Source organism: Dasypus novemcinctus, chromosome 27 (genome assembly GCF_030445035.2).
Source record: "Dasypus novemcinctus isolate mDasNov1 chromosome 27, mDasNov1.1.hap2, whole genome shotgun sequence".
Taxonomy (NCBI): Eukaryota; Metazoa; Chordata; class Mammalia; order Cingulata; family Dasypodidae; genus Dasypus; species Dasypus novemcinctus.
Window position 1 is genome coordinate 25,718,741 of NC_080699.1, and position 139,377 is coordinate 25,858,117.

General features: G+C 58.0%; 2 protein-coding genes across 2 annotated transcripts; both read right to left on the reverse strand.

The window, feature by feature from the left end:
* Nucleotides 1-26,770: 26,770 nt before the first annotated feature.
* LOC139437728 (uncharacterized) lies at nucleotides 26,771-40,270 on the reverse strand. The gene is made up of 3 exons (XM_071212283.1): nucleotides 40,210-40,270; nucleotides 35,513-35,601; nucleotides 26,771-28,567 (listed from the first exon to the last, which is right to left on the reverse strand). Exons 1-3 carry the CDS (start codon nucleotides 40,268-40,270, stop codon nucleotides 26,771-26,773), a joined length of 1,947 nt encoding a protein of 648 aa, XP_071068384.1.
* A 3,711-nt stretch (nucleotides 40,271-43,981) lies between these two features.
* Nucleotides 43,982-110,480, reverse strand: NECTIN1 (nectin cell adhesion molecule 1). Its single transcript, XM_058289511.2, has 6 exons — nucleotides 110,110-110,480; nucleotides 59,514-59,864; nucleotides 58,595-58,897; nucleotides 58,163-58,280; nucleotides 56,625-56,776; nucleotides 43,982-48,094 (listed from the first exon to the last, which is right to left on the reverse strand). Exons 1-6 carry the CDS (start codon nucleotides 110,186-110,188, stop codon nucleotides 47,547-47,549), a joined length of 1,551 nt encoding a protein of 516 aa, XP_058145494.1. The 5' UTR covers nucleotides 110,189-110,480; the 3' UTR covers nucleotides 43,982-47,546.
* Nucleotides 110,481-139,377: the final 28,897 nt, after the last annotated feature.

Here is a 139,377-nt window from a genome sequence, read left to right on the forward strand (position 1 = left end):
TTGGAGGACTGGAGAGGGCATTTATATCATCACATCCAACTCTGACCCACTGCAAGAATCTTCTCTTACAGTGAGATTCTGTACTCACTGGCAGATTTTATTCCATCTTTACTTGAAAGCCTCTAGTGATGGAGAGCTCACTATCACTAGAACAGGAACTTCTGGTTATCTAATCATATCTATTCTTTCTATCACCCCTTTCATTCTTCCTAACTCAGAACTGGTTTTAATCAAGTACCCATCCCCCTGGATATGCCAACTGGTCTAAGAAGTGGTGAACCCATTACCCTTCCCAAAGAATGATTTAGGCCAGGGCATGGGCATGCCCATCTGATGCAATTCTAGCTAAGGAGATGAGGAGTAACCGGCTGAGGATTTCTGGGAAAGGTTTCTTCTCCTTTGAAAAAGACACTCGAAGAGCTGGCCTAGAAATTTGAGCCTGGGTGTGATGCCTGGAACTGTGGCAGCTATCTTTTGATCTTGATGGGAGCTAACCTGAAGGCAAAGTGGACAGACTAAGGCTGACAGAGCAGAAACGTGCAAAAGCAAAACGAAATAATTAAACATGCAAGCCAGCAAGCCAACAAACTGGGGGGGTTGATGAAGTCACGGAACCGCTAAACTGAACAGCCCTGGGGCTGCCCCACCTGGAGATTCTTGGTATGCGAGATACAAAACATTTCCTATTGTTTCAGTGCCTGGAGTTGGGATTATCTACCCCTTACTGTCAAAATCTTTCTAACTGATGCAACACCTCCTTTGGGTCTTGACCCAGAAATTCTCCACTCAGTGCCGCCTGCCCCACCACACTGTCCAAAAGTACAAGCCCCTTTCCCTGACACTCCCAATTCTCCCGCCACGCTTCTTTTTATCTTCTTGGCGCTTATCCCTGGGGAAAAAACTGTGTGTGCCATTTATTTATCATGACTATTGACTGTCCCCCCAATAAGAAGCTCTGCTCCATGAGTCCAGGGATTTTTTTGCCTGAGCTCAGTGCACGGGCTGGTGCAGCAGCCTCCAGCTATCTGAGACTCTCATCCGGCCTCCCTCTGTTCCTTCTCTGGGCACAGCAAGCCCATTTCCTTCAGGCTTGCTCAGGTGACCCTGTGGCTCCCTCCTCCATCGCTCTGGACATTCTAGATGTCCCCCAGCACTGCCACACGCCCTTAAATCGGAGTCTCTGGGCGTCGGTGAGGCTGGACAAGCCCAGACTCCTTGGACCTGCCGTGGTTCTTCTGCGGACTTGTCCTCATACTCAAATCTACCCGCTATCAATGCATTTTATTAAAAAAAAATTTTTTTAAAGATTTTATTTATTTATTTCTCCTCCCCACCCCGTTGTCTGTTCTCTGTGTCCATTCACTGTGTGTTCTTCTGTGTCCACTTGTATTCTCATCAGGCGGCTCTGGAGATCTGTGTCTCTTTGTTGCGTCATCTCGCTGCGTCAGCTCTCTGTGTGTGGCACCACTCCCGGGTGGGCTGTGGTTTTGCACAGGGTGGCTCCCCTTGCTCAGAGGCCACTCCTTGTGCGGGGGGGGGGGGCACTCTTATGCGGGGACATCCCTGAGTGGGCAGGCACTTCTTGCGCACAGCAGCACTGCGTGTGGGCCAGCTCAGCACACGAGCCAGGAGGCCCTGGGTATCAAACACCTGGACCTCCTATATGGTAGGCGGATGCTCTATCTGTTGAGCCACATCCGCTTCCCTGTCAATGCATTTTAAACACGTGTCAGTGAGACTCTCACAAGAACTGCCACGCAAGCAGGATGTTCTCTGCACCTACACAAAGGATGTCACAATTGTGTCGGTTAAATTTCACTTTCTTGATTTTGCTCCAACGTTCCATCTTTTTCAGACATTATCGTCTACCAGTTGACCTATACACAATATTCCTAATGCCTCTCAACTCGAGGGAGGACAGTGAAAAGAGGCCTGGAGGAGGTAGTCCCGGGGTTACAGGTGGGTGGACAGCCCAAGTGTACGGGCAGCTCTGGGCGTCCCTGGCAGGCGCGTGAAGTTCTAGGGAAAGAAAGGAAGAGGCAGGGAAGGGACGTGGCGAGGACGGACGCCTGCCCTGCGCTGGGGACGATGCTGGGAGGGGCTCCTGCCCTCCCCACTCCCACGTATCCAGGGCGGGGGTCGTGTAGCCCACTTGCCTAAGGTCACGCAGCTGGAGGTGGTCTGAACTCAGGTGCGTCTGACTCTAAACCCACGACTGAGCTCTCCACTGCACCAGAGGCAGGGGCCCAAGGCGCGCGGTTCTCTTGGGAAGGAGTGTGAGTTGCAGTTGGGTGCTGGGTTTACTCCTGGGGTCCTGAACTGACCTGCACTTGGCTCCCCACCACTCTGAGCCCTGGAGAGCCTGCCTCAGGGTCCCCACTTGCTCCGTCCTATATGCCACCTCCTACCTGAAGTCCTCTGGCAGCTTCCCTGGTAGGGTTCCTGCTTTGGGGACTGGGCTCCCACCGCTTGGTGCTCAGAGACTGGGGCACATTTCCTGAACTATCCAGCAGGGGGAGCCCTGCCCCACAGCCAGGGTTTCCTAGGGTCCCAGCCCTGGGGCGGCGGGAAGGCCAAGGCAGAGGGCAGGGGCACTGCCCTGGGAAGACGCTGGGGCCTGGGTTCCTGGGCCCGGTGGCCGGCCTGGGCTGGCGGCTCTGGGGAAGGCCGCCCGGGCCTCTCTGCCCTGCCCAGTCTGGGTGGCTCCTGGCTGCATGGGAGGTTGGACAGAAGCTTAGGCTCCCAAGCCCTCTTCAGGGGCTGGCCTGAGCCTTGCACACCTTGGCCAGGTCTGCAGAGAAAGGGGAGCCTCTGAGATGGCAGAGGGGTCCTGGGAGCAAAGGCGTCCCTGGGCAGGGCGCTTACTAATCGAAAGGCCTGGAAAGGGGCTCTGGGCTCTGCTGGGAAAGTCGAAACTTGCTTCTCAGGGCAGCCCGGGGCAGCAGCACCCCCCACCTGTCCCCTACCCTGTGCCTGGACACGTCTGGGTCAGTCAGGACCCACCGGAGGCGGCTGCCCTGGGGTGGGCGACTCAGGCGGCAGGAAGTCTTCTTGCCCATCTCACCATCCAAAACATTTCACAGCCCTGCCCGACAAGTGTCCGCTGCCGAATGCCGCTGCTGTGCCGTCTGGTGTGGCAGCCACTAGCCATAGGAGGCTGGCGACTGTCAAGCAATTAAAATTAAATAACGTCAGCAGTGCAGTTCCTTCGCTGCCTTTGCCGCGCGTCTCGGGCTCTCTAGCCTGCCCTGGCTGGGGGCTGTGCCGAGAGCACAGATGTGGAACCCTTTATCCCGGCGCTCGATTCTTTTATTTTCAAAGATTTATTTTTTATTTATTTCTCTCCCCCTTCCCCAGTTGTCTGCTCTCTGTGTCCATTCGCTGTGTGTTCTTCTGTGTCCACTTGTATTTTTGTCAGCAGCACCAGGAATCTGTCTCTTTTTGTTGTGTCCTCTTGCTGCGTCAGCTCTCCGTGTGTGCAGCGCCATTCCTGGGCAGGCTGTGCTTTTTTCATGCAGGGCAGCTCTCTTTGCGCGTGGGGCTCCCCTACGTGGGGCATCACTCCTGCGTGGCAGGGCACTCCTTACGCACATCAGCACTGCGCATGGGCCAGCTCCACACGGGTCAGGAGGCCCTGGCTTTGAGCCCTGGACCTCCCATGTGGCAGGCGGGTGCTCTATCCGTTGGGCCAAAGTTGGCAGTCTGTTCTGGACGCCTTCTCTAGACCCTTAGCGCTGGGGGGAGGCCCTGGTGTTGGGGTCGGGTATTTGCGGGTATAGGAAGTTGGGTAGGAGCAGGGGTGTGTGGGGAGGTGGGCTTTGGAGGGTGGGGGTGCCAATGTCTGGGGCCCTGGGACCAGGGAGGCAGGAGGGGGTCGGGCACCCAAGGGAGGGGCGTTGGAGGGGCCTGGCTGGTGCCGCGTGCAGGGCAGAGACGAGGCCAGACCTTGGGCTGCAGGGCAGCAGCAGCGTGTCTGGCTGGTGTACTTCTGCTCTGCCTTGCAGGGGCCGCTGGGAGCTCTAACCCCACTTACCAGCTGGGAGCGCCTCGCCATCCGACGGTGCAGGGAGAAGAGCCGGGAGCCGGGGCTGCCTTTAGGCTCTGCCAGGTGAGCCCCGAGCCCTGGGTGGGCCCCTTCCCCTCCCCGGGGCTCACGTGCTTCCTGGGTAGGCAGGACCTAGAGAGCCCACCTGGCCGGCTGTGTGAGCCTCCCCAGGGGTCCCGGGAGACGGGGTATGTGGAACGTGGGCCCCAGAGCAGAATCCAGGTCAGCCCCTCCTTGTCTCTGCCTGTCCTGGGGAACCTCCGAGGTCCTGGAGCGCTACCTCCTCGGGTTTTAAAAATTATAATGTATGCAGAGTCTGCTTCCAAAGGAGGCCTGGAGGCCGCTAACTCCTTATTTTACAAATGAGAAAACAAGCTCGGGGAAGGTTAGGGACTCGCTCAAGGCACGGCCTCCTGAAGCTCCCTGAGGTTTGTAGCCAAGGAAAGCATCATAAATGCAGCCTCCGCTGGCCCCACTCCACGCCAGCATCCCCTGAAGGGACGTGGGGCTGGACCCAGGATGAGGACTCGGGGCAGAGGCTGGGGACGGGCAGGAGGCTCCCCCCTGGGGAGAGGGTCTGGCAGCCCGGAGAGGGGCTTCCAAGTAGCCACTGCCCAGCCCAGGGAGGGCTTCAGGCAAAGCCTGTTTGGAGGGGCTCCTTCGGGGCCCGGACTGGAGATGTTCAGGCTCCTGCCCCTCCGGGCAGCAGCAAGCCTCACTCCTTGGGCGCCCACCCTCCTCTTCCCACACACTCCCATCCTGGGAGGACTTTCTACCAACTGTGATATTAAGAGCAAGGTTTATTGAGCACCTACTATATGACCTGCCTAGAACTAGACACCTGCTTTCCCTCTGTTAATCCGTTTAGCAAGCCTATTAGGTAGACAATTGTCCCATGTAAAACTTAACACAATTATGGGTCAGAGAAGTTCCGTGACTTAGTCCAAGGTCACCCAGCAGGAAGGGGCTGGCTCTGTCGGGTTTCTAGCTAGTTCTTTTTAATCCTAAATACAGGGAACTTTCAAAACCGAACATGGCAGCCTTTCCTGGGCTCTGGCAGAGAATGCGCTTCCCAGGATGCTGGAATGGGGGACCCTGGCCTGTCAGGGAGAGTTACAGTCTGCTGGGAGTGGGGTGGGGGCTGCTGCTGCTGGTGGAGCTGGGTTTCGATGGGGGAGTTCAGCTTTGATCTCCTTTTGAAGTCCTGGCCTCTGGAACAGGCAACTTCAGCGGGAAGCACGCTGGCGAAGGGGAAGATGAAAGGGCACGGGAAGCCAGAGTGGAAGAGCGAAGGGGGGTACAGAGGGAGGTGGGGGGCAGTGAGGAGACCGAGGAGAGAGAAACAGATGTGTGAATGAGAGCAGGGGAGTGAGGCCGCTGCGGCGAGGAGGGAGGGGCGGTGGGAACGAGGGACTGGGGGCGAGAGGAGGCCGTGGGCAGAGGGGAGGAACTGGGGGTGGGGGTGGAGGGGCTGAGTGTCCCGAGGTTGGGGGGTGGGCAGAGGCCTGGCAGGGAGGGGCAGGCGCGAGGGGCCCCGGCCCACAGCCTCATCTGCTCACGAGTCTGGGCTCTGGGGTGAGCTGAGCCCAGCTGCCCGGCCCCTCAGGAGGCTGTCCCCCGCCTCAAACCCCTTCCTCCTCCCAGGGAGGCCCCTCTCTGACCCGCTCCCTCCAGGGCTGATTTGTCGTGTCTAACAGTCCAGAGGTTCCAGCGGTTTCTGGATAAGGAGTCATTGAAGGCAACAAATGGCCCGAGGGTTTGGGGGATGGACGGGTGGGAGGCCGAGCTCACATCTGGGCTTAACTGGGGTCTATGGACTGGCTGGGCATGGGGCAGGGACGAGGGAGGGAGGCTGCCCGAGGGGGGCCCGGCACCTGTTCCTGTCTGACATCGTGCTCGTCTGCGGGGCTGCCACGAGCAGGCGAGGGAGAACCCAGGGCCGGGACGGGCTGGGGTGGAGCGGGGCTGGGGAGGGCCGGGGAGGGCAGGGTAGGGTGGGGGAGGCCTGGGGAGGGCCGGGAGGATGGGGAGGACTGAGGAGGGCTGGGGAGGGTGGGGGAGGGTGGGGGAGGGCCGGGGAGGCCTGGGGAAGGCCAGGCAGGGCCGGGAAGGGCCGAGGAGGATTGGGGGGCGGTGCAAGGAGGGCCAAGGAGGGCTGGGGAAGGCCAGGAAGGGTGGGGGAGGGGCAGGGAGGGCTGTGGAGGGTGGGGAGGGCTCTCTGATTCCTACTCAGCAGTCTCTTCTCCCCCCAGCCCCCAGTGGCAGCTGGCCCCCGTCCTGGGTAACTTCCAGACCCTGGGGCCAAACAAAGGGCCTCCCTGGGGCCCCAGATGGCACCTCATAGCTCTGCTGAGGAGGGAGTGTTGGGCAAGGGGGGTCGGCGCAAACGGAAGCTGGGAAGGAGGCTGCAGGGCCCTGTCCCCCCTCCCAACTCCTTGTATCTCCGAGAGGCTGGGAGGGCTTCCAAATGAGGATTTATGGAACTTAAGTGTTTTTTTTCCCTGTCTCCCTGCTTCCAGCCTCCCCTAGATTCTCTCACAGGGGCCCAGACCCCCCACGAAGGCTCTGCCATGGCCGAGAGCCCTTCCTTTGGTCTGGAGCCGGGGAGGAACCCACGCCTGCCGCCCCAGCCGCTCCTCATGCCCGCTCCTGGCCGTGGCTTCTCCGAGGCCCAGCTGCCCCCACGGCCTGCAGCCCTCCCAGGGACCCGGCTGTGGGTAGCAGCGGTTGGGGGCAGTGTTCAGGAGCACAGAGGGGGCGCCCAGTCCTGGCCACGCCCACCAGAGCACCCAGCCAGCGCCCGGTGGGTGCTGCCGTGGGAGCCCTTCCTGGGTCCCTCCACTGACGGCAGCGGTCCCGGGACCCGCCGCTCGCTGGCCCTGCACGGCTTCCCCACACTCAGAAGCCGGCTCCGGGCTCGGCCTGCCGCCACCCGCTCGCTGTCCTTTCCTCTGGCCCTTCCCACCCCCAGACCAGCTCAGCACCAGGGCCACGAAGCCAGACTTCCGTATTTGGAACCGGAGGGTGGGCCCGTGGGCGCGAGGCTGCCAGCCCCCTGCTTCCAGTGCCTGAGGGTCAGGGGTCTTCAGCTGCATCCGAGACCCCTCCCAGAGCCCACATGGGGCCTGGGCTCTGGCCGCTCTATCGCGCGGGCGGCCTCGCAGGGATCACTGTGGAGCGAGCCCTGCGCACCAGCCCCTGCGGAGCCGCCGACTCCCCTTCCGGCCGGGGGCTCAGGGGCTCCCTGCTGCCTGGCCCCTCTGAACCCCAAGCCCTCGGCACGGAGCCTGGCACGGAGCAGCTGCTCGGTCCAGGCTAGTGGGGCGCCCGGGGGCTGTCTGTCCTGCAGGGAGTGAGGCTGCTTCTGGGGGGACGTGTGTGCCCCCCGGGAGCCATGGAAGGATAAGCAGGGCTCTTGGAGCAGGGCGGAGCCCGAGAGATGGTTGGATCCCACCTCCTCATTTCTCGGGTGGGGAAAGCTGAGGCTCAAGGTAGCACGGTAAATCGGTGGAGTGGGACTGCCTCCCCGCCCCCTCGCCTCCGGGGCCCGGTGCCTCGCGCCTGCCCGCCTCCCCACCCTTTCCTTGGCTCTCCATGCCCTTGGGGTCCATGCCGTGGGGTACACTTCCGGGAAGGGTGTGGAGGGGGCTGCCGGAGCAGGAGGGTGGTGGGCAGGGCCCACCTGAGGCTCAGAAGCAGGGTGGGTGCCTGGGGGTGCACCCAGGGTGGGCTTGAATGGATGGTGGCATGTTCCACCACCCCTCTGGACCCCAGGACAGCGGTCTGTGGCCGGGCATGAGCTCCAGGGCTGTCGTGTCCAGCTCTGTGTGGTGGATGTCACTGTCCCATAGGCCAACGCCCCAGGAAAGAGGTGGAAGGGAGAGATGGAGGAGGGTGAGAGGGTCAGCGGGGAGCGGGTAAGGACCCAGATGAGTGCCCCAGGGCGAGGGCAGGGGTGAGCAGGGCGGTGTGGGCGTGAGTTGGGTGTGAGAGAAAAGGGAGCCATGAGGGTTGGGAGGTAGAGAGAGAGGGAGAGAGAGCAACTCAGCGAGTGAGAACAGAGGAAACAGGCTTGGCAAGGTGTGGACAAGAATTGGGCTCAAGGCCTCCAGAGGCTCCTCTAGACTGGCCTCTCGGACCCCTGGGGGGCTGGGTGTGGATGGGCAGAGGGCGGTGGGCTCCACTCCGGCCCCCACTGACTTGGCTCCATTGTGCAGGGGGGAGAAACTGAGGCCCAGAGTGGGCTTGTGACTTGCCTGGGTCACACCAGAAGTGGCAGCAGTGCCATAAAACGGAGCTTGAGTTGGAAGACCTGGTGTGAATTTTAGCTGAGCCGCTTGCTGTGGACAGTCGAGTAAATTATTCAACCCATTCGAGCCTAGTTTTTCATTTGTAAAATGGCAAGATCATACTTATGTGAAATATCATAATCGGTAGAATCCAGGGCCCCAATTCCCACCCCTACCTGTTCTGTTGGCATTGAATTCCGTTTGACTGTTAGAGTGATTTGGAAATTACCCATAAGAGTTCTTTGAGGGCAGAGGCTGCCACAAAGCAGAGGCCCTCTCTGCCGCTGGCAGGAGTCGACGCCACTGGTGACTTACTCTGTGGCTTTGCCAAGCCCCTCTGGGGGACTCGGTTTCCCCTTCAGCAACATGAGCCCGTGGCTTTATGATCCCCGACGGCCCTTGCAGGTTTGACAGAGCCAAGTCTACTCTTTGCTCTGGATCTTTCATCACTGCCCCCTCCTCAGCTCTAAAGGAGCTTTTGCCCCAGGACGCTGTGTTGGGGCAGGTAGATGAACCCCTGCCCTGAGCAGGGGTGGAGGGAGAAACGGCGGCTCTCATCGGGCAGGGAGAGCAGGAGGCCCTGGAGCGGGCCGAGGGCTCTGTGCTCCCAGAGGCGGGCCCCACGTGGCCGGGGCTGTTGCCCGCTCTCTTCCCTGGGCTGCTTGGGCAGCAGGGAAGGCCAAGTGTCCTGACCAGCTGCCCTCCAGCAATGCCCATTTTGTGTCCACCAGTGACCGCAGGGAGGGGCACCGCAGAGGGCAAAGATCAGAGCAGTTCACTTCCTAATACCTCCTCCCTCACCCAAGAAGTCCCTTGCCATAAGTCTGAGAGCCTCTGAGGGTGGCAGGGGGATGGGAAAGGTGGGGTCGAGTGCAGCAGGGCAGTGGGTGAGCAGGAGCTGCTGAGTAGAAAAGGCCTCCAGGAGGCAGCCCCGGCTGACGTTGTCCCCAAGAGCCCCCAGAGGCAGGTGGCACTTAGATGGGAGTTGGGGAAGTTTGGCTGCTGCTCTGGATGGTGTGGAGACCATGCTGCGGAGACGCTGACTGTGTTCTCTTTCTATACACCAATCGCGTGGCAGGACTGAATGGGCCCCACTTCTTGTCCTCCCAGTCATCCTGGGCATACCTGGGGACAGGTGCTGCAGGTCGATGGGAGGCCAGGGGTGTCCTGGGACTGCTGGACTCCACAGGTTCCCACCTAGGCTCTCTGTCCAGCTAATTTTCCACCTAGGCTCCTCCCAAGTGGAACATCACCTCCTTGGAGCAACCTTGGCTCTGACCCCCAGAGAGACCTGGGAGCCGGGGGACAGGGGGTGGCAAAAGGTTCAGGAACATTGTGTCCAGGTATGAGGCAGGGAATTCTCCAGTTCCTTCCACAGCCTCCAAGTGCGGGGCTGCCCGAGGAGCACCAAGCACATTGCCTTCAGCCTTAATCTGTCTTGAAGATGCAAGAGGGCCATGACCTGGGACTCCTGCTTGGGGTGGGGGCAGCCTTGGAGGCGGACCAGGTAGGCAGCACCTTGCAGGCAAGCAGAGCCTTGGTCCTGGGCACCAGCCTTGCTCTGGCTCTGGCCCTCCACCCCCAGCACAAGTCCAGGGGACTGGGAGAAGTCACACCCTGGGGCTGCCCCTAACAAACTCGGGCACCATTTTCATCCCAAGGTTATCAGCACCCTGGCGTTCCCACACTTCCTGTTTTGTCTACAGCGGTGGCCGCCGTGGGCATGCCCTGCTCAGATCTGCGGTGAGGAACGTGCTGACCGCCTGGCTGGCTCCACTGTGGCACTGGCACCCAGATTATGCTTCTCAATGACTAAGCACGGCTGGAAAGCTAGTGCAGAGCCCTCCTGGGGGCCACGGGGCTCCCCTAAGGGGCAGCTTTGGTGACACCCTCACCCCCATTGCCTGGCCAAAGCCTTCTCAGAGCTGGGCTGAACTGAGACTCCTCCCACCATACCTTCTCTTGGGAGCTGGACCTGCGCCACAGTCTGGAGGCTTCCCTGCCTTCTCGTGCTCCCTCCCCTTTCTCTGTGACAGGCGTCTGTCTCAGTGATGCTCCTGCACATCAGATCCTGCTGTGGTGTCTGTTCTTGGAGAATTTGAACTAACACAAGGGATACCATGAACGGTTAGAGAAGGGTGGTGTTGAAAATGGGGCTTTGGGTTTGACTCAGTCACCGTTTGCCTGGCAAGAAGGACCACCCTGAGTGGGACACAGGGCCTGGAGACTCCCTGGCCCGAGGTGGTAGCCCAAGTGCAGCTTTCACCGGTGGTGACCTTGGAAAATGGCCCAGCAAAGGGGAGCCCTCTTCCAGGTATATTGATTCAGACATTGGAAAGAGATGCAGGGAAAAAAATGCCTCTGAGGACAGCAAGTTGGCGGGTAGTTGTCCACTTCCTTGGCACCTACAGGGGAATTCTGAGACGCTGAGGGCCATTATCAGGTAAAGGCTCAGGTGGGAGCTGGAGACCCTCTTTGGTAGCTTACAAGGAACTCTCACTTCCTGCAATGGAAGAGTGGACACAGTTGAGGAGTAGGTGCAGCGTTTGAGAGTAAGAACCACAGAGATCTAGATGCTCAGCCGAGGCAGGGGGGCTTTGCTAAGGTGGGGATTCCCTGGCTGGGAACCGTGCAACCCTGAAACTAAGGTGAGGACGTATGGATGGAGGAAGACCCCTCCGGGCATGTGGAGGAGGCCACCCTTCCCTGGAAGAGCCAACACAACACCCCACTCCCCCAAAGACCCTGCCCAGGCACCAGGGGCTTGCTTGGGCAGGGCCCTGCCTCCATTCCCAGCTGCCAGGCTGATGGCAAGGATTAAATCCCAGCATAATCCAGCTGGGAAAGTGCTAGGCCCGATAAGGAAGGAAAGAGATTACACTGCTGGAAGGTACCAGCAGAAGCCAGAGGAGTACTCCCGGGTTGCATTTTGAGGATTCCCGTTCATGGGGGCTGGAACTAAGAGCAAGCAAGTCAGCCTTCATGGATTTGGGAGCGCTTTCTCAGGACATGGGATTTACCACCACGGCAAGGACCCTGGAGGGTGAGGCAAATTCACTGGTAGGGGGCAGGGCATCTTCCTAGTCCTCAGGGGCATGTTTGGGATTGGCATAGTAACCCACCAGCCAAGACTGCAAATGAGAAGTGATCGCATCATCTGAGGTCACAGGGGAGGATGGCAGAGATTAGAGTAACCACGAAAGACCTCAAGGGTGCAGGGGTGGTGGTCCTTACCTTATCTGCATTTAATTCACCAGGTTAGCCCCTTCAGAAACCAGGTGGATCCTGGAGATGACTAGACTCTCATAGGCTGCTGGAGAAGCCTTTTCAAAGCCAGCTGAGGTGCCAGCTCTGAGGCAACACTCTGGATGGTGTTTTGTCCCCAACAGGAAGAACACGTGGGTCTGAGAACCAGTGGGAAAGAAGCAAGGGTGGCCCCACTTACCACCACTCCCAACGACCCAATGAGGAAGTCTGAGCTGCTCATCCCTACAACTGCCTCTGCAGGGTGGAGGGTGCCGTTGAACTCTCGGTGAGGGCTGCTGCCTGGGCTTGGAAATCTTGTGTTCAGGGGCCAGTAGGCAGGAGTCATCATCTTGGCAGAAATAATTGATCCCGACCAGCCGGAGGAGGTCGGGCTGCTTTTATACAGCAGGATAGGGAGTAGTCCAGAACTCAGGCCATCTCAGTGTTTTGTTTTGAATATGGATGGACACATACAGCAACCCTAGCCCAAAAAAGCTGTGATTATCAAGAGCTCAGACCCCCCAGGAGGGAAGGTTTCCAACATGCCACCAGGTAAGCTAGCAAGATCTGCTGCGCTGCGCCTATTTTAAAATAGGCGGTGGAAGGAGACAGTAGGTACTAGCCGTGGTCTCAGATCAGCTGTGGCACCAGGGGCTCTAACTCCTCCCACTGCCCTCCCTTTTTAAGTTTCTCTGCAGGGAAAGGGGTCCACCCGAGGCCTGGAGGAGCTGCTCCCTGAGGCCGGATGGAGAAGTGGCTCTTTGCGCCTCGAGCGGTGACTGTGGCAGCTGTGGGTGCGCCCTGCTCAGACCTCCTGCTGTGGGGAGCAGGGCTGACTGCAGCCCCAGCTGCTGCCTTGCTGGGCCCACCACAGGGTTTGTGCTGGGGCCACCCTGCCCCCAGGCTGTGCTTCACCCGTCACTGAGCCTGGTGGAGGCCTAGTGCAGGCTCATGCCCGTGGGAGGCATGTCACCTCCAGCAGGCACCTGTGGCTCAAGGCCCAACCCTGCGCTGGCCTGGTCAGAACGGTTTTAGAACTGCGCTGAATCTGCAGCCCATCCTGCTCAACCCTCCTTTCGCCCCCTTTCCTTTCACAGGTGTTAGACCTAGCCCTGCTCCTTCCTCTGTCCTTCCCGGGTGTTTCCCCCAAAGATTCCCTTGCACTTCTAATCCCAACTTGGCATCTGCTTCTTGGAGAACCTGAGCTGATGCAATGGCTTCAGAGCTCCATCCTTTAAAGGCCATTGTGTCCAGTCTTCTCATTTTAGCCTGGGTCTCCTGTCTTCACAAGACCGAGGAGGTGGGAACCCCTCTCCACAAAGGTAAGACAATGTCTCCTCTCTACTCTTCTGGGCATCTGCTTTGGAGCCTCTGAAAGTCCTCCCTGAGACCTAGCCTAGATCCACCCAGCTCTCCAAATGGTACCTGCCATTCGCATTGACTGCTAGCACAGAACACCTGGCGGAGGTTGAAGGGCATGCCGTGGCCTTACCTCGTGCTGCTTGGATCTGATCTGCCCGGGGGGCCCTGGGCCCACCCGGGCTGGAGCCGCTGAGCTTGGCTGAGCCTCTGGTGCGGGGCTGTCCCAGGTTCCTTGCAGCCTTCCCACCCACTCCGGGGCCCCGCTGCTGTGGACAGTGCTTGCTCTCTGCCCGGCTCCCTCTCCCTTCTTGTTGGGAAGGAGAATTGATGACAACATCAATAATAGGACTTGTATACAAGCTGCACTGCCAACGAGCCCGAATGCTGAGGATAAATCTCCTCTGGCCCAGCGATGGCTTTGGAAGCCAAAAGGAATTCCACTGCTTTTGGCACCAACACCAGAGCCTCCTCAGGACGCCTTCCCCGGACCCCCGCCCCCTGGCGACCTCCTACACCAGTCCTTGGGCCGTTCTGACCCTCCAGCTTCCCGGATGTCCTGCTTTTGTGTTTTCCCTGGATTCAGGACACAGAGTGGGTGCAGATGCTCTCCTTGCACCCAGCCCCTGGACCCTCCCGTCCACCGCTGGTGGGCCGAGGGGGGCTCGTGCCGCTCTTTGGCCACGTGCCTCTTGTTCCTACAATACCAAGCTCTTCGAGGTTTCAACATGAGTGGCCCCGGGGAGAGGGGCTGTTGGGAGGAGAGAGGGTGGGGGTTGTGTGCTGTCCGCTGCGCTTATGAGAGGGGAGGGGAGGAGAGGAATGTGCACGGGGCGGGCCGGGCCTGCCAGGCTGAGGGGGCAGTAGGATGTGGTGGGCTCTCCCGCTGCAGCTGTCCTGCTACATCACAGCCGTGTCTATGCCGAGCCTGGGCTCCTCTGTGGGGGAGCCCATCGGAGCTTTCCAGGACTTTCCAGATTGCCGGCTTCCATTGTTTTACCTCTCCCTCCAGCCCCCCGCCCTCTCCCCCTCCCGCTTCCTTCTTATATCCCCCTTTCCCCCTCCCTGCCCCTTCCCTTCTTCCACCCGGGTTTCTGACCAGTGCTGCTGTTGACTTTTTTTTTTTTAATGTTACATTAAAAAAATATGAGGTCCCCATATACCCCCCAGCCCCTCACCCCACTCCTCCCACCTCAACAACCTCTTTCATCATCGTGGCACATTCATTGCATTTGGTGAATACATTTTGGAGCACTGCTGCACCACATGGATAGTGGTTTACATTGTAGTTTACATTTTTCCCCAGTCCACCCAGGGGGCCATGGCAGGACATACAATGTCCAGCATCTGTCCCTGCAGCACCACCAGGACAACTCCAATCCTGAAAATGCCCCCATATCACATCTCTTCTTCCCTCTCCCCACCCTCAGCAGCTCCCGTGGCCACTTTCTCCACATCAGTGCTACAATTTCTTCCATTACTAATCCCAATAGTTCTATTGACTCTTGAGAAGGCTGACCTGGAGCCTCCTGGGGCATGGCCTTCTCTGGAAATAATGGGCTTTCCCTGCCCCACCCTTGCCTCTCCCCTTCTCAGGCTTGGGGACAATATTTTCTCTGCCAGGGGTGGTACAAGGAGGCTCGGCAGTGGTTGGGGCAGCCCCGCTTGGTGCCTGTGGCCTGGCCCGGGCTGACACTCAGCCCATTCTTGGGTCCTGGACTGGGGCTCTTGGGGCCCCCAGGCCGATTCTTCAGGCTCCTGGAGCTGAGGGGCTGCTAGGTAGCAGATCTGCATTCAGGGGGCCTGAGGCCGGCCTGCGCTCGCTGGAGCCCATCTGGAGTCTTTCTTCAAACCCCGGGCGGGAGCCTTGATCTTCACGCAACACCCCCCAGGCCTGCCGTCCACTCAGGGCCTGACTGCTGAGGGCCAGGCCTTGGGAGCTGGAGAATGAGGGCTTGAATCGGTGACCTTGGGCCAGCCTCTTAATGTCACTCAGCCTCAGTTTCCTCATCTATAAAGTAGGGACAACCATAGGACTTATCACATGGCTGATGTGGTGTTAGAAGGTGCTAGAAGGGTGTCTGGCACACAGCAAGTCCCCAGAGCTGCCACCGTGAGCCCCTCTGTCAGAGCCGACAGGGCCACTCAGTGCTACCGGGAGGGGTGCAACCTCGGAAGGGAAGGAGGGTGGTTCTGGAGGAATGGACTTTGTGTCTCCAGTGAGTTCCAACTCACTGAAGCCTCTAGACTGGCTGAGGAATAACAGATGGCAGGTGGTCTCCTTGACAGGAGCGAGGGCTGGCTTGGCCCTCTGGCCTCAGCACCCTGGGAAAGGAATGCGCCCTCCCCCGGGGCAGGATTTGGCATCTCAAGATGGGCCTGCATTGGCACTTGCAGCCAAGAGGGAGGACGGCTTGCTGTGTAGACAAAGGCCTGGCTTCCCCACCCATGCCAGGAGGGACTGTGTTATCTTCGGGCCCAGGTGCACTGGCCTGGGTCTCTGGGCTGGCACCGTGTGGGCCCCGCCCTCGTCTGCTGAAAGGAGAGTGCTGTGGGCAGGGGTGGCAGCCGTTCAAGGGGACGCTGGCCCTCTGAGCGGCTGGGAATGGGGCCCGGAGGAGGGGCTGAGGCTGGCTTTCTGGCAGTTGTTGGCAGGATTGGGGACTGGGGTGCAGGTACAGAGCTGGGGGGGCATTGGGGGAGGGAGAGCTGAGTGTCAGGTTGGGGCGCAGCCTCACTGGAAATCCCACCCTCCCTCACCACTCAGGGGTCTGCAGGGGTCCAACTAGGAGGACCGAGCCTCCCTTTTCAATCCCCCCAAGACTACCCCTTGCTGTACCCCCTCTGGTCTCTCTGGCCCTCCCTGCCCTCACCTCTTCTGCCTCTTCTGTCTTTTTAGGTAGATGAATCACGTGCATCACAAAGGCATGCCCAAGTCCTAACCACATCCTGTGGGTGTGAACTCACTTGTGAATGGATGTTTGAGGATGTTAAGGTCAAATCAGAGTGGGCCTTAACTCAGTGTGCCCGGAGACCTTAGAAGGAACTGGACACAGTGGTGGTAGAAGCCACAGGAGACTAAGGAAATCTGGCTGAGACAGACTGACGGCCAGCAAGCCCCACGGAATGGGCCAGACAGAACACGGAGAAGGTATGACCTGCCCATACCTTGATGTTGGACTTGTAGCCCCCCAAACCAGGAGCCAGTCAATTCCTTTTGTTTAAATCAACCTGCCCGTGGTACTAGTCATAGCCTCCCTAGCAAACTGAGACAGCCTCTTCCCTGTCAAGCAGCCGGGCTTCTGGACAGGCTGGCTGGGGACACTGTCCCAAAGGTTCCGTCTTCCTTACTGAGGGGCAGTAGGAGGGCAAAGCACCCAGGTCGTAGTAGGGGGGCTGCACGGGCAGCTTCTGCAGCGTCTCCTCTTCCTGCTGCGGCTGCTACTTCTCCGGACCCAGATGGAGAATCTGGAGGGGGAGGCGGTGAGCTGCAGCACAGACGCCCCATGCCCCCTCCCCATCCAGGCAGCCCTCTGGGGCCCCAGTTTGATTGGGATTCCCCTCCTCAGTTCCCACGCACCCTGCTCTAGCCCTCGCCACCCTGGCGGCTGTCCGCACGGGCATGTGTGTAGCATGAGCCTTTAGCGTCACCAGCTCTACCAGTGGCCAGCACAAGGTCAGGCACCCAGTAGCTGCTCTGTGAATTTTTTTTTTTTTAAGCATGAATGAACTGAGAGGCATAGGAAGAGATTCCTCTGGGGACCTGGGTGGCTTGTCATTTCCCAGCGCAGGGGAGAAAGGAGAGCCTGGCCCAGGCCTCTAGCGGGGCCCTGACTGGGGGGAACTGGGTGTCCTGGGGCTGGAGGGGGAGCGCCCTGCCTCCGGGGTGGGGCTCCTTCCCTGGGACCAGCTCCCACGTTGTCTCCCCACACCCCAGCCTGGCCACCCTGTTCTCCACGGCTCAAGGCCCGCCCGGCTGTCTGCAGGTGCGAGGTCACTGGGCCTGTTGGGAGGAGGTGCCAGCCCCTGGGAGGGGGACGGTTCAGTCCTGAGGGAACAGAAGGAGGGTGCACTTGGCCCAGGGGCCTTCCGATGGGTACTGGGGCCCGAGTCTCGCTCCCCACGAGGGACGCTGGCCCTGCACCCAGGCAGCCTTCCGAGCGGCCCGAGCTTGGGCTGTGGTCACAGCCCTCCGGGCGGAGGCTGAACGTGACCCCCATCCTTCCGGGAGGCTCGACTGGAGCAGGGCTCGCCCCTCCCTTGAGCATGGGTGCTAGGAGCCAGGAGTCTTGGGTTTCCCAGCTTGTCGTTCAGGATGAGGGTGAGGAGAGGCCACAGGGACAAGCTTAAAGGGGTGTTAAAAACCTCAGTAATTGGCGGCGGGCTTGGCCCAGTGGCTAGGGCATCCATCTACCGCATGGGAGGTCCGTGGTTCAAACCCCGGGCCTCCTTGACCCGTGTGGAGCTGACCCATGCACAGTGCTGACGCGTGCAAGGAGTGCCCTGCCACGCAGGGGTGCCCCCCATGTAGGGGAGCCCCGTGCCACTTAGGGGAGCCCCGTGCCATGCAGGGGTGTCCCCCATGTAGGGGAGCCCCATGCGCAAAAAAAGTGTGCCCCCTAAGGAGAGCCGCCCAGCGCGAAAGAAAGTGCAACCTGCCCAGGAATGGCGCCGCACACACGGAGAGCTGACACAACAAGATGATGCAACAAAAAGAAACACAGATTCCCGTGCCGCTGGCAACAACAGAAATGAACAAAGAAGACACAGCAAATAGACACCAAATAGACACAGAGAACAGACAACCGGGGTGGGGGAGAAGGGGAGAGAAATAAAAAAATACATCTTCAAAAAAAAATCTCAGTAATCGAGATGAATAATATTTTGATGCAATTTTTTTTTTAAGGGTACCAGGGCCAGGATATGACCTTGTATGTGGGAAGCAGGCACTCAACCACTGAGTCACATCAGCTCCCCTGAGTTGTTTTTTTCCTTTGTTTGCTTGTTGTTGTTTTGTTTTTGTTTTTGTTTTTAGGAGGCACTGAGGACAGAACCCAGAACCTACCAAGTGCTTGAGCCACATCCATTCCCTAGTGCAATATTTTAGAAAATAAAAATGAATGCCCCAAATCCTCAATGAACACAGTTTTAACCAAAGATCAGTCTGTCTGACTTTCCCTCCCGCCTCAGATGTTAGTGTGGCTCGACAAGGCACTGACGCTGATCCTGTCTTTATTGCCTTCATTTTGCTTTTTGAAGTTATTGTATTAAATGCTGTTTGTCACAATTGCTGGGCTCGCTGGCCTCCCCTTAGACTTTGTGCAGAGGTGAGTGTCTCTCTCATCTCACCCTGGCCCTGGCCCTGCTCCCACCCCTTGTCAGGCTGGAAGGTAAGTTGGTGCAATTGATTTCACTGCTCTGTGCCTCAGTTTCCTCATCGGCAAATGTGCGTTTCAATTGTACACCTGCTTCATAGGGCTGCCGTGAGGACGGTGCGTCTTTCCATGCAGCCAGCTCTCTTGAGGCTTAGCCGCGCCGGCCAAGGGGCCACTGCCCTCCCACCGCCTAGTGACGGGGCAGCATGGGGAGGCCACAGAAGGCCCCGAGTCTTGCAGGTTCTGGCATTTCAGCCTGAGCCAGGAGCCCACAGGTGGGCCGCGGGAGCAGAGAACGGGGAGCTGGGGTGGGCAGAGGGGAAGAGCAGCCGGCACTCACCCAGCACTCACCCGGCACTGTCCCCCTCCGGCTGGCTCTTTTGCTGCCGGTGATAGAAAAAGAAGCCAGGCGGCGGACTTGGCCCAGTGGTTAGAGCATCCGCCTACCACACGGGAGGTCCGTAGTTCAAACCCCGGGCCTCCTTGACCCGTGTGGAGCTGGCCCATGCGCAGTGCTGATGCGCGCAAGGAGTGCCCTGCCATGCCGGGATGTCCCCCGCGTAGGGGAGCCCCACGCGCAAGGAGTGTGCCCCATAAGGAGAGCCGCCCAGTGCAAAAGTGCAGCCTGCCCAGGAATGGCGCCGCACGCACAGAGAGCTGACACAACAAGATGACGCAACAAAAAGAAACACAGATTTCCGTGCCGCTGACAACAACGGAAGTGGACAAAGAAGAACACACAGCAAATAGACACAGAGAACAGACAATGGGGGGGGGGGAGGGAAATAAATAAATAAATAAACCTTAAAAAAAAAAAGAAGCCAGCGAGAGCCACGCCAAGGATGACCGCCAGGGCCACAGCGCCCCTAGACCACGTCTCCTGGGCCCCCCTGTGGGAGGGGCTTTTCTGGAACCAGGAGAAGAGAGACGGAGATAGAGACAGAGAGTCAGAGAGAGAGACAGGGAGAGAGTCAGCAAGGGGGACAAAAGAATCACTGGGTGGCCTCTGCCGTCACCCCCCCTCCCCATGATGCTCCAGGTTTGTGAGTGGCTGACCCAGTTAGGGGGGCACAGAACCCCCCACTCTGGCTCCCGGGGCCTCGTAGTCCCAGACCCTGCTCTGATCCTGGGATCTGGGACACAGAGGGGGGTGGGGGGTGGGGGACGGGGGGGATGGGGAAACTCAGGGCAGGAGGAGGGGTGCTCAGAGATGGGGCGTCCCACCCCTCATTCCATTTCTGGTCCTGCAGGGAAGATTCCTGTTGAGAAGTTTAATTTCCTTCCCCTCCCCACCCAATTAAACAGGCAAATGAGCTAATTGGTACTTTGCCCTCCCGGCGCTGGAAGGGTTTGAGGCTCAGAAGAGGGGAAGGCGGCAACCGTGAGAGGGCAAGGGGGCTCTGCAAGGGAAATGGAGGCTCCAGCACAGAGGGGCTGGCCGCCCACCCTCTGCATGGGCCCCGGGGGAGGGGAGTGGGGCTGGGGTGTTCAGCAGCCCCCCGCGACTTGCTTGACGGTGGGACCCGTCACTCAACCTCTCAGGGCCGCAGACAGGGCAGGGCCCGGGAGGCTGGCACGGGTTTGGGGAGCCAGATCTCAGCCTGAGCCGGGCCACCAGCCCTGTCCCTGGGGCACACGTGATGCTGCTGAAGCTGACTCCGTGGCCAGGGCCATGCATTGCTTTCCGGCTGGCCCTGCTGGTGCCGGCTTGGCGTGTGAGGCCCCGGAGGGTGGCCGGCTCCATTTCTCTCCTCTGACCTTCCCAACACTGGAACAGGAAGAATTGAGGGGAGCATCTTATACCGCCCCCTCCCTCCCTCCTCTGCACCACCGTATTATATATAATTAAACACGGAGAGCACCTGAATAGAGACGGTAAATTGCAGTTTGCAATAAACATGACGGAGCCAGTTTTCCAGCAGTGGAATTGACACATGCCTGGCTCTCTCTCTGCCCCATCCCACTGCTCTGAAGGGGACGGGGCTCGGTAGGGACCTTGGCACCCGCCTGGCCCCCGGGGACTCTGCAGCCCCTCTCTGGCCCTAGCCGTGTCTTCTGGGAGGGGCTTCCCTGAGTGAGAGTCACGGACTCCAGGGCTGAGCTGTGTGTGTGTATCATGGGGACTGTGTCAGCTAAAGGGGTGCTGATGCGAAATACCAGAGAACCGTTGGTTTTTATAAAGGGCCTTGATTTGGGGTAGGAGCTTACAGATACCAGGCCATAAAGCATAAGTTATTTCTATTTTCACGCATTGAAGCAAGATGGCTGCTGACATCTGCTAGGCTTCAGGCTTCCTGGGTTCCTCTGGGCTCAGCTACTCTGTTTTCTCCACAAGGCCAGCTATAGACTATGAGGCTCTCTGTTCTTCTCTTGGCTCAGGTCGTCTCTCCCTGGGGCTTGCTTCTCTCTCCTCTGTGTGCTTACTTCCTGGGGCACCAACTTATGACTTCAGCCTCGAACTCCTACCTCAAAACTTCAAGATAAAAAACCCCTCACTCTGTCCTTTGCCATGTCTTTTATCTGTGAGTCACCACCTACCAAAAGATGGGGACTCAGCACCTTACTGGTTTAAGAGGTTACATAATTACTTAATCAAGTAAACTGATGAATCCAATATCTTTTTTTTTTTAAAGATTTTTTATTTTTTCTCCCCTCCCCCCCCCCAGTTGTCTGCTCTCTGTGTCCATTCGCTGTGTGTTCTTCTGTGACCGCTTCTATCCTTATCAGTGGCACTGGGAATCGGTGTTTCTTTTTGTTGCATCATCTTGCTGTGTCAGCTCTCCGTGTGTGCAGCACCATTCTTGCGCAGGCTGCACTTTCTTTCGCGCTGGGCGGCTCTCCTTAAGGGGCACACACCTTGTGCATGGGGCTCCCCTATGAGGGGCACACCCTTGCATGGCAGGGCACTCCTTGCATGCATTAGCGCTGTGCACGGGCCAGCTCCACACGGGTCAAGGAGGCCCGGGGTTTGAACCGTGGATGCCCTATCCACTGGGCCAAGTCCGCTTTCCTCCAATATAATCTAATATGCCCAGAGGAAAAGATCAGTTTATAAACACGATTGAATATTTCTTTTTTGGAATTCATCAATAATATCAAACCGCTACAGGGACCCAGAAAATTCAGATTCCTCTTCTCCTGCAAGTCTGCTTCCTACTTTGGTTTAGCCAACATTGAATTGAGCATCTGCTGTGTTCCAGTCAGAGTTCTAGGCACTGGGCACTGAGATGCTTCCAGCACAGCTCCCACCCCTGGACTCCAGTGTGTCATGTTAAGCCCCCGGCAGCTGCCTCTCCCCCTCTCCACGGCCACCACCCCAGTCTCAGCCACCTTCGTCACCTGGACTACCACAGCATCCTCCCAGCCTCCCTGCCTCCAGTTCCCCTCCAAACCTGTCCCCACCGCTGAGCCCAAGGGATCTTTCTCAAATACAAATCTGATCGGTCCACACGGCTGCCTAAGATCTGCCAAGAGCTCCCTGGGGCTCTCGGGAAACCTTCTGAGGCCTGTGAGGACCTGGCACCTGCTCATTCTGGAGGAAGCATCTCCATGCCTCTCCGTGCCTTGCAGTTCCCCCACAGTGAGTCTCTTGTTCTGAGGTTGTAGAAGCCGCTCTCTCTGCAAGGGTCTGGCTTTCCACCCGCTGTTTGTCCGTGCAATCCATCCTCCAGGTTTCAGCTGGGCATGGTTCTTCCAGGTAGCCCTCCCTGCCTTCTCTATGGGAGCGGAGGGTCCCCTCAGGCCTTCCCCAGCCCCCTTTCCATAGGCTCTGAGTTTGCGTGTGACTTGTCTCTGTCTTCCTAACCCGCAGCACCGTGCCCAGCACGCAGAGTCTTCAGGAAGAGTTTGGTGGACGAATGAAGGCGCAGAGGGCAGCTCTGGCCGCGGGTCTGCCTGGCCTCTGGACTCACCCTCCACAGGGGGGCGCTCTCACCCCAAGTCCTCAGCCACCTCTGTGCTGGCCGCAGGGAATTCTGTCTCCCTGCGAAGCCCTGGACACGACCCAGACCTGGATCCCTGCTTCCTCTCTGGCGCAGCTGGGGCAGGCTGGCGTTTCCAAAGGCCCGGGGGAGGGAGGGCAGCCGGGAAACGGACAAAGAAGCCCAAGCGCCCAGACCCCCGCCTGGCTCATGCACCGTCTGGCTCCAGGAGTTCGGGTTTCTCTCTGACCACAGCCGTCTCGGCTTGGGGGCCGCCCCCTCCGTGGGATCCAGGCTGGAGGGGGGACAGCAGCTCCTGCCTCAGGGGCTTTCACCCGCTACCCACTCAGGGACTCTGGGGCCACTTTAGCAAGAGAGGGAGGCTGCCACCATGTAAGGGGCCTCACACCATCCTTACAGTGGACACGATCCTACCTGACAAATGAGCCGGAAGGCACCAAGGTGGGCACTGGGGAAACCAAAGGCCGAAGGGGGTGGGGCGCTGTGGGTGGGGCCTCCAAGGGGCCAGAGGCCAGGGTGAATTATTGATCTTGCTTGTTCCAGTGCCCCTGTCTCCGTACCCCACCCCATAAACTATCCCTGGGAACCCCCCGGGTCCACCCTGATCCACCTGCAGGGACTGACCCTGGTGGCGGAAACACCGGCAGAGGAAAATGAGGCCAGGGGCGAGAAAAGGGAAGGAGAGTGGTGTGAGGAAGTAGTCTGGCGCTGCGTTGGGCATCTTTGCTGATTTGGGGCTCGTGTGGTCCCCCGATGCAGTCTGTGAAGTTAGATGCTGTCGTTCCTGGAGAGCGAGGTGGGCTCAGAGGGGCTGCTTGATTTTCCAGGGCTGCCCCGCTGCTCGGTGGCAGAGCGGCCCCCGGCCTGGCCTGTGGGACCTGCCCTGACTCGTGCCGCTGCGTCGTTTCGGTCGTCCACGTACCTCATGGCGTGGAGTCCATCGTCCCCACCCCTCACCCCTCACCAGATGCATCCCTACCGGTCCCCCAACCCGAACTGGGGGCCCCTGGGGGCTTTGCCCCTGGCAGCTCTGAGCAGGCGCCTGGCCCTGGCCCCAGCTGGCGCCCTGGCCTTGAGCCCCAGCCACTCTCTGGTTACACTAGGACGAATCTGTCCCCAGCCCCACCCACCGCCTTTAGGGCAGGACCGGTCGCCTGCGGGAGCTTGGCTGTGGGGGGCCCTGGGCTAGGGGACCCTGTTCCTTGCCCCTCTCCCTTCCTCGTCCCCTGGCCCCAGGTCCAGGAGTCTCAGGTGGCCGAGGTCAGGAGGATGGAACTGGGGCCTGGGGAGCTGGGAGTCAGGGAGGAGAAGGAGAAGGCCAGGGGTGGGTGCTGGGCCGTGCCCTTGAACCAGGCTGGGAGGCCGGCCATGCTCGCCTCATGCTCCCGAGAAGGCTCAGAAAGGCCAGCCCAGCGGGGCCCGTGGCCAGGAACTCTCCAGCTGGACTCGGGCCCTTTTCCCTGCTGGTCCTCGGCACAGCTGCTCCCAGGAGCTCCCTGCTCCTGGCTCAGGCCCCAGGGATGACCTTGGACCGACACCCTCACGGCTCTCTCCATCTCTGGTGTCACACCAGGGATGCCACCCTCGGCTTTAGCTCTCTCACCTGTCACTTGAGCACAACACACCTGGTCTCCCTGTCCCTCGGACTCAGATCAGGAAAGCCCCACTTAGCAGGTAAACACGATTCAGGTTCCAGTCTGGGGACTGACACCCAGGGACAGTCAGAGGCTTCTTGGCCTGTCGGCTTCATTGCAGCCCGTGACAGGGGACTGGGGAGCTCTGGATCACACGCAAGTATCCAGGACCCTTCACGTGCCTCTCCCTCCCGCCTCCGCCCTCTGCCAGACCCCAGCCAGCTTTCTGGGGGGTGGGAAGCACGCCCGGCCCTCTCAGCTACCTCCCTCATACCCCGCCTTCAGTGCAACGCAGGTGTCCCGAGCACCTTCTATCTGCCAGGCTCTGTGCCAGGTACATGGGGTCTTGCCCACTGGCCGATGGGGGAGTCAGATGTATGCAAATAAGCACGCTGCTTTGTGATTTGTGCTCAAGAGGAGTCTGTCCAAGGCCCAGGACAGGTACGGAGAAGAGAGTACCTCGGGGTTGATGGCATCACAGAGGATGGGCCTTCTGTGCAGGGTTTTGAAACATAAAAGGAGTTCACCAGGTGACTAAGGGGAGAAGAAACGGTGGGCAGGGTGAGGAGTGCCAGAGGCACGTAGGTGTGTGAAATGTGGGGAGTCTGAAGGAAATCCCAAGTATTGGATGTGGCTGGGAAATGGGTGCAAGGGGAGAGAGACAGGGCAGGACTCCGAGGAGGGGCAGGTAGGGGGCAGATGAAGCTCAGAGGGTTAGATTTTTTTTTTTGAGATACCCAAACTCGGGATTGAACCTGGGACCCGGTATGTGGGAAGCCGGTGCTCAACCACTGAGCCACATCGGTGGTGGCTTGTTGTTTGTTTTTTTGTTTTTAGGAGGCATTAGGGACCGAACCCGGGACCTCCCATGTGGGAAGCAGGCACTCATTTGCTTGAGCAACATCTGCTCCTGAGAGGTTTAGATTTTACTCACAGGCGAGGGTAAAACAGAAGGTCCTCTTCATTTTTATTTTTATTTTAAAAATTTATTTCTCTCGCCCCCACCCCCCCAGTTGTCTGCTCTGTGTCCATTCGCTGCGTGTTCTTCTTTGTTCACTTCTGTTGTTGTCAGCGGCACGGGAATCTGTGTTTCTTTTCGTTACATCATCTTGTGTGTCAGCTCTCCCTGTGAGAGGCACCATTCCTGGGCAGGCTGCACTTTCTTTCGCGCTGGGCGGCTCTCCTTACGGGGCGCACTCCTTGCGCTTGGGGCTCCCCTATGCCAGGGACACCCCTGCGTGGCACGGCACTCCTTGTGCGCATCAGCACTGCGCATGGGCCAGCTCCACACGGGTCAAGGAGGCCCGGGGTTTGAACAGTGGACCTTCCATGTGGTAGACGGACGCCCTAACCACTGGGCCAAGTCCGCTTCCCAGAAGGCCCTCTTTAATCCCCTGCCCTCCTTGCCTGGGCACAGACACCTGGACAGCCATTCTCTCCTCGGCCACCTCCTCCAGAGCGCCTCAGGGCAGCCCCTCGCCCTCGCCTGTGGAAGCTTTCCTGGGCTTCGTGCGTCGCAGGCCACGGGCCGTCCCCAGGAAGCTCGCAGGAGGCCGGGGCTGGGCTTGACGCTGCTGCAAGGAGCGAGGATGGCCTGGAGCAGGGCTGAGCTCACCCTGGCCGCGTCCCCGGCCCAGGCGCGGGGGCTGAGCCGTCCTTCCTGCTGGCCAGAGGCAGGCGGCCAGGGCTCGGGGGAAGGTACCCTGGGGAGACCCTCCTCTCGGGGCCGCCTGAGGCGGGAACCAGCCTCTGGTGCCAGCTGGAGGCCAGGCTCCCCAGGCTCCTCGGACTCTCGGTCCTCTGCTGAATCCCGGCCACGAGGACACAGGATGCACTCACAGGCGACCCCGCAGGCCAGAGCGAGGCTGGCGGGGGAGCCGGGGGCCTGCGACGCGCAGGCGCTGTTGTCGGGCGCCAAGACTTTCAGCAGCGCCCTTGGTGCTTAGGAACTGACGGGTTGTTCTTGAAACCCCCGGATCCCGCAACCACTGGCACCTGCAACCCCCAGCACCCACAGCCCCGGCACCGACACCCCCTGGCTCCCTGGTTCCCGGGCACCCACGCCCCTGGCACCCGCACCCCCTGGCCCCCTGGTCCCCGGCACCCAAACCCCCGGCACTCGCACTCCTTGGCCTGGCCTCCAGGGCCCCGCACGAGCTTCCAGCCGGGTCCCCCGTCATTTCCCACATGGGCCTCCTTGCAGTGTCTGGCTCGCTCTTTTTCTCTAGTTCTCATCTCACTTATTTCTTCCCAGGACCCCTAGCTGGGCTGACCCCATCGCACTTGGGGAGGGTGGGGGTCTCCTCTCCCCTTGCTCGGGGGTGGACACAGCCCCCTCTGCCCCGGGTCAGCCCATACAGGGGAGATCCTTTCAGGCTCTCCTCTGACGCAGGCTGAAGGGGTCCTGGAGCTCTCTCCTGGGCCTTGGGCCGCCTCGGCCTTCTGCTCCCCCCAGGCTGTGGGGCTCGGAGGCTGCCCACCAGCCCGCAGCCCTGGGGTGGGCTCCTTGGTCACGCCCCCTAGCCTGGACTGGGTGGGACTTCAACCTGCTGCTGCCCTGCCCTGGTCTGCCCCGGTGGGTCCCTCTATGCAAAAAGCCTTTGCTCTTTGGTCACAGAATTTGTCCTGGTTCAGAACTCAGTTGGAGGTCACCCTGCAGTCACCTGCTTCAGACCTGGTGGATGCCAGTGGCTCTGGGCTTTACAGCCCTGCTCTCCTTGGCCCCTGGACCCTGGCTTCCATTTCACTTGTGGGGAACAGCTGTAGAGTGCGTAGCACAGGGCCTGACACGTAGCCAACATGCAATGCATGGTTGCTCTTTTTGTTATTAGCTAGTCACTTGAATGGAACTCGATGGGGGTGCTGGTGATGGTGGTGATGATTATATGATGTTGATGGTGCTGGTGCTGGTGGTAACAATGTTTGTGATGGTTATGAAGATGATGGTGGTGCTGGTGATGATGTCGATGGTGGTGATGGTGGTAACAATGTTAGTGGTGGTTATGAAGATGATGGTGGTGATGATGATGATGGTGATGGTGGTAACAATGTTAGTGGTGGTTATGAAGATGATGGTGGTGATGGTGGTGATGATGATGATGGTGGTAATGATGTTAGTGGTGATAATATCGATGATGGTATCGATGATGGTGATGATGGTAATGATGTTAGTGGTGGTTATGAAGTTGATGGTAGTGCTGGCGATGATGTCGATGATGGTGGTGCTGGTAATGATGATGATGTTAGTGGTGGTTATGAAGTTGATGGTGGTGCTGGCGATGATGTCGATGATGGTGGTGCTGGTAATGATGATGATGTTTGTGGTGGTTATGAAGTTGATGGTGGTGCTGGCGATGATGTCGATGATGGTAGTGATGGTGGTGATGATGATGATGATGGTAATGATGTTAGTGGTGATGATATCGATGATGGTGGTGCTGGTGCTGGTGATGGCCGTAATGATGTTAGTGGTGGTTATGAAGATGATGGTGCTGGTGCTGGTGATGATGGTAATGATGTTAGTGGTGGTTATGAAGTTGATGGTGGTGCTGGCGATGATGTCGATGATGGTGGTGATGGTGGTGATGGTGATGGTGGTAATGATGTTAGTGGTGGTTATGAAGATGATGGTGGTGATGGTGGTGATGATGATGATGGTGGTAATGATGTTAGTGGTGATGATATCGATGATGGTATCGATGATGGTGATGATGGTAATGATGTTAGTGGTGGTTATGAAGTTGATGGAGGTGTTGGTGATGATGTCGATGATGGTGGTGATGGTGGTGATGGTGATGGTGGTAATGATGTTAGTGGTGGTTATGAAGATGATGGTGGTGATGGTGGTGATGATGATGATGTTAGTGGTGGTTATGAAGATGATGGTGATGGTGGTGATGATGATGATGATGGTGGTAATGATGTTAGTGGTGATGATATCGATGATGGTATTGATGATGGTGATGGTGGTAATGATGTTAGTGGTGGTTATGAAGTTGATGGTGGTGCTGGTGATGATGTCGATGATGATGGTGATGGTGGTGATGGTGATGGCAGTAATGATGTTAGTGGTGGTTTTGAAGATGATGGAGGTGCTGGTAATGGTATTGATGATGGTGGTGATGATGGTGCTGGTGATGGTGGTAATGATATTAGTGGTGGTTATGAAGATGATGGTGGTGATGGTGGTGATGATGATGATGTTAGTGGTGGTTATGAAGATGATGGTGGTGACGGTGGTGATGATGATGATGTTAGTGGTGGTTATGAAGATGATGGTGGTGATGGTGGTGATGGTGGTGGTGATGATGGTAACAATGTTAGTGGTGGTTATGAAGATGATGGTGGTGCTGGTGGTGGTGCTGATGATGATGGTGGTGATGATGGTGCTGGTGCTGGTGGTAATGATGTTAGTGGTGGTTATGAAGATGATGGTGGTGATGGTGGTGATGATGATGATGATGGTGGTGATGATGGTGCTGGTGCTGGTGGTAATGATGTTAGTGGTGGTTATGAAGATGATGGTGGTGCTGGTGGTGGTGATGATGATGATGGTGGTGATGATGGTGCTGGTGCTGGTGGTAATGATGTTAGTGGTGGTTATGAAGATGATGGTGGTGCTGGGATGATATTGATGATGATGGTACTTCTCTCCTCCCCAGAAGATTGGCTTCTTCACCTGAGTTAGCACTCTGGGCCAATTTATATCTGTGGCCACATTAGAATAATACCAGTTATACCTCACATGTGATTTTACTTAAATTACATCATTTGACACCTCCTCCCTCCTTTGTCTCTGTTGGTAGATGGGCAAATGAAGGCGCAGAGAGAATAAAATGCTCAAGGTCACAGTTCATTGATGGGAAACGTGAGGTAGGAACCCAGGTATCCTGGTCCCCAGAGCAGTGGTCTCAGTGGCCTGGAGGAGGGTCTGGCTCTCGGAGGTCAGCAGATGACCTCGTCTTCTGCCTGGGCCAGTGTTTGTGCTCCTTGTGGTGCCCTTCTCTCAGTTCATCTATAGAGGAAGACGGGATGGCTGATTCTTGAGTTTGTCACTCCAACCCCCTGAGCCTCAGTCTCCTTATCTATAAAGTGGGGATAACAATGGGTTGTTCTCAGGCATAAAGGAGGGAATGCCTTGGGAGGCTCAACGCAGCGCTTGGTACACAGAATGGGGACGTGTCTGCTCCTTCAGCAGATCTGCCCAGCCTCTGGGGTGGGCCCCCGCCCTGATCCTGCCTCACTTGTCCCTCAACTGCAGCTTTTTCTAGTCCCTTGACTGTTGGGGCCCCAAAGTCCCAAATGTCTAGGCCTGAGCAGACCTCAGGACAAGGGGTCCGGGTACCCCAATGTGTGTATGTGACCGTGTTGTGACTGTGGTCGTCCTTGGGGAGCTGAAGGTGGTCCCTTCCGACTCGGTGCAGATGATCCCCCTACCCGGAACGCTCTCCAGTGTGGCCAGGCCTTCCCAGACCCTCACGCCCAGGCCTTCACACCTTGAGTTGTCATTAGGGGGAAAAAGGCACAGGAGCGAAACTAACGTTCCCAGCCTTTCACCACAGGGTTTGTTCTGGGGGCCCCTTCCAAAGTCAGGCCCAGCTGGAGAGAGTTACTGGGATTTCACGCACATTCCTGGGGGGAGAGGGACTATCTCCGTGTTGGGGACCCTGCCAGGCACTGGGGGAGGGGGATGCGCCCCACCGGGAGGGGGCAGGCTAGGGGCGAGAGGAAGCCATCTGTCTATCCCCCCCAGGTGTCCGCCCCCTCCCCCTCTCCTCACACACTGCTTCAAAGGGGAAAGAAGCACCAAGCCTGAGAAGGGGCCCGGTGTGGTGGGAAAGCAGTGGGCTGGCTTCCCCGCCGTCCAGCAGCCGCGCTTACCTGTTCTGAGGCTCAGGTCTCAGGCTGGGCTCGTGGGGGGCCCCTGCCCGGAGCCTGGCTCAGAGCCGCCTCCTGATGAAGGGCAGTGAGCGCAGCAGTGGCGGGGTCCTCGCTCTTAGGCAAGTGTGGTGGGAGAGGGGCAAGGTGTGGTGGTCGGGGAGCCCTCCATGAGCCCCAAGACCTTCCAGCCCCAGGGAGACCCTCCTTCATTTCTTCTCTCGGCCTCCTGGGCCTGCGGGAGCTGGACAGAGCCAGAAATACGTCTGGCTTTGGGGCAGCTTCACCCAAGGAGCTCCTTACAGAGCCAGGTCCTAGGGCCCCAGTCCCGCCCACCTGCTCCATTAATCACCTGGGGAGAGATCTGCGTCGGGCCTGTTGAGGGGTCTGAGGTCTGAGGTCTTAGCAGGTCTGCCCTCCAGCCACCGTCCCACCCTCCGCTGCCAGGCCCTGCCACAAGCGGGGACCCTCCCCCACTCGCTGAGGGTTTCTGGCACCGGGACGCCCTCCCGATCTCCTCTTGAGGGGGAGTTTCCAACGGGTCTGGGTGGCTCTAAGGGGAGTCTCCTCTCTCTTCTGTCCTGGTAGGGAGTTTTTACACCCTGACCTTCCTTCCAAGGGCTGGGGTATAAGGTTGGGGCTAAGAAGGCGTGTGTGTTAACGACGCTAAAAACCAGTCCAGCCTGACTCCTACCTTTGTGTTTAGAATCACAAAGACCTGAGTTCAAGTCCAGCTGTGATAATCCCTGGGCCTTGGACTGCAGGCTGCAATCCCAAAGCAGGCTCCACCCCAGGGGGCAGCTGGGGGCAGGGAGGAAAGAGGGAGCCTGTGTGTAGGGAGGGGATGTATATGGTGGGTGGGAGGAGGGAATAGAAGCCTAACTGCCCGGCTCCCCATCCCAACATACACAGTGCCCTGAGGCTCAGAAACAGCCTGTTGGGAGAGGGAGGGGTGAGACTCTCAAAGCCCCTGTCCCCAAACCCAGCTCTCCCCGAGCCAATTGTCACAGCAGTCACTGCCAATGCAAGGCAGCTGGAGGAGGACAAGCCTCTCTCTCCCTTTATTTCATCTGGGACAAAGTAGGCATTTTTCAGAAGAAGCATTACCAGGAAAATAAGGAAAACAAGGGACTACTGAAGCCCAGGGATGGCCAAGTTCATGGAGAACCTACTTCTGCTCCTGATTTAATTTCATTCCCAGCCACAGACTGGTTAGAGAACTCTGAAGGGCAGCACGGCCCCATGGACAGGTTGGACCAGGGGGAAGTGAGAGTCCTGCCACTGGAGGCATTCTTGCAGGGCCTTGGTATCCACTTGGTGGGAATGACCTTGAAAGATCATTACACACTGACGACGCTTTACATTCACCCAGAACTTCAGAGTTAACAAAGAGCTTTCACTTGCATTCTCGTGTCTTTGCTGTAATCTTGGGAAGCAGGCAGAGCATGCACACCATTTTACAGAGGAGGAAACAGGGGCACAAAAAGAGAAATGGCTTTTCCAAAGCCAAGCAGAGGTAGTAACCAAGCTTTCTGGATTTGCACTTGGGGCCTTGGACTCTAAGCCCAGTGCTCTTTTGTCTCCTGAAGAGTCCATGGCCTTGCAAGGGCAGAGCTGCTCCAATTCAGGCCACCCACATTTCCTGTCTTACTGAATCTGGTGTGCACCCCCCCACCCCAAATTTCCTCCTTCTCACCCTTTAACCCTCTTCTTCCAGGTCGGTCCACCGTGTTTGTTTGCTGAGTGCCTAGGAGGTGGAGAGTGGTGATTCTGGAGTGAATGGGCCATCAGCAGCAAGACCGGAAGCATCACCCTTCCAGGGACACATAAACAAGACAGACCGGTGGCTCTGGAGCCTTCTGGGAGGGGGAGGGTGCGGAGGGGACCTCAGTAGGATTGTATTCCTAAGGCAAAGAGCTGGGAGCCAGAAGCTGAGAGGGTGTCTGTCTCCCTGGGACTGCTGGGGGTTGGTGGTCTAGTTATGTACCCACCCTGGGCACAGTGTCTTGTGCCCTCCCACACCACAATCTCATGGCCCTGTGGAAAATCTCCCAAATCAAGTATATATGGAGAGTAACTCCAGCATGGTTTAGAATAATTGAAATGGGAGTTAGATTTGTAAATGCTCGTGGACTTATCCTGGGCAGCTAACAGGGAGGTGAAGAAGGTCAACCACCACACCAGGGAGCCAAGAGTGCCTACAGCTGCAAGTGGTTGGAATCTAAGCCCCCTCTCGATATAGTCGTGGAGTGGACATCACCATCCCAAGGTCCACAGAATGGAGGAATAGAGTATGGATTAGAGTGAACTTACTGCTAGTCCACTGTGGAACTATTGTGATTAGTAATGGGAGAAATTGTAGCATTTATGTGGAGAAAGTGGCCACGGGAGCTGCTAAGGGTAGGGAGAGGGAAGAAGAGCTATGATGTGGGGGCATTTTCAGGACTTGGAGTTGTCCTGGGTGGTACTGCAGGGACAGATGCTGGACATTGTATGTCCTGCTATGGCCCACTCGGTGGACTGGAGGAGAGTGTAAACTACAACGTAAACCACTATCCATGTGGTGCAGCAGTGCTCCAAAATGTATTCACCAAATGCAATGAATGTGCCATGATGATGAAAGAGGTTGTTGATGTGGGAGGAGTGGGGTGAGGGGGATGGGGGGTATATGGGGACCTCATAATTTTGAATGTAACATTTAAAAAAAAACACTAAAAAAAATGCAATAAATTCAATTGAGTTTCTCTGTGCCTACCAAGGAGAAAGATGCAAATCCCCTCTCCTCAAGGTCTATGATACTGTATGGGTGTGCCTGTTGGTGGGGGGGGAGGGGGGGAAGCTGCAAGTACCCTGTGGGGGGTGGCCCTGAAGACTCAAAGCTGACATGAAGAAATTTGGGCCTTTTGAGCAAGCATGAGAAAGCAAGAGGGAACTTTAAGACCCAAACACATCTAGAGAGATGGCAAGGAGTGGGGCGGTTTAGTTCTGGCAGGTTCTATGGGCAGCGCCATGGGAAGCCTCAGAGAGAAGATCTGATCATAACACTCCTCAGGGATCTCACAGAGCATGCGGGTCTGGTTACAGATCACTGCAATAAAGCTAATACTGCCGTAAAGCGAGTCACATGAATTTTTTGGTTTCCCAGTGCATATAAAAGTTATGTTCACACTAAGTCTATTAAGTGTGCAATAGTATTACGCCTAAAAAAATAATGTGCATCCCTTAATTAAAATGTGACACAGAGACACGAAGTGAGCACATGCTGGTGGAAAAATGGTGCCGATAGACTTGCCTGATGCAGGATTTCAACAAACCTTCAATTTGCAAAAAACGGGCTATCTGCGGATTGCAATAAAGTGAAGCGCAATAAAACAAGATATGCCTGTCATTTGTTTTTGGGGGAAATGATCTCAAGAGAAAAATGGGGACAGCTGGCTTCTGTTTCCTTCTTGGGAGGAAAGCTGGAAGCAGTCTGATTTGGATTGGCGGTGGGCTCCGGCTTGGGCAGGGGTGGGAGCGCCGTGGGGAGATGGTGTGCAGAGGCCACGGGCTCCGTCCTCACTGGTCCCTCACTGCATCCTGGAAGTCGGCGTTTATTCTCTCTATGTTACAGAAAAGCCAGTGGCGGTTCAGAGAAGTTAAACGATGGACCCCAAATCACCAAGCTAATAAGGGCTAGAGTTGACAATTGAGCCCACCAGGCCTGTAGGCCTCCAAAGCTGTGCCCACCCCCCAGTGTTTGTGTGTGTCTAGGATGTGCTTTGAGATTCCATTGCTCTCTCTCAAACAGGGCCATTTACGTTAAATGCCACTGTGAAAATGGGAGCCACCGTGGTGTTTTGTGTCTTTTTTTTAAAAAATAGGATTTTCTTCTCCCCCTCTCCATTCCCCGCCTTGCTGTTTTTGCTGTCTGTGTCCATTCACTGTGTGATCTTCCTCTTTTTGTCTTTCTCCTCTAGGATTCACTGGGATTTGATTCTGGGGACTTCTGATGTGGAGAGAGGTTCACTGTCAGCTGCACCATCTCAGTTCCTGGTCTCTGCTGTGCTTCACCTTGACTCTCCCCTTTGTCTCTCTTTTGTTGCGTCATCATCTTACTTCAGGACTCACTTGCCTGAGCACTGGCTCACCATGTGGGCTCTCGGATTGCTGTGCAGGCATTCGGCTCACCGTGTGGGCACTGTCTTGGCACGAGGGCACTGGCTCACGACGCGGCACCCGCCTCACTGCATGGGCACTTGGCTTGCCACACGGGCACTCATGTGGGCACTCGGCTCACCACGTGGGCACTCAACTTGCCAAGCAGGCACCCATATGGGCACTCGGCTGGCCGCGCGGGTACTCAGCTCACCGCGCGGGCACTCAGCTCGCCACACGGGCACTGGCTCACCATGCAGGCACGCTTTCTCTTCTTTTCCATCAGGAGGCCCCAGGGATGTAACCCGGCTCCTCCCATGTGGTAGGTGGAGGCCTTATCACTTGAGCCACATCTGCTTCCCATTTTGTGTCTTTTTAATGGGAGATTTGGAAGAGTGTAAAGGGCACTGGTCTTGGGGTCAGAGGCCTGTGTCCAAGTTATGAGTTGATTCCCCAATATGGTGACGGTGGCAAGACACTGACCATCTCTGAGCTGCAGGTGGGTCAACAGCTGCCTGGGGCTGGGAAGGACTGCTGGGCTCGCTCCCCAGGGGCCTGTGAGGCTCCTAGGATGCTAGGGCCACTTGCCTGCAGTCCACGGCACCTGGTCTAGTCTAGCCACTTCTTCACTTGCATGGAGGCCTGCGTTCCTTCCCAGTGCTGTGTATTCTACAACTTCTCCAGATCCCTATTGCTTGGCAAAACCATCTGAAACCTCCTTTTCCAGGAAGTCTTTCCCCATGAGCCCCACCTGCCTCTGATGACTCTACCAGATGCCAGTCACAGTTCCCAAGAGCTGGGTTTGTGCCTCGCCTGGGGCACTTGCTGCTTGATGGGTAGACTGAAACTGGCATCAGAGCCAGGGTCCCCGAGGGCACCCCTTCCACTGCTGTAAGTATGATCGTGCACTTCAGCATGCCCTATGGTGGAAGGCGGTGGGCAGAGCGGGAGCCCAGCGTGGCCGAGCCAGGCTGCCTGGATTGGCAGCCTAGCTCCCCAGGGCTAACTCCGTGACCCCGGGCAACTCTCTGAGTTTCCCTGTACTTGGTGGTTGATGGTAATAATAGTTCCTATGTCCCAGCCTGAAACGAGAATTTAATATCGTAACAGTACTTAAAACAGTACCTGGGAAACGGACTTTGGCCCAGTGGTTAGGGCGTCCGTCTACCACATGGGAGGCCCGTGGTTCAAGCCCCGGGCCTCCTTGACCCGTGTGGAGCTGGCCCATGCGCAGTGCTGATGCGCGCTAGGAGTGCCCTGCCACACAGGGGTGTCCCCCGCGTAGGGGAGCCCCACGCGCAAGGAGTGCACCCATAAGGAGAGCCGCCCAGCGCGAAGGAGGGAGCAGCCTGCCCAGGAATGGCGCCGCCCACACTTCCCGTGCCGCTGACGACAACAGAAGCGGACAAAGAAACAAGACGCAGCAAAAAGACACAGAGAACAGACAACCGGGGGAGGGGAGGGGAATTAAATAAATAAAAATAAATCTTTAAAAAAAAAAAAAAACAGTACCTGGCACGTGAGGGACATTATAAGTCTTAGCAGTTGTTAAAATACCTTGAGACACTTTTTAATTTCCAGACATATTGCGCACATAAGGAATTCTTACGCTGTTGGCCTCCTGGGACTCGATTTCCCCATTTGAGGGTTGGGGAAAACCATCTTTGAGGTTCCTTCTGGTTCTAACGGTCTGTAATTCTACAAGAGAGAAATTGGCAGAAAGATCTCCCGCCTGGCATTTGCACGTGTGGATAGAGGCGGAAAAGTCGGGCATGGGCAGGACACCCTCCCTGCCCAGGCTTCAGAGGGCAGAAGCTGCTCTCTCCATGTGATGGCAGGAAACACCCAAGCAGAGGCTGCGGCTGCTGGTGGGCCCGGCTTAGGCTGGAGTCTGGGGGAAAAGCAGCACCGGCCCTCAGGCGCCAGTCCCTGCAGGAGTCTGGGAGTGTCTCCTGGAAGAACCATATGAGAAGGACCTACACTTTCCAGTGCTCAAAACCCCACCTCTTCCAGACGCTTCTCTGGAGTAGCATCCTGGAGACAGAGCAGCCACACTCTCTTGGGGTGCTGGACTCCCCCCTCCCTGGCATTCCTTAAGTGTCCGAGGAGACAGGTGGACCCGCGCCCATCACAGCTTTCCCTGTGGGGACCCCTTCTCCGCTAAGCTCTTGGAGAGCCTTGGATTATTTGTTTCATTCACGTGGGGGATCCTTCAGTTCTCTGCAGGGAAGCGGGAGGTGGGTGCTCTCACCAGTGCAGGGAGGGGGTGAACGAGGCCTCTGCACACCCTCCCCACTCTCCCACTGCTGCTACTGCCTCTGGAAGCTGTGGCCATGATCACCTCCAGGCACCTGGTCTCAGGGTCAATTGCAATAGATGGAGGAGATGGGATGGGACGCAGGGATTTGTCACTGTCAGTGCCAGCTACCTCTGCTGGCCCAAGGTCTGTGCTTTGTCTTGGAGGCTGCCCAGGAGAGGCCGACAAGCTCCCACCTCCCTTCGCCCGGGCCTTAGTTATGCTGGTAGAGAGGGGCCATGCCCTGATCCCACTGTCTTGGGACAAGGTCCAAGGACCTTGCTCGAGGTCACGGTGAGAAACAGCAGAGCTGGAGGAAGAGCCGAGCCTCCTGACTCCGGGGCCCTTGGAAGCCTGCTACCCTGCCTCCCTGCCTCTGGCCAGCCCTGCCTGCCTGCCTGTGCCTCCAACATTTGCAACCATCAGTGAAAACCGGATGGTCTGGGTGTGGCCCACTGTCCGCAGTCTTCCTTCTTGTGAAACTCCCAGGAAATCTGCCATGCTCAGGAATTAATCAGGCGAGCAGAGGAGAATTTCCCAGCCAACCCCACCCGTGTGGTCACCGTGATACCTCGATACCTCATCCCAGCCATGGGGCATGACTCTGCCTTTTGCATCAGGGTTTCTGTTTCCAGATTGCTGTGCTTCTTTCCTGCTAATCTGGGTCTCCCGGGAGCACACACCACTCGTCCTCCTCCCCTGCCTCTACCAATCCTCTCCACCTCCCCATCCCCACCCCAAGCCTCCTAGTCCCCCAGGGCAGGGACCTGCCTAGAAGGACCACCGCAGGCAAGACAGACTAACCACCTCAGCTCCAGGGAAGGGATGACAGAGGTTTTTTCAAACATTTTAAAAACCACAATCTCTGATAGTCGTATGTAATAGCGCTCAACCTCATTAGTCATCAAGGAAAAGCCAATTAGTCACAATGAGATTCCTCTACACCCCTGCCCAAATGGCTAAAATGAAAAGGACAGATGATACCAAGGGTGGGCAAGGAAGCAGAGCAATTAGAACTCCCACATGCTGCTGGTGGGAGGAGGAGCTGGCAGGGGCACTTTGGAAAATCGTTTGGCTGTCTCTCCAAACCCTAACTCCATTCCGAGGTATATACCCAGCAGAAACGAGTGCTTACGTGTCCCAAGGCACATGCAAGGCTGTTGGTAACAACTTTATTCATAATTGCCCCAAACTGGGAACAGCCCACACAACTGTCTGAAGGTAGAAGACAGACACACACTGTGGTGTGTTCATGCAGTGTAACATTACCCAGCAATGAAAAACTAAACAATGTGGGTGAGCCTCACCGACAGAGTATTGCATGAAATAAGCCAGACAGGAAAGAGAACGTCGTATGATTGTATTTAGATGAAGTTCCAGAACGAGGGTGTTGTGTGGGGGTGAGGGCGGGAGGGAGCGAACTTTGCCGGTGCTGATCTGGGTGCTTTCGTGGGTGTTGTGTACACAGGGAGCTCTACCCTTAAGATTTGTGCCCTTTCCTGTTTGTATGGTATTCCTCAAGAAAAAAAGTTAAAAAGTGTAAAAATGCCCAAACGCCAACATTTTACACAGAATCCTGAGTAAAACAGCGCAAGCCGAGACTCATCGGCTAGCTTTCTACCTCAGAGGGCTCTGTGGCATCTCTGGGGGCAAAACGCTTGGAGGATGCGCTAAAGCTCTCCCTTGCTGGCCCCCGCCCCCATTCTCAGGGGTCTCACCCAGGGCCCTGCCTTCGTGGGGTCGCAGTGCAGCTCTTACATGTCTGTGTCCCTCTCCCAGGAAAGAAGCAGGAAGCTGCGGCGCTGGGGCCTCCCAGCCCTCGGTCAGTGTCCTGATACCTGGTATCGTTGCCACTGCAGGTTCTGTCCCTGCTGCCATTTGCTGCTGAGGGCAGACACAGTGTGAAAATGATAGTAAGAGATAGTACCATCCTAGCTAAACTTTGCCGAGCACCCATTCTGGCCCAGGCAGTGTGCTAAGTACTTTACAAAGAGAGGAGTCTCTTTTAATCCTCACAACAGCTCTCCGTGGTAGGTGCCGCTATTATCAGCTTTAGAAATAACTGTCTCTACATCCGACTATCTTTATCCTTTCCAGCAGTTTACTCACATAGATTAAGAAATAAAGCTCAGAGAAGGCAAGGAACTTGACTATGGTCCACACAGCGGTAAGTGATGAACTAGGGACTGAGTCAAGGTCAGTCTGACTCCAGAGCCCTGCTTCTTTCCCCTCACTAGGTTTTCAGTAAATGTCAGCTACAAACTGAACTGATGATAGAATCAGAATTTATAAGGACAGCGATAGACTGAAATGCTGACCGTGACTATTGAGATAAAGCATGGCAGAGATATATGAAAGCACCACATTTAGAAGGAGAAATAGACAACTATTGCCCAAGAACAGAGTGAGGGGGACTGCTTAGAGCACACACGAAATAGACTCAAAGTCTTTCTTGCCCATCTGCCTATTCATTCATCCACCCACCCATCCATCCTTCCATCCATCCATCCAATGAACTACCCATCCATCTATTCATCCATCTATTCATCCATCCATCCATCCACCCACCCATCCATCCTTCCATCCATCCATCCAATGAACTACCCATCCATCTATTCATCCATCCATCCATCCATCCATCCATCCATCCATCCATCCATCCACCCACCCACCCATCCACCCATCCATCCATCCACCCACCCACCCATCCACCCATCCATCCATCCATCCCATCCATCCATCCATCCATCCATCCATCCATTCATCCATCCAATGAACTACCCATCCATCCATCTATCTATCCATCCATCCATCCACCCATCCATCCATCTATCCATCCAATGAACTACTCATTCATCCATTCATCCATCCACCCACCCACCACACACAGTTTTAACACCAGAATCGGGCTCCTCTCTCTTCCATTGAGGTTGGCTAGTTTGGTTGTGTCCACAGCATGAGAGGGGCAGTACCAGGTTCAGGGAGGAAAGGCCAATTACTGATGCCCCAATACCTGCTTTTCCTGCTGGTTAAATGAGTTCCAGGGAACTTTCACCCCTGGCCCCCAGAATCAGAGGAAGCTGGTCATGTGGTCCTTTCAGGTCCAGCTGTAGGAACTGGAGATTTTTGGATGTTGGTTTGGGTGCTCGCCTGGGGCTGGGCCTTGTTTCAGTGCTTTCCCATAACTTCTGACCCACTGAGCCAAGACCTGAACCCAAGTTTGCCTGACCCAAAGCCCAGGCTCCTAAGAGCTGTGCCGCTAAGTGGACTGACGACTTGATGCATGGGACTCAGCGTATGAAAATGAAGTTTGGTGAGGTTAGGCAACCATGTCCAAGTAAATATCTGAGGAACTGTCCTGGGAAGGGAGTTATTCTGAGTAGCTTCATGGTGAATAGCCTACAACGATGGATGCAACTTAGGGGAGGGAAACTATTTGGATGGACCGTGTGGTGTGATGAAGGGTGATGAGATGCCCATCCCGGAGGCACCGCCCTGCCTGGAGGAAAGCCCTGGCTTGGGGGCACGTGGGTTGTCCCACCTGAAGTTCTCCTTTGACATTCACTTTGATAAATCCAGTTTGCTTCATCCCTTCCCAAGCACCCATGCTGCCAGCCCCGGGCTAGTGCTGGGCCTGCGTGAGACACCATCCCAGCCCCGTGGAGCTGAGAGCCTGGTGGGGAAGCCAGCGTGCCTGGTTGTACGACTCGCTGCTACTTGTACACTGGAGGTGCGGGAGGCCCCCCGAGACCGAGAGTCCCAGGAGTGGAGGGAGCTGGCTGCTAATGGAGGGGACAGTGGGGTGAGGAGCAGGTCTGGCTGAGGGACCCCAGCCGTGGGTCTCGGAGTCAGTGTCCCCAGAAGGCCTTTGCTTGTTGGGGAATAACACACCTTCCTCAAAGGCTGTCAAGGGCCCTCGAGGCCGGGCAGGAGGGGACAGGCTTCAAGGGGACAGGCCCTCCCCGCTCCACGTCCGCTTCTCTCCGAAGGTCGTCCCTCGTTCTGCTTACCAGGACTGTAATAGAGCACGTTCACACCTTCTAGGCGGGTGACTCGGAAAAAGAACCTCATTTGGGGGGTGGGAGAGGAGGAGCTGCTGGACGCGCAGACCTTGAGTGCAGAATCTTCCTTTTCCTCCAGCAGGTGCTCGGCCACCAAGCATCAAGGAGTGGTCTAAATCAGCACGCCTGCTTCACGAGGGCTGCAGGGATGGCTCCCTGTTGCCTCCAGGTACCGGCCTCCACTGCAGCCGCTACAATTCAGGCTCCAGGGTGTCATAGGTGATGATGACGATGACTGAGGATGACTATGATGACAATGACAACAAACAGCACATTTGGCACTCAAGCCCTTTTGTGCAGTCACTCGCCGAGTCACCCAGCTCCCCACCCCTTCAGTCCCAGTCTCCTCCTTCAGGGCCTGCCTCTTTCCCACGACCGGCACCTGGGGCTCTGAACCCGACTGTCCCTTCGAGGCCCCTGGGTAGCTGGTTAAATACGAACCTCTCTGCGCCCCAAGCCCAGAGGCTTGAATCCCATTGGCTTGTCATGGGGCCTGGATATTTGCTTTTCTGAATCCCCAGGTGATTCTGATGTGCTTCCTGGGTTGAGCTCCCCGTGGTAGCAGGGTGCCTGCGATGGACGTTGTTTCTCAAGCCAAGCGTGGCTCTCCCTGAGCCTTTTCTAGGTGGTGCTCAAAATGCTCTGCGCTTGCATGCGACAGAGCTGGAGGGGGCAGCTCGGGTGTGGTCCAGGCTGTCTGTGTGTGCTGGGGAAGGAGTGGCTGGCAGTGGGGGGGAGGAAGAGGGCAGGGCCTGTGTGTCGCATCTGGGAGGTGGTGGTGGGGATGGCAAGGGGGACACAAGCCCCATGGGGGAGGAATTGGACTGGCTGCTGTTAAGTCTGTAAGACAGGGGAGAACACACAGGGCTGGGGCCAAGGAAGAGCCCGCAGGCCGCTCCCAGAAGCGCCTGGCCGCGGGGCAGGTGCACAGATGGCTCGAGGAGCCCGGGCTGGCTGGTGTTCTCCTCCAGCTTCCACAGAGGCCTTTCCTCCTCCAGCTTTCCCCCATGTCCCTCCCAGTTCTCGGATACCACCTTCCCCAGGAAGTCTTCCCTGATGAGCCCTGTGGGAGTCTGATTCCACTCACCAGCCAACGTGGCTCCCACAAGCCCAGTCTATGCCCCGTGAGGGTCTTGCTGATTTGTGGGTAAACTGAAACTTCTATCAGATCTAGTACCCCCCACCCCCAGAGTTAGGCTGGTGCCACCTTCTTCCCCAGGATCCCCCTTCCCACCCAGTTTTCAGGACAGGGCCCTTCCCTTGAGCTGGTTGAGTGTACGCTTTCTGATGTTCTAGTTGACAAAACCTTAGTTTCTTCTCTAAGCTTCAGTTCTCCGTGTGCAGAATGAGAGTGTGAGATTCAGGCGATCTTTATGGGCTGATTCCAAGATGCTCAGTTACCATGTCTGCCTGGCATACTCTTTTTTTTTTTTTAAGCTTTATTTTATTTATTTCTCTCCCCGTCCCCCCCTGTTGTCTGCTCTCTGTGTCCATTCGCTGTGTGTTCTTCTGTGTCTGCATATTCTTGTTTTGCGGCACCGGGAAACTATCGCTTTTTTTATTGCATCATCTTGCTGCATCAGCTCTCCGTGTGTGCGGTGCCATTCCTGGGCGGACTGTGCTTTTTTTCAATCAGGGTGGCTCTCCTTGTGGGGTGCACTCCTTGCATGTGGGGCACCCCTCCATGGAGGACACCCCTGAGTGGCACGGCACTCCTTGTGCGTGGCAGTACTACGTGTGGGCCAGCTTACCACCCGGGTCAGGAGGCCCTGGGTATCGAAACCTGGACCCTCCATACGATAGGCACATGCTCTATCACTTGAGCCACCACTGTTTCCCTGCCTGGCATACTCTTAATCACCTGTCTGGAGAGCTCCTACACATCCTTCGAAGCCCAGCTGAAGTGCCACTTCACCTGTCAAGCCTTTCAGACCCTCCAAATAAAAATTATGCAAACCCATCCTTTGCTCCTGCAGCTCTTTACGAGCAGCTCTGCTATAGCCTGCTGCCAATTCATCTGTAACCAGGAGGCAATAGGGTAACTAGAATGTGAGAGAAAGGCCTCCGTGATCTCTAGACAGAATTTCCACCTGCCCAGCTATCTTAGCCCTGCATTTCCTCATTTCCAGTTTGGAGCAGGGGTTCACTGGGTCTATTACCCCAGGTGGGACAATGGTGGGTGGGCACATTCCCAGGGGGACTTAGTCACCTGAGGCTTGTGCTGCCTTGGCCATGCAGCACTTATTTGTCCTCTTATCTGTTGAAGGTGGGTTGGGGAGTGGGGACTGGGGCAATGGTGGAGGTTTGGGCAGAAGGAGCCATGACTTAAGTAGTAGAAAGTTCTTCCTAAGCCTAACTTGGCCAGAGGGCTCTAGAGAGCCCCTGGGCTCCCGGGGCCATGCGGGCCGCGGTGTGGACAAGGGAGCTGCGGCCTTCTGGCTGCTGGGCCAGGGGGAAGGGGCTGGGCTGGCTTCTCCAGCCGCCAGCCCCAGCTGCCCACCTGGAGAGGCTGTGCCTGGTGCTAATTGGCTTACCCTCATCCCTCTGCCGGAGAAAGTCTTGGCTAATTTGCCGGAACGCTCCAGTTAAATGCCAATTAGGATGCTCTGTCCACTGCTCTCTTCCAATATATTAATAATGTAATTAAGCATTTATTGCCTGCGCAAATTAAAAATTAACTTAAACGGACAGCCTGGAAAACTGAGGAAGTGACCGCTTAAATGGGCGATTTGCATCTCATTTGAATAGCCACATGGAAAGGGAGCCCTACCCAGGGTGCCCGGTTTGGCCTTCCGGTGACAGCCCCCACCAGCTGCCAACAGCTGCCAGCGCCTGCTCCTCCACGCCGGGTTCCGCCCGCCCTGCCCTCCGCCCTGCCCAATCCTAGGTGTGGGGGACGCGGCTGCCCTCCCCTCTCCCAGGGGACTGTGGGCTGGATTTGAGTGAAAGGAGATGCTACTGGGAGCGCTGGGAGGGGGCACTTCCTAGAGCCGCTGCTGTTCCCACCCCTGGGCTCGATTTGTCCTGCATTCCAGCCAGGAGATGGGAAGCAGATGGTGCTGCTGTGGGGAGGGGGGGAAGCATAACCGAGGGGCAAGGAGACCCTCCCTCCAGCCAGGCCCCTGGGGAGATGGGGAGGTTGGGGGCAGGGTGCGGGCGTGCAGGGGCTGGGGGCCAGCAGTATCCTGGAAATAGAGGATGAAAGGCTAAAGCTCCTGCCCCCCAGGATCTCCCTAACACGACAGGTGCGACACTGAGGGTTTTCTTCTCTGAGCAGGCACAGAAGGGGACTCAGGAGGGTGGGAAGGACAGCAGGGAGGGGAGCTGTGCGTGAGCCCTGCAGGGTGGGGGCGAGATGCGGGCCCTGCAGCTCTGAGCGGGGCGACTCCAGGGCCACAGGGAGTTGCCCCCCGATGGGCCCCAGCCTCTCCCCACAGCCATCCCCCTGCCTTCTCCTCCTCGCAGCCCTCCCTGACTGCAGCCTGCAGACGCCAAGCCCTCCCGAGGCTGCGGCCCTCCCACGTGCGGCGTGGGAGCTGGGTGGGCTTTCGGGCAGGGCCCTCGCCCTCCCTCGGGGGCCCCAGGAGAGACCTGTGTCCCTGCCTCAGAATCGTGGACCCCGGGCCCGGACTGGAGGTCCCACCCCTTCGGAAGCAGCCCCCACTGCTGCGGAGAAATCCCCATGGCAGGGAAGAGGGGAGCAACGTGGAGGCAGACAGGGTTGTTTTAAACACTTTATTTATAAAAAAAGTACATTTTTTTCCTCAGTTCATTTTTTTAACCCATAATTTTTTTTTTATACAAGTAAAAGGGGGTGATGCAAACACCCCCTGGGGTCAGAACCAGGAGAATCCACGGGGCCGTCCCCTAGGACCGAAGATGGAAACTGACAAAGAAGCAGAGGTGGCACGTCACACTCAGAGCTGAGGGGTGGCAGCTTCTCCTTGATTTTGTTGTCATTTATACAAAAGAAAGAAAACCAGCTTTTCGGCTGAGAAGGCCATTCTTCACAGCAGCGGCCAGAGAGGCGGTGCCCAGGGGGGTGGTGGTCTCTTTTTGGGTCTCCATTGGGGGGCTCGAGGCCCCAGAGCCCCTCAGACCCGGGGCCACAGTGGAGGGGCTCGTGCGTGCCAGGGCTGGCCTCCCTGCGGAAGTGGGGGGTCTGGGAGAGGCCCGTGGGCAGGCAGACTTTGGAGGTCCCTGGACCCCCGAGGCTGGGACCACTTCCCTCTGGGACACCACTGCCCCGTCTGGTCCTGGCCTATTCCAAACACATTGCCGATCCCTCTGCTTTGAAGAAGGCAGAAAAATTATTGCACAAGTGGCGCGGGCACACGGCGGGGTGGCTGGCAGAGGGGGCACGTGCCCGGGGGAATGGCCCTGTGGCTCTCTCCTAAGGCCTGAGCCCCGGGAACCCGCCGTGCTCCTTCGGGCTTCCGCAGACACCAGCCCGCGCCTCCTGCGTGTCCCCGGGCCAGGGTCATCTGGCCGGGTGTGTGTCTGAGTGGACCTGGGTCTGGGCTGGGGTCTCAGGGCCGTGCCACCATGTGCACGCCGGGGCTCGCTGACTCACGCTGCTGCGTTTGCGAGCCTTGCCCTCGAAGGGGCTCGGGTGGTTCTGGTACACGTTAGAACAATATCAAAATCAGTGAGGAAATAGGGGTGTGGGCAGGGCACGGGAGGGCACGGGAGGCAGGTGCCCGGGCGCTGTCCGCACCACGTCGAAACTGCCCCTTCCGGCCAAGGCAGCAGCGCAGCTCATGCTGTGGGGCTGGGGTAGAGGCAGCGCGTCCTCATCTCCCCTCCGCCAGCAGTGCCCACCCTCCCACGAACTCGGGGCCCAGAGGACCCCATCTCCCGATCCCTAAGCGCTCACCTCTGCCGTAGGCCCACCCTCAACCCAGGTGGCCCTTGCTGTGTGGACCCCACAATTTGTGCTTTGTTTGGGGAAGGGCGTGGAGGTGTCATAAGGGGGGCTCAGGGCTTTGGCTGGGCCTGGGGGCCTCCTAAGCTCATCATGTCATGACGGGGGCTGGCAGTGCAGGATGAGGAGGGAAGACACAGAAGGAGCCCTTTCACTCTTGGTTTCAAGGGGACAGGGAATGCCTCCATCGGGCAGGCCCCTGGGATTGCCTTCTGCCTGGGGGAAAGGGGACCAAACAGAGGGGGCAGAGGAAGTGACGGGAGGTGGGATGGGGGGCGGTCATGTGACATGGAAAGGGTCCTCTGCCCTGGCAGGGGACACTAATACTGCGCGGAGCAGCAGCCCACCTGGGCTCCCTGGACCCAGCTCCTATACCTCCCACTGCCCCATGGCTAGAAAGACTCCAGGAGTCCCCCAATTCCACCCCACCCAGTACCCCAATGCCAAGAGGGGAGAGCCGCCCCAGGGCTGACATGGCTTTGGACTTCTGCTACGTGGCTACTGGGCGGCCTGGGCTGGGGCTCGGGCAGCGGGAGCCAGGCGAGGGCCCAGGGTGGCCAGGGCAGATTGGACCTGGCTGAGGGTTCAAGTAGCAGCACCAGGGAGGGGAGGGGTGTGGTGGGGGCCTGGGAGGCTCCTCTGGGAAGCCCCCGGCAGGACAGGGCCGTGCCCCTGGGGCAGAGCATTCTGCCTCCCTCCCTCCCGACACAGGGCCCTGCACTGAGGGACATCTGGACTCCTAACAGGCTGGCACGAGGAGACCCCCGGTGCCCGCCTCGCCTATCCCAGGGGCCTTTTCCGCTGGCGTGCCCGTCTGCAGTGCCGGGGGACCTGGGTGGGCAGTGGGAGGGATTGAGGCACTTCGAGCTGGGGGGACTGAGAGGGTGGGAGGGAGCCTTCTTCCTCTGTCCAGATCTGAAGATTGAGGCACGTGGCTGATGGCACCCCCAGACTCCCACTCGAGCAGGGAAACTGCACTGCCAGGGAGGGCTTCTCCAGGGTCTCCCCCTTCAGCTCAGACTGGGACCAGGATACGTGCGCAGGAAAGGAGGCGGGGGAGCCGGTCCTGACTCGGGTCCCAGCTCTGCCCAGGCCCCTGCACTTTTGGGAGGGCCGTGACCCTGGCCTTCATCTGTACTCGCTCAGACAGTGGGTGGGGCCCAGAGAGCTCCCACCACATGGCCGCCTGCCCCTGTGCTCCCCCCCAGGCATTTCTTCCCCTCTTACTCTTGGAGGTAGATCCTCTGGGGTCCCAGCCCTGACTCCTCCTTTTCCCAAGAGAACCACGATCCCGCCGACCACAATCTGCACCAGCTAGCCCTCGATGGGTGAGGGGGAAATCCCAGCAACGTCCACGCTGGACGTCAGCAGTTCGGGGCCAGACTCGGGGTCCCAGGGCGGAGGCACCGGGGCCCAGTCCCTGCTGTCCCTGGAAGCTTCTAAAGGCTGCCCCCCCTCCTCAAATGGGAAGGGGGGAGAGGTGGTGCAGTGAGGGGCGAGCCTCGGGCAGTGTCCAGCCTGGGTAAGGCATGTGACCCGGGGAGGGGCAGACGTGCGTGTGTGTGTGTGTGTGTGTGTGCTGAAGGAGGCTGTAGGAAGCTTGGGTCGAAACCCGCCCTGCGTGGGGGCAGATGGGAGGGACGGGAGGGGAGGGGTACATCAGAGCTGGGCCAGTTTCACTCTCGGCAGGCCAATGAGGAAAAAAAATATAAAACCAACTTCACGGGGAAAGCACACTGCCCAGGGCCACCCAGGCGGGGACCCCAACTCGATCCACTTAAACAACGCCTCCGTGGGTGCTTGAGAAGCCACGCCCCTGCCCCGGCCTCTTGTGGGTAGTCTAGAACCTGTGTCAGCTTGGGGGGAGGTGTGTGTGTTGGGTTCCCTCTCCCTGGGAAAGAGGAGCAGCATCTGGGGGGTGTGTGTAAGGAGGGGCGCTTCCTCTTGGAGCCCCTTTTGCCCTCCACCCCCAGTGAAGAGACACAAACAAATTCCAGTGTTGGGGGGCGGGGGAGGCCTGGCTCCCCAAACCCTGGAGGGATGCCCCAGGATACAAGACGAGCACGGGGCTCCCCGCGAAGAGGGCAGGCGGGAGGGGTCAGCGAAGGAAAGGGACAGCAACACCAAAGCCACAGTCGAACACAACACCATGGGGAAGGGCTGGGGGAAGAGAAGAAATAAAAAACAAAGCCGGACGGCGGCTGCCCCGTGCGCCCCTCGCTCCCCGGGAGTCCGGGGCCGCCTGCGGGCAGCTCGTGAGTCTCTGTTGAACTCCTGGAGGAGTGGGCCTTGGGGGGCGGGCAGGGAGCGTGCGGGCAGGGGCCGGGGAGAAGTGGGCACAGATGGAGGCTCCGAGAGGGGGCTACACGTACCACTCCTTCTTGGAAATGAAAGACCCGTCGTTCTGAGAAACCATGTTCTCGGCCAAGTCCAGCTGCTCGGGGTCGTACTGGTAGCCCAGAGTCCGGCCCCCGTAGCCGTCCTGACGGGCCTCGGCCTCGTCCACCGTGAAGTAGGGCCGCTTGGCGTCCTCGTCGTACTTGGGGTGGGGGCCGCCCACCTTGCGCTCGCCACCCCCGCCGCCCTCCTCCTCCTCCTCCTCCTCGTAGCTGCTCCCGCCCAGCGGGCCGGCCTTCTTCTCGTCATCCGAGTCGTCGGGGTACTGCAGGTTCTGCGCCATGGGGGGGTGGTGCTGGGGGACCCCCGCCTTGCTGTAGCCGTTGCCGTACACGTGCTTCTTGGTGCTGTAGTCGCCCTTGAAGGTGTGGCGGCGCCGGCGCAGGGCCACCACGATCCCGCCGACCACGATCAGCACCAGCAGGACGCTGCCCGCCACGCCCCCGATGATGGCCGTGGGCACCGGCCCGGCGCGCCGCCCGTGCTCGGGAGGAGACGGGGTGTAGGGGAATTCTGGGGGGAGGAAAAGAGACGGAGGGGGACGGCGTCAGTGTCAGCTGCTGGGGCGGGCGGGCGGCAGGGGAGGGAGAGCCCGGGAAGGGGGCCCAAGGTCTGAGGCCGGGGTGAGTCTTCACCACTCCCCTCCTGGAGCCCGCCCTGCCTGGCCAGGGCAGCTGGAGGGGGAGACCGGCGAGGACAGGGTGGCAGGGGGACGGCGGCACCGACTCCCCTCTTGGATGCAGAGCCGGGCCCCAGCCGCGGTCCCGAGAGGCGCTCGCGCAGGCCGCCCTGGCAGTGTCCACTAGACGTTCACCGGGCAGCACCTCCTGCCACCTGATGCCCACAACGCCCTGTGAAGTGGGTATCTAATAATTTCCATTTAGTACAGGACGGAGCGAGGCTTGGAGAGGTTCGACGACGCTTTAAGGCCACACCTCCAAAGATGCCAAGTGGGCTCCCTGGCAGGTAAAGCCTGTGCAAAGTCCCCGCGGGCCGGCCCCTGCCCGGAGCGGCACCCACCACCACGCAGTGCCCAGGCTCCAGCTCCTGGCTTCCTGGGCACAGGGAGAGCCCAGGTGCTGGCCCAGCGCGTGCCCTGCAGGTGCCAACAGCTGCCAGTGTGCCAGAAACCAGGGCATGGTGGGGGCCAGGGTGGCGCCAGCCTGGGCTGTGAGCGCTTGGCACCGCGGGGTGCGGCGCAGGGCAGGGTCGGGCAGAGAGGGGGCGAGAGGCCGAGGCTGGGGGCACACACCGGAGTGCCCGCGCATGGGCACACCCCTTTGGCACTGCAGGGGAGCCCGGGGTTCGGGAGCACAAGCCAGGGTGGGGCGCTCGCCTGTGCCATGCGAGGAGAGTGTGGGCGCAGCTACGCGTACGCCAAGGACCAGCAGAGACAGGACGACAGGAGGGAGAGAAGGCTGAGAGCGCGACTTCCCAGTGGGCCCGGCTAGAGGACGGTTGTGCCCTGGGCGACACTGCCCCTGGGCTTTTCTTTCCCGGCCTGGGAAGGTGAGTCCGACCTGAGGCCAAAGGGGTGGCTAGGGGAGGCCGAGGCAGGTGGTTCCCCGCACCACCACAGGGTGGCACCGGAGACCGCAGCTGGCCTCGGAGCAGGCAGAGCGCTGACCCCGGCTTCCCGCCCTCCTAGCTCAGGCCAAGGTGCAAGGCTGCGGGTTTGGAGTGGCCTCTGGGCGTCCCGTCCTGCCCGCTCCCTCCCTGACTCAGCAAGGTTCACCACGTCAGAATCCCACTCTTCCCAGGAGCCTGTTTCCTCCTCCCGGAGGTGAGGTGCAGGGGCGTGAGTGTGGGGTGAGAGCAGCAAGCAGGCGCAGCGCAGAGTCTAGAAGCAGAGTCCAGGCTGGAAGGGCCAATGCCTCACTCTCCAGGGGAAAACAATGGGCTCAGAGAAGGGCAGGTCAAGGTGACAAGCTGGGCTGGGACCCCCCGCTGCTCCCGTTCCCCACCTCTCCATGGGCAGGAGTTGGCAGAGGTCGGCACAGCCCCTGAAGCTGCAGCTGCCCCCGCGGGCACCACTGTGTCCTCAGGGCAGGTCACTGAGTAGTTGCTCAGGATGTATTTCGTGAACGGATGCATCTTTGTCTTGACCACCTGTCACCAGAATCGGCTCCCCAGAACCTCCAGCTTCTCCTGGCTCACCTGGTCTCCAGGGCTGCTACCTGCTCCTCCTGAGGTGGGGGCCACCTCCATCAAGTGCCTCAGAGGCAGCTGCAGGAACCCAGCCCTTCTGTATTTCCACCCTGCCTGCCCCTTCTTCAGTTCTCGCCCCATAACTGGAGTTCTTTCTGCTCAACACTTGCATCCATCCATCCATCCATCCATCCATCCATCCATCCATCCATCCATCCATCCATCTACCCACCCAATAAGCAGACATGTACTGAGCATCTGTCATATTAGTCACAGGGTATAAGAGACCCACCGCCTACCTGGGGAACCAAAAAATGCTCTAAAGACAATGCAGCCCATAGCTATCAAGGGACTAGGCAGGGCAGTGCCGCAGGTGTGCAGGGGAGGGCGAGCACCTGGACTTAGAAAAGGCTTCTTGGAGGACAGAAGACTTAGGACGTGCCTTGGAGGTGGCAAGGACTTGGAGAGACCCAGAGCGCCAGGAAGGCATCCAGGTGGAGGGAACCAGCCTTCTTCTCTGAAACGCTTCCCTGGCCTTTGGAGACAGGATTTCTTGGTCCTTGGTTTTCCTCTGAGCTTCTGTCTCCTGCATGGCTCCGTCATTAGACCCTCATCCCTCATCCTATGCTTTCCTTCCTAATAATGGATTTGGTTTCAGTTGCATGTGTTACCTTTATCCTGCCAAACTATCTCAGGTACAAAGCTCTCACCCAACTTGGAGACCTTATCTCCACAGGCTCTTTGAACGGCATTTCCCTGATTGTGGCCATGGAACCTTAAGCCCTTGACTCAGAGCCCTTAGTCTTGTCATGTACACTGTGACATGGGGCATGGAGGGGGCAGTGTTTTCCAGCTGATTTGAGCTTAAGCCCCCCGCCCCCAACCCCATCTCCACCACCCTCTCGACTGCCTCACAGGATTAATATTTAAGGGTACACACTGATAAACTTCCCTAGCACATCCTCATTTGGGATTCTTATCACCATCCCAAATCCATCTGGTCCCACCTGGTTTACCGTCTTCCCTCCAAACCCTCTCCATTCAACACAAGCCCCTGGCTTCTCCACTGACCATGCCATCTGACAACTCTTCCAGCTCAGAATCCCGCTGATCTTTGACTCTTCCTTCTACATCTCTTGGGTCAAAATCTGCCAGCAAAACTCGTTGACTCTTCTTATTAAATATCTCATCACTTTATGTCTGGCATGTTGTCATAGATTCCAGAACGTCCCACCTTTGTTTGGCCTCACCCTATGGTCATCCAGAGCCACCAGGTTAATTTTTCACCAGTGGCTCCCACTGACATTGGACCATGCCAGTCTGGTCTTCAAGGCTTCCCATGAAGCCTTGGGCTTGGCTGGCTCACTCTCCTTGCCGTCCAGGTTGATTCTTTACTGCCAGCCTTTGCTTGTGCTGTCTGCCCTACGAGCAGTTGGCCCCTCCGCCTATTTCAGTTCCTTGGTCCCTTCTCCACATAGACTACTCTTCTCCAGCTCATGCTTATCTTTTTCTCTTTAGAATTTTTACATACCAATGGTCTTGTGATAAAATACCCTACAATAAATACCATGATTAAGCTCCCCATTTTCCAATGGGGTCAGTCTAAAGTTCCCTTTCACAGGAACCCAGAGGGGTTTAGAAAGCAGCAGCTCACAATCATTTGGGACTGGCTCAATTCAGCGTGGTACAGTTGTGTACAGTATAAGGGCCACTATACTTGCCTTTGTGCTTTTTGTGACAGCAGAGAACAAATGAGAAACAAAGCTCTCCTGTGTTTATTCGGCTGGATGGAATGTTTTAGACCCCACTTATCACAGTGTGTTAACATTTACTATGTTAACCATTTCAGGAGTGTGACTGGTGTCACAAACGAGTCTGTCAATTCCCATTCGAAATAAATCTACAACCCAACAGCTTCTCACCATATCCATTCCTCCCACTCTGGTCCAAGGCCCCATCTCTCACGTGGATTACAGCCATTGTTGCCTAGCCGGCTTCCTCAATTCCATGCTTTTCTTTGATAGCCTATTTTCAACCCAGCAGTCAGAGAGAATCTGTTATACATGTACGTCACATCACATCACTTCTCAGTGCAGAGCCCTCCAAAGACTCTGCCTGTTTCACTCAGAATAAAAGCCCAAATTAGTAGGGCTTGAAATACTCCAGAGGATCTGTCTGTCTCCCTCTGCCCGCCTGCCGCAGGGCCTTTGCACGGGCTCCTCCTCACTCTGGAAGGCTCGTCTCTCGGGTGCCCCATGGTTCACACCACTCCTTCAGGGTCTGGTTCAAATGGCACCTTCTCATTGAGACCTTCCCTGCCAACCCCAGCACTTGTGACTCTCACTGTGTTCTTCTTTTATCCCTGGCCCTCACCATCTTCAAACTTGCTACATAATTTTAAAACGTACTTTATCTAGTGTTTGTCGACTGTCCACGGGTGCTGACACGTGGGCTCCGAAAGGACAGGGGCTTTGTCAGTTGTTCACTGAGGTGCCCCAAGCACCTGGCTCACCTGGCACTGGCGGGCGTTCAGGGAACACTTGCGGAATGAAAGAATGAGCCCAGCTCCAGGCAGAGCAGGCATTCTGGAGACACCCAGATGCACACGTGGGGTGCAGCGGGGGGAGCCAAGAGCACCCTCGTTTCACTGGCCCCCTTGATGGGAGGGGGAGTGGTGGTTTAAGGCTGGGTTTTTCTGTCTCCCCTGCAGGTCCTTCTGTTTGACCTTTTCCCTTCTAAGTCCTAAGGCGTTTTCATTCTCTGGGGACTTTTAGGACCAAAGGGCACCCTGGTCATTTTGGCTGCTTTAGGGCCAGGCCTGTCTGGAGGCAGAAGATTGGCTGAGATGACCCCCAGCACTTCACAGTGTGAAGATGCTGGGGGGGGGGGGCAGGATAAAGGAGTAGGTGGGGGGCCCAGAGCCACTCGCAACCGAGGGGCTGCCTGGGATGGAATGGAGCACCCCCCCTGCACCCTGCATCCCTCATCCCCCAGCTGTCACATTCAGCCCGTAGTTCCTGCCTCTCTGCCAGGAGTGGGGCCTCAAGGGCCACAGCCGGGAGAAGAGTGGGGCAATGGGGTGCCATGTGCCTGCTGATGCAAGTCCAGGTGGCCTCCGTCATGTCCTGTGTAAAGGGGACAGCTTGACCCCGATTCCCGAGGGCTGCAGCCCCCCTACTACCCCAGGATCCCAGACTGGCTGGGGCCATTGGGCAGTGGGGGCTCTGGGACGCTTTGGGTTCCCTGACCGAGGTGGGGGGCGGTTACAGAGGTGGGTGGGGCTGCTGCAGGGGCTTTGCACGCCTGTGAGCCGGAGCTGGAGGGCCAGGGTTTCGTCTGGACCTAGGATCTGGAGGGAGCAGGTGTGGGGCTGAAAGGATTGTTTGGGATTGCTTCTAAAGCCTGGCGCTTCCTCAAGCAGGGAAGGCTCTGGCATGCCAGGGCCAGGCTGGGAAGCTGCGGAACTACACCCCCCAGCATGCAGTGCAGGCGGCCGTGGGGGAGAGCGGGAAGGCCGAGGCCAAATTCCGGAAACCCTTCTGTCCTCCTGCAGCTGCAGCAGCTGTGCACGCCAGACCACAGGGAGGGCAGCGCCTCGACAGGCTGGAGGAGAACCCAATCCTCCCAGGGGCCGACAGCTGCGCTCTCAGACTCCTGCCAACCCACTGCCATTTGCCGGCCCGGGGAAAGGCATGTGGCACGGCCGCCGGCTCCCACGTGCCCACCAGATGCCTTTCCGGCGACAGGCCATACTCGCACCGGGCACCCGCACTCACAGGCTATCGCATCCCCTTCCAGACGGACACTGCCCTTCAAGCCCTGCCACCCCGGTCTAAAGCACTCCCGGCTTGACGGCCGGTTACCCTTGTCCCCAGGTGAGGAGCAGATGGGACCTGAGGCTTCAGTGGGACCTGGGACAGACACCCTACACCCCAGTGGCCTCCCTGCCTCTGGCTCCTCTCCTCCTGCAGCCCGGGTTAGCAGCTGCCTCGTTGGGCCTCTTTGGTCCGGTCGATGCCACACCCTGGAGCCTCTCCTATCCTTGACACCACCCCGGAGGGAGCGGGGAGGGGAGCTCCACTGGTTTGTTTAGTGACTACTGGGCTTCAAGGTCAACCCCAAGGAAGTGCTCCTTGGTATAAAGCCCTCTGAAAAGGGCTCTTTGAGGACCCTAGGCCCCGCAGAAGTAGCTTCACGAGCTCAGTTGGGTTCTCCTTTCTCCCACCCCCTCGGCCACAGCTGGGGCCTGCTGTTCCTTGCTACTGGGCCATGTACTGTGATAGCTGCTGGCTGGGCTCCCCGAGGTCTGGCTGGGCCCTTTCCATGGATGCTCAATCTAAGACACGCTTCGCCACGCCACTCCTCGATTAAAGGCCGTCCGAGCCCTCCCTCTGCCACCCGTCTCCAGCCATTTTCCCTCCACGTGGTTCCCTCACTCGGGCACACCACCCCTCCTTCACCGCCCGCTCCTTCGTCTCTGCAGGAATGTCTCAGCTGCCACCTCCGCCAAAGTTGGCCGCATTCTCTTAGCGAGAGCATGGCCAGGCACTGGCTCTGGACACCCGCCTGCTCAAGGACTTCCAAGCTGGCCCGGGGTCTGTGGCCCGTGCCAATGTGCGTCTGTGCAGGTGGCCCGGCTGGCCTTGCACATGCGTGCCCTGTGCAGCCGGCACACACCCTGCTGCACACCTTCCCCCGCCCACCGCTCCAGCCGCTCTTCGTTTTCCTCTGCAGATGCACCCAGGGCAAAGCTATTACCCAAACGGATGGCCAGAATAAAAAATTAAATTTCCACTTATCCCTTTCGCTCATGCATTCCCTCCAGAGAGTGGGCTTGGAGCACAGGGCACGGCGATGACCCGTGGGGGAGACTGAGGTGGGGACTCAGAGAAGGAGCGGGGGGCCTAGTCGATGGGGGGTGAAGGTGTGTGAGGTTAGCTGCTGCTCACAAATTGCCCATGAGCACAAGAGCAAACAGCCCTGAAAAGGCTCTGGACGACTGGCCGAGATCTCCTGCGGGGGCTGAGACTGGGCCCTGAGCAACCTAGTGAGCCTCAGTTTCCCCAACCTTCAGACCACCACCGTCACCTTGTCCCAGGTCTTTGATTATCACCCCCATCCTACTCTGTACCTCTGAGGGGCCCAGGAGGGTGCCTCCGAGGGCCCAGGAGGGGCCCAGGAGGGTGCCTCCAGCTTGAGCCCTGTGCAGTCGCCAGGTCACCTGCCCTCCCATGGCAGATACCACGGAGGGTTCCACGGGACCCCCAAGGAGAAGCCGCCCCCCGGCTGGTTGCTCTTCCTTCCTTTCCTCTCTGCTCCATAACCTCGGCCTGCCCCTTCCTTCTGTGGGGTGGGACTTCCTGCCGAGGACCCCTGCACTTCCGGTCATCCTGTACCCACCTGAGCCTTGGGAGAAGAGAGGCCCTGACCGTCCTGTCCCCCACCGTGCCCCTGGGCTGGGTGGCATGGTGGTCATCTTGCACTGGGGCAGAGGGGTGACAGCGGGAGGTTGCTCCAGCTTCTTGGCCTCCTCCCCTGATTTCCTGATCTACCACGGCCCCGGGAGGCCGAGGTGAGGCCCCGGTGGTGTTGGTGGTCCACCACTGGGGCCTGGTCCTCGAGGGAGTGCACAGACGGCCGGGCAGTGTAGTGCGCATTTAGCACGCATATCTCCTTGCGTGATCATGGGAAGCCTGAGGTTAAGGCTAATCACCCCCATATTGCAGATTAGGAAGCTGAGGTCCAGAGAGGTGAAGGACGTGCTCAAGGCCACACAGCTGGCAGGAGCCAGTGCGTGCTGTCCCTTCTGTGACGCTGCCTCCCCCAACAGGAGGCCCCTGCCCTAAGACCGCTCCTCATGAAACATCGCCCTGCTCTTCCCCACGCTTGGAGCCAAGGAAGAGCTGCCCAAGTTCCTGTGCCCCTCGAGTCTCAACAACATCTCCCTGGGGTCACTGACCCTCTGATGTCACTTCCTATCCACCTCAGCAGCAGCATGATGTCACTTCCTGTTCAAGAAGGTTCTTTCTGCCACTTTCTCATGCTGCAACTGGCTCAGACATTCCCTCTTCTGGCTGTGAAGCTGCGATGGCAATTCCCCTCTATTGGCTTGTTTTGATTCTTCCATTAGTAGTAATAATGACTGAGGATGTAATAATAATAGAGCGCCAGCTATTTATGGACAGCCCAAGCTGTGCTAGGTACTTGACCTAAATTATGTAGGATTCTGACTACAACCCTTTGAAGCAGGTCATATCAGCCCCATTTTACAGATGAGGGCTTGTCCAGGTCAGCTCTGCCTGGCATCCAAGGCCGTGTGAGGTCTTACCCTAGGCCTTGTTCTCCCGGAGGGCAGGTGGCCGAGCCTCCTTATCCATGGAGAGAGAGAAAGATGCAGGGGAAAGAGCAACGTGGCCTAGGGCGCGCAGCACTGTTACGGGCTTGGAATACATGCTTGCTTTCCCTCCAGCATCCCTTCTTGGGCCAGTCTCACCATTCTGCCCATGCAGGTTTCCTGAACCATGGGTGCAGAGCTTGGAGGAAGTGGGTGCCACTTGCCAACTCGGACCTCCCAAGCCTGCGTCACAGGATGCTTTTGTCTGGCAGGTCCCTGGGCAGCCTATGACCCCACCCCACACAGCAGTCCTATAAACAGCTCCTAATTCCTCCTTCCTGCACCTCTCCCAAGGAGAGTCACCTGCTTGTCTCACGAGGAGCCTTAAACAGAGAAATGAGAGAGCCAAGTGAGGCCTGCCCATGGCCAGAGCTCAAGGGAGAGCCTGAGAAGGAGAAAGAGCAGATGCAAATCTGCTGCTGGGACATGACCACAGGTGGGGCCACCGGCAGAGGAGGAACCAGGGGGTGGGAAGAGGCAGGGAAGAATGGAGCTGCCTACCTGTGATGTTGACCTCCACCTGGCCTGAGCGGGTGCCGATGGGGTTGGTGGCCTCGCAGATGTAGGTCCCGGCCAGGCTGTAGTTGATGGGTCCCCTGAAGAAGAGAGTTCTGTTCTGGGCCTCCACGCCCTTGGGGAGCGAGCCATTCAGCCTGCAGGGATTGGGGGACACCACGTGAGGTTAGTTCCTCTGCGCTCCCACCTGGGGTCGGCACTGCCATCTCCCTCGGGGGAGTCCCCATGTTCTCCAGCCCCAGGAAGCCTCTCCCGCACCACCCACTTGGCTTCCGGCCCACCAAGCGCTGCAGAGTTAAGAGCTGGGTCTGCCTTGGAAAGAGTAAAAAATGGTAACAGTAACAACTAATCATCTGTTGCAATGGGCAGGTTTATATTGGTCAGCATTTTCACATGCGATCATGATGACCCTGAAATGCAGGCAGGACAGGTAGGAAGGTACTATCCCCCTTAACTGAAGAGGAGCCCGAGGTTCAAGGCCAAGGAAACACAGCTAGGAAGTGGCAGAAGGGGAGCTCCAGCCAGCGCTCTGGATGCCTGGCTCAGGGCTTTCTCTGATGGTGGTTCCAAGCTGTGGGTCCTCGGACCGAGGCGGGGCCAACTGTATAAGAGGCTCCTGCACAGCTGGGTGAAAATACAGATGCCTGGGTCTCAAATGCTAGGAGTCTGCTTTTAACAAGCTACCCAGATAACTGAGGTGTGCCTGCCATTTCACCACCTCAAGCTCTTGCTGGGCATGTCAAAGGACTTTCCTACTTGCAGGGTGCCCTGAGGACAGGGGACACCTTCCTTGCTCCTATCGCATCATTGGCCCAGCAGCTCTTGGGTCCACAGAGCTGCAACTGGCAAGCAAGCCCTGCCCATGGCACCTTTAGAAACTCATTTGGTCCCAGGAAGTAGAGAATAGGGCTGCCAGTGCCCTCTACTTCCTGGACAGAGTCTAGACTCATTCTAGCAAAAGAGCCTAGACTTATCCCAGAGGCCATTTCCTGGAGCCCATGTTGGCCTCCTTGGCTTCCCCGTGCCCCATTGTGCTCGTCCGGCTCTTCTCTGGGAAGAACATTGGCCCAGGCCATCAGAGCCCAAAGACCATGAGGCCGAGGACGGGCTAATGGGGTGTGGGGCGAGCACTCCAGGAGCATTCTGGGCTGCCGGCTGCCTCCTTCCTGAGAATCTGGGGGTGCTGGAAAGAAGGAAGAGGAACAAAGGAAGATTGGGATGCTCCAGAACGTCAGCTTCCCTGGGGATACCTCGACAAAAATAAATCCTGGGGGCTGGGATGGGAGTGACTCAGGCTGAATCACCAAAGGAAAATAATCAAACTCTTAGGGAAACAGCAAAGGAGCGGAAGGGTTTGTCCCTCCGACCTGGTGGCCGTCAAACACGGAGGGGTGTGTGGCTCTCGCGGGTCCTCTCCCCTCCTCACTGGCAACCCCGGGCTCATTCTCTGCTGGAGGAGGCCCCTGGAGGCGGGGAACCGCTCCCCTGCTGCCCTGCCCACCGTGAAGCCCCACGGCACTCACGTGGTCCAGTGGTACTCGGTGGCAGGGGGGTTGGCGTCAGCTTTGCACGTGAGCTTCACGTCCATCCGCTGCAGGTACCAGTTGCCGTCAAAGCCTTCGATGGTCACCTCGGGCTCGTCTGCGGGGCAAGGGATGAAGCTTGAGGAGGGTGAGGCCAGGAGAGGGAGGCGAAGGCAGGGATGGAAGGAAACAGTGCGGAGGGAGCGAGAGGACAAAACCTCAGAGTGGAAGCAGGCAGGGGGATGAGGAAGGAGAGGAAAAGATGGGAAAAGGGAGGTGGCAGAGCAGGACAAAGTACCACCAAAAAGAGGCAGGAGGAGAAGGAGGGGAGGAGCAGAGGAAGGGAGGTGGCGGGGGAGGGACGGGGCTGGCGGCGGGGAGGCTGGCGGCGCCCACCCGGGAACCCGCCCGGGGGCACCCGCCCCGGCTCACACTGCACGTTGAGGGTGAGGCTCTCCCGGAAGCGGTCCATGTGGTAGTTGACGACGCAGGCCAGGGACTGCTGGTGGGCTTCCCGCCCGGGCACCAGGCGGTATCGGCTGATGACGGTCACCGTGCCGTTGGGGTTGCGGATCTCCTGGTACTCCGCCTCGCCCTTGAGCCGTGTTTCCCAGGACACCACGCTGGGAGGCTTCCCGTTGGCCGAGGTGCAGGTGGCCACGAGGACCTTGTCTCGCTGCCCCTTCTTGGCTCGAAGCACGGCCTGGGTGCCCTCTACCCAGTTGGTGGGTTTGGCTGCGGGAACCAGAGAGGGCCATGGACCGGCTCTGTCAACGCCTCCAGGATGCACTGGTCCAGGAGTACGGGGCACCTCCAGGCCTTGCCTTGCAGGTCCCCTTGGCCATTCCCTGCTCTCAGTTGAGCTTTGCCAAAGCCCCTTCCCAGAAATTCGCACAGGGGCTTCTTCAGGTCTAACCTACACCCTCCATGCTCCACCATTTCTGTCCCTTCTGTCAAGCTCAGCCCCTCTTGGAGCCTTGGCACGCTCCAGCCATCCCATGTTGCAGCTCCTTTTCTTACCGCGGTGTCTGATACCTCTGCCACCCCCAAAGTGCCCCATGGCAGGGCTCCAGCCGATCCTCAGCTCTGACCAGCGCGAAAGACCCTGCCGCAGTCCACAGTGAGCTGTGGGACACCGGGCTAGAAGGACCCAAGCTCCGTGCTGGAGCCTGGGGACCTCGTCAACTGATGGAGGAGGTCTAGGGCGGGTGAGGCACCCACTGGGGAGGGCCAAGGCTCTAGGCCCACAGGCCTCTCCCCGGCTCAGGGGACCAGGGTGGATGCCCCTCTGGGCCGCTGGTCTGAGGGCCCCTCTCTGGACAGGCAAGAGGTCGAGGCTGGGCCGGCTTACCCATGACGGTGAGATTGAGCTGGCTTTCCCGGTTGCCCTCCGGGAAGGTGGCAAACTCGCAGATGTAGACGCCCTCGTCCTCCAGCTCCAGGCGGGACAGGCGGATGCTGCCGTCGGTGAAGGAGGACCGCAGGAACTGCACGCGCTCGCGGTAGGGAGCCAGCACCGAGACGCCCATGGCCGGGTTGTAGAGGGCCACGTTCTGCTTGGAGCCGTTGGTGGCCTTCTGCCACGTGACCTGGGTGATCTTGACGTTGGGCAGCGAGTTGGCAAAGCTGCAGTGCAGCACCACGTCCGTGCCGATGAAGCCGTACATGGAGTCGTTCACCTGGACCACCTGGGCGCTGGCGCCTGCTCGGGGAGAGGAGGGGCACAGGTCAGCGCCGGGCACGGGCCCCAACGCCCCCTGCTCTTGTGTCTCCTTTTAGAGCAGTCATTATTCTTTTTATTCTGGTTATAAAAATAATAATTACTTGTCATAAAAAGCGTAGACACTTGAGAAATACCGAGAAGAAAACGAGAACCCACCATCCTTACCATGCAGGAAAATCACTGACGATCTTGTGGGATATCTCCTTTATTACTTTCTCTCATTCTCTCTAGTCATTTATTTTTTCCTAAACCAACTCCAAACCCTACTATATATACTCTTTAATAAGCTGCTTTTTCACTTAATGATATATTGTAACTCTCCATTCGATAAATGCACCTTGCATCTGTTTTTTTAGGTACTGGGGCCAGAGATTGAACCTGGGACCTTGTATATGGGAAGCCGGCACTAAACCACTGAGCCACATGGCTCCCCTGAGTTGGTTTTTGTTTGTTTGCTTGTTGTTGTTTTTTTCAGGAGGCACCGGGAACCGAACCCAGGGCCTTCCATGTGGGAAGCAGGTGCGTAACCGCTTGGGCCACATCCACTCCATCCTAATTTTTAATGAGGGTTGAATGGACTGCTTTCCAAGTAGAGCCCCAGCCCAGGGGCCGGGCCTGCTTGACTTTGCTGTCCCTCAGTCACCTCACCTGGTAAATGGGGCAGATAATCCAGTCCTCTCTACCTCCCGGGCTTGCTGGGAGAACCCCATGGCATAAGAGATGACCAAGTGCGCCGGGGGCGGTGGCCCTGGCCATGGTCACCCCTACCGTCTCCAGCTGAGCCCCTAGCCCCCTGAGGCAGGCCAGCGTGGCCCCTCTTTCCCAGCCAGGCCGGGAGAAGAGGCACCCGCCCTGCCTTTTAATCCTCGTGTCTCCATATAGCCCTGGTCCAGCCTCATCAGCCTGGCCCCGCCCTCAGAAAGGTCATGTGTCCCTGTGTCTGTCCTTCTTTTCCTCCCTCCCCCCATTTTTTAACCACCGTTTGCTGAGTGACTATATTCCAGGATCTTCTCTAGGCACTCGGCAGCTCAATAAAGCAACTCAGTCCCGGCTGCCGGGGAGCCCCGAGTCCACCAAGGCAATGCTTCTGGGCTCCTGCTCAGGCTGTTCCTTTGGCATAGAAGGCCGCCCCCCACCCCCCACTGTGGACTTCCACTCAGAAGTCACCTCCTTTGGGAGCTTCCCGGGTCCTCCCAGACAGCCCGGCCACCCCATTGGGCTCTTCTCTGCCTTGGAACGTGGCTGTTCACACGTCCGACGCCTCGAGACCATGAACTCTGCCTCTCCTGGGGCAGGCCCTGTGCTCTTCCATCTCTGTATCCCCAGCGCCCAGCACAGCCTCTGGCATGCAGTAGGTGCTCAGACAAAGCACAATGGAAGCCAAGAGAGTAGGGCTTTGCAAGAAGGAGGGAGTAAGCAGTGGCATCAAATGAAAGAACAACCCCTGCCCCCCAGACCGTCTTATCCCACCCAGGATGTCTTCTGTTTGAGCTCACAGCGCCGGGAGCCTCCTTAGCCCCGCACTTGGCTCAGCCCCCTGACCTGGGGCAGCCGTTCCAGCCCGGGCCCTGTCCTCCAGCTCTCTTCCCACCCAGGCTCATTGCTGAGCTCTGTGAACTCCCCATGAGCTGCGACCTGGATCGTGGATCTGCACGCTTCAGGCCCTCGCAGTCTTACTTCACTCAGTCAATTTACAGAGCATCTTCAGTAATATCAATAAGGTCAGGCCCTGTCCAGACCCAGAGGCAGGGGGATGGCCTAAATGACCCCAACAGGAGCCTGGGAGTCAAGCCTGGGAACTTGGGTCTTCTCTATGTGATGGAGACACAGGAACTGGGCTCCAAAGTCATGGTCAGCTCTCCTCCCCCCACCTCCCCAGGGTCCAGGCCAGGTGTAAGTCCCTGAGCGATCCCCTGGGCTTGGCGGCCGGCAGGTACAAATGCTTAAGGAATAAGCAGATCTCTGGCCCCACCATGCCAGGCCCCGGCCACCTCTGAAAGCTTCCTGCCTCTGTCCCTCGGGCTACCCCCTTCTCTGCACCCCTTCAAGGCCGTCTGGGGTAGCCCTCCCCCCACACCTCCAGAGGTCCAGCTGGCCAGTCTGCGAGGTGGGAGCTCATGCTACACCTGACACTGCCTGGGCAGAGCCCAGCTAGGCTGGTGGCGGGCAATGGAGAAACACCCCTGGGTGTCTGTGGGGGGCTGGCCTGGCTCTGCCTTTGGCTGGCCCTGGCCCTTGACCCATTGCCTTCCTGAGCCTCATTTCCCTGGGTCCCCTAACTCAGTGGTCCCCTTGGCCTCTAACTGATTGCCCGAACTGCAGCTCAGCCCGGCCTCGGCCCCGCCCCACACACAGTCCCACGGGGAGGTCAGTGGGCCAGACAGCCCAGCTCTCTTGCTGACTGGCCAGCTGGCAAGCAGCGACGCCCCAGGCCCTCCCCAGCAGGGTGGTTGGGTGCCCTGCCTCTCCCTCAGCCTCCAGTCACCGGGCCTGCCGGAGGCTGCCCGGTGGCTGAGAAAATGGGGGTATAATTGGGGAACTTTCATCACACTGAGGCGGGAACTGGAAAAGCCAGTTGGGAGGGCTTGGGCCACCGGGGAGAGTGCGGTGGGGGAAGAGGCGTGGGTGTCCAGGAGCCGTTCTGGGATTGGTGCCAGGGCACGGTGGGGACTACTGAGGGACGTGGCCCACCAAGCCGGCCGGGACCCCGTCTCCTGCCCTCACCGGCCGCGGGAGTGGGGACAGGCAGGGCTCAGTGCCCGGCGCGCAGACCGAGCTGCAATCGGGCGTCTTTCAGCAGTGACCTCACCCTTTGGAGCTGTGTCTGTGCCAGAAGGGGAGATCGCTGATAGCACTCTGGGTGTGGGGTGGGAAGGGTGCTTTTCCCAGCCGCAGGAGGCTGAGGCGCCTCCGAGGCCCAGCCCTCCCCCCGCCTGTCCCTCACCAGGTGGGGGCGGCTCCCTTCCCAGCCCGAGTCTCTGGGCGTCATGCTGCCCTCTTCGCGCTCTCCCAGAGCAACCGCCTGACGGGGGCCGGCAGACCCCCTCACTGTGCACAGCGCTGTGCTCCCTGGCCCCGCCCTTTTTGCCCCAGTGATGGGTGGGAGTGGGGTTGGGGGCCTCTAAGGGGAGCGGCCCGGGCTCACTCTCTGCCCAGAGCCAGGTGTCAGCAAGCCAGGGGAAGTGGCCCCGGGGTGGGCGTAGAGGCGCTCTCGGGGTCTGGGGTTTGGAAGTTAGGGTGGGGAATCGCAGAGTTCTGGAGCTTGGAGGGGCTGGGAAGATTGGCAAGCCCAAGCTTCCGGTTTGGCCCAAGGATGCAGGGTGGGGGAGAATGTCCCTTTTCCTGTGGAGGGCAGACCGGGAGGCTTTCAGAGAGGGGAGCAGACCCCCAGGGGCTCTGACAGGCAGGGGCAGGTGCCAGAGCCGGGGAGGGGGAGGGGCTCACCACTGCAGAAGGAGGGAAGGGGCTGGGTGGGGGCAGGAACCCAGGACCAGGGCCCCCTCCCAGCAGGCTCCACCTGGAAGGACTGAGGGTGCCTGCTCCAGGGGTGGCCAGCAGGAGCGGAGCCCCCTCGGAGCATGCCCAGCCCCTCTGCATGCCCTTCTCCCGGGCTCAAGCTCTTCCACCAACCACTCCTCCCCCGACAACCTGAAAACCGATGCCCGCACCTCCGCCACGTTGCACGAGCTCCCCTAGCCTTCTGAGGGCTTGTTCCATCACCACCCTGTACCATCCCCCTTGGGGCAGGCTAGTGGGGCTGCTAAGAGCCCCACTCTTTGCTTGGCATTCACCTTGCCCACATATTTCCTGTGCAACTGGGCAAACGACTTAGCCTCTCTGAGTTGGCACTGAGGTTGCAGATCTGTAAAATGGCAGATGATAATAATACCGACCCCATAAAACTCTTGTGAGGATTCAACGACTGCATACGCGGGAAACCTAAGAGAGCAGCACTTAGCACAAATTAAATGCTCAATAAATGTTAGTCGCCATCATCATCATCACCGCCATCAGCATCGTCTCTCACGAAGCTGTGGAACTTCATGCGACAAACATCCATCGCACCAGGTGCTGCCCGGGAAGTGCTCTTCCTACTTATCTGACACCTCTATTCATGCCCCAACCTCAACAGCATACAACAGTCCTCGGCACCCCTTGATTTTCTGTGTCCTGGCAAATGCATCTCATCTGTGTCCCGCTGAGGGTTCCTTCTTCCCGTCTCCTCACAGACTGCAAGCCCCCCGCGGGACAGGACGGGGCAGGCTTGGCCTTGCTGTTGGGGTGACCTTGTCATGCCTGACGCTGGCAGGGCCGGGGGCTTGGAGGGCGCCCTGCTGACTCTCTGGCTCCCTGAGCTGCCAGGGCTGCTCCCCAGTCGGTGTTGCCTCTCCTTCCCCGCAGGCTCCCTCTTCCACGAGAAGCAGAGGCTGTCCCGGATGTGGGGACCAGGACCACTAAAATGGTAGCATACTGGAGCCTGATGGGCCAACGCAATCGTCATGTGACAAAGGAGACCAGGGTCCAGAGAGGAGAGTCACTTTTCCAGGGACACACAGCAGCAGCACCCAGTCAGTGCTCTTCCTACCCAGCCCCCCAAACAGAATCAAGTACTCAGCCTGACTGCCCAGGACCCCAGTCTGGGTGTTATCCCTTCTGATACCAGTTACCATCCTGCGGCCACAGCTCCTGCAGGGCGCCCCGTGCTGTGTGGGTGGGTTGAGGGGCTGGGGGCAGGGCTGGAGCCCCAGCTGGAGCCCAGGGACTGCTCGGTGCCCTTGTTACTCAGTCTGTCTCCAGGGGAGAGTGGCTGGGGGCAGGGGGAGAGGGCCTGCAGGAGGCTGCTCTGTGCGGAGCAGGAAGGAGCCAGGGAGCCCGGCAAGAGAAGGGTGGGGGCACCCAGTGTCCTTGGTAGGGGGTTCGTGCACCCCAGGGGCATGAGAAGAATGCATCGCTTCTCCTGACCTCAAGCACTGCTTATCTGCTCTAGGCTCTGGGAAAGAGGGCCCTGGGGCTTGCGCTCAAGTGCCTCAGTTTCCCCACTGGAGCTCAGGTGGCGCAGTTCAGGCTTCCTGGGTTCCCAGCAGTGCTGAGCCAGCAAGGCAAGCGTCAGGCCGGCCCCCCTGAGACGTCACGGACCTGCAAAAGCCCGAGCTCAGCAACAAAACACAAAGGCTCCTCAGTTGTGGCAGACAAACCTGCTCCCCAGGCCCTGCCCGCCATCGCGCTAATCCGCCAGCCAGCGCCACAGGTTCCCACGCAGTGGGGCGCGGCCCCGAGTGTGGGGGGACACCCTGTTCCCCTCATACCCACCTTGAGCAGCATCTTGTCCTGCCTTCCCCAACCCCAGACCCTCTCTTCCTGGCATGTGTGGGTGGCTGAAGGAGTTGGAGGGGGTTTGGGGGTGCTGCCTGCATCTGGGGCACCTTTTCCCCTGCCCTGGCTGTGCCAACCCTCCCTCACGGCCCCCCCGTTTCCTGAGACTCTGCCTGGGTGCCCTGGGTTAGGCGAGCTGAGGCAGTAGGCCTGGCATGGAAGAAGCTAGAAGCACATTGGGGAGTGTGTATGGGGGGGTAGGGGGCACTGGGCTCCCCAGTAAGGTCTCCTCTGACATGAACACCCTTCGGGAGCTGTCTGCAGGGCTTTCCAGGGATGCCTCAGGAACTGGCAGAGCCCAACAGGACGTCCGGTGAGAAAGCAGCTCAATGGTAAGCGGGGAATGACTCACGCCCTGGGGGGAGGGTGGCCTCAGCCGAAACCCTGCTGAGTCAGCACGGTGACCTTAGGTTACGGGCTCCCTTCCCCCAGAGCAGCCGCTTCCCCACAGGCCAACTCCCAGGGCTGGCAGGCTCCGCACCTGCTGGGGCCAAGGCCAGGTCCACTCGGGAGAGAGGATGGCGGGGAAGAGGGTGAGCTGGGCAGGGATCCCCTTGCTAGGGTCCCCTCCTCTCGGAAGGCTCTGCCAGTCAGTGTCACTGGGACCTGGTCACTCTGCCAAGAACCCACATAAGCAGGCTTCTTGCTGAAGTCCTCTGAAGCTGTCCTGCCTTGTACTTGTGCCCTGGGCATGTTCCCCCGTCCCCCAGGAGCCCCCCAAGAGCTAAGGCTCTTGCCTCAGGCTCCCCTCCACACCCAGGATGGGGTCCAGGTCAGAGGGCTCTTGGGGAAACTGAGAAGCACCAGGTGGCCCAGTCTGGGACCAGAGCCTCCCCCACCAGGGACATCTCTACGCCCCTTGCCTCTTGCAGTACAAAGTCTTAGGCTGCAGGAGGCAGGCTCTGGGGGTTCTCTCTGGGGGCACTGCTTGCTGGGACAGGCCCATTGGTCCTGGGGCCCCGGGGCCCCTCCACACCCACCGTGCCAGCACAAGTGAGAGCATCCCATGATCCCACAGTCAGGGGCTAATTGCTACTGTCCAGAGCCCAGACGCCTCCGCCCCCCACTTGGGGTCACAGAAACTGCCAATGTTTTTTTCTTGGCTGATGCCCCCCCCCATCTCATGTGGAGCTGGCTAATGATGGGCTGTGGGGCTGGCGCCTGAAGCCTGGGGCGAGTGTGTGGGAGAGGAGGGGGCGTGGCAGACTGGGAAGAGCCCCTGAGACGGAGCTGCAGCCTAGTATCTTCCAGAAAGGCTGCACCAGCCCCGCTCTCCCAGGCAGCGAGGAAGTCCCCGGGGGGCCGGGGCTCTGGGAAGTCTCTTTCCTCTCTGAAGCCTAGAAGGAAAGGCTGGGGGACAGGGAGGACTCGGGGAGCAGGTTTTTGCCCTACGGCAGGCCAGCCGCCCACCCCTGAGGCCAGGCGGGGCAGCAGTACTGAGCCAGCCCCTGTCTCTCCCATGGGCGCCCCAAGAACATGGAACCTCGCTCCCAGCCCTGCCCCTCTCCAGCCCTCCCCGAGCGGCAGGGCGCTGCCTCTCGGTTCTCTGTACCTGCCCCTTCGCTCGGGCAGGGTGGCAGGGAGGAAGGGTGCCTCCTGGAAGTCGGGAGAGGCGGGCTCCAGGCCCAGTACTTGGTCACTATTTTTCTGCATGGCCTTTGGGTGGAGCAGTTCCCTTCTCTGGCCTCAGTTTCCTTTTCTGTAAAATGAGAGCGTTGGACCCAATGACCACAGTTAGTGCTTCGGATCACCTGTCCAGCTTTCTCTCTGCCCTAGCTCGGCACCCTCACTGGATCCGCTCTACCTTTACACACTGCCCAGCTCCTCCAGGAAGGCCTCCCAGACTAAGTGAAATGTGTGCCTGTTGAGGGGCAGAGGTGTGTGTGTGGGGTTAGATGTGTGCCCCTACTTCTCTGCCTTGCACGAAGACCCAGGCCCCACAACGGCAGAGCTGGGCTCACAGGTTCTTCTATAGCCACGCAAGCACAAGTCTGGCTCATTCTAACTCCTCTAAGTAGCTTCATCTCCATCCTCGCTGGCCCCAATCCAAACTGCTCCTAAACCTCATCTCACCCCCTTATCAGCCTCTCCACCCCTGCCCCCAGCAGAGTCTCGCTTCCTTATTTTCTCAACATTCCTGGGCTGGGATTCTGCACTCCAGTTACACAAATTCCAAGCCCTTTCCTTTGAGCTTAGCACCTACCCCGTCATCCCTCCCACCTTCTCCCCAGTCGGCCACCACCATCTCCCACCTACTCCACCACAGTGTCCTTTCGGTCTCTACTCTCCCCCCTGACCCATTCTCCACTCAGCGGACAAGGTGATCTTTCTAAAAGGCTAATCACTCTCCTGCAGCCCTCAAGGTCAAGTCCAAAGTCTTTGAGGCTCTGGGCCTCCTCTCCAGCAGCACCAGCCTCCAGCCATCCCTCCCTCTGCTCACTCTTTCCTCCTGCTACACTGAACCCCACTGCCAATGCCCGGCCACGTCATTCCCTGCCCTGGATACGTACACTCCAGTTACCTGCCAAGCCCTCCTCATTCTTTCTGGATCGCCTTAGCTTTGGAGGGGAAAGCTTCTGGTGTCCCACCCCCCGGGGTTAGGAATTCTTGCGCCCTGCGGCCCCAGCAGCTGTGCCCGCTTCTGTCACAGCACTTCTCCTCCTGAGGGGAAAGGCCAGGGTTCTGGCAAGCAGAGGGGAGCCCCAAGGGGCTGGTGGAGAAGACAGCGGGGCCAGCTGGGACCCAGGGCCAAGGCAAGCCATTTCTCAGGCCCGCCGGCCGCTTCCTGGGTCTTTCACGTTAGCTAAGGGGGAGCGCGTGCCCGCACTTGAGCTGGCAGGTAAGGCCACAGGGCAGAGACGAAGGAGAGGCTGCACACCTCCACGCCAGGGTCTGACTTTCCTCCTTCCTTGACGGAAACCAGGACCCTGCCCAGACCCCAGCAGGGCGTGAGGCTGCCTGAGCCCTGCCCCATAGCCTCCACCTGCCTGCTTCTCCATTCCTTGTCTCTCCTAGCACCCAGCCCCCTTCCTTCCTCACTCCAGACCACAAGGTGAAGAAGCTTTTTCACACTCCAGCAAGCTGCAGCCCCGAGGCCCTGCTCCCAAGCGAGGAGCCCTGCAAAACCTGTCTGCTCTCCAGCTCCACAGCCTGGGAACACAATCTGGCCTTCCACGGCCGGCCCCTCCGACTGAGAACCGCCCTGCTCTGCAGACTGTGCCCCCACTCTCCACCCTGCCGCAGCAGGCCATGCCATTTCAAGGCAGACAGGCCAACCTGGGTTCCCCCGAGCCGTTGTGCATTTTCAGGGACACCTTTTGGGAAAGTGGAGTCAGTGGCCTCTTTAGAAGACCGGTGGGGGTGGGGTGGGGGAGAAAGGCAGGGGGCTGCCAAGAAAGTGGAGGGGGGATTCCCAGGACCCCCGGGAGAAGTCTCTGAAAACTCAACACTGACACACGCAGCAGGTTCTGCGCTGAGGGTCGAGGCCTGCTTGGAAGGTGAGGCCTCTTGAGCCTCCTTACACCAGAAGGGGCCTTTGCACATTGCTCAGCTCTTCCAAGAAGGCCTCTGGGATTAAGTGAAATGTGTGCGTTGAGGGGCGATGTAGTAGGTTCCAACCTCCAGGGAAGGAGGGAAGGGGGTGGCAGGAAGGGGTTAAAAGGAATATGAGGTGGGAAGCGGCTGTGCCTCAATCAGCTGGGCTCCCGTCTACCATATGGCAGGCTCTGGGTTCGTGTCCCAGGGCCTCCTTGTGAAGGCAAAGCTGGCCTGTGCGCCACGGAGAGCTGGCATGGCAAGATGGTGCAACAAAAGGGAGACAAGCAGATACAGAAAAAATGCGCAGCAAATGGACACAGAGAAAAGACAGCAAAAGAAAAGGAACAAGCTGCAAGGGGAGGGAATACATAAATAAAGAAATCAAAAAAAAAAAAAAGGAATATGAGGTGGGGGTGTAAAAGTAATTAACCCATGAGCAACTGGCTTTGACTCCAAACTTGGGTTTGTATCTTGGCTCTGCCACTTATTAGCTGGGAGACCTTGAGGAAGTTGCATCGATGTCTCTCTGTGTCAGTTTTCTGGAGTATAAAATGGGAATAACTGTGGCACTGCCTCTTGGACCTGACCTGAGGACTAAGTGAGCTAAATCACAGTGCATGGCACACAGAGTGAGTGGCCGTGACAGTGCAGGGAAAGGACCTGGCCTAGCACTCGGGTGAGCCAGCTTCTGTGCTGGCGCTGCCAACCCGCCGTGTGGCCCCAAGCAAGCGCCCGCTGGGATGAGGCCACTTTCCTAGAGCAGGGCTTCTCGACCTCGGCTCTGTGGACATACTGGGCATATTGGACTGTCGCGGGGATGGTCCTGGGCATTGTAGGATGTTTAGCAGCAGCCCTGGCCCCTCCCCAGTTGTGATGACCAAAAACGTCTCCAGACGTGCCAGGGACAAAACCGTCTCTGGTTGAGACCCGCAGAGGAGGGGGTGTAAAGCTCAGGCAGGGCTGGCGGTGGAGAGCCTGATGCACGTGCGGGGCCGCCCGGGGAGAGCTGGGTGCAGGAGGGGGTGGGGAGCAGGGCTGGGGCATCCCTGGCAGGGCGTTGCCCTGGTCTCTCCTGGGCGGGCTTAAGCAGGGGTGCAGGCCTTCCTGTCGGGGGAGCCCATCCTAAGTCTCTGTGGGAGGAGCAGCGGGGAGGTGTGCAGTTGGGGGGACGAGTGGAGGGCCCACGAAGGTCTTCTGGGGAGTTGGATCCGACTATGGTTTGCTAAGGGAACCTGGAGAACGCAGCAGCTTGCGTGCCCGCAGAGGATGGTCGGGGCTGGGGAAGCGGCGCAGACAGGGAGGCAGCTGCAGGGGAAGTGGTGCAGAGGACAGGCGACCGGGCTGCGTCCCCAAGAGCAAAAACGAGGTCAGGTCAGGTGGCGTCTTCCTTTGGCTGGGAAACTGCTATCATTTTGGAAGGGATTTTCACCTCCTTTGGTTCTTGCTTAAGTGAAAGCCACAACATGTGTTCTCTGCATTAGTGGAGTGTTTGTGCTTAATTAGTGGCAAAGTCTTTCGTATTAAAGTCATTAAGTTTTGCAGTTTGCTCTTCTCACCCTGGGCCTGGCTCGTCTCTGTCTTTCAGAGTCATCCAGGTGTGCCTGACATGCAGCCACTGCGGCCCGGTGGACTCCGAGCTCGCTCACGCCACCCTGGTCCTGCAGCATTCGGACCCCACAGTTTCAACCCTCACGTCCCACCCCGCGCTGGCATCTGTCCCTCCTGGCACCTCCATCCACACCCAGGCACCTCCACGTGGGAGCTCTGCCTCCTGCCCCACATCCTCCTGTCTCTGCGGCTTGCTCCTGGGCACAGCTTTGTGGGCAGAACTCTTCCTGCCCAGGGGGATGCCAGGGCCAGAGTGGGAGTGGGCGTTCAGGCTTTGGGGTATGGGCTGTGGTGCTACTGCTGAAGGGGTAACGAGAAGAATGCCACATCACCCTCAGAAGGCCTGGCTCACATATCCCAGTAAGGCTCATCTAGGGGCTCGTCCCTCACTGCAGGTGCAGCACCGAGGGCCTCTGGAAGGACTGCTGGGATGGGGAGGGGTCAGGCGGGTGCAGGTGGGCTTGATCCCACCCCCCCAGGGAGGCCTGGTCTCGCCACTTCCTAGTGCTGCAATGCAGCGACTGCTAGAGCAATGCTTTGTAGCCACGGATCAGTGGTGCCTCCAAACTTCTGGCCCTAAGGCGTGCTCTTCCCTTCCACTCGCTTCCAAAGCAGTTTAAGAAGGAAAGCCTTCCAAATACAAGCAATGGTCCTTTGTTCAACGGGGGCTAGATCCGCCCAACTGGCCCAGGCTCTACGACAATACCCGCCTTCAGTGGTAACTCGTTGTACCTACCCTGATGTGAACCCCCAAAAGCATCCCCTGTCTGTTGCGGGCACCAAACCTGCTATTTCATTTCTGGGTGGGGCTTGTAGGTGGGGACCAAATGAGTGACCCTGTGGTCAGATTAGACCTGATATTCTCGGGCAGGGTGGGAAGGTGTTTTGACTGAACCCTTTCATGGTACAAATGGCCCAAGGATGACACCAGGCCTTGGGGATTAGCTCCTGGGAGGCAGAGCCAGGGCGGGCCGTACCCCCCTCTGCACTTTTTGCAGGAGGCATTGGGAGAGGTTGGTGGGGGTCTATGGGGGGGGGGGGCCTCACTGTCCCTGGACCCTGCAGGAAGAGGCAGTGATGTCAGAGGTGGCAGCAGGAGCCGCCCTGCATGCCCCTCCTCACTTGGCACAGCCTGGACCCAGACTCCAGCAGGCCAGCCCCTGTCCACCCCTCTCAGGCCAGGCTGTCTGCTTGCCACCCCCCAGGCTCTGGTATCAAGGACTTCAGCTGGAGGGTAGCAGGTTGGGGCCGAGGACCTCGGGGCAGCGCTGACTAGTGAGCAGGGTCTAGAAGAGGAAGCAGGAAGCAAGGAAGTGGCAAGGGCTTGGGCCCGAGTTTTCTCTTCTTCGATTAACCTCCCTTAGCTACTGCAGCCTCAGTAGCTTCCCCTAAAGGGTCCCCCAGCAGGGGGCTTGGAAGTGGCCCTGGAAGGCAGGCCCCCCAGGCTCTAGCAGATCAGGACTGCTGCAGTAGAGAGGAGGAGGCAAAAATCCCGAGTCCTTGCACTCCCTTGAGTGAAGACGGAGCCCCCCAACACCCCCCTCCCACAACACTGGAAGTGAGTGTGAGGCAATTCAGGCTTAAGCTTGGGGAGCGTTGCAGTGGGACCTGGGGTGCACTGCCCCCCTGCTCCCAACGGTGAGCACTGGGCCCATAGAAAGCCCTGCACTGGCCCAGCCCAATGCCCGCCTGTTGCACAACATTTCCGCTAGGTCACTGGGCAGGGAGTGACCTCCTGGGGACACCACGCAGCCAGCCAAGCCGCCCTCCCCCCATGAAGCCCTGAAAACTCAGCATACAGTGAGAAGGTTCCAGCTCAGCTTGTCCCATTGGGAAAGCAGGGGACACGGACTCCAGTGAGGTCTCTCCCCAGCCATGCCCAACTCCCATGGCTTCTGGGTGCCCCATCACACTCAAAACCCACCTGTTTCTCATACTGCCCATCTCGACTCATTCTCTGGCTCAAGTACCATGCTCAAACCTGATTCTCTCTACCAGTCCAGGTTCAATGGAAAGGAATCCTTCTCAAGTACAAGCAATGGCCTTCAAGTGGTGCTGGATCCCCCAGGTCACCCAGTCTCTCTATTATATCAGTGTTAGCTGTAACACCCCAACTCACTGTACCCCAATGTTCACCCCAAAAAGCATCCTCCCACCCATGTCAACTGAGTAGTGGCCCCAGCCCAGGGCTCAATGCCCACCCCATCCTCAGCAACGCCAGCCTAGAGTCCAACAAAACCCCAGGCCATGGCCCTGAAGCAAACTCTGAGCATGGCCATCATTCCAAACAGCCCAGATCTCACCGTGGGTACCCCAGCTCTAAACTCGGCCTCCGCTCCGTGGCACCCCAGAAGGAGAAAAGCCATGGTTCACAGTTTTCTTTCTCCCTGTCCCCCCACCCGACCCCCTTGGTATGGGCAGGGAAAGTGGGGTCTCCACAGGGTCCTGAGAAGGTGTTGGGGGGGACAGGCTGGCTGAGTATGACGGCCTCCTGCCGTGAGAGGGATGGCGGGCTGGGGGCCATCACACGCCCCACTCTCGGTCTCCTCTCGCCAGTGCCCAGGGGGCCGGAAGTGGGGGGACACGCGGGCTCCACTGGCTGCATCAGAGCACTCGCCAGCAGCAGGGGCCGCCAGGAAGTGCCACGACCTTCCGAAACTCAGTCTTGTCCTCTGCAAAATGGGCCTAAGCACGTCCAGCCAGCTCAGGAGATCGGGGTGCGAGGATGAGGTGCCACAGTCCTAGCACTGCACGGCCCCTTCTGGGGGACCTCCTGCCCGGCCCCCTCCCTCTCAGCACCCGGCCCACCCTCTTCCCTCCTCCTTTCCCAGCAACCCTGACGCCATCACCCCACTTCTTGGCAAAACGCTGAGAGGAGCATGTCCCTGCAGCTGTGGCAGCCATTGTCCTCCCATACCCCTGGGTGGGGGGCACAGGACAAACAGGAGGCATCCCAAGTCCCGGTCATTTCCCCAACCCTGCATGCTGGCCCCCAGCTTCCCCGCTGCTGGCGGTGGCAGTTTCGAGCACGGGGTCTTTCCCGCCTGCCTCCGCCCCTCCTCCCCACCATCCTCTCAGCAGGAGCCTCACCCAGGTCTGCTTCCAGCTCAGACTTGTCGGGGTTTCAGGAGTCACTGGGTAGGGGCCGGCGTGCCAGGACCTGCTTCTCATCCTGCCTTGCGGAGGGAGCCAGCACGTAGGCAGCGGGCACAGCACCCAGCTGCAGAGATGCACCCAGCCTCGGTGCCACCTGCTCCCTGCCCTGCCCCTCAGTCCTTCCCACTCGCCTGCCCTCCTGGTCCTGCCCACCCTCGCTGCCTGCAGTGGCCCCTGAAAGCCCAGGAGTGGCTGGTGGCAGGGATGGGGGGGGGGGTGGACCCCATGATCTGCCTAGTCCGGGAAGGGTGTGGTCTGCCACCTGCAGCTGTCCCCAGACGGGGCTCCTTTCTCCAACAGCAGAAGGCAGGGGTCTCTGATGCTGCCCCCACTCCCGAAGAAAGAAAGTACAAAAAGCTCGCATCACACTCCGTGCCAAGCCTGGCTCCTGGAAAAGAGGAACAGGTAACGCGTGCCTAGCGCGAAGTCTGTGCCAGGCCTGGGCTGGATGCTTCCACGTGTTAACTCGCTCTGCTCTGGGGCAGTTCTCATCCCAGCTCGGGGACGGCACCTGGACACGGAGGCTAATAATGTGCCCAAGGTCATGTGGTTGGTGATAATGAATCCAGTGCAGGCAGTGGGCCCTAGGGGTCTACACCCTGTACCAGTGTACCCCACCGCCCCCTCACCATCGCTCCCTGCAACCCAGGGAGATGAGTGGCTGGCACCCCCCGGGCCCCAGAATTGTGGGTGCAGACACACAGGGTGCTCAGATCGCTCTGGCTATGGGCAGTCCTGGCCTTGGGGTCGGTGAATCTGGCTTTGGGGTCGGTGAATCTGGCTTTGGGGTCAGTGAGGGTTCTTTGCGGGGAGGGCAGACCCCACCCCCTCTCTGCCCTTCATCCCTGGGTGGGCCTCCCTGGCTGTCAGGGACCTGGGAGCCAGCTGAGCCCCGTGAGCACCAGCGTGGCCGAGCCCCGGGGCACACAAAACCCCCACTCACCCCTGCTCCCTTTGTTCCTAGTCCAGGAGTTGAGGCTTGACTTCCAGGCCAAACTCTGCCACTCTCTGTTGGTGGCTCTTGCCTACGTCACTTTGTCTCTCTGGCCCTGTCTCCCCACCTGTGAAAAACAGGCTATCGGATCTTCCCCCACTGCCTGCTGGACTGAGAGGCTGTGAGCACCCAACCTGAAAAGACACGTCGCAGCCCTTCTGGAAACCACAAAGGGCTAACGATGACCACCACTTATCAAGCACCTAAGCGGTGCCAGCCTGAGCCCCCCGTTAGCCTCAGGCCCAGAGAGGGGGGGCCGCTGCCAGCCTCCTTCCTTTCCCAAGGCCCCAGCAATGGACAGTTCTGCTGTTCCTTTCCTTCCCATTTTTCACCCAAGTCCCTCTCACCTGGCAAGCACTGTAAGCCCCCGGCCCCTCCCAAACTGTGTTAGGAGCTGCCTGGAAGCCCAGGAAATGGGCAGCAGGTGCTAATGAAACGCCAGCTAGCGGGGGCTCGGAGGTGGGGAGGGTGCTTCCAGGCCCCCAAGGTGAGCAGGGCCTTGGGTCTCTCCCCGCTGGCTCCACAGCAGCGCTTTCCACCAGAGGCTGCTGAGAGAGCATGTCCAATTAGCTTAATGAGGGAGGCCCGGGCTTTAACTGGGGCCCTCTGCCTTGCAACACCACCTCCCACTTTCATTTTTAATGCTGGGAAGGGGTGGGTTTGTGCTCTCTCGTTCCCCTTCATTTTCACCCTGGCTAATGGCTCCTCTCTCAGAAAGGCCCCTACAACTGCTAATTGGACTTAATTACTGGGGTAATTAGTGATTCGATTGGAAATCTGAAATGTTGTGGGTGAACTCTGTATATAAATAGAAAGGACCGTCAAAGGGACAGAGAGCTCCAGGGACGCAGGGAGGGATGGGGGTGGGAGAGTCCCTCGGCTCGCCGTGCCCCGAGCTGGGCTAAGCTCCCCATTTTACAGATGAGGAAACCGAGGTGCAGAGGAAAGCAGCCTGACCGAGGATGCGCAGCAAGCTGGCGGGAGTCGGGGGAAGGGGCCCTAGAAGAAGGGGGTGGCAAGGTGTGACTTTCCCTTGCCATGGGTCATGTGATCCTGGATAAGGAAGCCTGGGGCAGTTACCAGGCGACACAGGCCCCTGTCATGTCTGTGGCCCTCACGCCTGGTCAGCAGATAAGCAACCAGCTCATCAAATCAGGAGGCAGCCAGGTGTAAAGAGCCAGTGGTGGCAGTGGGAGGCCTGAGTCCTGCTAGAAGGGCCACCACCTCCGGTGGCAGATCTTCCTCCTCTCTGGGCCCTTGTCCTGGTCCCTACGGAGGGCACCTCCCAGCGGGCAACCCACCCTCCACATGCCCATGCCCAACTCCTCCCTGTCTAGCTGCTCCCATCATCATCTCCTTCCTCGGGGTTTCTAGAAGACGGCTCCTGCTTTCCCTGGGCCCACTGCACCCTGACTGCGCGTCCAGGCTGCCGCTAGTTCTCATCTGGAATGATGGTAGCGACGACGCTGAAAGGAGCTCACCTTCCCTGAGCACTCACTGTCTACGAGGCGTTATGCGGGCACTGACTCTCACTTCACCCCGTAAGATAGGTCCTGCTTCTGCTGGGAGACTGAGGCTCAGGCTGCCCAAGTGAGTTGCCCAATCACACTGCCAGTGAGTGATCCGGACCCAGATCCGATCTGGCCATTCTGACTCACAGTCCCGGGTAGGCGCTCCACTGCTGTGGGGTCAACGTAGGCCCCTCACCTGGTCTTCCCACCCTGCCCCTGCCCATTTGCCCAGCTTCCTCTCCCTCCCCTCCGCTGTCTCCACCCTCCACCAGGAATGGCCCCTTCTCCTTTGCAGGAGAACTACCCACCCTCTGCTCGGCTCCAACACTGCCACCAGCTCTGTCCTCGAGGTCCCACAGCAACTAGCCCCGGTGGCTTCCGGTTCAGTGCTCGGCCCTGCCGGAAACGGGGCCGCTCACCCCTGAATCCCCACGTCCGCCCAGCGCCTTAAACACGGGGCAGGTGCTCACCCCAAGTTTATCTGCCCAATGAACCATGAGCTGGGAGAGAGAGGCAAACCTCAGAGAGCAGACTGGGGACCCGGGGGCTCTGTAGGTTTCTCAGGAAGTTGATCAAAGGAGGACCGGACTTCCTGGTGAATGCCGTCATTATTTGCCAAAAGGAAGGAATCTATAAGAGAAAGGCTGGGCGGCTGCATGGGTGGGGGGTGCACCATTTCAAGGCCCCAGCAGGTGGTGGGAGAACGCCCTGCTTTGCCATCCAGTCTAGCCTGCTGAGCTCCAATCACCACTTTCCTGATGATCCCAGGATCATCCCACTTTGTGGACGCTGAAATCAAGGCCCAGAAAAGGTGCAGGCGTCCTCAGGTTTACAGCAATAAAGTAATTGAAACGCCAGGGAGAGAGTCTAAGTCTTTTGACTTTTCTTCTACTTTTCTGATCCCAAAGGGTCAAGGAAGGGGGACCAGGAAGAAACAGTTCCTGGCTGTGTGAAGGCTTCTGGAAAAGTTTTTGGAGGGCAGCAGCCCGGCGCGCCCTGCCGCACCCCGCACCCCCCAGGCCTCAGCAGCCCCCGCTTGGCCTCTGGCTTTTGGTGCAATCAGGAGGTGCTCGGGTCCTCCCGGCCCCCCTCCTCGGGGTGGGTGGAGGAGGCAGGGAAGCCTGAAGAAGCAGGTCAAAGCCAATCCTCCCCAGCTGCCCCACCCCCTCCGAGCCAGCGGGAGGACCAGAACACACCGCCCTGTCCTGACATGCCCAGAGACCCGGCTCGAGTGGGAACGGAGCGAGTGAGTCAGGGCGGGGGTGGGGGGTGGGGGTGGAGAGAGGGGCGGGTGGGGGAAACGTGGGGGGTGGCGCTGGAAGGCTGGGGGGTACGCCTGTCCCACCTCGCAGGACCTGAGGACCAGGGCAGGAAGCAGGGGAGGGTGGGTTCGCGGGGTGGGGGTGCGGCAGCGTTTGCCCGGCGGGTCTGAGGCCGAGGTCCCCGCCCCCCTGCTGCAGGCTCCGACAGGCCCCAGGAAGCAGGGCTGCTGGCTGCAGCTAGGGCCGAGCAGCGGCACCTTGAGTCCACGCTCCAGGAAAGAACCCGCACCCAGGCCTAACAGTTGAGAACAGCCATCCTGCTTTGGGGTGACCATGAGCTACATCCGGTTAACAGGTGGCCTGGTGGGCAGAGGGGGGAGCGCATCCTTCAGCCGCAGCCCCTTCCCCGCCGCCCAGCAAGCGTGCCAGCTCTGGGCACTGCCCACCACAGCGGGCAGAGACTGGCCCGGGCAGCGGTCGTGCCCACGCTGCTTGGGGAAGGCCTCTCGGTGTGGGGGTGGGGTGGTGGGGTGAGGATTGGGGCGGGGAGATGCTTTGAACCCAAGAAAGACTGGTGGGAACTGGTTCTTGACTCATGGCAGAGAAAGGGGGGGGGGCTGGGAAGGGCTTGTGTCTTTTTTTTTTTCTTTTATGAGATGTGAACTCAAGCAATTAAAAACATGCATTTTGTTTTACACAATCTGCCCTGCTGGGCCTCTTCATCTTTGTGCCAACTCTGGTTCCATCAGAAAGGTTGGCATTTCACGGCAACTTTTCATCTCCAAAGTGACTAGGTGATTGCGTGGATGCCTAAATTTTTACGAGGCTCAGCATCCCCTCCTTCAGGCTCCCTCATCCCGAAAAATAAATCTTGGTGGACAGTATGTGTGCTTCCTGACTCCCAGAATTCTAGCAGCAAGATACTGCACTTCCACCAGTGTCGGTGGAACACCTGAGCCCCTTCCACGAGCCAGGCACTGCGAGGCACTTCCCTTTCAGGATCTCATCATCGTTTTCCCTTCCATCTTCTGGAGCAGCTACCGATATTCCCATTTTACAGAGGAGGAAGCGAGGCCCAGGATTTGAGAACTCTGCCGAGCTGCGGGGCTAGGAAGTGGTGGAGCCCGCCCTTGTGCCTGTGCACCGTGCTCCCTTCAGGATGAGCTGCAGTGCTTTCCTGCCGGCTCCAGGAGGACCCTCTCCTGGTTCCAGCTTCCTGGGCAGGCAGTGCCTACCTCACAGGCTTGCAGGTTCTCAACAGGTTTGATGAAGAGAACGGGGTGAATTTCCCCAGAGGACAGGGTGGGCACCGGAAGCTGAAGTCCCTGGTGTCCTGCCAGCCAGGGTCTCCTCCCAGTTCCTCTTTGTGGGCAGGGAAGGCACAGAGAACGCACGCTGGGGGTTTCCAGCAGGGAGCCAGCTGGTGCGGGGGCAGGGGGCTGGCCCACAGCTCTCCAGGCCCAGGTCCTGCCCGACATGCCACCCCAGGGACCCCACTGGCACGGGGTGACATTTGGTCCTCGAAGGGGTGTCCTTGAAAAGGCAGAGCCCGGGCCTGCCTCTCTGGCCTGGTGGCAGGGGATGGCAGGTACGCCTGGCCAGAGGTGAGAAGGGCTGCTGTAGACTACCCTCTGCCTCTGGCAAGGTTTTAACCCAAACAACTCCACCCAGGCGACTAAATTAATCTCTTCCCTTTTCTTCAAGGTCTTCATAGAGGAGAGTCTACCATTTCCCTTGGGAAGCAACTAAAATGCCCTACACCCTTTACTGGCAGAGAAGTTCTTCCTGATGTCAGCCCTCAGTTCCTCATGCTGCAAGGAAAGTGTGTTCTGTCCCATGGTGTGGTTGGGCCTGTTGGATCAGGTACCAGAGCTGGAGCTCAGGCAGCTCCTCCCCTTAAGGGGAGATCGGGAGGGGGGGCGAGGAGGGAGGGAGTCTTGATGGCAGACAGGCCCACGCTGCCAAGGTGCCTCAGGCCCGTGAGCCTCAGTTTCCTCATCCATAAAATAGACTTAAAACATTATCAGAAAGTTGCCGTAAGGATTCAATAAGATAAAGTAATGCAGGCACGTGGGAAGCCAGGCACCTGACACAGAATTGCTCAGTAGGTGGCAGCTGGGACTCAGGTGCGTCGGGGTCATCAGCAGAGCCACAAGCCAAGACCTGCCCCCAGGACCAGAGCAGGGCTATTGCCAGCACTCCGAAGTGGGCTCCAGGGCCCCCCAGAGCCACAGCTATTCCCACTCGCCTGGATTCTCTAAGCTGCTCTGTGCCCTCCTGCGGAAGCCGCCCTAATGGCCCACCACGGGCCTCAACCAGCCACATCACTGTCCCCGAGAATCAGCACCATCCCTGTGGCCCAGGGGCCTGGGCCAGGAGCCCCACAGCGAGCGGGCTGGGGTCCCAGGAGAGCCCTGCCCAGTGCCGGGGTGTGAGGGACAGGGACGTGCCCGCATGTCTCTGCCAGTCTCGACACCAGCACAGACGTGTCTTCTCCTTACATCATGCAGGAGACGTCAAGGCCGGGGAGTCCCGTGCCGGAGCTTTGGTACGGGCTGAGGGGCTTCCCCATCTTCTCCAGTTCCCAGAGTCTAAGAAGTTCTGAGTGTCCTCAAGGGAACTCTGGGACGCTCTCCCACATCTGGCCAGTAGCGGGCCAGCCCTGCCAGCTCCTCCCTCTCCCCCGTGTCCTTCTCCCCACCAGCCCCCCACGGCCACACCCAGCTTGGACGCTGCCCCGGGCCGGAGTCCTGGAGAGCAGAGGCCCCCGCCCCAGGGCCTCCCCCGCTCCCCGCACCTCCAGCGGCCCCAGGGCTGGAGCTGCAGGACAGCTGGAGGGCCAGAAGGGCCCCATTCCAGCATCCTCCCTGCCGCCCATCACCCACAAGAGTGAGAGGGAGCGCCAAAGGAGCCCGGGGTAGGGCCTTTGGAAACACTGCTCGCGGCTTCGCTGCGTGCTGGCACCAGCCTGCGGGTCTCACGCCCCAACCTCATTAAATCCTGTTAACCATCATCCAAAGCAAGCGCTGTTAAGGCAGCTGAGGAAACCGGGCTGAGCGGCTGCCAGGGATGGCCAAAGTCACTGGGGGTGACCGAGCCAGGATGCAAACCCGCTGCCCCGCTCCAAGCGCAATGCCTCTCCCCCGGCCCCTGCCTACCTCCCGGGCTCCCAGCCTCCACCCCATGGAGACACGGAAGGCACATCAACTCCCTGGGTCCCTGCACCCCACCTGCAAAGTGGGGATTCTAACGGCAGCCCACGCACCTGCCCCTTGCAGGTTTGTTGGGGCATCAAATGAGATAAGCTCTGAAAAAGGAACTTTGTTATCTGAGCGGAGGGGCTGGAGTTCTAGCTGCTTTCATTCCTTGAGGGCCTGGGACAGGACTGCGTGCCCTGCAGAAGAAGCTGCACGCGTGCATGTCCCTGCAGGCACGAGGGGGTGGGTAGGCATCAGCTGCACCCTTGTGGGTTGGCCCCACTGGGCATATGTCCCCTTTCCTGGGGAGGGCGCTCTGTCTCCCTCTCCTGGCCCCTCAGTCTGTTCTTGGCACTGAGGGTCCCTGATGTAACAGAGTCATTTCGTTGCAATGTCATTTATCAAGTCTGCAAAACAGCTCTGAAAGGGGCCTGGAAGGGGAGCTGGGAGTCCCGGGTGCTAGTCCTGAGCTGCCACGAGCCAATGGACAGTGTGACTTGGGCGGCCCACTTCTCTCTAGGACTCAGCTTCCTAACTTTAAACGCAGGACGGCTGCTCAGTCCATGCTTTCCAGTCTGGGAGCCTCTGCTCGGCGGCCAGTCCCAAACAGGCTGCAGGGGCGGAAGGCAACCAGCTCTCAGGCTGGGGGAACGAGGGTGTGCTGGGGCTGGGGACGTGTTCCCCTCGGGGTGTTCCCAGGGGGCTGGGGAGCCGCCCATGGAGGAAATGTCCCTTCTGGGATGCGCTCATGCACGGCGGGACGCAGGACAGCCTGGAGGTTTTGCAACCTTCTGAGGCTTTGGAACAAGGTGTGTCTGCTCTCACAGGCTTCTCCTGCACCTGGAGGAGAGCTGCTTCTCAGAGCCGGCTCTTCTCTGAAACGGCAGGGTTGGGCCCTGCGCTGGGAGGCGGTGCACGGGGGGAAGGTGCCAACTCTATAGAACAAACCCGGACTCTTGCCCAAGCCTACGGCAGCCTGCAGAATGCCCAGAGCTTCTGGAGCTGGGGCAGCCTCCCGGGTTGGGAGACCGTGAACCCATACCCAGGAAGTGAGGCATCCGTTAGTAAGGGAGGCTCGCAGCAGTGAGTCAGGCCGAGCTGTGCCCGGGGGAGCAGGGGCAGGGGCTGCTCGGCGGGATTGGCCAGGGAGCAGCGCCCTTGCTCGGCAGAGTGCTAACCCTGCCTCTGCCCCCCATTCGCTGTGTCTTCTCCTGTAAGGCACATATTAAGCACTCTGGGCCTCAGTTTCGTCATCTGCGAAATGGGAGTCCCAATTACTGTTCCTCATGCATCCCGAGATGATGGCTAGGGTCAAACCAAAACGATGTCTTCAGACATGTGCATGGCTTTAAGTTCTGGCTCCCAAATTAATAGTAAGAGCTTAGAGTATGAGCTGGGCAGGACTTGTTGCCTGACTTCCTCCCAGCAACCATGAACGAGGCAGAAACTTCTCCTATTTTGCTGAGGCAGTGCAGGAAGCTCACAGGGGCTGGGTCCCTGTGACTGGGTGCTACAGGTTTTCTGGGGCCCCACCCCAGAGGTGTCTCACCCCATGACGGGCCTCGCACCTCAGGTAAGGTGAGATGGCCTTGTGGGGTTCCTCTTGGTCAGCTGTCCCCAGGGTGGGTCCCCAGGGACCTCCCTTCTCTGTCCTTCACTCTGGGGATGGATATCATGGGAAGAGGCCAGGCTGGGATCTCAAGGCCCAAACCTGAACTTGGCCTCTCCGGGCTCCTCCCTTCCTCCTGGCTTGGCGGGGGGGAGGGGGGGGCGGGCATCTGGAGAGGAGAGGAATCTAGGGGAGATGCTAATTATTTCTGACAAATTAATAAAGAAAGTCTAATTTATTTTCCAGATCTAATTTCCTTCCCTGTGCTTTATTTTCCTGCCCAACAAGCTGCTGCAAGGGAAATGGGGGGGGGGAGGTGGTCGTGGGGGTCAATGTCACGATGCCACCGACCAAGTCCGCCTGCCTCCTCCTGCATCCGTGCTCCCACCCCACCCCGCCCTGCTCTCCCACTGCTTTAGGAAGCCAGCCCCAGACATTAAGCTGTCAAACCACTCCCAATTATCTCCCTCTATGCCCGCCGGCTCCAGGGGCGACAGTTGGAGCAAGCTGGCGTTGACTCATCCTGTCACCGGCCTGCCCTGCTCTGGGAAAATGCGATTTAATGAAGTCCAATGGCAGGGCCGGGGCCGATGGGGTCCCAGGAAGGGGGTGGCCCCAGCTCGGGGACAGCTGAGGGTCTCCCCTTTCTGTGGGATGCTGTCTTGACACGACCTCACCCTAGAGGCTGAGTCAGGGACTCAGGAGGGGGTCTCTCTCTGCCCACCCCCTGCCCCCACTCACCTCTTCAGCCCCTCGGGCCTCCTCCAGGGCCCCCACCTCCCTCGGCTGCCTGTTGCAATAGCTCTGGTCTCGACAGCTGGGAAATTCTCCCCGCCGTTTCCTCTCGAGCCCTTGGCTGAAAAGGAACTCCCATTTCCCCGTGCCTTTTGAGGCACAGCCCAGGAGAGGGTCAGCCACCGTCCTGGCTGGCCGTGGGGTGGGGAGGAGGCTCTCCGGGCACTGCCTGGGCTGGAGAAGGCCTGCCTTCTCTTTTGGTTGCGGCGGGGCCCAGCCTTGCCCCCCGCCTCACTCCGGCCCTCCCTCATCAGGGGCACTGGCCGGAGACCCACGTTCCTTCTCTCTAGCTCTGGACCTGAGTGATTATGAGCTATGCTGGAGTCAGTGTCCTGGGCTCGAACCCAGCTCTGCCTGCTGCTGGCTGGCGGGGGCATCCTTGTCAATGAAAATGGAGAAGTAACAGTCGCTTCCTCCCAGGCTGTTGGGAAGACAGAGTGAATTTACCTAAGAAAGCACTGCCCGCAGCCCCTGGGGGTGCCCAGGCAACCCCGGCTTTTGGTGCTGCTGCCCACCAGGCCTTCCCTGGCCCTGCGGCAGCACGCTCTCCCGGCATGCCTTCCAGCGTGCCCATCCCTCCTCTTTTACCCCTTCCTCAGTGTCCACTCACCCTTTGGGTCTTGGCTTAAACATTTCTTTCTCTGGGGGGCTTCCTCGGAACCCCCACACTGAGTTTCAGAAGCCCTTGCTATGTGTTCCCACTAGACGCACACGGAGGAACGTGCTCGGTGTCTGCCCCTCCTCTGGACTGCAAGATCCGTGAGGACACGGTGGCGTCTGCTTAGCGCAGAGCTGGGTCCCCAGTGCCTTGCCAGGGCCTGCCCCTGGGAGGTGACCAGCAGCTGATGGGGGCAGGCCGGGGGTCAACAAGTAGGCAAGAGGCCTCTGCCCAAAGGCCAAGTGCTCAGAGATTCTCCTGCCCCAGGGGACAGGTGTGGGACCCAGGTGGGTTTATGCTCTCAGCAGAGAGGGAGCACCAGTCCAACCGGAAGCTTCCCCATCCGGCTTCACTCTGTGCCACCTGCCGGAGCCCAAAGAGACAGGAGGGGCCTTCATGCTGGCTGCCAAAGGGACAGAGAAATGTCTTAGAGCAAAGTGGCCGGGCCATCTCCAGAGCTCAGAGAACCAACTCGCCCCCTCGGAAGTTACGGCGTTGCCGCACCTTCAGTTACCTTGTCTCCAAGTGACTTGGAGACCAAGTGATGGGAATACGGCCCTAAAAATATCTCCTGTGCTCTAGGATGGGCCAGCCTAGAAGAGACTCCACGAGCTCCACAGAAGCAACGCACTCATCCCTCTTGCACAAGTGGGGAAACTGAGGCCAGACAGTGCCTAGAGTGGCTCCGCTGGAATGTGACTGAGGCAGGACTCCTTGCCCATGAAAGCATTCCGGGCCTAGCCAACCTGCTTCCTGTCTGATTTCCACACTGGACGCCCATCACTCTGAATTATTGTTAACATACATTTCCCACCCCCCACGCTCTAAGTGAGATCCCCAAAGGATCAATCATGTAAAATGCACGGTAGCTTATTGCCAGGTTAATGAAATGCATGGGGTCAGCTCTTCTAGACTGTCAACTTCCTGTATCTGCAGCGCCCAGCTCAGCACCCAGTTCAGGACCCAGCTCAGCACCCAGCTCAGCGCCCAGCTCGGGGTCCAGCTCAGCGCCCAGCTCAGGGTCCAGCTCAGCACCCAGCTCAGCGCCCAGCTCAGCGCCCAGCTCAGGGCCCAGCTCAGGGCCCAGCTCAGCGCCCAGCTCAGGGCCCAGCTCAGCGCCCAGCTCAGGGTCCAGCTCAGCGCCCAGCTCAGCGCCCAGCTCAGGGCCCAGCTCAGGGCCCAGCTCAGGGCCCAGCTCAGCGCCCAGCTCAGCGCCCAGCTCAGGGCCCAGCTCAGCGCCCAGCTCAGCGCCCAGCTCAGGGCCCAGCTCAGCGCCCAGCTCAGCGCCCAGCTCAGCGCCCAGCTCAGGGCCCAGCTCAGCGCCCAGCTCAGGGCCCAGCTCAGCGCCCAGCTCAGCGCCCAGCTCAGGGCCCAGCTCAGGGCCCAGCTCAGGGCCCAGCTCAGCGCCCAGCTCAGCGCCCAGCTCAGGGCCCAGCTCAGCACCCAGAGCTCAGTGCCCAACACAGCACTCAGCTCAGCGCCCAGTTCAGGGCCCAGCTCAGCGCCCAGCTCACAGCACATAAACATGCTCGGGAAGTCTTCCGGTCCTTCTATCGATGCTCAGAGCACACACTCCTGCTGCCTGTTCCTTAAGGCTCTGCTCTCCTGCCCCTGTTCTCCCAGCCTTAGTCCCTTGAGGAAGCCTGCTCAGGAGAACCCGCCAGCTCCCGGATCAGGGACCCTGAGTTTGCCCTCAAGTGGCTCAGCCGTGGTCGCCTGCGGGAGTGTGCTGACTTCTGTTCCCTTGTTGGGATGTTTTCCTGCGTCTGCAGCCAGGGGCAGGGCTGGCTCTCTGCTCCCTCTGAGCCTTCCCCTGGAGTGGGGAGAGAAGGGCTCATGGGCCACGAGGCCGAGTGCAGGAACGGCTTCCCGGCTCCGTCTCTCTTTTCCATGGGGTAAAGGGAGGGCACCAGGGCAGGACGCCCTGCTGTGCCTGTGTGCACTCCAGGGCTGGAGCAGGGCAGGGGAGGGGTAGATGAGCAGAACACAGGACAGCAAGGGGTCGGCCGGAGCCAGGCCAGACCCCGCTGCGATGCCCAGACAGCCCGGGCTGCGGTCGGGGTGCAGGTCCCTGGGGGAGGGGGGCACGTGTCACCGGGGCCTCACTCAGAAGGATCCTGGATCCCCAGCCCTCCTGCCACCTCTGCGTCCCTGCTGAGTCCCCCACCAGGCCACGCCTGGGGGGCATGGGGGCTCCACACTTCCCCACCCAGCTCAGTGTAAGCTTCTACAGGGAACACGTCCAAGTCCAGCTAAGACCCAGGCTTGCCTCCTGGCCCTGCTGCTTACAGGTTGTGGTGCTCTCGAGAAGTCCTTAACTCTTGGAACGTTCCTCAGATGTAACGCGGGGCTAAGCGTCCTCTCAGAAGGTGCCACAAGACGAGGTGAAAGCACCCCAGAGACGGCAAAAAGCCCTGCACCCGGGAAGGCACTGTCAGGGCCGCCAGCCCGACCGGCAGGGAGGGAACCCGGCGAGGGCTTCCCGGAGCAGGCCTGGGGAGGAGGACTTGCAAGGAGGCTGTGGTCTCTGTGTGTGCGTGTATGAGCAGGCGAGAGGGCAAGAAAGACTGGACAGACTGTGCAAGGGCAGGAGCAGCTGCTGCCCATTTGGGCACTCATTCTCTAAAATATTACCGGGTACTTATTAGGGAGGCGCTGGGGCTACATCACTGTACAAAAGAGATGACCCTCCTTGTCCTCATAGAACTTACACTCTTGTGCTGGAAGAGAGACAATAAATAAGAGAAAGAGAGAAAGAGAGAGAGAGAGAGAGAGAGTGTGTGTGTGTGTGAAGGTGGCCAGGGAAGGCTTCATTGAGAAAGGGAACGTTAAAGTAAAAAACCAAAGGGGGTGAGAAAGCTGGCCACATGACTCCCTGGGAGAACATTCCAGGCAGAGAGGGTAGAAGGTGCAAAGGCCCCGAGGCAGGCGCGCGCCTGGTAAGCGGGGTGGAGGAGAAAGGGGCAGGCACGGGACGCTGTGGGCCTCTTGGGTGCTGAAGAGCCCAGGTTACTCCTGGAAGCGAGATGGGAGTGTTGGAGGCCGTGGGCAGAGGGACACGCCCTGGCTTGTGTTCCAACAAGACCACTGACGAATGCTGAGAATTAACAAGGGGGAGGCAGGGAGGCTCGCTAGGAAACTACTGGGATCGGGGGCCTCTGCAGAGCTGGGGTGGGCGGGGATGGACCCCCGGGAGCCCACCTCTTGGCTCGGCCCAGGTGAGACAGCTGGCAGCCTGCTCCCTCTCCCTGCAGACAAGCTGTCTTCCCCACTGGGGCCTGAAGGCCAGGCAGGGAGGAGGCCCCGCACTAAACAATGGCCGTGAGCCAGGACAAGAGAGATGCTTGTTCCCCTTTATTTACGAGTGTTATTGGGAGAAATAAAGGCTTCCACGTGGCTTGGAGCCAGCCCTGGCTCCTCCCTCTTCCCTTCCACCTTCCCCAGCCAGCCCCACTTCTCCCCTCTTGCCTGGGCACAGGCTTTGCTCCTCTGACACACAGATCAAATAACTTTTCATTCAAAGGAAAGATCTTATCTCCCCTCCCAATTCAGCACCAACACCAGCAGACCTGACAAACTCAGATTAAAAGGCAATTAAGACGGCTTTGTTTTCGTAGGGGCAGGAGGTCTGCTTGTCACCCTCTTTGGAAATGGATCCTACAGTGGGGACAGTAGCTCCAGCTCCAGTAACTCCCCTGGGAGAAGGCTGCAGCCTTACCCCCTTGGACCCAAAACCCAGCAGCAGGAAGGGATCCCCCACCAGGCACCTCCAAATCTTTTCCTTAGACACCCTTGGAGTAAGGGTGGAGGAGAAATTTTTTTTTTTTTAATTAGAGAAGTTGTAGGTTGACAGAGCAATCATGCATAGAGCACAGGATTCACATATACCACCTTATTAGTTACACCTTGCACGGGTGTGGAACATTTGTCACAACTGATGAAAGCATAGTTTTGTAATTGTACTATGAACTATGGTCCATGGTTTAGCTTAGGGATCACTGTTGTGGTATGCAGTTCCACGGATTTAAAAAAAAAGTTTATTAACATACATACAACATGAAATTTCCTCTTAACCACATTCAAATAAACAGTTCAGTGCTGTTAGCCACCTTCACAGTGTTGTGCTACCATCACCACCATCCATTACCAAACCTTTTCCATCAATCCCAGATAGAAGCTGTACCTTTTAAAAGCCTTAACTCCCGATGTCCTACCACCATTCTATCACCTGGTAACCGGTAACCTAGATTCTGACTCTATGAGTTTGTTTATTTGAATTATTTCATATCAGTGAGATCATATCATATTTGTCCCTTCATGTCTGGCTTATTTCACTCAACATATCTTCAGGATTCATCTATGTTGTGGCATGTATCGGAATGTCATGCCATTTTACAGCTGAATGATATTCCATTGTATGTATATACCACACTTTGTTTATCCATTCATCTGTTGATGGAAGCTTGGGTTGCTTTCCACTTTTGTCAGTTGTGAAAATGCTGCTCTGAACATCTGTGTGCAAATCTCTATTCGAGTCCCTGCTTTCAATTCCTTTGAGTATATACCTAGGCGTGGGATTGCTGGGTCATATGGTAGTTCTGCACTTAACTTTCTGAGGAACTGCCAACCTGTCTTCCACAGCGGGTGCACCATTTTACATTCCCACCAGCAAAGAATGAGTGTTCCTCTTTCACCACATTCTCTCCAACATTTGTAGTTTTCCAAGTTTCAAATAGCAGCCATTTTAGTGGGTGTGAAATGGTATTTCACTGTGGTTTTGATTTGCATTTCCCTGATGGCTAATAATGTTGAGCATCTTTTCATGTGCTTTTGGCCATTTGTACATCTTCTCTGGAGAAATGTCTATTCAAATCTTTTGTTCATTTTGAAATTTGGTTGTTTGGCTTTTGTTGTCGAGTTGAAGGATATTAAAACCTTATTGGATATGTGGTTTCCAAATATTTTTCCCATTGTGTAGGTTGTCATTTTAGTATCATGATAAAGTCCTTTGAGGCTCCAAAGTTTTTAATTTTGATGAGGTCCCACTTCTCTATTCTTCTCTTTTGTTGATTGTGCGCTGGGTATAAAGTCTAAGAAACAAGGTCCTGAGATGCTTCCCCATGCTTTCTTCCAGGAATTTTATCATTCTGGCTGTTATACTTAGGTCTTTGATCCATTTTGAGTTGATTTTTATATATGGTGTGAGGTAGTGGTCCACCTTCATTCTTTTGCATGTGGAGATCCAGTTTCCCCCTCATTTGTTGAAGAAAATATTCTTTCCCAATTGAGTGGTCTTTGCCTCCTTGTCAAAATCAGTTGGCCATACACGAGGGTTGATATCTAAACTCTCAGCTTGATTCCACTGGTCTATGTATCTTTTCTCTTGAACATACCATGCTGGTTTGAATTCTGTGGCTTTGTAATAAGATTTTTCCTTTTTTTTCTTTTTTTTTTAGGAGGTACCAGGGATCAAACCCAGGACTTTGTACATGGGAAGCAAGTGCTCAACCACTTGAGCTACATCTGCTCTCCTGTAATAAATTTTAAGATCAGGAAGTGTGAGTCCTTCAACTTCAGTCTTCTCATTCAAGGTGCTTTTGGTTATTTCAAGAACCTTACCCTTCCATAGAAATTTGATGATTGGCTTTCCCATTTTTCCAAAGAAGACTGTTGGAATTTTGATTACATTTAATCTGTACATCACTTTGAGTAGAATTGACATCTTAACAATATTTAGTAGTCTTCTAGTACATAAGCACAGACTGTCCTTCCATTTATTAAGGTCTTCATGATTTCTTTTAGCAGTGTTTTGTAGGTTTTTTTTGTATACAAATCCTTTACATCCTTGGTTAGAGTTATTCCTAGATATTTGATGCTTTTAGTTGCTATTGTAAAATGGAAAATTTTTTTCTGATTTCCTCCTCAGATTGTTCATTACTAGTGTATAGAAATGCTACTTATTTTTGGGTGTTGATCTTGTACCCTGACACTTTGCTAAATTCATTTATTAGCTCTAGGAGCTTTGTTGTAGATTTTTCAGGCTTTTCTGTATTTAGCACCATGTTATCTGCAAATGGGGCAAGTTTTACTTCTTCCTTTCCAATTTGGATGGCTTTTTTTTTTCCTTTCCCTTGCCTGACTGCTCTGGCTAGAACTTCCAGTACAATGTTGAATAATGATGGTGAGAGTGGGCATCCTTAAATCATTCCTGATCTCAGAGAGAAAGCAGTCAGTCTTTCACCAGGTAAGTATGATGTTAACTGTGGGGTTTTGATACATACCCTCTATCATGTTGAGGAAGTTTCCTTCCAGTCCTAGTTTTCTAATTGTTTTTCTCAAGAAGGGGTGCGGAGTTTTGTCAATGCCTTTTCTGCACCAACTGAGATGATCAAGTTGTTTTTTCCCCCTTTTCTTCTGTTAATCTGATGTATTACATTAATTGATTTTCTTATGTTGAACCACCCATACATACCTGGGATAAATCCCAGTGGATCATGGTATATAATACTTTCAATGTGCTCTTGGGTTCAGTTTGCTAGTATTTTGTTGAGGATTTTTGCATCTATATTCCGAAGAGATATTGGCCTGTAATTTTCTTGTGGTACTTTTACCTGGCTTTGGGATGAGGGTGACTTGGGCCTCAAGAATGAATCAGGGTATGTTCCCTCCTCTTCAGTTTTTGAGATACATTTCCCCACTCCCAGAAAATACAACACGGATTGCTTTTAAGTTGATTTCAAATAAACAACATGGATCTGTGCCCCCCAGGCTTCAAATCCCTTGGAAATGCATGAAAGACAAGAGATAAGGGATGGGGTGAGCCCTCTCCAGCAAAGGTCCCAGGTCCACTTCCTTCCTTGGTTAATCTGTGCTGATGGTCACCAAGAGAAAAAACTCGCCCATTCCAAACATGCCACTAATCTTCACGAAAACCCGCCCTAGGAGGTATTATGGTCTCCTTTTCAACATTCAGTCAGTCAATGCCCACAGAAAAAGAAACTGAGGGTCAGAGAGGTGGAGTAGTTTGTTTAAGGCATAAAGCTGGAAAGTGGCAGGGGTCCCAAATTCATCCATGTCCCTCAGCTCTTCCCCACAAGTCTTCCATGGAGAAGAAGAAGGTTTTAAAAGCCCTTGCTTGCTTCCCAGGAGTTCTCCATTTGGCAAGGGCAACAGGACACACCCGTGGGTATGGACACAAAGGACAGGTGGGCAGAAATCTGAAGCATCTGGGTCTGGAGTGGGGCTCCCCTGGCAGCAGGGGTGGCCAGGGAAACCCCACCCATCCTGGAAGGACGTAGAGGTTTTCACCAGACACAGACACAGAGGTAAGGGCTGCCACCCTTCCTGCGACATGCTGCAATCTGGGCAACTGGGCTCCTGCTGGCCTACCCCCTGCCGCTGTGCTCCCCTCCACGCCCTCCCAGGCACTGGCTCTTGCTCACCTCTGGGCCTTTGCACATGCTGTTCCCTCTGCTGGGAGCACCTTCCCCTGTGCCCTTTTCTGGCTGAAGGTCACCCCACTCTCTCTTTACTGCTCCCTCCCCTGCCACTCCCTTGACCAATCCTTCCATGGCCCCTCTCTCATGCTAATGATCATGTCTTGCCCCACAAAGGCTGATGGAGGGAATGGCCCCTCCCCACCTTCTCACACCTCTGAGCATCTGTAGAGGCCGTTCCCAGATCCAGTCATACCCTACCCTGTCTCTGCCATGCCACATTGCTGAACCCTCCCCTGCTCCTTCCAAGTCCTCCAGGGTCACCCCTCCCAGACTAAGTCCACCGGTTCTTTTCCTGAAGTACTACCGAGCAGGTACCACGTGCAAGCCCTGAGCTAGTGTGGAGGGGGCGGTGGGGATGGTAAGAGGTAGAGGGTTCAGAAAGGGGAAAGCATTTTCTTTTTCTTTAGAAGCTCAGTCTGGCAGGGGACCCAGACATGAAAATAAATAATGACAGAGTGTTAAAGTGCTGCTTTTTTGTTTGTTTGTTGTTTCCTTTTTTCAAGTATAAACCTAAAGCTGTGGGAGTTCAAAAGGAGAAGTGATTAATTCTATCTGAGGGACGGTGATGTCGCAGGTGATATTTTTAGATGGGTCTTGCAGGGTAAGTAGGAGTCCTCAGAGAGAGAGAGAAGAAGGAACAGGAAGAGTCTCTTCCAAAGCACGGATGCAGCTAGAGCAATGGGTATTTGGTGCGAAGGAGAAGGGAAGAGAGAGCCAATGGAAGGGGCAGTGGCAGCTGATTTAGAAAGGGCTTTGTGTTAGGCAAGAGTGTGAATTTCACCCTGTAGGCATGTGGAATGCTAAGTGAAGGACGCCAGGTGAAAAAGGCCAGCTACTATATGATTCTATTTACACGAAATGCCCAGAATAGGCAAATCCACAGACACAGAAAGCACTTTTAGTGGAAACGGCTAGTGATTGCCAGGGACTATCAGCAGGGAGAAATGGGGAGTAAGTGCTAATGAGTACGGGGTTTCTTTTTCGGGGGGTGGAAATGTTCTGGACTTAGACAGTGGTGATGGCCGCACAACTTTGTGGCTACACTAAAACCCACTGAACTATACACTTTATGAGCAGTGACCTTCCGAGGCCCCAGACTTTGATCTTTTGCCCTCTGCTATCCAGGACTGATCCTGCTGGGGTGGGGGGGATGGTGTGTGAGCCTGAGCCCCCTCCACCACGCCGGGCCCCACCCCAGAGCTGACCTGTGGAGAAGGTGTGGCGGGCAGTGCCTGGGACCAGAGCGACAGACAGGCCACCTGACAAGCCACACCACTTATTTTTGAAGACAGCCAGGTCCCCTGGTAATAGAGGAGGCACAGAAGAGGCTTTGCGATAGATGGGGAAATTAGGGCAGCAAATAGCACCGCGAAAACAGAACTGTCTGTCCAGAAATAAGGAAAAAACCTCACTCCCATCCCCACTGTGGGGCCTGTCCTGGGAATCTCGGGACCACCCCCCGCTGAGCTGGGTCCTGGGCCCCTCTGTCTGCCCCACACTTGCCCCGCTCACTCCGCTAACTAGGGGAGGGAGGGGGCGAGCTCCCCGGAGAGGAAGGAGCTTAGAAGGACCCAGAGGGCGCAGTGGTCTCCCTCAAAGGACAGAGTGCTTTGTTGGGGGGGCGGGGGCTGCGTGGCTTCACAGGGGGAAGGTCTGCAGGGCCTGGGGCACCCTGAGCCCTGGCTGGGGAGGGGGCTAAACGCGTCGACCATCCCAAGAGGGCTGAACTGGGCGCCGGTACCGTGGGGCATGCGGTGGTCTCTGGCCGAGGGGGATGGGGTGCCTGCAGGGGGAGGACGTGGTGTGCAGGTGTGGGGGGGCCGAGGTGCAAAAGCACAGGCTCAGAGAGCAGCCTGTGCCCCGCCCCCCCCGACGGGCTTCCCCTGGCCCCAGGGGGGTGGATGAGCAGGGTCCCCTCAGTGCCTGCTCAGTCTGCGGGTGGAAGGCACTTATGAATGGAAGGGGCCGGGGAGGGAGCCGTGGAGGGGAGCCCTGGGACGAGCAGGACGAGGGACTGGGGTGGAGGATGACGCCGGGGACTCCCCGACCGGCTGGCAGGGAAGCGCTTTATTTTTTTTGTTTTCACTCCCGGTTTGGAGGGCGAGGGCAGGGCAGAGAGGACAAGGCGAGGCGGGGCAGGCTGGAGGGAAGGACCTAGCTGATTTTTCCCGGCATCCCCCAGGCCACTTCTCTCTCCACAAACCTCAGTCTCAAGCCACTTGGTTGTCATGACAACGGGCCAGAATAGAACAGATGGTCTCCACTAGCCAAATTCCAATTAAACAGGGCAGAGATGGATAAGGAAGGGATAGGAGGTGCCTGGGCGCAGAGGGCTCTGTCCCCACCCAAGCCGCGCACCTCGGGGCTCCCCCAGGGTGGAGAGGAGCCCCCTCCACCCCGGGCCCTCCCAGCAGGCTGAAGGCTGGGGTGGAAGGAAATCCTGGGAGCGGGTGGAGGTGACGGGAACCTCCGCTTGGGGGACACACATTCAAATCTACAGAAACGTGCAAACAGACGTGCAGGCGCACATGCACACCCAAGCACACGTGTGTGCAGCTAAGCCTGCTGTTCATGTACGGGTGTGCGCTCACACTCACCGGGCCACAGGGCCCTGCAGTCGTCGCACAGAGCCACACTGTTAGAACAGGGGCAGGGAATGCTTTGTAAAACAAGCCGTTTACTTCCACATACTTGATAGCACGTATTAAGACTCTACCAAGTACCTGCAAGGAGGGATGTAAACACACACACACACACACACACACACACACACACACACACACACGGGAACCGTGTGGCCCCTGACCCCAAGGATGCAGGATAAATGAACTAATAAAACACGATCACTGCTACGGCAGGATGTTCGCCGAGTGCCAGGGCATTGCTGGGGAGGAAAATGATGAATTTGGGGAGGGGGCTGGAGAAGGAAGGGCTGGTCGCAGGGGAGGGAGCATTTCACCGGGCAGCGAAGGCGGGGCCTCCGGTAAGAGTGAAGGCGGTGGCAGCTGGCAGGGTGCGCAGCGGCTGGGGGCTGAGGGCCGTGGCCCCTGTGAGTGTTTCACTTCCGACTCCCACACGGCCACCCTACACGTTTAGAAAGTACGCAGCATCCCACAGCACCTGCCTGCAAAACCGTGTGTCCACACACACACAACTACACAGCCTTCTGCTCCCCAGGGCTGGAGGCCAGGAGGTATTAACACACGCTGAATAAATGCCTAAAAAGAAATGATTTTGTTTGCTGCAACAAAACGAGGTGGGGCGGGAGTTGTGGGGCTACAGGGGAGGGTCACCTGTTGGCCAGGGGTCCAGCAAGACACCAAGTTGTTAAACCACATAAAGAGAGGGGCACAGAAGAAGGAGGGGGCAGAGCCGACTGGGGCTGAGAAGGAGGGCAGGTAGCCAGCTCCGATCAGTTTCCTGTACACTTATGGAGCACCTACTATGTACTAGGTACTGCGCTAGAGCCTGCAGAGATTAGAAGGCTGGCTCCTCGGCCTTCCAAGAGCTCAGGGTCTGGGGTGAGGGGAGGAGAGAGAGCAAGTCCTAAGCGGCCTGGGAGAGGGGCCATTTGGGAACCAGCTACTCTGCAGGGGGCTGTGCCGGGGCCCTGGGCTCAGAGATCAGCAGGAGTCAAAGCACACTGGGATGTACTCAGCAAATGCCACGAAGGTGCCACACTAATGGAGGAAGTTGTTGATGTGGGAGGAGGGGGGGATGTGGGGAGTGGGGCATATGGGAACCTTTTATATTTTAATGTAACATTTTGTATGATTTATGTATCTTTTAAAAAAAGATTAAAAAAAAAGAAACATGGAAAGAAACAAAACAAAATGCACGCTGGGGGAGCTGGGAGAGCTGGAACCCAGAAGAGGCCAGTGTAGGGCAGTGGGAGATACTTGGAGACGTGGTTCTGATCACCGTGAAGGTCTAGACCGGTGGCTCTTCCCTGGGGGTGACTTTGCTCCCCAGGGGACATTAATAATCTTTGAAGACATTTTTTATTGCTGCACTGGGGGGTGGGAGATGCTACTGTCACCTAGAGGGGCGAGGCCAGGATGCTACTGAACATCCTGGAATACACAGACCAGTCCCCAAATGGCAGGTACCAGGAGGCACCACGTGCCAGCAGCGCTGAGGACAACCTCGGCCTGAACTATGGAGCCTGTACTCCAGGCAGCGGCACTGGGGAGCCTGTGAGTGCTTCGGAGCAGGAGAGCGACATGCTCAGAACTACCTAGAACGCTATGCCAGGGGCAAGTGGCACCCCCAGGAAATGGGAGAGACATCAGAGAGCACTCAGAGGGTGGGGGGATTGGGGCGATGGCTGGGGAGGGGCCGGGCGGAAACGGAACCAAAGAGAACGGACAACACATCAGCAGGCAGGAGAAAGGGAGAGGGGGGCTTTGGACACGTCGAGCGTGGCTTGTGGACAGGGCAGGCAGCGCACGTGCCCAGCTGCAGTCAGAAAAGCAGGCCTGGGGCACAGATCAGGCTGAAATTGGGAAGAACAGATCGGGGGATTGTTTCCTTAAGTCCCAAATCCTCCACATGGCCTCCCGAGTCCCTTCCACAGCCGCACGTCCTCGACCCTTGTCTGAGGCCCCTGCCCTGGCCACTGTGGCTTCCTCTGTGGTTCTGTAGCTTCCTCCAACCAGCCACTACGCCACCCGGGTCTCAGGATCAAGGTCACTTCCACAGCGAAGCCTCCCTTGACCCTCCCCCAGTGTCTCTTCCCAGCCTTGCACATCCTTGAATCATTCAAGTCATGAGCTGTGCCGCTGTGTCCACCCAGAGCAGGGAGTCCACCTGTCCCGAGTGCGGTGCCTCGTCCCTGCACCCTGAGCCCTGTGGAGGCAGGCTGACAGATGGGGAGACGGCCTCAGTTTCCCCTGCCTCCATTCTTGCCACCTCTTCCTCCTCCCCCGCCCTTTGCTAGCTCTCTGCCCCCTGACCACAAGGCTTACAAAAAAGTTCTAGAACAGTTCTAGTGACTAGGGGCAGGTCCTGCACCAAGCATCCTGGCAAGAGGCTGAGAAACCAGGACCACCTCCCCCTGGACGGCTCTCAGCAGACAGAGAGGGGAGGTGCTAGCCCACGGCCAGACCACAGGGCCCTGCACCACCTTCTCCCACCTGCTGCAGGTGCTCCCTGATGCACAGCCTGAGTAGAGCCTTTCCCCTCAGCTGGAGCCTCTTAAACTATTTTTTCTCGGCACACAGCACCTGGCACATCTAAGATGCTCTGGGAATATCTGTTGACTGACAAACTGACCTCACCTAAAGGATTAGGGAAGAGCCACCTTCAGGGTCGCCCATGACACCATCAGTCAGCAGGGGGCCCAGGGCCACACTCTCTGGGTGGCCTCGGGTGCCGGCCCACCCACAGGACACATCTAGGGGCATCCCAACAGCCTGCAGGGGAAGGGCAGGAAAGCAGGTCGCTGAGCTCTCTTGGCAATTAAATGCCACGCTGGCCCCGAGACCAGAAACCAGCCCTGTGGGGGTGGGAGAGGGTGACCCTCTGGCCTGGGAGGCGGGGGCGGGCAGCCCGGGGCAGCAGTGGGGACAGAGGAGCTGGCCTGAGGGCAAACGCCAAGGACTTATTAACCAGGGCACTAATTATTAACCAGCTCGACTCCCGGCCTCCAGAGTGCCACTGACCCCCCAGCCCATCCCTGCCCTGTGGCTTGCAGGACACGCCCCCCCTGGCCTGGCCTCTTATCTTCCCTGGAGCCTCCTGTTATCAACCCCGACTCCCAGCCTGGGGGGCAGGCGAGCCGAGGGCAGTGGTGGAGCTGGGGTTTAGGGCTTGATCTGGGTGGCCTGGGGGCAGCCAGGGCCGCAGGCCAGTGCCCTCTCTGCTCCCAAGCCCCGCCCTGGGGGTAGCTCTGCTCTTTCTCTCCCTGCCAGCCTGACTCAGGATAAGGGAGGCTGGAGGTGTCGGAAGGAGGGGACATGAGGCCACCCTGGTGAGACCAGCATTCCCTGCTGGGGGGGAGGTGAGGGGCTGGAGCTGAGCTGGGGGTCCGGGGGAAGACCCGGAGTGGCCCCTCTCTCAGGGTTCAGGAAGGGGTCTTCTGGCTTACTTGGAGGATGAAGGAAGGCTCCCACTACTCAGGGGGGAAAGACTCGTTCACCCAGTGGGAACCCAAGTTAGCCACTGGTGGGCCGTGGCTAAGTCGGTCTCACCCAAGAGGCATCCTCTGGTGAAGCCCCTTCTGAGGGGTTCTTTAGTGCTGGGAAGGTACTGCTGACCTACCTGTGGGGTAGCAGCCCCTGGACTTTGGGCTGCAGAAATTGCCTCTGTTATCATGTCAAAAGCAGAGCGTCTCAGCCCACCACAGGCCATGACTCATCCTCCCGGGATCGTGCCCCACGTCGGGGCGCACTCAGGGGTGATGGGAGAGGCTGCCAGGCCACCCCACTGCAGCCTCTCTGGGGTGCCCTGCCCTCTGCCGAGGCACCACCCCCACCCCCCACAGCTCTGACAGTCGCCATCGGGTGTGGGGAGGTGGGAGGTACAGGCCAGGCCTCCAGGGTGGCTGACCGCAGGGTGCCAATCGCCGCCCCCGGCCTCTGCGATAAGCTCCAGTCCCCTGCCCTTCACCGCCCACCACCAACCTCACCCCTTAATTCCCACTGCAGATAAGCAGATCTTTCCCTGGGGTTTATCTTCATCCAGAGGAAAACAGGGTTTTGAAGGGGTGAGGTGGAGGAGGCATGAAGGAGCCGACCTGCCCTGCCTCTGCCCGGGTCCCCTCGGGGCAGGGGTGGCTGGGGGCTTCCAAGGTCAAAAGCCCCGGGCCATCCAGCCTGCCTCTGGAGCATTGCGTTCAATGTTGAGCACCACACCTGTTACCTTTTATGGGGAATCTGAGATGGCAAGGGGTGGGAAACTCGGTCCAATGAGCTCTTGGACTAGAAGATTCTGGAACTGGAAAGGAGATTAGGTATGAGATCAGATATGCTCCATGTGATTGCAAGAGGGGACACGGGCCTTCGGGCAGAAGCCTCAGGGATGCAGATTTCAGCTCAGTGCAAGGGACAAGGTGGGGCAGCCAGAGTCACAGGGCCTCTGTGTTTGGGGTGAGCTCCCCATCCTGGAGGGATTCACACTGACGCTGGGTGACTGACTCCCTGGTAGGGAGGTGGTTAAGAAGAAATGGGGGTATTATGTCATCCACCTTCCTTCGAGCACGGGATTCTCTGCCTTCCCCTGGCTGTGGGCCCTGCTGAAGGTGCTTTCCCAAACCTGAGTCTGGGAGGGGCAAAGTGGGCCCAGATGTTTAATCTGCGCGTGAAGGGCAAGGGAGAACGCAGTCCCCTGCGTAGCCATGCCTGCCCCTCACATCCCAGCAGGAGGGGCTTAGAAAGAAGGATGGGCTGACACCAGCAGACCCCCCACCCCCAGATCTCTGCTTCTTCCCTCCCTCTCTTGGCCAGACCGCGCCCTGCAAGCATTCCTGCCCGAGCGGCTGGCACCCGCAGGTCTCCAGGTCTGGGTGGGCCTGCTGGAGGGTGGGCTGGGAGGGGAGAGCCTTTATGCCCAGGGCTGTATCCAGGCTCTCACTGCAGTGCCCTGCACACAGCAGGCGCTCAAGACGCCTATTGTTGAGCAAATGCATGAATGAAGCTTCCACCCCTCTCCAGGCACAAGAGGGTCAGGATTCCCACAACTGCTGGCCTGGGACCAAGGGGCCCCTCGCGGAGGCAGCCAGGATCCTGCACCTGGGGCTCCCGGGTGGAGGGAACGGAACCCCTGCTTCTCACTCCCGAGGCACCAGGCACCTTCCCAGGAGGACATCTGGAGTGAGGAGGGGGTTCTCCGGGAGCCCCAGCGTTCTGGGCCACAGAGGGGCCCCAGGGAACGGCCCCTCCTCCTGGAGACTCGGGGTCCCCGTGCGGGCAGCGGCCGGCCCCGGCGCGGGGGAGGCTGCCCTGGCCCAGGCACACTGCTCATCGTGCCCCGTACTGCCCCGCCTCTCCTAAGCCTCGCGTTATCTCATCCTCATTTTTAAGGTTCAGGAAACCCAAGACCCGGGCGCCTCCGCGTGTGAGCATGACACATGGAAGTTATAAAAGGCGGAGACCATTTGGCTCCCAAAGAACCAGTGGGTTCAGTCAATTCGGTGGGGAAATATAGTCCAACCCGGGATCCTATAGACAAAACAATGATCTAAGACTGGATTCCTCCCGCCCCGGAACTGGTGGCTGGGGGGCAGTGTAGACCCTGCCTCGGACGGCCACCACCTCTAATCGCCCACCCGGACTCGGCTCCCCCCACCCCCCTTCAGGGGGAGAAGATGGCCATGAGAATCGAATCCGGGCCCCCCCGCAGCACGTGCCTGGGTGCACACGCGGACCATAAGCCTCTCATACGCGCAGAGGACATAAAAACCCTTGTAAAGAATCACATAAACCAGCACAAATTATCATTACCGTGCCAACTGTGTACACAAGTGCCGAGGGGATGGGGTAATGGCGCGAGGGGCGGTGGGAGAGGATCATCGAGGGACCTTTCCTGAGGGACCTTTCCTGAGAAGCGTTTGGGAGCAGGGCTAGGGGAGGGGAGGAAAGGGGGGGGGGAGAGAAGGGGTTGGGGGAGGGGACGGGCTGGTGTCCAGAGATGCTGCCTGGTGGCACAGGCTGCCCCTGGTTCCCTAAAGGGGGCAGGAATCCTTGCAGCAGCAGCAGAGCTGAGGACCCCCCTCCCCCCAGCACTGATCCTGAGACCCATTGTCTGACTCTTGGGCAGCAGGAGGGTGGCTGCTGGGGGGAGGGTTGGGATGGCTGCTTGGCCCCCCCCCCCCCCCCCCGGGTAGAGGCAGGTTCAGGGGAGCAGGGGGCTGTCCCTGAGTCCCTCCAAGGCCCATCCATCAACCTGCCAGAGATAATCAGCGTGCTCAGGTGGCCCAGGACACTGCTTACTCCACGGGCACTATAAACACAGGGAATAAATCTGGGCAGCGGCCCGGGAGGAGGGTGTCTCGGAAGCAGGGCTGGCCACCCTCCCTGGAGAGGGAGCGGAGGCCCATCCATCACGCTGAGAGATGCGGCAATCGAGGCCAATGAGATGAGCACAGTGCGGGGGGCGGAGGAGGTGGGACTCCCGATCAAATAATCCAGTGCGGTGTGGCTGCTCAGCTCCAGTCTTATTTACACTCCAGGAGAAGCCTGTCCCTGTCGCTCTCCAGGATGGACCCAGGAGCCGCTGCGCAAAGCCTCGACCGTTGACTCAAAAACCTCAAAGGAGGCAGCCGGGGCCCCTGGGCTCTGGGCAGGGCTGGCCCTTCTGCGTGCACTGATGCTCCTTGCGTCGGGGTGGGAGTCGAGCATGTCCTAACCCCTCCTTCCTCCCGCTGCTCCAAGCATTTCCTGGGTGCAGGGCTGACAGCGTGGCTCTGATTTGTCTGGGCCGCAGAGACCGTGCGATAATTCAAGCTAACGGAGCATGGATAATCTAGAACAGCAGAGGGTCTAGGAGGAATTTCTCTTTGGCGTGGAAACATATCAGATGACTGTTCTGCAGCCGAGTTACCTTCCTAATTAAGCAAGTGAGCTTGGAAGGCCTGAGTCCACTGGTGACCTGCAGGTTGTGCTGGTGGGGGGGGGGAAGGCCTTGGCCTGTGTGACCACACGTGGTCCCTCGGAGGTGACGACTTGTCCTTAGCCACAACAGTGGATCCTGGGACAGGCCTCTGCATCAGCTGCAAGGCTGAGGCTGTGTGTGGGTCCCAGGCCCTGTCCTGAACCTGCCTGGGGCCCAGGAAGACAGGCCCTTTCATCCCGGGAGATCAAAGTAGCCATCACAGGTGAACACCCTAAATCCTCTCCCCACCCCCACTCCCCAGGTCGGGGCCCCTCCCTTGCTTCCCTCTTCTGGGATCTCTGGGTGAGAGCAAGAGAGACCAGAATCATCCAGAGGCTTAGGACAGGCCCTGGCATAGGATCAGCTTGCTGAGCCCTGGACCCACCCAGGATTGGGGCCAGCCTGGGAACACCCTGCTGGGGGCAGCTCCAGGCAGATACCACACCTGTGTTTATTGCACCTGCTTCTGGTCTCCCAGCAGAAGCAAGGTCGTTGGCCCCCAAATACTCTGGGATGAAGAGTGGCAACCTGAGGACACTTCTCTCCAGCTACATTAATAGTCCCAAGACACAACAGAGACCGGGACAGGAAACACCCAGACATAAAAACTGCACTTCTAACACTTTGAAGGTATCCAAAGGATACGGCAGTAATCCCAGCAACACACCGAGGACACACGAATAACTAAACGTTCCAGAGCTGTGCCATGAGAGCTCCAGGGGACTCTGGTGCCATCCGAGGAGTGTGGGAAACAGGTGCCATGCAGGGCAGTGGGCAATTCAGGAAGCAAGGTGTGATGAGCTGCTCCAGAGGAGGTAAGCCACCCTCCCCCGCCAGCCACCCAGAGCCAGGCAGCTTAGGGAAGTGGTCCGAGCAAGGGTGCGGTAGGCAGACTTTGCGGAACTGAATCCTGGCTCTGCCACTTACCAGCTGTGTGATCACGGGCAAGTTACCTAACCTCTGCACGGGCCTCATTTTTCCTCCGTAAAATGGGGAGAACGGAAGTTCCTTCCACCAAAGGTTGTTACAAAGCTTAGCTAAGTTATTACAGGTAAGATGCTAACAGCGGTGCCTGACACCTAAGAACCCTCAATGAGAGTCTGCCATCACCACCATCATCATCATCCACTGTCCAAACAAGCACCACTGTCCCCAGCATGTCCTACAGGCCCAGTGCATGGCCAGCCCTGGGCTGGGTCCTGGGGACACCAAGCCCCAGCATGTCCTACAGGCCCAGTGCATGACCAGCCCTGGGCTGGGTCCTGGGGACACCAAGCCCCACCAGCTATGCACCTTGTCTTTCTGTGTGGAGGAAAGAGCCCCAGGCCCAAATAACCACACAGCACGATGGAGACTGGTGAGTGCTGGAGTGTGGCACCGATGCACGACAGGGGGCCTGTGGGGGCTTCCCGGAAGCAGTGGCTCTCGACCTCAGCAGGTGGACGTGGGCAATGGGGGAGAGGTGAGGGGCACAGCATGTGCCAGGGCACGGGGGTGGGGAAGCACGGGGCATGCACAGAGCGGCATGTGGCCGAGTGCGCCAGGCGTGCAGGGAGGGTGCTGGGAGATGAGCTGGGGAGGGGGCAGCCGTCACATGCTCTTAGAGCCTGACCAGGTGTGCCTGAGCTGTGCTCATCCAAGAAGCAGCGTGGGCAGATAGGAGCCAGAGAGTCACAGAGAGCGGGAAGCCAGGGGCTGGCGCCACGGTCCCACGACTGAGGATGTTGCTGACAGCCCCCCACCTCCATAGTGGGACCCCCATGAAGTGGCAGCTGGGCTGGCTTGGCTCAGAGCATCTTCTCAACTACCCTGGTCCTAGCAGGGGAGGGGGTGCTAGGAAGCTGCTGAGGCGCCCAGAGAACAGAGCCGTGGCTCAGCCTCGCCGGTTCCACGTGGGGACTGGTCCTCCAGACTGGCTGCAGGCGAGGGCCTTACAGGGGAGCATGGCGGCCAGTACAGCTCCCCAGGCATGCAGGGCACAGCCCACTCACAACTGCCCAAACAGACCTGCACGTCCATCGCCACTGACTCAGCTGGTGGGAACACCAGCTCACGTGCCAAAGCGTGGGCTGACCAGCAGGACCCCTCTACGGGAGTGGACCAAGTGGGCCCCTGGGCACGAAGAACCTGTTGTGCCAGCCTTCTGCCAGACCAAGGCCTTGAGAAGGGGCGAGCTCGCCTTTGCCCTCGGCTTATGCCACACGACAACGACCACTGAGCCACGGCGGTGTTCGGGTGCCCAGCAGGGCTGCAAGGGAAGAAAGATACAAGCAGAAAGGGGAGGGCCTAGGAAGAGAGGGGGCCGGGCGGAAGATTTTGGAACTTTCTGCAAAACAAAGTACCAGTCCCATCTCTGGTGGAAAAAACCCTGAGATGTACTCCTAGGCTCCACCATTGCCCAGCCGGGTCATTGTGGACAAGTTACTCAATCGCCCAAATTTTCTTCTGTAGAAAGGCTGGCTCTGGGAGGCAGCTGGGAGCAGGAAGTCCCTACCAAGGTTACTCACAGCCTAGGTGGGGGCCTTGGGTGAAATCCCATCTATAGGAGGAGGCAAAGGCTGTCACCAGGGGTCCCCAGGCCCCTACACCAACTTTTAGACTGAAAGATGGGCCAAGACTGGAGCCTGGCCAATGCGAGGTCTCCAGAGTCGAGCTCGACTCGGTAAAGAGTGCTTCCATATCTGGTCTTCTGAGCACTTCCAGACCTTTGGACACGGGGGCTGGGGCGCTGCCCCCATCTCCAAAGCCCCTCCTCCACCTGCCGCCAGCCTCCCCAGAATGCCTGGCTGAGCGTCCCAGCCGGCTCTGCCCAGGGAAGACAGAACCCTCTCAACAGCCCTGGAGGAGCTAGCATCCTTCCCCCACTCAGCAGAGGACAGAGCTGAGGGCCCAAGTGGGCAGGAGGGGCCCCGAGCTTCCAGCCTTGGGGGGGTGGGGGGAGAAGGGGGACTCCATTTAAGCTCATAGATCAAATGCAAACTCCCCAATGGGACATTCTTGTGCCGGTGGCCGCTGGCCTGTTTTGCTGCTGGGGGCCACGCCTGCAGCTGTGTCCCAACGGAGCCACCAGCCAGCGGAACTAATGTCCTCTAATGAGATCCGGGCCAGAGTGGCCAGGCGGGTTTTATTGTCTGTGGCTTGGTAATGAGACTCCTCATAAACTGGGAATGAAATTGGGGTCTGAGCAGACCAGAGGGGGTAGGGGCGGCCTGGGGAGTGGGGGTCGGTGCTGTTGGCCAAATCCCAGCCTGCTTCTCCCCTCCTCTGCAGCTCCGTTCAGCCCTTGCCCTGGGGCTCCACGCTCACACCTTGGAGGCCCGGATCCCAGGAGGCCGTGCTCCCGTGTGTCTGCGGCACCCTGCTCCCCAGCCCACCAGGCTATCCCGTTCGGCCTCCCATGCCCGGGCCAACCTGGGCCGTGTGGTCAGCGCTGGCTTTGCCCTGGCTTCCCCAGGGAGTCGCGAACCTGGCTTGCTGCGGGGCCAGGTGTGCGCCGGCAGGGGCTGGTGACAGGAGTAGCCTTCTTAGGAGACTGACCTGGTCTGGCGCGGCTCAACCTCTGCTCTCTGTCCGTCCCAGCCCTCACCTACTGGATCTGGGGTCAGAAGACTCAGGGTCTAATTTGATCACGCTGGCACGGGATGGTCAGCAAGTTGCTAAGCCTACGGGTCACGTCCTCATCTGTGACAGGGAAGTGAGGCTAATACCATTCACGCAGGGGGGGATTGCGGGGATCAGCTGAAATGCTGGGGGATGCTAAGCCGGAAGGGAGCCACGACAACACTGTTGTTGTTACTGTTGAGGGAAGGATTCGCTCTGACACAGGAGAAACTGAAAGAAGAACTTTCACCAATGAGAAGGGGGCGACCCTGGGTGGGAGGGCCCTGTCGCCCCCCGCCCCACGCCCTCCTGGCTAGCCCCAGGCTGCTGCCGCAGCAAGGGCCCCAGATGGGCAATGGAGCCCCAGCTGGGCTGCAGCCAGGAGCGAGGGGCGGGTAGCAGGGGGGCCCTTGGTGACAAGCGGCAGAACAAAGGCCGCGCAGCACCTGCTACCCATGCAGGGTGAGACTGGCCACCAGGGCTGGGCCCACGCAGGTGCCTACAGCCAGCCCGGCCACCAGAGCCCCCCAGGGCTGCTGCAGCCCCGGCCATCACTTCCAGGTGGGGCCAGGGACAGCCCTCACTCCCAGATCAGCTCCCATTTGGAGAGAAGGAAAGTGAGGACAGCAAGTGGGCAGGCAGTTGGGTGGGTCTCCCTTAAAGGACAGCAAAGCTGGCCCTACCCAGGTGGCAGGCCCAGAGGGGGCCAGGGCCACTCAGAGGGCAGGTGGAGGGAGCTGTTGTAGCTACCACTTGGCTGCACGTGCCTGGCAACAGGCGAAACACTTTTCATACATTATTCTCAAACTAACTTGTCATCACCAGAAACCTCACTTTACAGATGGGAAAACTGAGGCCTACAAAGTGACTTAACCAAACTCACTCAGTTAGCAATTGGTGCTGCTGGGATCCAATCCAGTCAGTTTGCCTCACTTTGCTAGGTGAAAAGATTGGGTAAGCACGAGGCTAATGGGAAAGGAACGAAAGGAACGGAGAGCTCTCTGCTGAGCCCAGGCTACTGCTCTGCCCTCCCCTGGGAGACTGTGGAAGGCACAGATCCCAAGAGCCACCCCCCACCCCCAGAGAATACATATCTCCTGCCCACTCCCACCTCCCAGGATAAACCTGGGATGATCGATTGCTCTGGAGAGCCTACAATCTGCTGTCAGAAAGTCTTTCTTTGTGTCCTTCCTTGGTCTCTCCTTGTGAAACGTGCCAGGGTTCAGATCTCAAGTCTGATGCATTTTTTTCATTATTCTTCCCTCTCCCTATCACCTGGCCCCAAACGGCACAAGAGAATCCAGAGCTTAAAGGGTTAACTGGACAAAGGGGTGTTATCGCCAGCTCCTGGCATTCCCTTTGCAAGGTGATCCCACTCAGATCTTAAGTTACCTCCTGCCCCAGCCAGCACATCTGCTGCAGCTCTGCAGACTCGTCTCTATGGAGAGGGGCGGGCGGCACGGAGGAGAAACACTTTCCAGCTGGGCTTGGGCACAGGGTGCTGGGCTCCCAGGGCTGCCTTCTTTCTCACTCTGAGTCCCTGGCTCCCACTTCCCTTCCCATCAGCGGAACCCTGGCTCTCAGCTGCGTGAATCCAGGATGCTTCCGAGTACACATACATTGCCAACCCCAGTACATGCATGGTTCAGCAGTGCTGCTCATGGAGAACCAGAGCTCACACATATGTACCTGTTTAAATGCCCCGAGTACACCACCTTTCCTTCTAGATGATCCCAAGTGCCCTTGCTGGAAGCACAGATGCCAAATTCGTAGCTGAGAACCTGTCTCCCACGGTCCCTCCCAGCCATTCAGGGATCATGAGAACCAGTGGGGCAAGCCAGGCCCCAGTTAGCACCAGCTTCCCATGCTGCTGTGTTTGCCAAGGAGACACCAGAAGGCCGGCAAGAGGAGAAAGTCTCTCCAGGTGCAGCCAAGGTCTTGGGCATCTCCCGGCGAGGATACGAGGCCCAGGTGAATGCCAAGGGCAGAGCAGAAAAATAAAGCAGTGTCTAGGCTTCCTACCCCCAAAGGACAATGCGGCGTGCTTGGCAGGAGGGGGCCAAGGGCAAATCCTGGGTCTCAGATGCGTTCTAAGGCCTCCTCTCAAAGCCACCTCGCTGACAATGACCAACTCAGGCATATCAGGGCTCAGAGCCACGAACCAAATCCTAGTTCCCAAACCACAGAAATCGTTCACGTGCAACATACATTTGATATATATTTATGGGCCCAGGCTCATGGTGACCCTCCAGTACCAGGGCACACACCTCCTTATTCGAATAGCCCATGGAGCTGCACTTGCCAGGGAACTGTAGATTCCCAGCACCAAGGCACGGAGCCCTGCACATGTGTGTGCATGTACCTACCCCACACTGAATCTGAGATGACACACAGTCTGTCAGAAATGCTACAGCCAAAGTTCCCAACTGGTTAAGGCCCACTGTAGCCTGGCACCCTGGCTAACATTGAAAAAAAATGAGCATAACAGGTGAATATCCAGACACCCTCTCCGTCTGTCCTACTCCCAGGCAGGAGCCATTCAATTACCAGGTTAACCAGGAATGGTACAATCAGGAAAATCGAAGGTACATTCACACCTCCCTTGGGTATTTTCTGTTTGTGCTGAACAATGAACATTAGTCAGCTGCTAAACAATGGCAGGATCACAGGCACAGCGATGGGGGTCGACCTTCTGCCCCAGCAGCCCGGCCCGCTCCCCTGGCAGCGGGCCCCAGGGTCTGGGGGTCAGGCAGTGGCCAAGGGGGTGGGTTTACGGTGCCAAGCTGAGCCCCAATCCAGGTCTCGGCCAGCAGGAAACTCCAAGGACCCCCAGCCCCGCATGCTCAGACGCGTCCTCCAGACCCCTCGGCTAGGGGCTGGCCTCTGCGTGGCGTCCCGGACCCTCCGGCCTTGACCCCTAGGTCTGGAGTCTGGTTCTGCGGCCCCCAGCCCTGCGCTGGAGATTGTTGTACGCACTGCCGACCTCACGCCGGCAGGAGCGTCCTGCCCGGCAAGCCCCGTCACGCCATTGTCGGTGAGCAATGCGAGAGTATAACCCGACAGCCCCCACGCGGGCGCCAGCTCTGCGCAGGTTGTAGAGGAGGGGTGTTGGGGCTCGGCAGGTCTTCACACCGATTCCCAGCCTGGGCACGACACCTGGGGTGTCTGTTCTCTTTCCAGACAAAAGGTTTGGGGAAGCCAATTAGGGAGGGTGCAGTGTGGGTGGGACAGCGGCTCAGTGCACCTGCTTCTCAGGCTGCTCCCTGCTTCCTCCCCTTGTCCCCTTCCATCCTCCTTGGGGTGCAGCCCCCATGCCACGCACCCCCCAAGTCTCTCTTCTGAATTAACGGGAGGGAAACACAGATTGTCATCTCGGGGAAATAGAGGCCGGTGGGGCTTCACTGCCCTGCCTGGTAAAGTCAAAAACCTATTTCTGGGTTTACGCTTCAGGAACCAGAAGGGGAGAGGTTTCTGAGTTGGGGGGACCACACGCTGGGGGCTCTCCCCTCTTCCTCTCCCCGTGCTCCCTGCCACAGCCCAGGGAGAAGGCAGAAAAGAGCATCGGTCTGGCAAGTCCCTAGAGGGAAGCAGGAGCGGGCGAGTGGGAGGAAGCCTGCAGGGAGGTGGAAAGTGGGGTGCAGACTGGCAATTCATGGCCTAGTGTCCCCCTGGGCACCACCATATCCGCCACCTCCTGCCACAGTGGATGGAAGTGCACCAGAGGGGCCCAGCAGGAGCCCCGGCACAGGGTAGAGTTTGGCGATTCCGGGAACTTGATGCCCCTCGTGCCACCCACCCATCAATTACCGCCAATGAAGAGCACTTATTAAGCGCCCCGTCCGCACGGTGCTTCTGTTCTCTGCACCCCACCCGCTCATCTGGCGCTCCAGTGGGGGAGTGTTCAAGCTTGAGCCAGGTGAGACGGTCACTCCTTGCCCCCTCTCGCAAGATGAGGTCCAGCAAGCCACCAGCCCCAACCCCCCAAAAGAATTAACCACATCGCCACAAAGCTGGAGGAAGGAAATGACAAAAGGAGGGGAGAATGGGGCTAAATTCTTCATTCCCCCTCCCTCAAACCTTCCCACTCTTTGTCCGGCCCAGGATTAGGTTAACCCCAAGTGTGCTGGACCAGCTACAGCCCCCAGGAAAGCTCTCCGTTCTCTGGGTTCCAGGTGTGGAGATAGAGAATTGAGGGGTTCCCTGAAGCCCAATCCAGGGGGGTCAGGCACCTGAGCTTCTGGGGCCCCCTGCCCTCTCCGGGCTCTCCAGCTGAGGTGAAGACCGCCCTCCATGGAGAGTGCTTGGCCACCCGCGTGCCCTGGACTTCCAAAGTGTCCAGGAATGCCCCCCACTAGATGGGCTGCGGGGCAGGGGAAGGCACGGCGGGGCAGGGGCAGGCACTGAGGTGCAGGCTTCCACATACTGCTTTCCATGCCACCCGCCACTCCGCGGGATTTACAGAGCCCTCCGGGTGAGCCTGCAGGAGGAGGGATACAGAAGCGACAGAGGCCCGGTTCCTGCTGTCCAGCAGTGCACCCCAGCCCCGGGCCTGTGCCCCCACAACAACAGCCAGCCTGGCTCCTTGCTAACAAACTGCTGCGAGTCTGCTGCACACTGGCACCCCCTCGTATGGTGGGCCCTCCGGCTAATATTCTTGCCCCAAGCACAGCTGGTCTCTGGGCCCCTACCCCCTATTTACCATCACAAGGTGAGGACCACATGCTCGCCAAGCCCCCAACCCTCAAAACACCATCTTGCCGGAGCGGGGGTCCTCTTGGGTTTCTCTCCAGTGGGCCCAAGCGACTCGGCCGCCCCGGTGTTGCTGCCGCTGGGCTGGGCGAGCTGGCCAGCTTCCCCAGGGACGCAAAGAGTTAAATCCAGGCGTTGGGACTCGGTCGGATTTGCCTCCTAAACGCATTTTCCAGTTCATTCCCCAGCACAATACACCAGCCCGGGCAGGTCTCAGTCTTCGCCCCCACCCCACCGTCCGAGTGGGCCACCGAGGGCCACCTTGTCGGCTGTCCCAGGATCCGGTGCGGGGTTAACCCCTCGGTCGCTGGCGACCCTCACTTTAAGGAAGGACGCGGGGGCCCCATTGGGGCCCCTCGGGAAAGTGGGTCATCAGGCACCTGGCTGGCACGAAGCCCGAGGTGCTGCCCCCCAGGGAAGGGTCCCCCAAACTGGAAGCGGAGTTCCGAGGCAGAGCCCAGTGGGGCGCAGAGCCAGATGGTGGCGATTCCCCACGGCCCCGACCTCACCCTCTCACCCTCCGGGAAAGAAACCGCCGGTGAACAAGAAGCCGCCTCTGCCGCAGGAGCGGGCTCTCGCGGCGATGGAGGACCGGAGGGGGCCATCTGGCAAAGGCGCTGGGGAAAGAAACCAAGCCCCCCTGCCATCCTCCAAACCCGCAGCCCACCACCAGCTCCGAGACTGACGCCCTCCCCTCGGGGCTCTTGTCTCCATACCCTAAGACGGTGATTACTGTGATTATTTTGCATTTATGTAACATGCAGTGTTTCCAAACTGCTTCCCGAGCTGAGAGCTGGTTATTAAATAAATAGAACGCTATTACATATTATTATTTTTGTGAATAACCGAGCCAAGAAAGTGCTTTCCTGTTACAAAGAGCCGCGCATCCGATCGCCTCCCTGCAGGGCAGGCTGCACGGCGTCTCAGCCTCATTCTCCGCCGAGCCTCCCCCACCCCCTTACCTAAGCCGTGACCCAACTTTTCTGGCTCCCTTCACTCCGCAACCCAGACGTCCCCGCCATCCAGCTCCCAGCCCCGGGGAGGCACTGGATGGGAAGGAAAAGGTAGAGGCGGAACGCGCTTACCTGGCAGGAAGAAGGCGGTCAAGCCGAGAGCGAGTCCCCACCAGCGTCCGGCGGCGCCCGCAAGCCCCATCCGAGCCATCGGGGGCCGGGGGTCCGGCGCGAGGGGCCGCGAGGAGAGCGCTCGTCGCTCTCCAGAAACCAGCCGGGAAGACGAGGGCGGCTCACTGCCCGCCGCCCGGCGCTGCGAGGGTCCAGGTCAGCCCGCGGCCGTCGGCCGAGGCGGGCTGGGCAGGGCTGGGCTCGGCGCGGCCGCGATCCGGCCCCGGGCGGCCGCCGGCTCAGAGGCTCCGCCGCTGCCAGCCGCGGGCGGCACGAGTCATGCCCCCTTCGCCGCCGCCGCTCTCCTCCCCACGCCGGTCCCCGCCCTCTTCTTCACGCACAGCCGGACTGGGGCGCAGGGACCCACCCCCGGCGCGGCCGGCCGCCCCGCGCGGGCTCCCGGCACCCGGGGCGCTCACCGCCTCCCGCTCGCCTCCAACTTGCCGGCGCCCATGGCCCGGCCGGGCTCCGGGGGGTGGCGGGACGAGCCCGGGCGCGCGGGCGGGCGTGGGCTCGGGGCCCAGGCGGCGGGCGCGGGGCGAGGCGGCGGCGGCCCGGGCGGCCGGGGGGCCGTGCGGCCCGCGCGCGGGGAGCGGGCCCGGTGCGCTGCGCGGCGGCCCCGCCGCTGGGGCTGCCCGGAGCCGGCGATCGGCAGCGCAGAGGAGCTCCCGGGCGCCAGTCCCGCCGCGCTCGCCGCTCGCTCTTTCTCTCCCTCGGCCCGCTCCAGCCTCTCACCCGCTCCCCGCGTGATGTCAGACCGAGGGGAGGGGTTAGCGTTAACTCCCTCCTGGCCCCGACGCGCGCGGGGCCCGGCCTCCGCCCGACAGCGCGCGCCTTCTGGGTGCGGGGCCCGGGACGGGGCCCGAGGGCGGGCCGTGGGGCCACGCTCGGGCCCACTCGCGCGTCGGCTGCCCCGGCGGTGGCCTTTCGGCCCGGGGGAGGCCGGCGGCGAGGCGCCCTCCTCCACCCTGACGAAGGGAGGCAGTGACCCCTAGCGGCCGGCGTCGGGGGAGAGGCTGCTCGGCGGGGGTGGAGTTAAGCTGGGGGCCGGGGCGGGCGTGCGGCCCGCAGGAGGACCGCAGCGAGCCCCCGCCGGCCTGCGAGAGCCCGCTACTCCGACGCCGGCCCCATTGGACAGACGAGGAGACCGAGGTCCCCAGGGGCCCCGGGGCAGAAAGGGCTCGGACTGGAGCCCCGCGGTTGGCAGCGGCCTCCGCCTCATTTGGACGCTAAATGGAGACAGAGCCACGCCGGGGTGCTTGCGGGGACCCCAGATCCTCCAGGGACGTCGGTGGCGGGCAAGAGGAGATGAGGTGGGGGCCGCTGGGGTTTTATTCCCCACCCCCTTCAGGGGCTCCTTTCCAAAAATGGAAGCTTCTCCCTGCCCAGAAGCAGCGCTCTGCTCCCCTGGCTGGCACCTCTGTTGGGAGCCGAATTCCCGCGAAAGTGTCCCATCCAGTCAGGGTCCCCGGCAGGGCAGGGCAGGGAGGGACTCTCTGCCCCATCCGGTTCACCACCTGCCACATCCGGTGTGTTTGGCTTCCTGCCAAGGTGGCTGGGCCCTCAGGGCCGGGGGCTGGGGGCAGCCTGAAGCCTGCCCTCTCCTCCCTCCCTCTGGATCCCCTAACCCTCGCATCTCCCCCAGGAGGGGCAGATGGGACTTCCGGCTAAGGAAGTCTTCTCCAAACAGAAGTCTTCTCCAAACAGAGGTGACCTCTTTGGAATAAAATGTCAATTTTAGTTCCCAGGAATAGGAGTTGGGGAGGGTCAGCCCCACTCCCCCCTGCCCCTGCCTGGGATCTCTTGGTTTCTGCCTGGAGTAGTCTGGTTTGGCACAGGGGCACAGCCCACTCTCACATCAACATCTTTTACATTTAACAAATGGACCATGGCTTGCTTTGACCCAAATGCTGTGTTGGGGTATAAAGGGATGTCCTCGTTGCCCGAAAGGAATCAGTCTAGTTGGGGGCTGGGGCAGAGGCATAGAATAAACAAGCATCTAATACAGGTGTGGTGTGTCCAGGGACGGGCACGTGGGGTTGGGGTATCACAGTGGAGGGGTGCCCAGTTTAGCCTGCAGTGTGATGGGGGTCAGAGAAAGCTTCTGGGAGAGAGGGCACAGGAGCTAAGTGAGTCCTCTATCAGACAAGGTGTGTTGAGGGGAGGCATCCAGGAGGCTGGGTCCAGGGGTCAGCACGAGAGAAGGCACTGGGTGCCCCGTATTTGCTTGCTTGTGACTTGAGGAATGGAGAGACCTGCAGGGCAGCCACTGCAGGAGTTCTGAGCTGGAGAATGCCCTACCAAATTGAGTTTGTGGTAGCCCAGTGAGGCAGCCAGAACTTCTGTAGCCTGGACTGGGTTCCTTGACATGGCCTCCGACTCTGGGCCTGGCAGTGGTAGGAGCATGAGTGGGTAGGTTGGAGGTGGTGGTCCCAGATGCACTGATGCCCATGGCTCCCTGTTCCTGTTCTCCCACCCTCTCCATCCATGAGTAAGCCTTCTTCCATCTTCTGCTCTTAATTGGGCTTCTAGAGAGGTTGTGTCAGGGCAGTGGGGGGGCAGGGATATGGTGCCTGGGGACAGGCTAGGTGGAGAAGATGGAGCTAAGTAAATGAGATGGTGTGGTCATTCCCTCAGCATCTTTAAATAAGCCCCTAAAACGTGCAAAGCACCAATATGGGTGCCAGATAGTGTATGTGTGTGTGCACGCATGCATGTGTGTGTGTTTGTGTAGTTGGCTGCAGGGGACACAATAAGGGAGCCAGCGAGGAGGCAAAGGAAAAGAAGATGGAGCGTGTGCACTCAGAGAGAAGATTCAGTCAACAATGTTTTCCTGAGTACCTACCACGCTGAGTACTGAGAAGCGTGTGAGGAACAGGCAAGACTCTATTCGCATAACTCTATTATAGGATGGAAGTTGATAGCTGCCCAAAGAGAGCCAGGGCCTCTGCTGGCTGGCATCCAGGGGAAAGAGCAAGTGCCTCTCATTGCAGAGAGCAGGGAAGGCTTCTGGAAGCAGTGGCATTTGGCTGAGGCTAAGGGAGAAGAAAGAGAGGCTTTCAGGTGGAGGGTTAGGGTTAGAGAAATGGGAAACGCTTGAGCCTGGGGTGGGCAGCAGGTGGGTCAGTTTATTCTGCCTTCTAGGAATGTATCAGAGAAAAATCCAGCTAACCAACCAGGTTGCAAAAGGTCTTGAAGCTTCCTTGAGTGATGGGAAGAAGCAGAGGACCAAGCATCAGCAGACTGGAAGCTGTTGCCTACTCTCAAGCTAGAAACCTGGAGTCATTCTTGTTTCTTCATTCCCCTTCAACTGCTATATTCCAGTTCCAAAGCAATTCCTGTTGATTTTGACTCCAGTATATATCTACTGCCTGGTCCATTGCAATGTCCTCTAGCAGCATAGCCAGTGCACATAGTGTAGGGAGTAATACATAGCTGATCAGCCCACAGGACTCTGGAGCTAGACTGCCTTCGATTTGAATCCTTAAATCCCAGTGTAGCTATGTGTTCTTGAGTAAGTGAATAAACCTCTCTGTGCTCCAATTCTGTATTGATAAGTTGTGGGAAATAATAGCACCTATCTCGAACTGTTGTGAGGATTAAATGAGTCCAATACATAAAGGCCTACAGGAAGAGCTGTCCTGTGTTAGTTGTCATTATTGCCGTAATCTGTCTGCCATCCAGTTTTGCTTTTTTCTGCCACAGTGCCAGAGAGATAAATCCTTTTTTTTTTTTTAGGTACCATTGAACCTGGGACCTTATAAATGGGAAGTCAGTGCTCAACCACTGAGCCATGACCTTGACTCCCCTGAGTTGGTTTTTTCATTTGTTTGCTTGTTGTTTATTTGTTTGTTTTTGTTTGTAGGAGGCACCTGGAACTGAACCTGGGACCTCCCATGTGGGAAGCAGGCGTTCAAATGCCTGAGCCACATCTGCTCCCCTAGATGCATTTTTAAAAGACTTTTTATTTTGAAATACTTTCGGATTTACAGAAGAGTTGCAAAGATGGTAGAGATTTCCCATCTGCCCCTCATCCAGCTTCCGCTAATGTAACCGTGGTACATTCATCACAACTAAGAAATCAACATTGGCGTAATACTATCAACTGAACTACAGAATTGATTTGGATCTCCCCAGTTTTCCCACCAAGGTATCCCTGGCACCTAGAATGTAGGTGCATGTAGATGCACGAAAACGTGTGGATTCACTAACTTGCATTCTGTGCCACTTTCTGCCAAATCACCTTCCCTTGCTGGGCCTCGGTTTTCTCATCTGCGGACTGAGCAATTTAACTTGCTTAGTGGTTTTCAAACTGTGTTTTGAGGGCCTTAGAATTTCCTGGGCTCTTCACACTCTTTCAATAGGAGCCACGTTGTTTTTACCCTTTTTCAACATTGGGCCTCTGAGATGCGTTCTCCTTATGAAGTATGCTACTTAAAAAAAGTTGGAAATCTCTGACATATTATCATGTTATATGTTATATCTTGCATCAACTTGCATTATTTTACAACTCCATGAATTTTTTTTATGCGGGCAGTGGTGAGCCCTTGAAGGTTTCTGAACAGAGTTGCATTTATTGGGAGTCACTGGAACTGTGCTTTCTGGAGATGAATCTAGCAATGACGTGGATATGATGGACAGATGAGGATTGGTCAGTGAGGATGGAGGGGACCGAGGCGGGAGGGTTGCCATGGGAGCCAAGGGAGCGGATCTAATGGAGGAGGAGGGTACCAGCCATATCTGTGCCGCAGAAAGCAGGTGAGGATGAGAAGGGGTCTCTGGAAACAGTGGCAAAAACGCCAGTGACCTTTGAGAGAGTGGTGGTGGTGGCGGAACGGGGGCCAAGCCCAGATCAAAGGGTGGGGAGAAGCAGATGGACGGTGAATGTGCAGGCGGGAGGTGGCTAGTCTGCTTTTGAGAAGTTTGGTGATGGATGAAATGAGCTTTCGAAGTGAATCAGAAGCTTAAAGTGGGATGGCACAACAGAGGCCGAGGGACTTATTTCCCCCTTTACGATGGGAAGATCTGAGCATCTTGTGGTCAGAGGTAAAAGAGCTGGGGAGCAGGGAGGGATTGGAGAGGCAAGTGAAAATGAAAGAGGGTGGGGTGCTGGGGGGCGCAGCGAGGGGACTGAGAGTGGATGAGGGGTCGGCCTTGGAAAGGAGAGGACACTGCTCTCTCTGAACATGGAGGGAGGGCAAAGAAGGCTGGGAAGATGGAAGCTTCAGGGGGGAAAGCAGGGGTGTCTATAACCAAGGTCATCAGAGTAAAGTTGGGGTATAGTTGTCTGCAGGGACAGAATGGAAGGTGGCTCTAGATGTCAAAGAGGAAAAGGCCCAAGGGGAGGTGTGCAGAGTTATCTTCCACAACCTGGAAGGAAAAAGGAACAAGCAGAATCTGTGTAGCTTCATGGGAAAGAACCATGACCAGCGGGCCTCCATTTCAGGGAGGGAGATTTCAGCTTCGTAGAGGGAAGGCTGTTCAGGGATCCTAGTGGATGGGGAATGGAATGGACTCCCCTCACTTCAGACCGAGGGCCCTGTAGGTGGGCTCTCACCCTGGCTGGAGGGTAGACCAGATGACTTCTGTGTTCCCTCCTGGCTCTGCATCTGAGCACTGCAGGAAGGACAACACACTCAAATGATGGGCACTTGGGCTCACCTTTCTCACCTACCCCAGGGCTGGGGCTACTGCGGGGGTGACCAGACAGAGATCAGCTCCCCTGCAAGGTGCCATGCCCAGGACTCTCTCCAGAGCCCTTCCCCGGCTTGCACAGGTCCTTCCGGGGAGGCAGCTGTTGGGCTTGGAAGAGGCCCAAGGTCAATACAATGATGACTTCCCCTCTCGGCCACACCCGGGGCCCACTGTGAGGCTCAGCAACTGGCTGATGAAGCTTGCTTTGATGGGAGGGGAGCTCCATGAAGAAGTCCCCAAGATTCCTGATCCCCTGATATCCGTTGATAGGACAAGGTACACTACATGTCGACTTCCCAGGGAAGACATCTAGCCAAAGCCCTGGCCAGCCCCAGAGAGGACCCTCCTGCCTGGGTGCCGCCTTCCCTAACCTGACAGGCCCGCCTCACCCCAGGCAAGGCTCTTGGGGGGCAGTTGGGAAACCACAGTGCCACTAATTACTGCTATCATCAGCCTGGTGGCTGTGGTGATTACGGTGGTGCCTCTGCATCCCACAGTGCTTAGCAACATTTAATTATTGTTATTCTTACAGAGATCACTGCAAAGCCTCCCTATTGCTGCAGCTGCCATTGCTCGTGGGGATGGATCCGCCGAGTGCAGCTGCCCCCTCCCCGGTCCAGTGATCTACCATGTCAAAGTGGTACCGAGATAGGTGAAGGGCACCCGGCCACTCCCTGGTGGGCCATGGAGCCCCTGGCTGCTGGGGCTGGAGCTCTGAGGAATGGTGCAAAGGCCCCAGGCCCGTCTCGAACCACCCAATTCTCCAGAAAGAAGGGACCCCACGACGTAAATTAGTCTCCTCCCTGCTTTTCGGTAGAAGGGCCTTGACCTATTCCTGTGTCACCACAGCCAGGATGCTGCTTCCTGAGGAATTCTGGACATGAAGGGGCAACCTTCCTGATTTGGGGTGGACACTTCAAACTCAACAGCGGTACTGAGGAGTAGGTTCCAGTGAGGATCAGCATGGACCAGGGAAATTAGAGCAGGTGGATGGAAAGTTCAGGGGACAGAGTCGTCCTGGCTGGTGCCTGCCCAGCGGAGAAAGAGAAAGGGAGAGGGCTTGGAGAGTGGGAGAGGACACCCATCCTCCCACCAGCACTGGTTTCCTTAGATGGCAGCTTTGTAACTGGCGATGGGTCTTGTGGTCAGGGTCATTATCAGGATGCACTACCCACCTAGAGGAACCAGATTGTTTCTTCTTGAGAGCTGGTCAAGAAATGGAATTTACTGTTGAGGAAGAGCAGAGGTCCCAGGTCAGCCCAAGCAGAGAAAAGGTGTAGTGGACGCTTGCCCTGGGAGCGTGGAGATGCGGCCGGGTGTCCTCTCTTCTCGTGTCCTTTCTTCTAGAGCTGTGGGTCTTGACCTCATGGGGCATCAGGCCTTTTCAAGATCAAGGGTCACGCTGTCCCTCTGTCCTGAAATCACACGTGTGTGTGCATGTGGACAGTGTTTGCACTGCAACTGGCAGAAGGCAGCTGGGGCCCTGCGTGGAGGGAGGCCCCCTGGGGAGGAGGTGGCCCTGAGCTCAGTCTCCCCACGTCTGGGCTAACGAGCGATGCTGGGGACACGGAGAAGCCTGAGTGAGGAGAATCCAAACTAGATTTCTCTAATGTGATGTGAAAAGTTCTTCTAAATATGCTGCATGGCAATTCTGCAAAACTCCACAGCTACAAAGGGAAAAATGGAAAGGCAACTTGGAGAAAGGAAAACAATTTGTGGGTCAAGATTTTTTACTTTACTATCATTATGAAGTTACTTTAATAATAGATGGAATCTTTCTTCTCTATCATATAAAGTGCTTTTCCTCCGGAAATGGATGTCTAAATTATTTTTGATTCACATTAAGAATAATGCCCTGTCCTCCTTGAGCACATGCTTCTGGGGAGAGGTGCCCCGAGGGGATGCCCGGTGGCCTGAAGTTGACATCCAATGGTAGTGTGTCCCTGCAAGTGGATGAATTTGAGGAATTTGAGACCATATGTTGTTCAGGCAGCAGCAGGACATGGAGAGGGCGTGTGATGTGGATTCCAGTCGAGTGGGATCTGACCTTTACTGACTCCGAGACTGTGGACAGGGAGGGTGACCAGCTGTCCATGGGACTTCCAGTGCTAAGAGTGGGAACGTCCCGGCACACCGGGCTGTATTGGTCCCCCTGTTAACAGCCACTTTGCCTCTCTGAGCCCCAGTCTCCTCCTGTATAAAATGGTGCTTATGACTCCCAGGATCTCTGGGAAAGCACTTTGCAAACGGTCCCCTGGAGACGAGTGCTGTTATTGGTGGGGTGGGATGCAGGAGGGGTAGTGGGGAAGGGGAGATTCTCCCCAGCTTTTGAGCCTGAGAGACCAAGAGCCTGTTGAGTTGATCACCGTCATTAACACCCAGGGAGCTGAAGGCAACCCGTCTCTTGACAACAGGCTTCCACCAAGAATTCATGCAACAGGTATTTATGGACCCGCTATAGGACCTGCCAGGTTCTGTGCTAGGCTTTGGGATACAGCCATGAACAACAGAGACCTGCTTCTTTCCTTCTTGGGGCCAAAGTCCAACAGGGAAAACGGGGCTCTAAAAGTAGGTGATAGGATAGGGAAATCTCCGGCTTATGGGCATGCCAGGTGGGTGGGGACCCTTTCCTAGCCCTGGGGGTCAGGAAGGGTGAGGACTGGCTAGCCAGGGATGTGCTGTTCGGAAAAATCGGGCAGAGGAAAAGGCAGCCAGAAGCCCAGAGGGCTGGGCTCACTGAAGGCCCGCAGACTGTCCAGTCTGGCTGGTGCAGCGCGAGGGGACAGGGTGTGGGAGGGGCCTGGGGGTGCGCACCCAGGTTTCGTGGGCCTTCTACACTGCAGTGAAGGGTCTGGACTTACTTCTCAGGGTGGTGAGGAGCCCTGGGCGGGCTTAGGCAGGGCAAGGATGATTCACACCCGGCCACGTGCCACCTCCGTCCAGATTTTACTAAGATGGTGCTTCTGGGAAGACACCAGGTTTAGGCTCTGTCCAGGCCCTCCGGACCTGAAGTGCCAGCTCTGTCTGAGCCTGGCCCATCTGCCGAGCACTCCTGCGGCTCCCAGCCTGGAGCACTCAATCTGTACCTTCCCCTGGCAGGGCCTGGCTGCCTGGCACAGACTGTGGCTCCCCCCTCGCCAGCAGCATGTGGGCTCGATGGCTGCACGGCCGTGGAGCTCGGGGCATGCCGGGGGCTCACGCAGCTGAGGCAGACGATAAATAATGGACAATTACACTAATGGGCTCCCGGGCAGGGGGGTGGGTGTGTGCCCACATGCATGCGTGTGCATACATGCACATACTCACATTCAGATTCACAGCATTGATGTCCCCACTTTCACCAATACTGGGGCAAGCGCATGAAGAGATTCCCTGCTAACTGGAGGAGATGGGTCAGGACACGTTACATTTGTGTGAGACATGCCCCTTCCAACACTGACACGCACTTGCTGCAAACGCTCTATACACCACCTCACACAGACGCCTGCACACGTGCTGGCCCGTACCCCTTCTCCTATCCTTATGAACAGGGATTGAAAAAGAGCATCCAATCAAGTGTTTAGCACAATGCCTGGCACGTGGGATTATTATTTTAAAATATCATTGTATGATTATATTTTCGTGTGATATTATTATATTAAGAAATGCAAATATGTGCACATGTACACATATGCTCATAGGCAACACATCCCTTGCCCCATACTGTCTCTAACGGCAGATGGAAACACGAGAACCCACCCCTCCATGAAACGGGTGTGTGTGCTCCTGGGTACACCAACAAGTTCACTGTCATTGACACGCGGGTTGCCATAATCGGCTCTCACAGTTGCACCTACACACAATCACAACAGCAATAACAATAATAATAGGTAAAAGCAGGTTGGGTGATTGCTTTATGTTTTTCAAAGGGCTTTCAGCTCTGTAATCTCATTTGGTCCTCACAGCAGCTCTGTTAGGGAGGTGGGTGAAGCAGGTATTATGACCCCAGGTGTACGGTGGAGGAAACAGAAGGCAAAGAGGTTAGGGAGCCATCTGGGAGGCGGCCTGGAACGCACATCTGACTTGTGGGTAATGAGCTTCCCGTGGCTCTCGGAGGCCTGTTTGACAACCCCCAGCTCGCACCATGGAAAGCTGCAGCCGGGCTAGATTTTTGAATCCTGGTCAAAACATTTCCCAGAGTCAACTACAGCTGGGGAGTGGGAATTGGAGGCTGATAAAGGGAAACCGCCACCATTAGAAATCCCATAAAGTCTCATTTACAACTCCCCTCCAGATGAAAGGAGCAATTGACTGTGTTGGAGGGCAAAGCAAATACTGATTTCCTTTAAGAGCGCCCAGCCTCAGACAGCCTGATTCTAGGGGCACCCGGAAGTTCTGGGGGGCGGGGGGAGGGACCAGTCCCATCTCCACTCTCCTGACTCTGTGCACTTCCTCTGCCCTCTGTCTGGGCCGGCCTGTGGGTCCTTAAGCCCTGGCTGGAGGAGAAGGGGAAGAGAAGGACCAGGACCGAGAGAGTCCCTCTATCTCCCCATGCCTGCAGCGGCATCTCCCTCTTCTGGTCAGTCCAGAGTACCCTGCCTCCTACTTGGCTGGGCAGAGTGGGGAGCAGGCCCCCCTGGCCCACCTGACCCATCAAATCCAGAGGCCTGGCCCTTAGGGTGAGTGTCCCTCGGTGCCATCAACTCTGCAAGGAGATGAGGGCAGCGTGATGGCCCCTTCCTGTGCTTTCTTCCGATGCGGCAGCTCCTTCCCTCTGCTTTCGCTCCCACCGTGTGCCTTCGTTTCTGCCTCTGTGAAATGGGAGTAGTAAGACCAGCCTTGCAGTGCTGCTGTGAGGATAAGCCGGGGTGAGGTAGGTACGGCCCCCCGCACAGGGCTGGCCCACTGCCTGAGTCCCGGTTTCAGGCCCATCCCCTGCCCTGGCAGCTCTCCAAGGAGTGCCTCCCCTGCCAGGGCTGGAGGGCTGGCAGGGCGAGAGGTGGTTCCCAGCCTCCTGGGTGTGCCAGCTCTGGCTGGGAGGGAGGGAGCGAGGCAGGGGCAGGGAGGGGACAGCTGTTTGACACTCTTGTCAGCATCCGTTACCTGGTGTGTATTTTCCCAGGAGCTGATTACATTAGAGCATGTGTTGATAAACATTTGGAGTTGGAGCGGAGAGGGAACTGAGCGGAATGTTAAGAGGGTGGTGGTTTGGCCAGGAGATGCCGAGAGAGGCTGGCTGTGACGAGGCTGCGCTGGGGGTGGTGGTGAGGGCTCCCCCCACTCTCTCCTTCTCATCTCCCTCCTTCCCTTCCACTTCCTGTTTGGCCCCCAGCCGGGCATCCAGACCTGGCTCCTGGGCAGTGTGTAAAGCAGAAGAATTCCAGCAGATGAGGTGAGGGCTTTGGACTCAGGCAGTTATGGGTTCCCGCCCAGGCTCTGCCACAGCCTCGATCTTGGCACCATGGGCCCATGGGCTGGGCTCTCAACCTCCCTGAACCTCCTCTGTAAAATGGGGTCAACATCTACTGCATGGGGTAGAGAGAAGATTTAAGAAGACACTGAGCATGCCTGGTAGATGGAAGGGAGTGTCCAGCCCTTCCTGCTGTCCCAGGCCACCCAGCCTAGACTGTGCTCTGGACGTTAGGCAGCTGTTTCTTACTTCTACTCTGAACTAAAGAGGAGGTGGACTCATGCTCTTCCAAATGCAAACTTTCCTACTTCCGAGCCTGGTTAAGAATGGGGCAGGATGAGCGTGCAATCTTCAAGTCTTTACCTGCCTCTGCACTTGTCACAGCTGGAGTGACTTACTTGTGTGGTCTGATGACGTTCTCTCTCACTCGTCTGTATTCTCCTTGAGGACAGGGACTGTGTCTGCCTGGTCACAGTGGAATGTCCAGGGCCCGGCACAGGAATGAATGACTCTTCTGTCTGGAGGCAGAAGAATGGTCAAGATAACTCAGCCTGGAGTCCTGTGTTGCCTTATTTCATGGCTGTTTTTGAGCGGAGCACTGGCTACACCTCTCGGTTACCTTCAGATTCCATTTTCCTGCGTGTGTCTCAGGTGGGTCGGAGGCTGTGGGGACACTTAGACGGTCTGGAAGGGACTTTGCAATTGCTGTGACTAAGTGAAGGGATTTGAGCTGGAGTGAGTGAGTGCTGGTCCCATCTCCCTCCCTCTGTGGGGTTCCCACCCACCTATGGGGACTCCGGGCACCGCCAGTGCAGCCCGGGCTGCCCAGAGGCAGGACGCGCCCAATGGCCAGCGCCACCTAGCGGGCGTGGGCGGGGGCCTGGCCGAGCGCGTCCCTGTCTTCGCAGGACTCTGGGACAGGCCACTGCCCCACAAAGCAGAATGGGGTCTGCCCCATCCTTTACGTCCAGGGAGTGTGGCACCCCCGGAGGCGCGCACTGCTCTCCAGTTCCGGGGAGCGATGGGCCCCGACGGCTGGAGGTCGACGTCAGGGTGCAGCCGGGTGCGCCCCGGGGCCGGGCTCCTACGGGGCCTGCGCCTTCTTCCCCTGCCCCCAACACTCCCCTCCGCGCTCCGCACTGTCGTTCCGGTCCCTCCTCAGCCACAAAGGGGTCATTGATTGGGAAGAGCAGCCGGGCTGTGGTAGGGGAGCTGCCGGGATACGCGTGCGCGGACGCACGCGCCCGCCTCCTGCAGCGCCCATCGCTGCGCACCGGTGGGGGCGGGTGCGAGGCGGCGGCCGGCTCTGGGTCCCGGTCCTCGTCCTCCGAGGGCGCTGCCTCCCGGAGGCCGCCTCTCGCCCCCACCCTCCTGGCTGCCCCCCACATCCTCATCCCTAATCTTTGCCAAACGGATCACCCCCCTTTGGAAGATTCCACTGCGAATGGTTCACCCCGGGCTGGCCTGCCTCCCGACCCCACCATGTGCCATTTCCTCTCTCCAGCAAAGACGTTCCAAGCACTTAGGGGCCCTTTTTCATACCAGGCGATGCCGATATTGTTAGGAAGGAAGAACTGCTGTCGCAGCTGCTGCAAAGACAAATGATCTGCAGTAATGCATCCCTGGGCTGGTGGGAAGGTTTGAATGCACTGCTGCTTTGGCGTATCAGCGAATGGCTAATAGATGGCCGCGCAGCGCCCCCAGGAAGAAGTGCTGGGACTGTGTGTGAGGTGGGATGGGGGAGGGGAGAAGGCAGGGGCAGGAAGAGGCACGGAGCCCATGAATCTGTCTCTTCCTAGCTCACCCTTAAAAGGCAACTGCTTGCACCCAAGGGTGAAAGGAGATTTGAGCCTTAGCGGGGGGTGGGGGGGGGGTGGGACTCTGACCCATCGACAAATTCTTGCTTGATGATTACCTCTGCGGTGGAGAATCCCTTACCTCTCGCAGGTAAGGGACTGAGGGGCCAGAGCCCCTCGGACTGACCGGTCCCTTACCAGTTCTCCTATGTCAGTAGTGGCACAAACACCGTGGTCCCTTACCTGGTCCCTGTCCCCACCCTGCCTCAGAGCTGGGCCGCAGTGGGGTGAGGAGTGACTGGCAGTGTTGCCCACCTTTAAAGAGAAATGGGAGTGGGAGGAAACAAGCTCTTTGAAACCCTACTTGGCGCCTTGCTGGCAGCTTCCACTTGCCACCTGGCGGCCTGTGTACCCAGGGATGGGCCGGGAGCTGCGGGAGGGCTGGGGGAGGGCTGAGGAGGTGGTGTGCCTGGTTTAAAATGCCCAGGCTCGGTCGCCAAAGCCAGAGCAGAGAGTGTGTGTGTCTCTGTTTGTGGACAAGGCTGTGCACATGTGTGTACCTGGAGGAGTGGGTTTGTTCACATAATTCTCAGCGTTGGAAGGGACTTTGGGAGAGACCTCTCTCTCCTACACCACCTCGCCCACTCCAAATGCTCATCTTGATTACTCCTGGTGACTGGAACTCACCACTTCCTAAGCAGCCCATCCCTGCTCTGGCTGTTAGAATGGAGCTGCTCTTTCAGCATTTGCCTGTGGTCCTCCAGCTGGGATCCTGAGTTGATTTTATTTAAACCAGAGAGAGGAGGGAGCCAGAGGCTTGGGACGGACTCAACCCTGAGTTCTAGTGCCATCATTCTTGGCTTCTGCTTTCCCATCAGCCTTTCTTTCCCCTGCAGGGACTCCACCTTTCTTCACTCCACGTGCCCCTGCATCCCACGTAGAAGACACCCACAGTAGAAGACCCCAAACAGAAGTCTGCTTGCTTACTCCTCACTTTTCTAACAAATATTTCTTGAGCACATACTCTGGGCTTGGCGCCTTCCTCATGGTACAGGAGCGAGAAACTGCCCACAAAGCAAGTGAGTGACTTGTGTCAGGTGGTCATCAACGCTAGGAAGACGAGTGACCTCGGCGGGGGGCAGAGTGAGTGTGGGGAGGTCAGCGTGGCTGTGTTTGCGAGGTGCCAAGGATAGCCCATGTCAGGAGACACGTGAGCGAAGACAGGAAGTGTGTGAGGGGTGAGCGGGGGGTGGGGCGTTTCTGGGGAAGAGCGTTCCCTGCAGAGGGCACGGTGGGTGCGGAGGCCAATGTGGCTGGAAGGGAGCGGGGAGGGGGGCAGGTTGGGGTCAGCGTCACAGGCCAGGTTGTGTAGGAGCTCCCGGGTCGTTAGTGCTGAAGTCTGAGCAGCGGAGTGGCGGGAGCTGCCTGACAGTTCACCAGTTCTGCTCTGCTGCTGGGTTGAGAACATGCAGAAGGGGGCACGGGCCGGAGCAGGGAGACTGGTAGGAGACTTGCAAAAACCCAGGTCCCTTCATGCTGCTGGTTCCCAAACAGAGCCCTGTGGCTCATTTCCATGGGGCTTGGGATAGTGCCAGCAGCCTGGACAAAGGGCCCCTTCGACTGTGGGAAAACAGAGCCAAGGAGAAGTTGTTAAGAAGCGGCACCCTGAGATAAGTGCAGCCGAATGCCTGCACCCGCCAAACCCTGTGCTCGCACGTCACGTGATCCTCATAAAACTCTGGGAGATCATACTTGTTGTTAACCATATTGCATTGAAGAGGAAACGGAGGCACAGAGACATTAAGGCACTTGCCTGAAGTTGCACAGCCAGGAGGTGGCAAAGCCAGGATTCAAAACCAGGGGGTCTGCTCTGCCTGAGCTTAATCACCACACTATATTGCCATTCCCAGGGAGCTTTTGGAGGCAGGCACCACCCAGAGAGCAGTGTGTGTGTGTGTGTGTATTGTCACCACCATTTCTCAGAAGCAGAACTCAGGGTGTTATACGCAACTGGGATCCCTGGACAAGAAGTTAAGACATCGGAGCTTTCCCTTCTCCTCCTCCTCTTCTTCCTCTCTTCCCCTTCTCCTTCCTGCCTCATCTCTCCCCATCCTCTTTCTTCTTTGTCACAGGTGCCCTCACCTTCATCTTAATTAGAAGTCATCTTCTCAGCACTTATGTGCGCAGGGGTTTCCTTTTGGGAGTTCAGGCCAAGATGGACAGACCAGCCTGGACAGATGTTTAGAGGACATACTCACCACGAGGCAGCATGGGATAGATGTGGCAGGTAGATGGGAACTAAATGGGGAAGATCTGTATTTATGTTGCAGACCAGCCAAGGGTTAGGTGGTACACGGTTCAGAGAATTTTATGTTCAATTTTATGCCTAGACAGAGTTTGGGATCAGGCTATCACTTCTCTGCTAATTAGTGCAAGGAGGCTTCCCCAGGCGCTGCTTTCCGGAGCTCTCCCTCTCTCTTAGCTTTGCCATCTGTCCCCAAGAGTGAGACTTGGGTAGAGTGGGGTGTGGGAATAAGTCTTGGATTAGGAGCCAGGACGCCTGGGTCTTTCCCTTGACTCTTCTACCGGCTTGCTGGGTGACCCTGGATGAATCATTCTGCCCTTCTGGGTCTCTCACTGCCTCCCCTGTAAAATGAGGGTTAAAACTGGAAGTCTACCAGCCTCCTTCAGTGGGGACACTCCCTGGAGTCTGTTCAAACAGGGCTGCTGTGTGCGGGTGGGCGGGTTGCATACTGTGTAATGGCACCAGGCCAAGAGAGTGGGTGAGGGCTCAAATCCAGCCTATGCCCTGGTTGAGGCTGCTTGGCCTGGGGAAAGAGGCATCTTATTTGCATAGAGGCATCACATGGACTGACGGGGGCCCTGCAAGGTCCATGTCCAGATTAGCAACCCATGGCTGGGGTTGGGGGAGGGCGAATTGAGAATTTCTTTGTAAGAAAGTGAGATTGTGGGTGGGGGGTGGAGGATACAGGATACAGAAGGAGGAACAGGGAGAAGTTCCATGGCCGTGAACTGCCAGGAGAACTAGAAAGTTGAGCAGGGAACTGTGGGAAAACATCAGTTCTGAGCTGAACTTGGGGTGGAAAGGAGGTGGGAGGGGAGGTGATGAGGGGCCAGGCCCAAGGTAAAGGGCTGACCTGTCAGGTGACGGTCCTTCGGCTGAGGTCAGGTACCCCTGGGAGCAGGGGCTCCTGCTGCTCCCCCAGCCTGGCCCACTTCTGTCTCCGGTCACCAGAAGGCAGTGGTCTCTCGGGAGCAGCTCTTTCTGCCAAGCTCCCTTTTGGAGGAGGCGGGAAGGGCTGGTTTCTCCTAGGTCCTCTCGGAGAGGGCGCGGCTCCCTTAGAGGGTATTTCCTTAGTCGGCTATGGCTTTGGGGACCTACTCTGGGACGGACTCTGCCCTCAGGGGTCTTCCAGTCTAAAGGACAATGGCCCTTGTGCCCTGGGACCGGGGCAGGTCTGTGGACACCTTTGACAGTCTGGTACCTAGACTGGGCTCAAGGTCAAAGGGCAGAAACATTTTACCCTTGACCTGAGTATGATGAGGGGCTTCTCCAAAGAAGTAGATCTAAGAAGAGAGACAGATTTCTGAGCCTCTCACCCCCCACGCCAGGGTCCAGGGAGGGAGATGGGCGGATTGGGGGTCCTGGAGGGCAAAGCTTTCACTTGGTTGGGGGCATGATGGAGAATGCGGGTCGGGGTAAAGGGGGCATTGAGGGGCCTTATTCTAAGAGGGGACCCATAGCTGATGAACAGATGGGGCCTCTGGGGACCATTTCCTCCTCCTCTGCCCTGTTCTAGTCCGTACACATACGCATTAGCTTCCTATCGCTGCTGTCACAGATGACCGCATGTGCGGCGGCTCAGAGCAACACAAACGTGCTGGCCTTGGGGAGGTCGGAAGTCCAGCGCGGGTCTCACAGGGCTGCAGTCAGGGCGACGGGCAGGGCTGTGTCCCTTTCGGAAGATTCTTGGAGGAGAAGTCCTTTCTTTGCCTTCTGCAGCGTCTAGAGGCTGCCCGCATTCCTTGGCTCTTGGCCCCGTCCTCCCTCCGTGGAGCCGGCTGCGGTGCAGCTCTCTGACCACTGTTCCGCGGTCTCGTTTCTTCCTCTCTAACCCAGCCAGGAAAGGTTCTCTACTTTTAAGGATTACCTTGGGCCCACCCAGATCCTCCACCTTAATCTCCTCCTCTCAAGGGTCGTATCTTTATTATTATTTTTAATATCGAAGAAGTTTCATATGCTGCAATAAAGTAAGTGCCTTGAAAACGCTCATGGAATAGATGTCAATGCCGGACAAACCACTCCCGTGCCTCTAGCTCCCTGAGCCATCCCTCAAAATCAAACATGAAAATCTGGAATAGCAAAGGAAATTCACAGGCCGTATCATAGCCCATCTGCCAAGTCCCTTTGGCCATGTAAGGTGGCATATTTTCAGGTGCCAGGGATCAGGGTGTGGGCGTCTTCGGGGGACCGTATTCTGCCTCCCACAATGTACTTGAACTTTTTCTCACAGTGGACCGACGCTGTAGGGATTCTTACTACCCTCCTCTTAAAGATAAGGAAACAGAGGCACAGAGAAGCTAAATACCTCGTCCGTGAGGGGTAGTGCCCACGTGAGGCCGCCTGCCTCCAGAGCTGCACCCTTAATCACTGGGACAAAAGCAGAACCAGAGCTCAGGGGGCGGGAGGCGTCCAAGTTCCACGTGGCCCTTGGCCAAGTGCCCCAGAGCAGTGGGGCGGTGTGCGTCTGCTGGGCACTCACCAGGTGCCAGGCCCTGGAGGGGACAGAGCTCCAGTGGGCCGTGGGCACCCAGTGCCTTCGCTTCCACATCCTGCTGCAGGATGAAAACGGTGGGAGCCTCCCGCAGAGGTTAACTGGGAGAAAGGACTGCGCTCTGGCGGGGGGCCCAGGGGTCTGGGTGGGGCCGGGTGGAGGAGGAGGGAGCCGGTTGCCCAGCACACTGCGGGCAGCTGGACCAGCTAGGAGGCCGCAGGCCACTGCTCGCCAGGGGGACAAGTCCTGCCGATCCATCAGCGGAGGAGTGGGCCCTCGGTGAGCCTGGGACCTGCAAATCACGGAAATTAAGACCAATTAGAGGGGGAAGCAGCAGCCCCTGGCAGGGCTTGCGGCCACAGAAGCAGTTCCGCAAACTTTATGGCCGCCTCCTCCCGTTTTGTGGCCCAACTGGGAGGTGGAAACGTGCCGGCTCAGCACAAGGGCTCTTCGAGATGCTTCTGGGCAACCTGGAGGGGGGCGTCGTGTGCTCTGGTCCCCCCGGAGCCCGCAAACCGGCAGCCCCTACTCCACCTCCCTTCTCTTTGTGCTGCTCTTTCCTCCGCAGGGGACCCCTGGGAGTTGAGACCGGGGATCCTGGGGAGGGAGAAAGAGTGGTGGGTCACCTTGAGGACCGAAGGCTCCTGCGCCCGCTCCCCTCCCTTCTGCGCTCCCGCACCACCGGGGGCCGGCAGGAAGTGCTTTCCGCCTCCCTACCTGGGCACCTCTTGAACAAATGCTCTCCCTTATTTTTTTCGCCAGGAAAGGAGGGCTCAGCTCTCAGAAGGCATGCAGGCCGGAGCAGCAGAGAGCCGTGTGGCTTTCTGGTGGCAGTGGCAAGCTGGGGCCAGACAAAAGCAAAGGTAATTCTACAGTTGTCTGAGTGCTCGCCCCTTGCCCTCCCTCTTCAGCCCATGCCTGGTGAGGGGGAGGGGATGGCCTGTGCCCAGGGCAGAGGGACTGGCATGAAGGGGGCTTGAGACAGGCAGAGACTCATCTGGAATGGGGGTGGGCAGGGGTGCCTGGACAGAGGAGAGCTGTTACCTGAACCCTTCTCTGGGTGGGGAGGAGTGGTGTCACCCTACTTGGCCTGGGATCTGGCATTTCAGGGTTGGCCCGTCATGCTGGGCTGAGGGACCAGTGGAGTGGAGGGTCTTCTCTGCTGCTCGGCCACCGCCCTGCCCGAGGCCTCCGAGCCGGCCATCAGCTGGTCAGCTCTCTTTACTCCTCCCATCACCGCGGAAGCAACTGCGAGCCGTCCTGGCCTCCCGGCCGCCCTGATGCCCAGCCGATGGGGCCCTGGGGTGGGGGGACGAGGACCAGCTCATGTGTCAGGCGCTGAAGGGAGACAGCTGGACAAGGCAGTGCCCACGGAGGGGGCAGCAGAAGGGCAGAGGCCAGGGAAGCGAGATCTCTGGACTCTTGGAGCCAGGGGGGTCCCAGGCAGCTGGGGGAGGGCACGGGATCTGCCCGGGGATCCAGGCTGGCTCCACCCCAGCCTCGAGCCCACCCCTTCCTCCCTCGGAGCCTCAATCCCACTGCCAAGGTTGTCCCCAGCTCTGTCATTCCATGACTCTCCCGGTGATGCTACCTCACCTCTCTGACCTTGGGCAAACAGCTTAACCTCTCTGGGCCTCAGTTTCCTCACCTGTAAAGTGAGAGTAGCAATAGCACGCACTTCATTTGGTTATCATGGGGGGTAAAGGCTTTAACTGTCTAAAGTGTAGAGAAGGGTGCCTGCTGCATAGAAAGTGCTATGTGAGTGCTGGTATGGTTGTTCTTAGTACTTGTGTTAGTAAAAGACCACATTATGTAGTTTTGAAGACTGTGGGGCCTGGGTTGGAGTCCCAGCTGTTCCATTTAAAAGTTATGTGACCTTGGGCTTTTTGAGCCTCAGTTACCTCATCTGTACAATAGGCTTAATAATAATATTAGTAGTAGTAATAATAATAATACTGACATCGTGGGGTTGTTGTGACGATTAAATGAGATATTGGAATACTTTTGTTAAGTGAAGCGTAGCTTACTTTGCACAATGTGTTGCTCTCAGCATCCTGAATGGACAACAGATTGAGGAGTCTCTCAAGGAAGCAGGGAAGACTCCCTGAATAATAGGCACGGTCTTCAGAGTGGCCAGATTGTGTCAGGAAATTCCACAGGAAGCTGGAGAGCAGGGCTCTGGGTTCTCATCTCAGGCTGCGGCAGGACCCGGAGGTGGGGGGTGCGGGGCGGGCGAATGCTGCTGCCCCGGCGCTGCCCGGGCCTCTCCCGCCGCAGTGGGAGCAGACGCACAGCCGTGGGCAGGCCTGTGAAGGCTCATCCACGGAGGGGGCCGGGTGGCGGGATGGCGCACCCAGGCTGGTGGGAGCAGCCTTCCCTGACCTGCCCGTTTCAGGTACGTGCCCGTCACGTGCTCTCAGGGCTCCCTTTTTGTCTTTCTAGCTCCTACCGCACTTGGGAACTTGGTAATTTTTAATTAAAAAATTTTTAAAAATTTTTTTTACACTTTTTAAATTAAAGTTAATAGAGCACAAAGAACGTTACATTAAAAAACATGAAAAAAAAACCAAAAAACGTAAGAGGTACCCATGTACCCCACTCCCCACCCCCCCACCCCATCATTTTTGTAAATTGTAGTTTTTTGAAGGTACATACATCACACAAAAAACTGTTACATTAAAAAATACAAGAGGTTCCTGTATACCCCCTACACCCCACTCCTCCCACACCAACAACCTCCCCCATCATTGTGGCACATTCATTGCTCTCGGTGAACACATTTTGGAGCACTGCTGCACCACATAGATAATTAATAGTTTACCCTGTAGGTCACATTCTCCCCCAGTACATTCAGTAGGTTAAGGCAGGGTATATAAAGTCTAGCATCTGACCCTGCAATATCATTTAGGACAACTCCAAGTCCCAAAAATGCCCCCACATCACGTCTCTTCTTTCCTCTCCCTGCCCTCAGCTACTACCTTGACCACTTTCTCCACCTCATGCTACAATTTCTTCTATTACTAGTCACAATAATTATATAGTAGAATATCTGTAAGTCCACTCTAATCCATATTTATTCCTCCATTCTTTGTAATTTTTTATGCGATCATTAGATGTTTGTTGCCACCCCCCTTCCCCAATACAGTGTAAGCCCCAAGAGATGAGAGACCAGTTGGGATGGCTCATCATGGGATTCCAGGGCCCTGAGCAATGCCTGGAATATAGTCCTCAATAATTTTTTGATGACTGCATAAATAATATTAGCAGTGAATACCCTTTGGCTTTTATTATGCTTTGGTCATTATTTTAGCCACTTGCCAGGTATTAACCCATTTAAACCTCACAAAGCTCCTATAGGGAGCTATTAATGCTATCCTTATTTTATTTTATTTTTGTCTTTATTCATTTTTTTAATATTACATTAAAAAAATATGAGGTCCCCATATACCCCCCAACCCCTCACCCCACTACTCCCCCCATAGCAACATTCTCCTCTGTCATCATGACACATTCATTGCGTTTGGTGAATACATCTCTGAGCACCGCTGCACCTCATGGTCAATGGTCCACATCATAGCCCACACTCTCCCACGTTCCATCCAGTAGGCCATGGGAGGACCTACCATGTCCGGTATTTGTCCCTGCAGCACCACCCAGGACAACTCCAAGTCCCGACAACGCCTCCACATCTCGTCTCTTCCTCCCATTCCCCACACCCAGCAGCCACCATGGCCACTTTCTCCACACCAATGCCACATTTTCTTCGATTACTAATCACAATAGTTCATGAATAGAGCTATTCCTATTTTAGAGAGGAGGAAACAGAGGCACAGAGCAGTTCAGCACTCACCCAAGGTCCCACGACCTTCAGTGGATGATGCTGAGATGCCAGCCAGCAGTTTGGCTCCAGAGTCCGAGCTCTGAACCACTAGGCTACGTGAATGCATGAGTCACGTTGTGTATACCATGGTGACCCCATTTGGACAAATGAGTTCCGGGGGTTGGGGTGTGGCATGGCTCCAACAGTCCAGTCGCCTGGCACTGATGAGCAGGGACAGGGAACCCACGGGAGACCCCCTGGAGGAAGGGTTCTTGTGGCATGGCTCCAACAGTCCAGTCGCCTGGCACTGATGAGCAGGGACAGGGAACCCACGGGAGACCCCCTGGAGGAAGGCTTCTTCCCACCCCCGGTGCCCTTCCCGTCAGGCTGACGGCCGGGGCCTGACTGTCCCCACAGGGGTCTCTGACCTGGGGTGGTCTCTGGCTCCCTCTTCCTAGGGTGAAGAAGGGCCAGGAGCCCCAGGCAGGGGCACACAAACCCCGAAGCTCCCTGCCCTGGACTCTGCCTACTCTCTGCTCCTGGGGGGCGTGGGGGCGCTGCCTCCTCCCCGCAGGTGGGACGGAGCAAGGGGATCTGGAGGTGCTTCTAGTCATCTGGTCCCTGCCACGCTGGCCCCCAGCCCTGCCCCCCCTGCCTGTTATCCCTGCTCCCCTTTGGCATTTCTCTGCCCAAAGTCTTGGCTCCTTGCATGTCCTGCCTCTCTTGTGGCCAGACCTCTCTCCGGCAGGCCCCTCCTGCCTGGCCCCCGCCTCCTCTCCCAGACGCCTTCCCGTCCCACGTGGGATGCACAAACCGAGAAGGAACATGGCCCCTGCCTGGCCGCTGGCCTGCGTCTTCACCCGGGGATGCCTCTCTTCGAGCCCAGTTTCCAGCACAGTCTGTGGCACCTTGATCTGAAGTGACCTAAGATGTAGATTTAGAGTCTGGTAAGACAGGCATCTACCCAGCAGATGACGTGACAGCTTTCCTCTCAGGGAAGGTACAGAGTGGGGTTGGGAGAAGTCCTTTGATCACCTGCTAAGGGTGGGGGCTAAAACCCCCGGGGACACAAGAAAAGGACCACCGATGGGCACTAAACTGCCCTTCTAAGTAGAGGGTGGGGGATGGGGGGCATCCAGCTTGCAGCAGAGCTTTTGCTTTGCTAAGGGGAAAATGCAAATTTGGGGCCAGAGCTGAATTGCACAGGGCTCTAGAGGGCACTGCTATACTGTGAGGGGCTCTGACCTCTGCCCTAACCACACATATGGGTTCAGTCTCACTTCCAAGTCAATGCTGAAGAACCCTTCAAAGAATATTGCTGTGAATATTGCCTGGCCCTGGCTCCAGGCAGAGAGCAGGGGTCTGTGCTCTGGGCTCACCCCCGTTACCAATCCAAGTGGCAAGTCTTCATCTACAACGTGGGGGTAAAACGGGCTGAGGCCAAATGACTTCTAAGGTCACTTTTGGACTTGGGATTTCAAGACTGTATGCTACTTAGAAGCCCTGGGGTGCTACTTGGGCTTGTAAATGATAACTTGCCTTTTGGGAACATGTATTAAACAGACTAAACCAGGAAGTACCTTATTTGTGGTTGGCACGATGCCAGGGACTTCACACATGTTATCTAATTTAATCCTCACAAGGACACCATTCTTTTTTTTTTTTTAATGGAAGAAACTAGGGCTTAGAAAGGCCTGAGTAACTTGCTCAAGGTTACAAGGTAGTAAGAGGCAGAGGCGAAGCCTGAGGTCAGGGCTGTGGGACTCAAGGTCTGAGCTTGCTGCACCACGTGGAGACAGAAGCTGGCGCAGAGGAAGTGGGCTGGGTGGGCACGGTTTGGGGTGGCTATGCCATCCGTTGTCCCTAAAACAGAGAGACTTGTCTCTGGGCCAGGGATTTTAATATTCCTGGGGTGTTAAGCCCTGGGGAAGGTGGAAGAGACTCCCTAGCGGAGGGGTTGGGTGGCGGACGTGGGGGTAAATGTGGGAGAGGACCTGAGCAGCCCCCAAAGGGAAGCTCAGGGAAGGGGGTGTTGGGGGGGCTACCCAGGTGCCAGAGGGCCTGCCTGCCATCCCCCTGCTCTCTCCAGGCCTCTGGGGGGTGCACCCACACCCACACATCACAACACATATGCACATGTACCCCCCCACCTGCGTCCACACATACACCTGTGCGCAAGGCACCCACACATGCACCTCACACCCACCCACACACAGTGTACCCACATGTGTACATCCCCCCACAGGTGCACACCGTCCCCCACACTCAAACCCCCCTGTGCACACAAACACTCTTGCGTGCACACCTTTACCCACGCAGGCACCTACACACGCACTGATATGCTCTGTCTTCTGCGCCACACCTGCCATCACGGTCACGAACAGGCTGCCCCCTGGCTCACTGCGACAGCCCTTCACTCGTCAGCTCTCGCCTTGGCTCCCCTGTTCCCAGCGCCACCCACACTCAGGAGCATGTGTGTGTGTGTGTGTGTGTGTGTGTGCATGCACACGCCTCTCCCCTTGGCATGCACAAAGCTCTTCTGACTATGGCCTCTCTCGGGCTTGCACAAACACATACACAGTCTGATAGCCTCTCTGTTGAGTGCCTTACGCACACACACGCTCATCAGTCTAGCCAGCTGCCTGTCTGCTGGCTGTCCTTCCCTCCTCACCCGCCTAACTCCGGTCCCCGAGAACCCCGTTCGCCCTAATGGGCCTGGATTTCCTCTCTTGTTCCCTCCCCTCCGCCTGCCGCCTCCATACTCCTGTGAGCTTGCCCCATGGAGGGGGCTCCGCCAGGCCGGGGGCTGCCCTGGCCCCTGTCTGTGTGCCCCTGGGGTCCCTCCCGGCTTCCCTGCACCCCAGGAGCTGCAGGCCAAGGAATGGCTGCGTGGCTAGGACGGGTCGGGCTGGGAAGGGATTTGTTTGCCTTGGATTCTTCTCTCTGAGCATTTTTGTCCATCTGCCATGATGTTCCGTTGATTTCAGCTGATGTCATTCCGAGCGGAGGAGCGGCTCTGACACGCCGTGGAGCGCGGCGGGGCACCAGCGGGGGGGCAGGGGACCCTGGCTCCATTCTAGGGGTCCTGCCATTTCCTCCTCGGTTACACGAGGGCTTTGGACTCGGTGATCTTCATTGAGTTCTGAAATGCTGCTATTCTAGGAGCCTTGGACTTTGTTTAGAATCTGGCTGTATCCTGACCAGTCCTATTAAAATCTCTCTCTGTAACTTATTTGCATCCACAGCTGACACATGTGCAAACATATATGCAAACACAAACACACGTGCACCCCCCTCCCCTCATCCAACCCAGCTTAGCTGCTCAGAGTTTTCCAGGAACTTCTCGACTCAGCTTGGACTCTGGGCAGGGTGCGGCTGTATGTGGAGGGGAGAGAGACTGTGTGTGTGTGTGTGTGGCTCGTCTCGGGGTTGAGTTGTGCCTCCAGATTACCATCTCCAGATTACAATCTCCTGGAACGCAGGAGCCTCTGCCTGCATGGTTTCCCACCCACCCCACTCCTCGCCCGAGGGTCCAGCCCTGAGCCCTGAGCTCGGTTGCCCTGCCCCCTCCTTAGCTGGGAAGAAGGCAGGGAGAGAGGAGAAGCCAGGCTGGGGCAGTGCAAGGGCCGAGCTGGAAGGGACTGCCCTGCTGGCGCCTCCAGTCGACAGATTTCCAGACATTTCATCTAAGGCACGGAACCGTGGTTCTGATCAACAGTTACGTGGACATACTGCAGACAAAACAGATCCACGGCAAGGGCTCAGGTTCAAGGGCGGGGGGCGGGCTGGGGCCGGCATCAGCCATGGCAGCTCCCGTATGCCCTTGAGTGAGTGAGCTCCCTGCAACCCTTGGAGCATCGGCAAATGGAGCTTAAAATCCTCCTGTCTCGTCCAGTGGTTCTCCAAGTGTGGTCCCGTGGCCCAGCAGCACCCAGGAGCTTGTTAGAAAGGCAGATTCCCAGCTCCGCTCCAGACCTACCGAGTCAGAAACCTGGGGACTGGGTACCGTGATTCGCCTTGAAAAGCCCCCCAGAGGCTCCTGGCGCACCCTCACGTTTGAGAAGCCCTGCGCAGTACTGTCCCTTGCTTTAGAGATGAGGACTTGAAGTCCAGAGAGCGGTGTGTCACACCCAAGGCCATGGAAAGTGGCCTTGCCAAGCCCTGGTGGTAGGCGAGTGTGTCGGCCTGGGAAAGGCTGCTGAGTGGCACTGGGGCGGGCCTTTTCTGTCTCCCCGCTGACTGTTACACTCAGGGATAGACTGGCCCGAGACCTTTTCCTTTGAGAATCTGTGCCGAATGGTGGCCAGTGAGGGCACCCCGGGGCCCTGGGCACATGAGGAGGGGTGTGTCTGAGGGCCTGGCAAGAGAGAAAACTCAGGTCGTGGCTGGTTATTACTCTGGTGGTAAATCTAGGAAGACTTCTAGGAAGAGGAGGGCTTCCAGGAACAGGCAAGGCTTCAGGAAACAGAGGTTGTGTTTGAAACCAGGCCAGCATGGCCGGGTGGGAGGGCAAGCTTGGGAGGGGAGGAGGTGACCCCAGAGGGGCCCCGGGACGGCAGCAGTGCCTGGCAGGGGAGGGTGGGGGGAGTAGGAGAGTGACAGCCGCCAGCCCTGCTACCAGTTCCCCGGAAGCCTGGGGACTTCTCCGGCAGAATTAGGGAGCGTTTAACATCTCAGGCTAATTGGCAGCTGCCTGCTGCCCACCGAGGGAGGAGAAGGGGGTTTGGAGCCAGGTGGCTTTGAAAGGCAATGCTGCCACTTGACAAAGCGGGCCCGGGGAGGTTTCAAAGACAACTTCTGAGCGGCTCGCATGGTTCATGTTCCTTAGATCCTTGCTTTCCAGGCTCCAAAGACAAGCAGTGGGACTTAAGGGTTTGCTTCCCTTTCTGGAGACATTTCGTTCTGAGCCGCGAGCTTTCCGCTGGGGAGGAGGCAGAGCCCGCTGAACTCCTCGCTCCTCCAGATCCACAGCCCGAGCAGAGCCCGGCTCCATCTGCTCCGCACGCTGGAAGCTTCCCCGGGGTCCCCGGAGGCTCTGCAGGCCCCCTTCCCCCGGTGTGGTCGGGCAGGTGCCCGTGGCCGGCAGGGCTGGGCAGGCCGGGGATAAGGGCAGGGACTTCTGGACTGTAAGCTCCCCGAGGCCAGGACCTAGAATTCTTGCTGGTCCTTTTCTCCCCCGAGCTGAGATGCTCAGTGAGTGTTTATGGAATGAACGGGTGGGCGAATGAGCGTGCCGGCCGTGGGCCTGGGGGCTCGCTGATCCGGAACTTGCCTTGCCCTGCCCTGTTTCTTGATCCTCATTTTCCAGGCTCCCCTGACTCTTGGCTTCTGGAGAGATTCGGCCAAGTGGAGGCAAGGAGAGAAGGTGGGGCACGGGAGGAGGGACAGGCCAGCTCTCTCTCGGCCTTCTCTTTTCTGTCTTTGGCTCCTGCAGGAGGCCCCTCCCCGCCTGGCCCCAGCTCCCTCTGCCAGCCCCGCAGAGGCCCCTGCTTCTGCCCAGCGGCCTCGGCTCCTGGGTAGCAGCAACCCAGCCTCGTCCCTCCAGCCCAGGAAGGCGGCAGCTTTCTGCTGTTGCTCACCTCTGGGCCATCCTACCGTCTCCTGCCACCTGTCCACCTGAACCCCTCTGCTTGAAAGGTCTAGAGTGGTTGCTGTTTTCTCACGGGACTTGGTTGGGAAGGAATGAGTGAAGGCACTGCTTGCTCCCTTCAGAGAGAGCCGGGGCACGAGCTGCCAGGCCTGGACGGGTTGAGCTGCCTGGGACCCAGAGTCCTGCAGACGAGGCGGTCTTCTCCTGGGATGGAGCGTGCCCCTGGCATGTGGGTGCTGCCAGAGCTCCGGGGCCGTCTCCCTCCTCTCCCGTCATTGTGCATTCCCTCCGCGTTTGCTTCTGCTCCACGATGCAAACACCTAAGACGTGGGATGAAGGCACGGCACGGGGCGAAGTGGGACAGCCATCCTCTGTGTGCTGGAGCGCATTCGGCTCCTTACGGGCTTGATCTCACGGGGACACCTCCTCGCCTCGTTTCACAGAGGCAGAGCCTGAGAGCTCAAGTGTCCTCTCTCCTGTGCCTTCTCTCCCTCGCTGATCCGCCCCCCGCTGCTTCTGTACCCCTTCTGCTCTCTGCAGACCCCGTGGTGCTCCAGCAGCCTCCTCCCTGGCCTGCCTGCCTCCAGGCTCACCTTCCTCCTACCCAGCTTCCACACCTCTGCCAGGGCTGTTTTCTAAAACAGAAATTGACTCACACTCTGCCAAGGCTGAAAACCCTTCAGCGAGCCCTTATGCTTAAGGAATAAAGTCCAAGCTTCTAGACCCGACAGCCTCCTTCTCCAGCTGCTTCCCTTGCCCCTCTCCCCACTCACAGCTCTACCCAGCATCCAGCCTCCCGAAGCCACTTAGAGTTTGTCATACCTCCCGCCTTCGCCCTCACCTCCCCAGAAGCTCCTCTTCTTTCGCCAAGACTTGTCTTCAGCACCTCCCTCTCCAGGACACTTTGCCTGCTTCCCTGCTCTGGGCGGGGTCCCCTTTGCCTGCCCCAGCCCGTGCTTGGCCTTGCACTTGCTGCAGGGCAGCCGCCTGTTCATCTCTCTTTCCTCTCCTACACTGCAAGTTCCTGGAGGGCAGGATTTCACTCCTGTATTTATTTTAAAGTATTTATTGAGCTCTAACTATGCCAGGCTCCGTGCCAGACCCTGTGATGGTTGGGTCCTATCTCGGAGCATCTAGTCTGGCGTGGAATGATCAATCACACCAACCCCAGCGGTCCCCCCGGGAAGTACATCATTCCCGATCACGAAGGAAAGTCAAGGGCGTGATGCCCTGGGCGCCCCTCAGTGCCCACGGTATTCTCGCACTGCGCCCAGGTGGGCACGTCTGCGCCCTCACTGCTCTGTGCGCTCCCCGGGGAGGGAGGGGTGCTGCCTCTGAGACCCGTGTCTCCAGGGCGCAGCCCGTGATTGAATTAAATGGGGACTTGCCTCCCTGCGTGTGGGCTGGGTCTCACGCCCTGGAAGAGCCCGGGGCACCGCACAGTGAGGCCAGGGCCCTGGCCGTGACCACCCTTTCTCTCCTCGAACATTCCCTCCCTTGTGGCAAGCTCTGCCCAGGAAGGGGGAGACCTCTGCTGCTCCTTGGCTGTACGACCTGAGGCAAGTCAAGCAGCGTCTCTGAGCCTCCATTTCCTGGAGGAAACGGAGCTGATAATAAGCCTAGGTGGTAAGTGGCTCCGAGGAGGATGCTTAAACTAATCCTCCCGAGCATTCGAACAACCCTTGGTGGGAGGCTGTGCTTTATGGAGCCCAGCCCGTACCCTTTCTATTTGCACTGCAGGTTCCCAGTGAATGCCTCACCGGCTTCTACATGCGTCTTCACACCGGATCCCACACCCAGCCCGGGTCCCTCTGGCCTGGCACGTGGATGGGGTCCCGTCCTGCCCCTCTGCTAAGCCGCTGTGGGTAACTGGGGCTTAATTAAGCCTGCTTGACCGGGATGTGACCAGCAGCTGCTGTGTGAGTCAGCAGAGAGGGCCAGGCTGGGGCGTGGAGAGAAGGACGGGCGCCCGTGGCTGGGTTTCCTGGGCTCGATGAGCCAATGGAGGGGGACAGGGTGAAACAGTCCCTCCGACCCTGAGAGGAGCACCTGTGCAGTTGCCCCTACTCAGTGACTCATCATTTGACAACGATTGCTGGCTTGTTCTTGCCAGGTATTGCTTTAGGAGGTGGGGAAGGTATAGA

Bases quoted from the DNA above. Each gene is read 5' to 3' on its own strand.
- LOC139437728 (XM_071212283.1), bottom strand. From the start codon at position 40,270: ATGAGGTTCTTTTTCCGAGTCACCCGCCTAGAAGGTGTGAACGTGCTC. The intron at 35,602-40,209 runs GTAAGCAGAACG...TCTCTCTTGTAG, and splicing joins CGTGCTCTATTACAGTCCTG to AATTACAGACCGTTAGAACC. The intron at 28,568-35,512 runs GTAAGAATTCCT...GTGCTAACTCAG, and splicing joins AGTCCCAGGAGGCCAACAGC to GTGAAGAAGCCAATCTTCTG.
- NECTIN1 (XM_058289511.2), bottom strand. From the start codon at position 110,188: ATGGCTCGGATGGGGCTTGCGGGCGCCGCCGGACGCTGGTGGGGACTC. The intron at 59,865-110,109 runs GTAAGCGCGTTC...CTCCCCGAGCAG, and splicing joins GACCGCCTTCTTCCTGCCAG to GCGCCAGCGCCCAGGTGGTC. The intron at 48,095-56,624 runs GTAGGCAGCTCC...TCCTCCCCCCAG, and splicing joins GGTGGAGGTCAACATCACAG to AATTCCCCTACACCCCGTCT.